This window comes from Sphaerodactylus townsendi, linkage group LG14 (genome assembly GCF_021028975.2).
Source record: "Sphaerodactylus townsendi isolate TG3544 linkage group LG14, MPM_Stown_v2.3, whole genome shotgun sequence".
Classification (NCBI taxonomy): Eukaryota; Metazoa; Chordata; class Lepidosauria; order Squamata; family Sphaerodactylidae; genus Sphaerodactylus; species Sphaerodactylus townsendi.
In genome coordinates, this window is record NC_059438.1 from 15,377,206 (window position 1) to 15,519,201 (window position 141,996).

The following is a 141,996-nucleotide window of genomic DNA, read 5'->3' on the forward strand; positions in this document are numbered from 1 at the left end:
TCCAGGTAGCACCTGGAGTCCTGCTATTACAATTGCTCTCCTGACAACCTCAAGATCAGCTCCCCTGGCTGTTTCTATGGGTGGACTGTATGAAATTATACCCTGGAAGTGTGATGCATAGCCGACAACTTTCTCCCCTGCTGTTGACTTGAGCAATTAATTTTGTCGCTAGAAAGCACAGTGGTATATATCGCCAGAGATTCATATTTATGAATATATAATTGTAACACACTTTACCTGGATGTTGTGACCAATGTTTTACAGGTGAGCCTGTGTTTAGAATGGATTTATACCCCACCTTTCTGTCATATAAGGAGACTCAAAGGGGCTTACAATCTCCCTTCCCCCCCCCCAACATCCTGTGAGGTAGGTGGGGCTTAGAGAGCTCTGAAGAGCTGTGACTCACCCAAGGTCACCCAGCTGCTGTGTGTTGGAGTGCACAAGCTAATCTAGTTCCCCAGATAAGCCTCCACAGCTCAAGTTGCAGAGTGGGGAATCAAACCCAGTTCCTCCAGATTAGAGTACACCTGTTCTTAACCACTATGCCACTGCTGCTTAGTGCAAAAAAATTTGTGCTGATCCTTTCAGAGCCATTTTTCTCCAGAGAAATGAATCTCTTGTCTGAAGACTAGCAGGTGTTCCAGGAAATCTCCAGCCTCTCCCTGGAGGTTGGCTACCCTTCAAAAAGGTGTTTCCAACTGAGAGCTGGCAGGCCCTTTCTGGCACTATGTTGGCGACCCCGGTGCTAGAGTCCTCAGAGGGGGTGCAGCCTGCACCTCTCAATGCGTAGAGTCAAAACAGGGTGGAGGGTGTAGTCTAGGCCGAGGGCCCTTATCTTTGTACTCGGTTTTTACCCAGCTCTGTTGCAGTTTTCCAGTGGAAAGGCCCTAATAGAGATAACGCTGGGTAGCAACAATGCGTTACACATAAAGCTGATTTAGAGCAGAAGGGTAAGAGCAAAGTATCCCTCATTTGGTAAGGAAGAGAGAAAACACACAGCGCCTTGTTTATATCCTTTTAATGAATGCGCAGGAAGCGGGAAATACAGAAAGGGGATTTTTTTGGGGGGGTTTGTTCTGTAAAAACCCTGTCTACATTGGGTTAGACCAGGGGTCTGCAACCTGTGGCTCTCCAGATGTTCATGGACTACAATTCCCATCAGCTCCTGCCAGCATGGCCATGAACATCTGGAGAGCCACAGGTTGCAGACCCTTGGGTTAGACCAGTGGTTCTCAACCTGTGGGTCGCGACCCCTTTGGAGGTTGAATGTACCTTTCACAGGGGTCGCCTAAGACACTCTGCATCAGTGGCCCTTTCCCCACTCACTGTTTGCTGCGCGCTACTCTCGCAGAGTAGCGCGGGGTCCAACTGCACTCCCCACTACAGGGGCGGCTACAACGCAGCCGCCCCGACTCTGCTGCTCTTGCATCCCCTCAGCGCGGGTCATTCTGGCGCTGCTCCATGGCAGCACAGTGGCCCAGCCTCCTACTTGGGGGGGGGGGGGGGGGGGGGGGGGGGGGGCAGTGGGGAGGCCAGAACAGGACCCTCAGCTAAAAAGGTCCCTGGACCAGGCAAAGCAGGATGATCATTTTAAAAGTGGGGAAATGGCCAGAGTTCTCCATCTGTAAAATGGATAAATGTTAGGGTTGGGGGTCACCACCACATGAGGAACTGTATTAAAGGGGTGCAGCATTAGGGAGGTTGAGAACCACTGGGTTAGACTGAGATATGAGATTGAGCAGCTACAGGAAACGGGACAGGAAATCACCTGCAGAGCTGCTGAAATAGTCAACAGGCTCATTTCAAAAGAGGTGGGGGCTATTTACTGCTAATAAAAGGCTGAACCCCCACTGCATGACAGAATCCTTGGAACCAGAGAAGCTATTTTATTTCTTCTTGCAGATACCTGCTTGCTCATTTCCTACAGAGGCCTTGGCAGCCAAGAAAATGCAGGTGAGACATTTTACCGGAAGGGCGAAACCTTTTTAACAATAAGCACTTTCAGATCTGATTATTTTCATGTTATTTGTAATCTATGTTCTTCATACCCGATGGTAGCCTTTGTCTATGCATTTTCCCCTCACAACGTGCTGCAGCACATCTAGGTTGATTTGTTGATACCAAACATTGCGGGGGGGGGGGGGGGGGGGGGGGGAGGAGAGAAACTCCCAGGAATAATAAAATTTAAGAGGAGGGGGCGAAGCAATGAGGGGAGGGACCAAAAAAAGGGGCAGAGCAAATGCCAAAATTGAGGTTTGGCAACCGCACAAGGGGTATGGAAAGTAACATGTTTCAGTACGACCTGTGGGGAAAATAACATGTTTCAGTATGACCAGCCTGCGAGGGGGAAATCCACGGAGGAAACATTTCCAGCCTGAAAACATTACAAAGGGCATATGTGGAATAGGCCAGCATTTACCTCTTGCTGGCATTGGAAAGATGGAATGTTGTAAAGCCTTAAACCCAGGTGGTAGTGCCTGTTCTGGGTAGGGCAAGTTGGATCCACAATTTCACCTACATAAACACCTGTAGACCCAGATGCCTTGCTTCCATTGCTCTGTTACCTGCTTCTCACCTTGGTGTAGTCAAGACCCTCACAAAGTCAAATTTCATTGTGTCCAAAGGTTGCAAGGACATATTGCATGCTCCTAAATTGGCTATCAGGGCATTAAGTTGGCTATTGGGAGAATTGTACATGTTTTTTTTCTCATTGTCATGATTATATGATGTCAGATGATCTGAAAATGGGAAGCAAAGAAAAGTGGAGGTGAAGAAATCGCATGTATTTTTAAAAAGAAAATAGATGTCAAGTGATAAAAACTCTTTGTCTTGAAACATTTATTTTTATATATATTTCACAAAATTTTCACAAAAGAGTATCGAAACTCAAAGAAGGAATTAGACTTAAGTCAAATACAGAGATGAAATGTACAAGATCAATTGAGCAGGCAAAACTTAAAAAGGTCTTGAAAGTTTTGCTCGTTTTACTTCAGATTGAAAAAAAAACGAACAGTTCAACTGTTCGGTTTAAATAAAGATTTGCAAGATATACAGTGTTTTTTTTAATTAATACAATGCTGGTCAGTTTGAGGCAGTGTAAATACCTCAATTTATTCCTTCATGCTTCTTCTCTCCAACCCCCCCTCCCCCCCACTTCTCATTAGAAAGATACTGTTTACCAAAATGAAACTTGAGCACAATCTCGGAAAAGCTATTTTTCCATTAAAATTTATGAAAACCATAAATTGAGGCAAACCTAAGATTCCCAATGGAATCAAGATTATCTTCCTGCTACCACCACATTAAAAGAATCAACATGCTTAGTGGAACGCCAGTCTCTGCATCCAGACAGAACATCTGTTTCCAACAAAGAGGGAGATTCTCCAAAAAAAAAAAAAAAACGGAAAAGGAAAAAGTCAGCGTGGTTAAAGCGTAATATGGATCCACACATTACTTATCTGTAGCAGCTTTTTGCAAAGAGCGGCCAATGTAATTTAGAGTTTGTTCCCAAAAGGCAATGAAGGTAGGACTAGGGATTTATATCACCCTCCAAAATGAACTCCCAATATTTCATGTAATCTAACATGACATGCTCGTATTAAAGGCTGGGAACCAAAATCTGGTCGTTTAAAATAAAATTTAAAAATGATCTCAATAAAATATGGATCGAAAACTTAACATGTCATCAATTCCACATCCCTGTTTTTTCCCCTTCGAGCTGAATGTTTTCTTCGAGCGTAACGTTACTTATGGTGAAAATATGTAATCCCCTCCCCCACCCTCCCCGTTTCCATTTTTTAAAATAACAAGGCTTTTTACCAGGTTGAGTAATTTTTTTTTTATATTACGTATAAGTTTTCAGTCATGACAGATTTGGTCGAGTCGCATTATTTTTATTTAAAAAGCTTGTGCACTGATCAGTGCTTATTAAAGGTCGGGTTGGTCTGCAGTAGATAAAAGAAACATCTAAAAGCTATTATCCCCCGATAAAAGGATCATCGTCGTCGTCATCATTCTCCAAACTCAGCCTTCCATACTCAACACGCACGCGTCAGCACACAAACTTTCCTCTTCAAAGAAAAAGTTTACAGTAAATGTCACTTTACATTCTAATAATTAAAGTGCTCCAAATCTTTTTTTTTCCTTTTCTTTTTCTGCAAAACAAACAAACAAACGACGCCAGTGGCTACAGCGCTACACATTCCCGTTTGCATTCATAGCAATGTATTTTTTTTTAGTGTCTTGTTAACGGCATGGCCCAACTAGGAAGCATCCACCCGTTTATGGATTCTCGGCGGGAGGGCGGTGTTTGCACGGAGGAGGGAGGGTGACGATTCAGCCAAAACAAATGGGATCTGAGAAAAATGTCAGCTCTTCAAGACAGCAAGACAAATTTATTTCCATTATTGAAGATGCGTTCTAATCCTTAAAGAGTAGATTTAAAATACTGCAAAGGGGAATGAGAGAATACTTGAGTTAACAAAAAAAAAACCCTATTTTTTTAGACATTTTTCCCCCTAAAGGACTTTTTTTCTTTTTTAAAAATGAAGAAAAACGGGGGGGGGGGGGGAGAAAGAAGAAAGGGCAAAAATTTGAGAAGGCACAAAAAATCAAAAGAAAGGCAAAAGATTCAGCAGAGTTCTTGAAATGCAGATATTAACTCTTTGTTTTTTTGAATGCAACAAAACAGGACAAAGCTGTGGGGTCTCCTCCATCTCTTCCCCCCACCCCCCAAAAAAGTAGCTTTGTTTCCTTTGAGAAAAGAGGGCATTTTCCTTTGCATGGTATCCAGAATATCTCATTGCCGATGAGGATGCCACTTCAGACACAAGGTGAAAGTTCGTTCTTCTTCCCAACGAGGGACCGAGATCAGGGCTGACATCAGGTGTGAGAAATACCCCTTTTACAAAAACAAATCCTCCCGCCCTGCCCCTCCCCTCCCACCCTCCGGAGAAGGGACTTGTGCGGACCCATGAATGTGCTGCTGCTTCAACGCTTGAGGAGGAGAAGAAGACGAAAACCCCGAGCTACTACGTTGGAGGCCAAGCTGACAAATTCAAATAATTTTCTTCTCTTCGAATGAAGCCTGGGAGGGAGGCCGAAAAAGGAACCGTTTCCTACCATTTAAACAGTAATGTTATGTAAAAAGTATTTCAACAAATGCCACTATTACAAATGTCAATTTTCCTTTCCTACACGGTCGTCTATAGATACACAATAAAATGGTAAATATATGCAAAAATAATTTAGAAATTATCATGCGTGAATTTTGCTCTCTCCTCGGAAGGCTGGGCTTCACTCAAAACGCAGGCTTTTCCTTTCTCGCTTTTTGATCGTTTCTCCCGTTCTGAGCGGATGACGAACCCTCCCTGAATGCATCGAGTCCTATGCCCTCTAGAAGGTCATTATAAAAGCTGTTGGGAGATATTTATTTTACATTCAAGCTTTTATATCCTAAACAACCCTGTTGTAGCATACGACTTATCGGCAGCGGCCTTTTTCTCCTCTTCCCCTCCCTCTTTTTTGTTGTTGCTGTTATCAGTCTTCATGATCTGTTCCGTGGCAAGCTGGAAAAACTTAATGCACACTGCTAATCAACGTTGTTGGGTCCCCCCTCCCCCAGCCCCCAACAGTCTTGGGAGAGTCCAGATGAGACCCGGGAGTCACTATCCAACTCATCCTTGTAGCTCGAGGCCATTGCACACAGAAGAACAGTCAACCGTCCAAATAGGAAAACTATCTACAAAGGTCCGACAGGACTGGGTCCCTCTTGTGTTTCCTTTTCTTCCCGTAATACTGGTGCGATTTGCTACCCGGGTGCTGCTTGTTAGTCACCGAGGTACCGTGGCTTGAATTGGCTGGACCTTGGAAGCCTTTGCTGGAAGAAGCGCGGAACAACCGTGTGGATCCGTGCTGCAAAGAAAGGACGGAAGCGGTATCAATGCACTGTTGACTATTTGGGCCGTGTTGCCGTGACCAAAAAGGCAAGCAATGCCGGGTGCAGGCAGCACAGGAAGTCCTGTGGAAACCCCAGCAACAGGAGGCTAAAAAGATTTTGGATACTTCCCCACTTCATTCCAGGGCAACCTGGCCTGGCTGAGGAGCAAGATTTGAGTCCAGCAGTGCCTTAAAGGCCAACAAGATTTCCAGGGTATGAGCTTTCAATAGTTAAAGCTCTCTTCATCAGATATTTGTCGGATATCTGACTCCCACAAGGTTATATCTTGGAAATCTGGCTGGTTTTTTAAGGAGCTGTTGGACTCAACTCTTGCTCTTCTAGGTCAGACCAGCCTGGCTGCCCACCAGAAACTCTCCTGTCTAGTTATTATCACCATCATCATCTTGGGGGCTTGTCTAATCTTAACGGAAAAATCCCCCAAAATATTTAGCAAATTAAACTCCAGAGTTTCTGTTTTCACCAGAATTATTGGCTCTTTTCATGCTTCCAATTCTTGCAACACACTTCACTATTTTAGAAGAAGAAGAAGAGTTTGGATTTATACCCCACCTTTCTCTCCTGTAAAGAGACTCAAGGTGGCTTGCAAGCTCCTTTCCTTTCCTCTTCCTCTCCCTCTCCTTTCCCTTCCTCTTACAGTAGCTTGGTAGTGGGCCCTGATATAATCTTTGGGGGACTTTTATTTTTCTTGAGTTTGAATAGTAGGAACTGAGTTAGAATGGTGTCATTGCTCAAGTAATGGACTAGAACAGGAGTCTGCAACCTGCGGCTGGAGAGCCGAAAGGTTGCAGACCCCTGGACTAGAACCTGAAAGTCCAAGGTTTGAATCCCCACTAGGATATGGAAACTTGCTCGATGGTCTTTGGCCTTTAACTCCCTCTTAGGTTAGGCTAAGAAGGTTGCCGTTGGTGAGAATAAAATGGTGGGGGAACAACCAGGTTTTACTCCCCCTGGCATTCCCCACTGGGGAGAAAAAAGGGGGGATAATAATCTAAAAAAACGAATAAGCTGACTCAAAATGTTAAATGGTTTACATGCCACAAGTCATTATGCCGTTTGGGCAGGAGCCCAGGAAATACAGTACCCAAAGCCCTCAGGAAAAACTTCATTTAAAGAAGGCGTGGAGCCCGTTTCAGCCTTGGAGAAGAGAGCAAGGGTGTTCCACTGACCTGTGACTTGTTCACAACGCCAGATACGTTTGCCGTTTGGCTGCTTGGCATTTTCCCACTTGACTGCGTGGGCCCCAGCGACACGCTCTGAGCCACCGTTCGGTTGGATGCCGTCTGACGGCAGCCCAGCTGTTTAGAGGTTTTGCACGGTGTCCCGTCAGACTCCTGACGAAGACAAGAGGCAACAGTTGGAACACGCTGGACGCTGGTTACGCAAAATCCAACTCGAGCATCAGCCGGAATGAACCCTCATTACGTGCGTAAGTGGCTATGTGACTTCAGTTTTACTCGGCCGCTCACCCTCTGAAATTATGTACAGGGGCTAAAGAAGAGAGGGAGGAGGCTGGCGTTTTGAGCCACATCCAAGCATTTGCTTAAAGAATTAAGGCACCCTTCTCCTGTGACCTATCACTGCAACTGCGGAAATGCTCACAAGCTAAAACTTCCATCCCAATTAGTTTTCTGCCATAACGGGAAGCTGATCTGTGTTTTGTTTAATGTTAAATCACTGAAACTTCCATCTGCTTTGGATCCTGAACTTCAACAGGAGCTCTCAGCATCTCCTAATCCAGTGGTGGCGAACCTTTGGCACTCCAGATGTTGTGGACTACAATTCCCATCAGCCCCTGCCAGCATGGCCAATTGGCCATGCTGGAAGGGGCTGATAATAGCAATCTAGATACTGGAGATATAAGGATTCGCCACCATCAATCTAATCTGTGGGTCCTGACTCAAAAGTTAATTGTGAGGCCTGTGAAAAGGAGTTCCCAATGCTTATTCATGCTGTGTTTTTTCCTAAGTGGGCCACCGTATCAAACAAATCTGGACTCGCGGGGTCACCATACCGAAAAGGCTGGGAACCGCTGCTCTGAAGCAAGCAGTCTGCGAAAACGCAGCAGTGCTAAGCGCCACCTGAACCCTCTAGGACCCCCCCAGAAGCTGAACGGGCTTTTGCCCCTTTTCCCTAGCAAACTTTTGCTAGACGGGCATCATCTTCTGGAAGCCCCGAGCAGGCTATTCCGCCATTGGCCTCTGCAGTGGTCTCTGTAATCACTGGCCTCAGGGTACGGGGGGAAGGCCCAAACTATTCTAAGGCAGAAGCCAGAGTGTTGCATGGGTCTTGACCATCATATTGACTACTGAGAAGTTTTTAATACGTACTACGTCGCTGGAGCTGGAAAGCGTAGAAGACGACGACGACAGAGGTCCAGAGGAAGAGTTTGACGAATGCTTGCTTGGCGTCTCGGAGGTTTTACTTCTGGGTTTTCCTAATGATTCGCACTCCTCAGAGTGGTTATTGTTGCACTCGTCTAGCTGCTGGTTATCGACGGTCGAAGACACCCCGTTCCCTGGAACAAAGGCAGTCGGAGAACAGAATGAACAGAATGCTCCCACTTGTAAGGGGCTTTCGGTGTCATAAGCCAAGCCTTGATTAATTTTCTTCAGCTGGAAGAGCCAGCCCAAAATTGTGGAGCCAGTCTCAACCCCCCCCGGGGGCATGTCCTTTACAAATGGCAAGCTTAGACTTGCACTGTATGGAGCTGCACTCTAAAACATGCATAAATACTGGGTCAGATCCAAAGGATTGGTTTCCAACAGTACACAGAAGATGCCAGCCACAGATGTGGGGAAAACACTGAGAGCAAAAACTAGCAGACCATGGCCAGAAAACCTACAAGAGCAAGTGGATTCTGACCGCAAGAGTCTTCAACAAAGCCTTCAAGAATGTGCACGAAAGAATTTCAGATTCAATCATCCACTGCCTGCAAGCCCCGGTTCACTGGGACAGCTTACCATTGCAAGACGTCTCTGTGCTGTTCTGCACCCCCCACTGCTTTGATATCCAGTCTCTGTACGTCGCCACTTCTTGCGTTACTCTGATTATTCTTCCCAATATACTGCATTTTAGAAAGAAAGAAAAGATTTTAAGGGATGGGTGGAGAGGGGAAGCAACAAACAATGCTAATGGACTTGACTCAAAGAATAAACTTGCACCTTTCGCTTTCGTTGTTGGGGTAATATTTAGCTATTGGCGAAACCGCGTGGCTCAGAACGACATATGCATAATCGAAGGCCTGTTTTACTTGCATGGCACCGTAGGAGCTCCTCCCGACATCACTGCCTTAAAGAAAAACAAACACATCACAGGGATAAGGTAAGGTAGCAACAGAAGGAGCTTGTAAGCCACCTTGAGTCTCCTTACAAACTCCAAACTCCTCCTCTTCTTCTTAAATGTTGGAGAATTACTACAGACTCCTAGCATGTTCCCTGATGAACGTGATCAGCAAATAAAAATCTATTGGTGGTCCCTGGCCCGAAAGATGCACTGCTGGTCTCGACCAGGGCATAGGGCATTTTCAGGCTGGTGAGACCGGAACCCTTTGGGACTTGATGAAATGCCACAGGGCTTGTAAGACAAGGCTGTTCCACCAAACTTATGGTTGAGGCTGCTACAGTTGTACCATTCATAGGACCTCCCTCTCCTCCTCCTCTCTATTGTTGATATTGGCAGAGTTATTTTAGCAGAAACTGATTTTATTTGCCTACTGCATTTTAATTGGGTTTTTTAAATGGTTTTTACGTTTGATTGTATTTTAAATGTTGGAAGCCGCCTTGAGCCCACAAGGGGAAGGGCAGCATTTAGCAATTATAAAAAATTAAAACCGTAAAAGGTTTCAAAAAACACTGGAAAACTAGATCAAGACCAGAATCATTTTGGGTTTTTTGGTCTGTCCCAAGTAGCTCAATCTACAGTCCAGAAGGCTTTTGTTCTCTGTTATACCCAGTGAAGTAAACGCCGGCCCCAATACCTGGTTGAAGCGGGTCTTCGATGTAGAGCATTGATGGTCTGTACCCATCCAGCATATTCTTCTGCACTTCATCCTTGGCCACGTACGAACCGCCATCCGTTATTCGGATGCCTGTCTTCAGGTAGTTGAAATGACGTCCATATAATTCAAAAAACTCTATTAAAAGGACACCGTAGTTGGCATTGGGTGTGCAGGCGTCTTCTCTGGGATGCAGCTAGGGGAAAGAAAACTTTCATTTAATGTTTCCTCACAGCCATCTCTTGATGTCTTTGCTGCCAGTTTAAAACAAGCTAATAGGGCAAAAAGCAATTCTATGGCTTAGATGAACAACAACAACAACAACGGTTCATCCCACTTCAGGCACACTGAGCAGAAATAGTACTTCTAAGACAAAACTGCAAAATTTCAAAATCCCCACAAAATTGCAACTAGGACATCAGTCTGAACTGAGACAGCAAGGCCCACTGCATTTAATTTGTATTTGAGAGAGCTCTGGGTTTGATTCTTGAAACGATTTCTTTTAAAAAGGTTAAAAGAAAGGGAAAAGAAAAAAAAAATTCGGACTCGTTCTCCAGTATAAAGGTAGGGTCAAAATTTTTTACATGGATTTTCAGGTTACGGGGAGCGATGTGGAAGGATAACTGTAGAAGTAAAGCAGGATCTATCCATTAGCAAACGAATAAAACATTTCTAACAGTGATTTTCCAAACGGCAGAGTCTGACACCCAGCAAATAATCTTAAAACTCCACAGTTATACAAAATTAGCCTTGCTGGATTAGACTAACATCCATTCCAGCGTGGCCATTCAGGACAGACATTTTCACAGCAGAACTTGAAAGAGGAACAGTATATCCAGGTACCATCAGGAAATAATTCTGCTTATCAGACTTACCTGGAGGAAGCTGACAGCCATTAAAAAAAGACTATAAGAACCAATGCCACCTGTGAATACTTCGTTGAGATCCCTCTGCAGCAAAAACTGTTTCAATACTAAAACTAGATATGGCAATACAGGGTATTTCTGTAGGAGAAGAGAAGGAGAAAAGGAGAATAAGATTAGTGGCTATTACTGCAACTTGGGGGAAAAACAAGAACATTTGTTATATGACAGATGCTGTTTAAGGCAGAAATTGACTCAGCCAGAACAAACTCGCTAGATTCAGAAAAAAACCCTGCCCTCTGGCACCCTCTGGCGGAAATAACGTAAACAAACACACAACACTACACACTCCCTAGAAAGAAGATTATCCTGGGTCTTCCGAGATGCGTCTTCTCTAGTATCAACTGCCAAGGCCTAATCTGGCAGGCAAAAGCTATTCCTCTGTGAACAGCCCTGGCGACTCCAGTCAGACACAGCTTGACAGATCTCCCAGGAAAAGGGTCCCTCCAGACTATGTATCCTCCACTATCTCAGGGGAGGGGTTTTATCAGGAAATAAGCCCCAATGAACCCCCACCCTTAAGAACATAAGAAAGAGCCTGCTGGATCAGACCAGAGTCCATCTAGTCCAGCACTCTGCTACTCGCAGTGGCCCACCAGACACCTTTGGGAGCTCACATGCAGGATGTGAAAGTAATGGCCTTCTGCGGCTGTTGCTCCCGATCACCTGGTCTGTTAAGGCATTTGCAATCTCAGATCAAGGAGGATCAAGATTGGTAGCCATAGATCGACTTCTCCTCCATAAATCTGTCCAAGCCCCTTTTAAAGCTATCCAGGTTAGTGGCCATCACCACCTCCTGTGGCAGCATATTCCAAACACCAATCACACGTTGCGTGAAGAAGTGTTTCCTTTTATTAGTCCTAATTCTTCCCCCCAGCATTTTCAATGTATGCCCCCTGGTTCTAGTACTGTAAGAGAGAAAAATTTCTCTCTGTCAACATTTTCTACCCCATGCATAATTTTATAGACTTCAATCATATCCCCTCCTCAGACGTCTCCTCTCCAAACTAAAGAGTCCCTTGCCATCCAGTGAGCATGCACAAGATTGAATCGTTAATATGACTGGTAAAGGACATGAGTTTAGGACAAGCATTCATTTCACCTCAGTTGACCTAATGACTAAGGGCTGCTTGCTGCTTATTGCTGATTTGCAAGGATTTCCACTGCAGGGATATTATTTGTACAGAGACTCATCATTTTTCATGTATACTCTGGGATCCCTTTTCTGTCTGTTATATGTCATCCGTGTACTGTATTATTCGGTATAGTATTATTTGGTATAGTATTTTTAGTCATTTCTACTGAAGGTTATATTTTTAATGCTCTTTTTTTTTTGAGCCGAGCAGAGTTATTTTCCTTGGAAAGCCAAGACTTCCTCAGAATCTCAGCACCCCTGCCCAATGGACCAGCACTAAAAACTGGCCACTGCTTGTGCTCAGGCAAGGAAAACAGTAAACGTTAGCCTTGACGCATGGAACCTAAGAGCTCACAGCTCAGCCTCGCACTACGCTGCTTAAAACCAATGAAAAATGTGGGCTCTGTCGTTCTTTTCCCAGTTTCCAGCCAGCATCCTTAAAGGAAGAAGAGATAACAGAGATATTCCAAAGTGGCAAGGTCTTTCCCATTTCCCTTCTGCACTGAAGCGGAAGCTAATATTGAATCAAACCATTAGCCCCACTGAGGTTGGTGTTGTTTACTCAGATAGCTTTCTAGGGCAGCGGTTCTCAACCTGCGGGTAAGGACCCCTTTGGGGGTCGAACGACCCTTTCACAGGGGTCGCCTAAGACTCTCTGCATCAGTGTTCTCCATCTGTAAAATGGATAAACGTTAGGGTTGGGGGTCACCACAACATGAGGAACTGTATTAAAGGGTCGCGGCATTCGGAAGGTTGAGAACCACTGTTCTAGGGTCTCTTGCAGAGGTTTTTTCCTATTACCTACTACCTTGTTCTTCTAACCGGAGATGCCGGAGTCTGAAGCGAGACTTTCTGAATGGCAAGCAGATGGTTCCCTCCTCTTTTCCTTCCAAGCCTGACAGCAGGGCCTGTACCTTGATTTATGCCCTTCTTATTGCAAGCGCCTTAGCAATATTATTAAAGTATGATTTATGATACCACTCGCAAGCAGCAGCATTTCCAAAGAGCCAATACTTAACACCTTTCAGTTCCTTTTCCTTTTAAAAGGGTACATTTGTACCGCTTAGGCTACAAAAAGAGAACAGGCTCAGGATCTACAAAACCCACACTACCTGTACAAATGATTTAGACCTCGTTTTGTTTCCAATTTTTCAAAATAAGCTTAGACATCAAGCTTCCTAAAATTTCTCTACAACCATCTGATTAATTTATTTCCAAAGTTGAGCGGGAGAGAAAAGATCTGCAGTGATCAGATGGATTACAACAAGAATGTGCCGGGCTACGCAATAGCTTATCCCTGACTAGAATTTGAGGCACTCTCTACCTTTGCATTGAAAGTTTCTATATATTATCGCCTGACCTTGATAAAATCTGCAATGAGATCAGCAGCTTTTACACCGTTCCGCATGTTAAAGCTGATGTCAACTTTGACTTCGGTAAAGGAATCAGTCAGTTTAATAATAGGTACCTGAGAAAAGATTTTAAAAATATATGCATCAGTGAGAGGTCTTGTTCAGCTATATATTTAGGCTACTGTGGATCTGCACACCCAGTACAATTAAAATGAGAACCTATGCAAAACCCAAACGAGGACAATAGGTGGTTTACACAGTAACCAAGGATTTTTAAAAAACCACACTCCCGAATACAAAGCCATTGCTTTCAGTTCTGAACAGACAGCAGGGGGAGATAGAACCCAGTAGAATCAAGCTATTCTTCACACAAAGCGTGCCTCTGGAGAGCGAACGATGGGGAAGCAAGCAGGGGAAGGCTTCCTGAGTTACTTCTCAAAGACAATGGGGCATGCTCAGCAGCAGCATTGGGTGCAAAAAAGAACGGACACTCTGTATGTTCCCAGTGGTGCTGTCAGCTCAAGAGCAGAGTCCCCAAAATATTTTGGTATGTGTTTTTCTTCCCTGGAAGAGCCAGGGGAGATGAAGAAGAGGAGTTTGGATTTATACCCCACCTTTCTCTCCTGTAAGGAGACTCAAGGGGGCTTACAAGCTCCTTTACCTTCCTCTCCCCACAACAGACACCTTGTGAAGTAGGTGGGGCTGAGAGAGTTCACAGAGGACTGTGACTAGCCCAAGGTCACCCAGCAGGAATGTAGGAGTGTGGAAACACATCTGGTTCATCAGATAAGCCTCTGCCACTGTCAGGCAGAGGAGTGGGGAATCAAACCCAGTCCTCCAGATTAGAATCCACCTGCTTTTAACTACTACACCACGCTGGCTCCCAGTGCTGTCTACTCAGACTGGCAGTGGCTCTCTGGGGTCTTCTATAGATCTTTATTTAGGGTCTCTCACATCCCCTACTGCCAGATTCCTAAATTGAAGGTGCCAGGGATTGAACCTGGGACCTCAGGCATGCCAATCAGAGGCTCTCCTGCTGAGCTATGGCCTTTCCCATCCTTGGTTGGACTGGAGTGGGCATGTTGCTGTCTGCTGGTGCTCAATTCCCAGCAGAAGGAGATTCATGTATATAACCTACAACAATTGTACGATGTGAGCAGAGAGAAGCGATCACACCACCGTGGGGTTTTCAAGGCAAGAGATGTTCAGAGGTGGTTTGCCATTGCCCGCCTCTGTGTCACAACCCCTGTAGTCCTTGGAGGTCTCCCATCCAAAATAGCCAGGGCCAACCCTGCTCAGCTTCTGAGATTCAGCGACATCAGGCTAGCCTGAAGCTACCCAGGTCAGGGCGGGGAAATTTCTATTTTGCCATATTTTCCCACAAGGGCAGGGGCTCTTCTTCAACTGAGCACCAAGCTCAACCACACATCAAGGGCCCTCTCACCAACATGAGTCATACACTGGAAGAAGGGGAATCTGCACAAAAGCCAGAGTAGAAGAAGCAACAGTGACTGACAAATCATTTGCTAATTTTAATGAGTAACGTCCATCAGACCAAGGTCAGCTGAACAAAGGCTACAAGGGAATGTATTTTCCCCCTAGAATACAGGGTTTTTAAGAAAAAATTTAAAAAATCATGACTCACAGTTGCTTTGTCTAAAACCTTTACTGAATTTTCATCAGCTACGTTGTGTTTTCTAAGAGCCTCTTCGAGGGTCCAGAGAGGCAAATTCTCCCATTTTCCAAACACCACTAAATCAATATCACTGGAAAGAAAAGAAGGCAGACATCAGGTTAAAGACTCTTCAGGGAGCGTGTACAACATTAATAAGACAACCAGATTTTCTTTTGCACAGAACCTAGAGCAGAGACCCGAGACCCGTTTGCTGTGCTAGGGAAACCTGCAAAGTTCATACTCCTGTGTGACCCAGAAGGGTCTCGCAAGCCTGAACCACTTCCTAACATGAAAATAAGCGTATCCTTTGCAGAACATAGCCTTAACGCTCCAGTCCACTATCCCTGAAGGAAACATCTCCCAACTCAATACAAGATGAAGAAACCAGAACAGGATATTAATGTCCTCACATGACACAGGTTTATTGCGTAAAAACGTGCAGGGCACTTCAACATCACTGCACAACTTTGCCAGTTCAGGTGCAAAGCAGGAGAAACATACAACCTTTTCAGTTAAGATAATCTTAGGCTTCAGGTACATGTCAGGATAGGGAGAAGAGGTCTATCTTTAATGAAAATGCAAATAAGTGTATTCCAGATCAAATCAAGCCTGAACTCCCCCTAGAAGCGAAAATGACTACACTAGGGCTACTGTACTTTGGTCACATGATGAGAAGGCAAATCACTGGAAAAGACAATAATGCTAGGAAAACTGGAAGAGAGCAGGAAAAGAGGAAGACCCAACATGAGATGGACTGACTCCACAATGGAAGCCACAGCTCTCAGTTTGCAAGACCTGTGCAGGGCTGATAACGATCGGATGTTTGGGAGGTCATTGATTCATAGGGTCATCATGAGTTGGAAGCAACTTGGTAGCACTTAATAGGCACACACACAGAGGGAAAAGAGAGAGGCTTCTCAGCTCAAACACAATGAAGGACAACAAACCTCTACTTACCTAGTAGGTAAATATAAGCCAGTCTTAAAACTCCCAAATATTTGCACCTGTAAAACAAGTGGGAAGTTAAAATCCTTCATCAAACACTTATGGCAGAATTAGTAACGTTGATGAGTGATGCCCTCAATGGGTCACGCTTTGGGGAAGTGTCAGAGAATCTAAAGCACGAGTGGATCAAAACTCTGGATGCATCCGAATTGCCCCACAGGGCTAACCCTGAACTTAACAGTTATTTTGGCACAGCATCAAAAAGTTACTTGTGAGTTGCTCAAAGGCAAAAACTTTGACCCCTTGTATTTTTAACTGATACTTACCGCTGAGAAAAGTAAAGTGCTAACAAAATAGCTTGTAGCGATGTAAGGAAAAATGAGATACTTGTCTCTTGTTTCGTTATATCGCAAGGCTGGCTTTTAATAAGTAAAACGCTTTTAATGGTGTACGCTCACAACTGTACTGGGAAAAGAGGGACCATTAAGCATCCTTCCCACATCGGATGAGTCATGCACCTTCAGTCATCTACTCCCAAGCAAAATGTGAATTTCAACTTCAGATATTATTGCTTCCCATGTTTTAGCAACTGTCTTCAAATAAACTGGGTGAGTGTGGATGCCAACGGCATGCTGGGATCTATGCAGAAGCAGCTCAAGACACATCCATTTGCCATGCATTGAAGTAGCTCTAGTACAATCATAGTAGCAAGCCAGCACGGCATAGTGGTTAGAGCATTAGACTCGGAGACCCAGGTTCAAATCTCCATTCTGCCACGGAAGCTTACTGGGTGATTGTGCCATGCCTTCATATTAAAGACCAAACACCAGATTATAGTTTTACATTTTCTCAAGGTGTTTGTTCCTTTTAACAAAAAGACTTTCCTTTCAAGAACAACAAATACCTTTCATTTTCAAACAACTGTGACCTGCCACCTCCAGGATTATTAAAGCTTTTCTCAGCCACTCTTACGGCGGAGCAGAGTTTAAGCCAAGAAGGCTCTCACCAAAAAGGAATGTTTCCGTCTAAGAACATTCCCTGGAGCGGCTCAACCAATGACACAATTGCTGGCTTCTATAAATAAAACCATACTTTCTGAAATACTAGTTTAATACCATCATATTTTTCTAAAATCCTGTTTTGAGCACTTGAAAAAATCTTGTTTTGAGGAGGAGCACAAATATTTACTTTTAGGGGGAGACACTGCCACACTTCACCCTCACCTTGAGGCTCAATGAATTTTTAATCAGTGCTACAATAGGGGCGCCGGGGGGACTATTTGGAAATGTCTTTCTGGAAGGGAAAAGACAAGGAGTGTTTTTATCGACAAATCTAAAAGTACGCAGTAGATTTAAGGAGCCTAACTTAATTGAGAAGAGGCTGACTTGGATAGCGACCGGGGCAGGAGGTGACGGTGGTGAACACACCGTGAATTTGTGCAGCTATTCCTTGGCTAGTAAGTGATTTACAGAGCTTTTCAAACAGCCTTCAGTATTTACAGTGATAGCAGTCACTCAGATAGAACAGCTACTCAGTTGCAGCCTTTGTGTCATTCTGAAACTCACTGCAGTTTACTGCATAGCAGAAAAACTCCACAGCTCACCACGGTCAAAATTCAGAGAAGCATTTGCTTCACCGCTGTATTCTCTGTGTGTGTTGGGGGTAAGGGGGTTACCAGCAATCAATCTATCCACCCCACATGCACTTATGTCTTTCTTTTAGGGCTCGGAGAGGAGAGTAAATATGGCCTACAAACAGTGAAGTGGAAGACGTTAAAAGGGAACAGAGCAAATGAGGGGTTGTGGCTTACAGTAGAATTGAATAGAGCTTTAAATGGAAGATTTGTAGCTCCTTTGCCTTGGGGGGGCGGGAAAGGGGGCTTTCATTCATCACTAGGACTTCACTACAGGAAAAGTCTTCACAACAAGCTGCTAATATCTTCACCTTGGTTGGCCCCCTCCGAATAGCGCTCCGATTCTTTCGGAGTTTGAGGACCAGCCCACCCCCAAAACGAGTCATGTCACCCACTTTTTTTTTTAAAAAAAAAAAGGTATGAAAACACGTCTTGTTTGCATCATTTGATTACAGACCTCAGGGTTCTTTCAAGGGTTTATACAGTATAAAGAGACCCCTTCAGTTACAAATTTGAGCCAAAGCTGAATGTCCACCTACAATTCTTATCAGGAAGCAACAGCATAAAAAGAAAACAAACGCACAAGCGGCACAGAAAAAGGTGCATTTTAAACGAAAGCGGCGGCCAAGGATAACCAAAGGGGTCGTCAGCCTTACCTCTGCATTGGGCCAGAGTTCCTTTATAACGTTTTGTATCCTATTGACTACTTCCATTCTCATCCTTCCTTCTTCGGATCTGGGAGACATGTACTTGTAGAAGTCAATAATCTCTTCATGAAGGCTGGAAGAGAGGGGATGAACGAATTATGCAACAGTAGTTCCAAAACCTAAGGCTCTACACATGCAGACGTTAACAGTCTGAGCTTACATTTGATTTCTATAGAAGATTACTCAGGATTACACTTGAACTGAACATGCACAGTGTGGCCAACCTGGCAGCGTCATCATTGTATGCCAAGTTACCCCAGACTAAACCCTTGACTTGACCTGTAGTAACTACACAGGATTGCACTGAGAAGGACGCATAAGGCTTTATAACACATCCCACGGAACATGAGCCACCACAGAAAAGGCCCTGATTTTGCTTTTGAAAGAACAATCAGGGCAGAAACATCTGCAAACAACTATGCATGGCGCTTATATTTTGAGTTTCTTCGACAGCGGGAATATCTCATTCCATGCTGTCGCTTTGAAGACTGGGGAATGGCAACTTGGGGAAGGAAATTAGTAAAACGGACACCTTCTTCACAGGTCTCCTGCATCATGTCTAGCTTGACTGGTTGTGATTTCAACCAACTGGGTCCAAAAATAGAGGGAAAAGCTGCTCCCAGAAAAGTTGTCAGCACCAGACACTTCACTAATCAGAAGGTACTCTGGCCAATAGTGAACATGCATTTCCTAGCAAACCCAACTGGTTTTCATTTATGGCGTCAAATTCTGGTGAGCATATAACCGGCGAGACAGTTCTGGGCAGGATTCTCCATGGAAGAAGGAAAGGAAGAGGAATGCATCTCTGATCGCAGCAATTCCTCGTTTCATGACAGAGTGCTGTGGCACCTGAATGCCACCAGACCCTGGAAAAATAAGAAATTAAAGCACACGCTGCCTCCAAGGCATGGCCCAGTTCAAAATGGGGACCGACCACTACGTGGCTCGGTCTCTTTTAAATTCCCAAGTGTCTGTGATGCTCTGAGTGCTGCCCGCTTTGAATAAACTTTGAGTAAGGCAGAGAACCCAAAACCAACATTGAAAATACTAAATCAAAGTGACACTCTATTTTAGAACCAACACTGGAGCATCTAAGGTCACCCCACTGTAGGTAACAAAACCCTCTTGTTTCAATACAGTCAGAAGTCTACCCCCAGCAGCTAAGAAACACAAACACTGTGCAAAGGCTTTTATATGAAAAAAATGCATAAACAATTTATTAAAAGCGGAGAATGCATACCATGTGTTCTGATACCACAATAAAAGGGCTCAGTGGCCTACAAGGCATCCTTTTCCACACAAACCGGCCCTATTCTGAGATCGTTACCCAGCCCTTGGAGGGTAGGTTGGCAGCTACTGAAGGGGCAATGCCTTTTCTGTAATGGTTCCCCAATTCACTTGGCATCTACTTCATCATTGCTGGGCACAGGTGGGCACCACTTCAATCCTCTCAGCTTTTAGCTATATGCAACTGCAGGTCTGCTGAGATTTTTTTAGTGGATCTATTATATGTCCGCTGGTGTTGATTTTAGCCTATTTGTCCTTCCGTTCTCGTATCATTTTTGCAAGTTAGTTATATAGGTAAGAGAGTGGGGGTAGAAAAGCAGGGCGGAATTACTTTTCCAAAGTAAGTTAAATAATTGATTTGGTGCCTAGAGGCTATTAAGTGTGGGGATGAGAGTTAACAAGATGAAGCTGAGACAGAACTGATGGCAACCAGAGGCCCTTGCAGATTGCAGGAGAGAACGCACAAGAGAATGCACGGATGGGGAGATCGGCTATGGGGGCTAGGGCCATCCTCTCTTTTTCCTATATGAATCCACCCTCCTATATGAATCACCCCACCTTCGGAACTCTCTCAGCTCCACCTACCTCACAAGGTGCCTGTTGTGGGGAGAGGAGGGGAAAGGAGCTTGTAAGCCACCTTGAGTCTCCTTACAGGAGAGAAAGGTGGGGTATAAATCCAAAAATCTTCTCTCTGCTTGCGTTCGGTATTTACACAGCGTTTTCCAAGCCCAGACGTGCTCCTAAGCTTCTATTAACATTCTCAAGGTAAACCTAGGAAGATAGCCAGGCTCATTTTAATCCAAACTGGCAATAGTAGCAGGTGGTGCTGAAACCAACTGAACTGTTGTCTGGTGGACAGGGAATGCAGCCCTGCAGCCCACTTCTGTTCCGGCTGCACGGTTCAAATGGCCACAACCCACGCCCAAGCAAAGCTGCAAGCCAGGCAATATGAGAGAGAGGGGGAGCACACGTGTGCCCTGCAATCTGCTGTACCCTGTGCTGCCTTTGCACATGTATCTCAGTCAAATTTTCCCAACGGGGAAGAATTCGCACCTCTACCGTACTGAAAGCCTGAAAACTTGCAAAGTGTTTTCATACTTCCTTCTGTAACAGAGTAGGCAGTGAACTATTTGTTATTCCATCACAAACACCTTGAGATTACCAACTGATACATGCAACTTAAAAAGATAAAGGTAGCCCTCTGTGCAAGCACTGGGCCACTACTGACCCACGGGGTGATGTCACATCACAATGTTTACAAAGCAGACTACATTTATGGGGTGGTTTGCCACTGCCTTCTTCAATCATCTACACCAGGGGTAGGGAACCTGCGGCTCTCCAGATGTTCAGGAACTACAATTCCCATCAGCCTCTGTCAGCATGGCCAATTGGCCATGCTGGTAGGGGCTGATGGGAATTGTAGTTCCTGAACATCTGGAGAGCCGCAGGTTCCCTACCCCTGATCTAGTCCAAGACCTCCACCTGCCAGCCAGATACCTTTGAGAGCTCCAAGAAAGGCATCAGAGGGTGGGGTGGGTGTTCAGTTTTAGCAAACCTACACACGCCGTGAAAGGGAACAATTCCTACTTTTTAATAAGTGGCTTCCAGGCCGGACTTTGTGTACAGATGTCAACAGCAGTACTGTTGGGGAAGGCCGTTTTTTCAAGTATCTGGAAAAAGAAGAGAGCTGTTAGGCTTTATCATGAAATCGACTATTCTCCGAGATGGGCACGTCCTAAAATTCTGCCTCACCAAAAACACAGAGAGGGCTGGATCCAGCCAACATTTTCATTCAGCCTCTTGCCATTTCACTTCTAACTACAGCCATTGCCCTATTATCACGTTTCATGTTCCCCAACATAGCCATCAGGGAGGGGAGTGTCAAAGGAGCCCCTCCTTTCCATGTTCGCCAGGGGAAAAACTGGTTAGATTCAACCCAGTTAGCAAGGACGGGATATTCTGGTGGATTCTACCTTCTTTGGAACCAGGTGGTTCATGAGAGCCGTGTGAACCTCAGCGGAAAGGCAAAGAGGGGACATTAGCTTCCCGCCTTCTTCGTAGGAATTTTCCAAGAAGGCATCACTTTCGTCACTACTGGATAGTTCTTCCCACTCATCGTCGGAGGGCTCTGAGAATACACAGAAAAAAAATACCAGATTTGGGAAATGGGAATCAGATCTGAAATACGAAAATCCAGAGGAAAATGGCAACACATTTTTACACACAGTTGATGCTTTCCTATTTCTCTCAAATTTAGGCAAAATGTAATGAAGTTGCTATATCAAATGCATTTGACACCTCACAGAGTTTCCACTCTGTTTCTTCATTATTGTTCTAGTCCTGAAGTAGAAGAAAACCTTCTCAACAGGTTAGTTTAGATGCTCTCAGGAAGTCTCCAGGTGGTGGCAGCCGGTTACCAGAGTGCTTTCCAAGGAACCCTTGATCAAAGGAAAGTTGTCCAGCAAGGAAATGGACAGTTCCACCCCTTCCAGCATGGTGTAGTGGTTAAGAGCAGGTGCACTCTAATCTGGAGAACCAGGTTTGATTCCCCACTCTGTGACTTGAGGCTTATCTGGTGAACCAGATTAGCTTGTGCACTCTCACATGCCAGTTGGTGACCTTGGGGTAGTCACAGTTCTTTCGGAGCTCTCTCAGCTGCACCTGCCTCACAGGGTGTTTGTTGTGTGGGATTGAGAAGGGAGAGAAAGGAGATTGTAAGCCCCTTTGAGTCTCCTTACAAGAGAGAAAGGGGGGTATAAATCCAAACTCCTCCACTTCTTCTTCTTTCATAATAGACTGCAATCCTGACACATCAACACATAGATCAACAAAAGACGTGCATTTATTGTCAAATGAAAAGTCACTTAAATAAGGCTGCTAAAGACGTACCCTCACTACAGCACATATTCACGATGATTTCCAGAGCCGTCTGTTGAGCCAGGAGTAAAGAAGTTGCCTGTTTCAGCTCCTGCTTACTGCGCTGCAAAGCAAAGAGGAAAATCTGGGTGTTAAAGAGAATCTGGGCTGTGCATTTGGAAATGGGACTCAGGGGCAAACCTGCCAGTTCCCCTACAGCCGGAGGGTCAACCTCACAGAAATAGGAAGCCAGGTGGCCTGAAATCAAGAAGATATCCTGTTCATGTTTGTTTCCACGGTGAAAGCCCACATCCTCTCCTCACTTTACCCCAGGATAATTTTGCAGCATCACCTAGAACCTAGTCAACTAGGCCGCACTCACTGGGAGTAGATCCGAAATATCATTGTTTCCTTTAGTGTTTTTTGGAGGCGTTTCTTCCATCGCTTCATCCTCATTTACTTCCGAGCTGCCCCTGTCATCCACGCTGCCCTCCACTCCCAGCTCCGGTGAAGTTTTCAATCGTTCGGTTTCCTCCTCCTTCAACCGAATCACTGCCTCGCCGGCGTCCGGTTCTAAGCATTCTGACAGGGTCTTCAGGATAGCGTTAACGGTGCCTGCTTGGCTCCCGGAGGGTACTGTGCTCTTTATGTTCCAAATTATGCCTTGAGAAGGGGAAGAAAATGAGACTAGGCTAAAGACCCACAGTTGCCATGATGCTCAAACTGTGCAACGAAACCGAAGCTACAACACTGCTTTGGATCCAAAGAAGAAGAGTTTTGGATTTATACCCCACCTTTCTCTCCTGTAAGGAGACTCAAGGTGGCTTATGAGTTCCTTTCCCTTCCCCTCCCCACAACAGACACCTTGTGAGGTGGGTGGGGCTGAGAGAGTCCTGAGAGTACTGTGACTAGCCCAAGGTCACCCAGCAGTTCATTCCACGAAATGAGCCGATATATGGGGGCTCATCTGTTTGCATTGATCAAAGAAGAAGAGGAGGAGTTTGGATTTATATCCCACCTTTCTCTCTCGTAAAGAGACTCCTTCCGGGATACTCCTTTCCCTTCCTCTCCTCACAACAGACACCTTGTGAGGTAGGTGGGGCTGAGAGAGTTCTGAGAGGACCAGCACTAGCCTTGGAATGTCACCCAACAGGAGCGTAGGAGTGTGGAAGCTTATCTGAGTTCACCAGATGCAGCCTCTACCATTGGGTGGTGGAGGGTGGGGAATCAAACCCGGTTCTCCAGATTAGAATCCACCTGCTCTTAACCACTACACCACACTGGCTCGGATGGATCAGACCAACTGTCCATTTGGTCCAGGATCCTGCCTCACACTGTGGTCAACCAGCTCATCAATAGACGGAGGGCTTCATACTGCCACATACTGCCAACCCCCCCCTCCCCCCCCCCCCAAGTTGCAGATCAAGTTATTATTTTTTTTCTTTTGGAACAGGAGAGGAAGGATTTGTTTTTAAAACTTCAAAAGTAAAAAACAAATCAACAAAGCATTCCATGACAGGTAGGAAATACAGCATTCAGAATGTTTGGCTCGCACTTCAAAGAGTCATGTTACACATAGAACAGCATTGCTAGGATGCCACAATAATCTGCAGGAACTCTGACCAATAGTAATTCGTCGACAGAGGTTATTGTCCAATTAAAAAAATTCAACCTGCCACGAGCGTCCGTAGGAGAATGTGCTCCACAGTTTTGCCTGATGATACCATAGCCATTTCCAGCAATTGGTGTGCGGAAGAGTCAAAGGCCGAAAGCAGATCTGGGTTATCTTCTGTCACGGCCTGCAAGCAAGATGCTGTGGAAACAAAGACACATGGGAAACTTTTCACTTTCTCTGGCTCACTGATCCGATTCAGCTTCAGCCAGATTGCGTGACTGTGACATTTTAAAACCTAAATTATCCCTCTGAGTCACCATTTTCCTGCCACTTACCCACTGCCACAGCCAGGTCCACATTTGTCTGAAATCTCTTCAAATACTGGAGCACGACAGGCAGGCATCCTTCTCTGTTGAAGATGGAGACGGCTGTGCTGTTGCTTTCGCTAACAAGGAAACAAAGAGCTTGAGCAAACTTGCCTGCCTTATACTGAATCAGAAGAATTTCTATACCTTGGCTAAACTCTATTGAAATATCAAACTGGAAGTGCAAAATGACAATATATTAAATGTCTACATAAGCATGGACACAATGACAATTAGCCACAGAAGTCTTGCAAGAAGTCAGTACATATCCAATATTGGTGCTCAAATACAAAAACAGTTATCAGTGCAAACACATGAGGCCTCTGGTATCTACTTGTTTCATGGACCCAGTGTCTTCTGGTGAGCATCATGACCGACAACACGAATTTGAATCTTGGTCTCCCCCATCCCATCCAATCCCCCAATCATTACCAGACTGGGCCGCTATCACTTATATCTATTCCGGAATAAGGCCAACATCAAGTATTCACTCATACAATAAAACAGACCCACAAACCGTGTTAACAATGCTTGCTCAAGCAAGACACAACTTAAGAGTACAATCCTATGCAGAGTTACTCCAGTCCAAACCCACTGGAATTAAAGTAAACAAATTGCATGCCCCATTGGTACCGTTGTTTTCTCTGCTCAAGAAACAGAGCTGTTTGTTTCTTTGCAAGGACTAAACCTCGTCCCTCCATTTGGTTCTCAAAAGGGGTGAACACAAACGCACACATACGCAGCAGCTATTTCCAACTGGCACTTACCACACATTCCACAACAAGTTCACGGCCTCATTGGCTATGTCTTCAGTATAATTCTTGTTTGTGTCTTTGGTGCCTTTCACAGAGCCGTTGCTCTCCTCCAGCCCTGACTGGCACTATTGTAATCAAGGCAGTCCAAATAAAATAAAATAAAAATAAGTTGAAACATACTTCACTGTCATTGGAGAAGTTATATTTGTTAAGTCCTAGAAAGAATGTTAAAACTAACTCTGCAGAGAGAAGAATGTCCTCTTTCCTAGCCACTGGCAGCAGGTAACAGCCAGCATAATGATTAGAGTGTGAAACTAGAATCTGTAAGACCCAGGTTTGAATCTCAGTTCCGCCTTGGCAGTCACACGCTCTCAACCTAATCTACTTCACAGGGGTATTGCAAGTATGAAACGAAGAACAATGTAAGCAGCTTTAGGTCATCACTGAGGAAAAAGGTGGGATACAAATGAATCGTTGTCAGATCTAGAGACTGGAGACAATAATCGGACTTATGATATTGAATCAGAAGTCTTTATTGATCCCAGCAAATACCTGGCTTTCAGAAAGCCAGTTCTGCTGGACTAAGACAAAACAGACGCCTTTTCCCCCTCAGGTTTCCCGCCAGAATTCCTCCCTCCCGGATTCTCATGGAATGTGAGAAAGATACAATGGAAAGAGGTCTCAAGGCCAACGCGGCGATAGCTCTCTGTCACTTGCTGTAGTTAAGTACAGTTACAAGCATCAAAGGACAGAGAAATAGCAGAAACTAATATCCATTCACGTGTCAGAAAGTAAAGGCAATTGCTTCCCCCTCCCCGCTCAGGTGTGATTCTTCGCCCTGCCTCAAACCCCTTGGATAGCAGGAAGACAGCATCCTGACAATCATACGACTCCTGAAATTCCCCAAACACCCACAAATCTGGAGACAGCTGGATTAAATGGATCAATGCCCACCCTCAGTGTAAGGTTAAGTCTATTGTTGGGCTGTAGAGGAGAGCAATGCTGTTATTGTAATTGTATTTTCTTGTCCTTTAGTCCCCTGAGGGAGACACTTTACTTCATTTATGCTCCTCCTTTTGCCCCAATGAAAAAGCAGCATTCTCCCCACCTCCATTTTATCCAGCTGACAACCTTGTGAAATAGTTTAGCGTGAAAGCATGTGACTGGCCCAATGCCGCAACCACCCCCAGCTTCCACGGCAGAGCAGGAATTTGAACCTGGGTCTCCCAGATTCCTAGTTTGGCACTCGATCCCGCTAGCCCATGTTGACACAGCCCATTTTAATCCAGAAACTGGTGGAAACAAAGACCACAGCAAGTCTGCATACCTGCTTCAGTAGAGCTACGAGGGGCGTCATGACATCTTTCGTAACCATGTCGTCACAAACGTCAAACCCTCCGCAGGCGCTGAGATTGCTGTAAACAAAAGCCAAAGCACAGAAATGTAGAGATGGAAGGGGTCTCAAGGGTCATCCAGTCCACCCCCCTGAACAGTGCAAGAAACTCACAACGGCCTCACCCAAGGGCCCCTGCTCTATCTCCAGACAAAGGCAAAAAACCTCCAGGATTCTTGGCCAATCTGGCCTGGAGGAAAATTACTGCTTGACCCTGAAGCAGCGATCAGCATTTCCTTCGGAATGTAAGAAAAGGCCACAAGAGGCTGAGAACTGACTCGTCCCTCACCTCAAACACATATTTTCCCCCCTTTGGAACAAATCAGGTTGATGGGTTTTTTAAGTTGAGTTGACCTATTCAAGATGAATGAGTCATTCAACCGTTACCAGCCAAGATGGCTGAATGGAACCTCTACGTTTACAGGCAAGCAATGCCACAAATATGGGATCCTGGTGACAAATATGGAAGGCTGCGATCTGGATTCCCCACAGTTGGGAACAGGACACATGAAAAGATGGCTCTTTGGTCTGAATCCAGGTGACGCTTTCCAGGTGAAAGGCAAAGCAGAAGAATCTACTGAAGCACCGTTACGTCTCCAAAAGCATCATCCCGCTCTCGTTTGCCTGTCCCACTCCACCAGACAAGATTCAGGACTCACCGAAGGGCTCCCGTAGCCGTCTCTCGGACCGCCAGGCTCTGATCGAGCAGCATGGGCCCCAAACATCGGACGACATCTCTTTGGACAAAGGCCGGGATTGTCTGCTTCTGTTGCAGGAGTTTGGAAATGCTGGCACAAGCAAATTCTCTCACATCGGCACTAGGGTCTTGCAGCTACAAAAAATATAGATATATGAACGAGCGAAGTTAGAAGCTTGCACAATCATGTGTACCCTGTTTTTCCCCTGCAGGGTCCAACTATACAACGACAGCCAGCTACGGTTGGGTCTTAACCCAGAATCTGGAGCCACAGTTCAGGTTTGTTTACACAGGAAGGTTTCCTTTCTCTCCATGGCATGAGTATATTCTGAACGTTTTGTTCTGTTTTCCTGAGAAGAACTGGAGGGAACTGTGCTAGTACCAGGAGTCGGAAAAGCGTTCTCCGTCTATGATCCAAGGGAAAGAGGGAATAAGAAATTGGGATTCCACCCCCCACGAGTTGTTGCGGGTCTTCCACTTATTTGTATGAAACTGTTTTGTTGAACGCTGAAGTTGGTTCGAGGGGATCACCCCAAAGATCCACCAGCCCAAAATCTGGCAGAGCATTTATCTGGGCCAAGAAACACCTGTTAGTAAGTCAAATATCAGTTAAGTATTTTAGCTAATATTAATTAAGCATTTTTAAAAAAGCATTAACTGTATCAGATTACAACTGGAGAAACCTGATTTCAGAGGGCCACTCTATCACCCAGTGGAGCGCTCACACTTCTTCAGCACCTACCTCGAAGGGCTGTGGTGATAACAGCGGAGGGAAGCCCCGTGCCTGAGGAGGATGCACAGGGCTTTGTAAAAATACGAGATAAAGCAAAAGAGGTGCAGTACAGTGTAAAAGCATAAACAGAAACAGATCACCGTACTGGCGGCTGCTAAAAAGACCAGTACTACATACATACATAGGCCTTTACTGGGATTAAAAGTATAACCCAGTATAATAATTAAAAGGAGCCACAGTTTGATTCACGTTAAAAGTAATATAAAACAGAGCAGGAAACAACATTATAAAAAATGCATACGTTATAATTTCTCAGTACCTACAACTGGCACTTATTCCGAACAATTCCTAACGGCGCCCTGTAGGAAACCGGCTACCCTCTCACTGCAGAAGGACTAGGTCCAATTGGTTATAAAGTGCAGCTACTGGACCTCCGCAGAGCAACCCTACAAACCGTCATGCACAGGAGCCGGGTTTATGCCAGGGCGTTGGCAACCCCAGTTTGCAAGAGGGCATGCAAGACTTGCGGCTTTTGGACCCAGAAGAAGGAAGCAGGGAAGGAAGGAAGGAAGGAAGAGGGCCGGGCTGCTTGCTCTTCCCCACCTTCTCCAGCAGCTCCGCCGCCGCGGCCGCCTCCCCTCCTTCGGCCTCGCCGCTTCGGAGCGGCTTCGGAGCCCCGGCCGGCGAGAAGGGCGGCCGCCCGAACCGCTTGGCTTTGCTCTTGCCCATCAGCCCGGCCTGGGCAGCCGCCAGGAGGGGACCCCGATCCGCTCGGAAAGGTAGCCCGGCCCGCCTCCCCCACGTGGCCGCTGGGGCGCAGGCGCGGAGAGCACAGCCGGAGTCCGCCCAGGAGGGGGCTGGCCTGGCCTGGCCGGGAGGAGGAGGAAAGCTGGGTGCGTGGGTGGCTGAGCTCCCGGGCCTTGCAAACTTATATGGGGTGGGCGGCAGGGTCGGATTGAGACTCTTAAAAGGACCCAAGCACTGGAAAGAGTATGGAACTCCCCTACACTGTATGTGCAATTCGAAATAAAAACAATACTAAAATGTTCTATACATATACACGTAGACACATTGATTGATTGATTGATTGATTGATTGATTGATTGATTGATTGATTGAATTTATAGGCCGCCTCACCGCCAAAGGGCTCCAGGCGGCTCACAGTACAACTGTTTCCAATAACAGCACATAAAATACATGAATAAAACTTAACCCCATTAAAACAAATTTCCAACCGCAGCAGTTACTTAAAATTTAAATAAAGTTAAGAGCAAGCAAATTAAAAATACTGTTTATATACATTTTAAAATGAAATAAAATGGGCTACGGAGAAGGAGGGAGGCAGGAGAGGACTATTTCCCTCCCCCCCCCCTTCGTTTTCCAAGCTCTGTGCCATGTGGGAAACAGGCACGAGGCCCCGATCCTCGCTGAGGACTGGGCTCTTTGGGTTGTATTTAAAATTGATGGGATTTTATTCAGGACATATTTTGGGTATCATATTTTTACAGCTATTAAAGCTGCCTTGAGCTGGGCTACAGGATGGGAAAGAACAGATCAAATAAGTAAATACACTTGGCAAATACTAGGACCCATTCTATATTCAACACAAGGAGCTAGTCAAGGATTCTTAAAACATTTTGGCACAGTTTTATACTTTGGAAGGTGGGGTCAAAAAGAAAGTAACTTTCATGAAGTACTATTATATTTACCACTTTAAAAATTAGCAAATTTAGTTTCTGTTAGAACCACGGGAACCTTCATAATCACACTGGCTGTGGCAAACCATGCGTTCCTTCTCCTCCATGCGATTCTGTTATTCAGTATCAACAACATGTTTGTTATTTGAAATCAATAACATCCTTTTTTCACACTGAGAAGCCAGAAACCTCTGCTATAACTTCCTGCCCCGTTTTGAATTCCCACTTTTGTAAGATACTACATCCACACTAACCCAAACCATTAGCCACCCTAAAGAATTTAAAGCTTCGTACCAGATTGTCCTCGTGAGCAGCCGCTGCTGGTCTTATAGAGATGGATAAAAGAGTCAGGAAATCTCTTCATTGTGTAGAGAGGCTGAAACGTCTTAAATATTCCAGTGTTGTTCCAGATAATTTCTGGATAGCATATCCCTCTTTCCACTGCAGCGCAGCGCAGCTCAGGGCATGTGTTTGCTGTTTCCAGTCCAAACCGTAAGGCTCCAGTGAAGACCAAGGAAGATGGGGCCTGTGATTTTGCCGGAGAGGGCGGCGTTTCTTTCCTGCTAAATAGACATGTCGAGACAAGTCCCTGGGCCAATGACAGACCTGATCCAATTTATTGCCTCTCAGTACGGGCACCAAACGCCAGGACCAAAGCAATTAACTGAATACAGGTACACGATTTTTGCGTTTTACCCAATACGGGTTTGAGAGCTGACACTTTATCGGTGATCCACAGGCCATATTACAGAGGCGAAAGAGATGGCACCTTTTAAGATTTATAGCCACCGCTTTGCAAGATTCGGCAAATGATGTGTGCTGAATGTTCGTAAATTCAGGAAAGAGATTCTACGGATGTTCAGAATTCATTTGTTTTATTTTGTACATTTTAAAATTTCGTTTTCTCATGCAAAGAGCTTAAAGGAGCATCCATGGCCTCCTCTCCTCCATGTTATGCTCACAACCATCCTGTAAGGTAGGCCAGGTTGAGGGGCAAAGAGTTCCATAGTTACAATGCCCAGAAAGTCAATTCTTTATGGTATTCTCGGACTGGACTCTGTGGGTAATCTGCATCCAAGCCTAGCCCTGCATACATATATCTGGATAGTTTGGGACCATCATGGGGTACGCCAACCCAATAATTTCAAATCCAACATTTATATACTCACAGTTGTAAAAAAATGCCAGCAAACATATTATTATAAAGTTATTTATTTTTATACATGTTTCCTACAAAAATGTACATTTAAAAGCAAAAAAAGGTGAGCATTTGTAGAACACTTCAAGAGCACAGTGTTTTATTGCTGCGGGTACATAATTTTGATACCAACATTGTTTCTGGTTTCACGTTCAGTGCCATGAAGTCTTGCTTGCAGACGATGTTCCTATGTGTCCAGCTTATATGCACTCTTTAAATGTTAGACTCTATTTAAAAAGAATTTGAAACAGGGTCTAAAAGGCATAGGGAGGGCTTAAAATTCAATCGCACATGGTCTCAAAATATACTGTGTGTAACAAGCCACGTCTCTTAACACTTTTTAATAAGGTCGGTTCAGATTGCGGAGTTGGCCGTACAAATTAATTTCTTTCATCAGCCTCTGATGATACCACTGTGGAAGTTACTGGTGGAAGGATCCTGCGCTTGATTCAAGGGCCGCTGTCACTTTTAAAGCTTGTCCAAAAAGTGACTGTGGAACGTTCAAATGACCAAGTTCCATGCCATGGTGGGAAACGAAAGACACAAGGAAACCACATCATAGGACCACAACCACATCTCCAGGGACATGGTGAGGCCAAAGGATTACCTGAACCATTCTGCCTTCAAAAGTTTGTGGCACTTTTTTATCAAGTAGTTTTGAATCTGAAGTTAAGCAATACTCATTTCATGGCCAAAGCTATCACAGTGTAAATTGCACATACAATACATTGCTGTTATGCTTACAGAGGGTTTAATCATCATAATGATTAAACTAGTCCTACTGGAATTTGCTGAAAATATCAATGCGGGAAAGCCGAAGTGCTGTATCTAATGCAACAAAAGTTAAATGGAAGCAGATGCGAAAGAAAGAGCAATTCACCATCAACAGAGAAGTTATTTTATGCAGACAGGAGGATGGATGCCTGCAAAAGACGGTCTTCATGAACGAAGGAGTGTGTTGGCAAAATGACGCACGACTGGAGAATTAAATGTTTCTTTCAAATACTGGTTCTTGAGAGCAAATCCACACTGTGTTAATTTCTTTCAGCCTTTTTTGCATGGTGGAACCACCTTGCCAGTAGCATCGCTGAAGATGGAACCCTCTCAAGCAGAACATTAATACTGTGAGGGGGGGAAATTGAAAGCGCAGGCCACACAAAACAAAGAGACTGTGAATAAATATACCAGCTGTTGCACGCTTCCCATCAGTGGTACAGACACAGACTAATGCTGTTCAGACCTGTTTGGCCTCACAGCCATGATGAAAAAGTCTCTTGCTTTTTTTTGTTTGTTTGTTTCTCTGGTGACAGAGTCTTTGGAAGATGGATGGTTACTGGACGTGAAGGCGGGGTTTCAATATTAGCTTTCCAGTCTGGGGAGGAAAGAAAAGAATCAAACTTCACACCAGCTTCAGCATTTTAGTTCCATTTCTGTATCGATTTACAAGTTTTAACTGCTCACATCAGCACGGCGTTAAACCACCAAATGCGGAATAACCGAGAAATCCCAAATACTGATAGTTTTAGATTAAACCTTGAATACCAAAGAGAGATTGGATTGTATCCTGCTTTCCTGCTCAATAAAATTCAAAGGCTTCCACCATCCTGAGTCAGTTTTCCAGAGAAATAATAATCACTTAAGCTAAAGAAGGCTTGTGTGTCTGGGGGGAGGGGGGGCATCTTCTTTGCACAGTGAAGCAACAGGGTAGAGACATCAAATGCATTTTGTACTGCTCAAAAAAATTGAATGTGTCCGATCCTCATCTTTCTCTGTTGCTAAAATCAACCTTTTGATTTTAGCACCTTTCTAACTGTAGGCTGCCTATGGGCCCAAGGTTTCAAATGAGGACCACCCAGTCTGTAGAAGACAAACAGAAAAAGGGATTTATGGATGCTCCTCTCTGATGGGAGGGAGAAACCAGGAGCAAGTAATGCAAAATGGCACAATGAAGGCCAAAGACAGGGGAAGTCACAGAGGACAGTTCAACACACAAGCCAAAAGATCTTGCTCTGTCCCACGTTATACTTCTGACTCCAGCTCCAAAACTCACAGATAAAGCCGGAACAACTTACATCATCGCAAGACATATTGTACTCTGCCAGGACCGTCCGACATCGAGCGGCTATTCTGCACACAGTGTGTCAAAGAAATATGTCAGGCTTTAGACTCTGAATAAGTAAAGCAAGACTTTACTGATGCATTACTTGTATTCTCATAATCCATCATTTTAACCACTTCATTGCACTGGTGTGGTAAAGGCATAGGGAAATAATGAGAGCTTAAAATCTATAGGGAAGGATAAGGCAGGTTCCTCTAAGTGTTTTAATTCCAGAATGTTTGGCCAATTGACCTCTGCTTCATCTGCTAACAAGCCTTGTAGCAAAGGAACCAAAATTGGAAGAGCTCCTAGATAGATAAAAAGGGATAGGAAGGCCAAATTACACTTTCAACAGTTTCTCCCAGAAAAGATTATATTCACTTAAGTTTTGTGGGCATCTCTTGGAGTTCCCTGACTTTTTTATTCCTATAATTCCTTGCAAGCCTTTACAGACTGCATCCCCTCTAGATACTGAAAACAGCTGCTTGCTGGAGAGAGAATTAGGTCATGTCTCTATGGTTAAGAGTGCCAGGCTGAGAAGAGACAGAGATGACCAGTGTAGTCGTGTCTCTATGGTAAAGAGTGCCAGGTGGGGAAGGGACAGAGGTGACCTGTTGTCACATCCAAATAGTTCCAGAAGTGAGAGTCCTTTGAAGCCAATGTGTTTGTGTTCTATGTTTTCACTTGCCATTCCAAGAAGACTTATTATTCCCAGAAGAAACAATACTTTAAAAAGAAAAAAAATCGAACACCAAGTAATTCTGCTTGAAAACTTGGTAAAATAAATGACCATTACTGTTTGGCATACATCTTGCTATTTCAACCAGGAAGTACTCTGAAAAGGATACATCGAGGGCGCCACAACTCTTTTATGTATTCCAGCAAAAAATAACCCTATCAGGGTAATACAGCTAATGGTGAAGAATGGGTGATTCCACAGTGATGTGAAAAAAGATACCTAGGAGAGAACCAAAAGATTATTCTATTGAAATTCCCACTGATTTAAATGAATAGACTTGCAGTTAAAATACTACTACTTTTTTTTTTAATTCCAGAACACTTGCAGCCCAATCCAAAGGAATGGAGAGGGAGAAAAGTCCACAGTAAAAATTAGTTATGCTATCTTTTTTAGTGGCATAAGTCTGCACCACTGATGTGGAGTCTGAAAGTCCTTTGGGAGCCAACTAAAGTAGGTTCCACCCTGGGAAACCCCCCGGAACATTGGTGTGGGCATTTGCAGCAACAGCTAGCCACTTCAGGGGCCAGCTTCTAGGTTGGCGACTGTGGTGGTTGGCGGCCAAGGGAGGTCCCTTGGCGCCGGCGTCCATGCCAATTTGCATGCCACTGGTGGCATGGAAGCCGGCGCAACCCTTCTGCTTTTTCCAACACGGCTTCACACCCCGCCCCCTTTGGATTGCTCAATGAATGTTGCAGTAGACAGAAATAACACACAATCATTAATAGTTTCTGATGCTCCTATTCACCATCAGCTTCATTCTACCAAAGTTATTTCACGCCACTGAAGTCATTCCCATGTGGAGTTACTCCTCTGATTTTGAAGGGCTCATGATGGAGTAACCTAGCATCATTATCCCTCTCCAAACACTGTATTTAAAGCTAATTCAAAAAATGCAATAGGAACCTCACACAGTTGAAACCTCATGGGAAGATAACACCTACTTTCTGGGTTTCTGGATCGATCAGCCAGTTCCAAGCACCAGTAGCTGTACATACAGACACCACTATAAGAATTACTAATGAAAAAAAGTGAAAAAATCAAAATAAGGTTATAAGAAAGCAATAGATAGTTCTTTGTTAGAGACATCCTGTCGAATACTTTCTGCATTATTTCAAACTTTTGCTCTCTTAGTCATATAGTATTGCTTATTAGATGTCCCCACTGACTACATTTCTACTAAAACAATAGGCCTGGTTTGTATAAAAAAGAGCACTACGAGTTAGATGGACAGTAGTACTAAAGACATGTTGCTGGTAATTTTCTTCATATAGATACTCTTTTTCTCTCCCTCAGTATAATAATACAGCATGCTTTAAAAAAAAGTTTGAAAGTATATTGGTATGATCTGATCCAAGTATTAATTGCCCATTTCCAACCCCATTGGAAAGCCACAGACTTACTTCTCCATCGCCCCGTAGCTGGTTGCAAACAAGCGATGTATTCCGTAAGTCTCCTTTCAAAAGCCTTGAGATCTGGAACAGAGGAAACAAAAAGCTAAGTATGCTTGCCCTATTTAAGTTTGTGCTTGGGATTCCTGAGCTTTGTTTGCAAAATAACAACAATAATGTGCCTCAAAATACTGGGTAAGAACCCAAGGATTCTTACACATTCCACCACCACCACCCCCAATACTGAAAACTAGTTTAAAAAATGGTAGTCGCCTGTTCTATTATTATTTTTTTCCTGTAGTAAGAAACAGGACGATATGGGGCTGCCTGAACAAAGCGATAACGTAGGATTACTCTAGATCAGGGGTGTCAAACTCATTTGTTACAAGGACTGAATATGACACAAATGTGACTTGGATGGGCTGGGCTGGGGAGGGGGGTGGCTGCCTCAGTTGGTGAGCCTGAAGGGGCTGGCCATTCCAGAAGAGCACTGGAGGAAGCAGTCGGCACAGGGTGGGAGGGGTGACTGCCCCCGTTCATGAGCCCACAGACTGCTTGCCAGCCCAACTGGCTCAGCAGGCCAAACCGGGGTGGGGGTGGGGTGGGCAGATTGAGAGTGGGGATCAGCTGGCTCACAGGCCCTCTCAAGGGGCCGGATCTGGACCCAGGCCACATGTTTGACACTCTTTCATCTAGGTCTGAGATGAAGACTGTTTATTATTCTCTGACATTTGATGTAAGACGCTCAGTTTTAAAAATACAAGTTTACACAATACACCACATATCCATTATTTGTTTGCAGCACGTTATAAAAGCAGGACTTTACTTGACCAGAACTTTGATTCTCTCCCACACATTTAACTTCAGCACTTTTGTGTTCGATTTCTAAGTTTCATTTACTCTGAACAAACATCTAATAAAGGAGGTTAATCTAAAATGAGCAGTGAATGGTGTCTGCCGCTTGACCAGAAACACAAATACACGATTCCAGAAGGGTAGAGTTAGCCTGTTATAGCAAATGAGCCACTCTCCAATTCCTTGGAGAAAGCATAAACTAAAAATATGCTAAATAAATCCACCCCCCCCCCCCCCCCCCACCCCCCCGGCTCGGGGGGTGACCTCAAAAAAGCAAGAATAAATACACTGCCTTGAGATTGCTGAACTGTGTGTGTTAAGTGCCATCATGTTGCTTCCAATTTATGACTACCCTATCAATTAATCTATTCCCAAACAACCTATGAACAAGGCTTACTCAGGAGACACCAAACTAAGTGCTATATATGCTTCATTCTTTAGTGTGAAGTTTTAATTCAACATCTTGTTTCGATGTCTTCCTCTTTTCCTGCTGCCCTCAACTTTCCCCAGCATTATTGTCTTTTCCAGTGAGTTTTATCTTCTCACAATGTGAACAAAGTATAGTAGTCCAGTAATTTAAGCTTTTAAACTAGAACCCACCAATTTGTCATTTTGGTGGTCCACAATATATGTGATTCTTAAGAGTGGGATCAAAATAATCTTAAAAAATAAACATATCTCTCTCTTACACACAAGCTAGCCCACCTCACAGGGCTATTGTGAGAATGAAAGGGAGGGGGCCAAACCATGCATGCTGACCAGAGTCTTTTGGGGGAAACAAAAACTATTTTTAAAAATACAATCATAATAAAATAAACACCAGCAAAATTCATAGTAACCAGTAATATTAAACAGCAGCATAGAATTAAGCCCCCCCTTTTCCCAGGAAAGCAAACCACTCAGGGGAAAATAAATGTAGTTTAAGCCAGTAGAAAGAAGAACTGCAGCTGTGGAGGAAGATTCCCATTTCAAGTAGTAAAAAAAGGTGCCAAGGACTTCTGAAAGGAATTTATTGGGCTACCTGCTTCAGGCATTGAAACGACGCGTTTGTACCATTGTGCTTTCTGTGTTTTAAATGATCCTGAATTGTTGGCTGCCTGCTTGGAGCGCTTTGGCTAAGGCGGGGGTGAGTAAAACTTCCTTTCGGATGGAGAAACAAACGAATAAAGTGAAGGCGTAAATATGCCAGGAGGAAGAAAGGTGGCAGATAAAAGTTGCTACAATAAGGATACATGTTTACTTAAGACAGAATGATTAGGGGAAAGCAGAAACTTTTAGGAGAAACTGGAGAGAGGAAGAGCCGGCCAAAGGCCCCTTTCCAGTACCTCCCGCACGGTCCTTCTCCTCCCAGGGAGACCCCCCTCTTACCTTCCGCCTGTTCCAGCGAGTTCATTTCGAGGGGGAGACAAGAGGGCGCCCCCAGGCACCCAACGTTCAGCCTCGCGGCCCCGAGCCCATAGCCAGTCCTGGGGTTTTCCACCTCCTCCCTTCCATCAGCTAGGCTCCCTCTCTGGCTTCACAACAAGGGAATCATCGCCTCTTGCCATTGGACCGACGATACAAGTGTGGGGCGGGTGCTAAGCAAGCTTCACCACTATTGGGCAATTCCTATTGAGGGCAAGTAGCCGAAGAACCGTGGCGAAGGGAAAGGGCAAAGGAGGAAGCGCATGCGTGATGAAGGACCAGATCTCCATCAAATGATGTGTTCCCAGAAGCTAGGAGGGCCCTGACTCTGCTGCATCTTTTTTTTACTACCCAAATCTGAGGGCTGACAATATAAATCATTCTCAGCTATTGGTCGTTATTATTATCTCTATTTCCAATAAAGCAGCAACATGATACACCTTAGTGACCACTGAGTAATAAGGATGTTTTTCTTGGAATTCAAAGAATCTTGGTCCTTCAAGAACGAATTAAATTCCAGATCCGGTAATTTAGGAGAGTGGTATGGTTATTTTGGGCCCCATCGAATCACTGAATATGCCAGGAACAGCTAAAGCTTCATTAGCAGCGGTTGTAATTTGGGTCCACACACACACTCTGGCAGTGTGACCTTTTTGTTGGGTTTCCTGCAGGAAGCCAAATCATGCAATAGCTGCCAGGGAGATTTAATGTTTAGAAAAGGAAAAGCAAGGATTTTTAGGAGGCTGGTGTTACTTCTCTATTTGAGTTCCTAAAAGGAGCAGAGTTTTGTTTATTTACAGTCCATCTTTCCGCCTGAAACTCAAGGCAGGTTTACAAAGGAAGAAAGCAATTCAATCAACGTTTTTAAAAATCCAGTAAACAACTCCAGTAGGATTATAGAATCAGAAAACAATGCAGATAAAACATCTACATCATCACATACCTTGATGCAGGAAGAGGATTACAAAGTTAGAGGATAATGAGGTAAAAGCGAAGTGATACATACAACCAATACTGCAGGAGATCACAAACCTATTCCTTTACAGATAAGTCCAGAGTTGTATCATTATACCATCATTTTAATCCCTTTACAAACATGCATTATTATTTTGCTCATTTGGCAAAATGATTGGGGAAGGTGCCCCAATGTAGTTTAAATGAGGATCGGAGAATTAAAGAGCCTCAACATAGCTTTTAGACCAGTCCAAATCCAGCAGTCCAACCCTTTGTTTCTGTATGTCTCTTCCAGTTCTGTCTACAAGCCAAACACAAAGGTGTGAATAGCTTTGTATTGGGGTTATCTGAAATCATATTTCTGAAATTAGGGTGGCAAGTCTTCAGGTGGGGCTGAAGTTCTCCCAGAATTACAGCGGATCTCCAAGCTGTGCAAATCAGTTTGCCTGAAAAAAATGACAGATTTGAGGGGAAGGCTCTATGGTATACCATAGTATCTAGAAGAAGTTCTGGATAACAAGACATCCCTGCTGAGTTCTGTCCCCTCCCCAAACTTTACCTGCTCTGGATACTGTTCCCAAATCTCCAGGTGTTTCCCGACCTGGAAGTAGCAACCCTAGTTGGATCTCTAATGCAATGTAATAGGTAAAGGTGCAATTTGTTTTTATTCTTTTTCTTATATATATATATATATATGTATACTCACACACACACACACCACTTATATATATAAGACGTTTTGGCAATTAGTGTGATTGGAGCTAAGACTAAGAGCGTGATCGCTAAAATTTCCAAACTGCCATGGTTTCCCAAATTTGAGATATTTTGCAGAATTACACCTCGCAGCTTCTGATATGGATATAAGGACTGATGGGTCTTATTATTAATGTGCCTAAAAAACCGGCAACTCTGTACTGTCGGAAATTTTCTTGGCACCTAAAGCGCCACTGAACTCAGATATTGATCAATTAATACCTGGGAGGCCTTTGGCGTTGCCATGGCAGCCAGGTATGCCAGGCTAAGCCGCGCTTCCCCTCCGCCCAGCCGGCAGCGCTGTACGAGGAGGCCTGCCTGATGGATGGATTAATGGATCTCCGTTCTTATTTGGATCCACAGCATGGACTGGATTGGGGGGGAAAAAAAACTATACCGTTTGAAATGTTCTCGGCACATAAAATGCTACTGAACTCAAGGTATTGTTCCATTAAATAATGCCCGGGCGGCCTGGGCGTTGCCATGGCAACCAGGTAGGCCAGGCTAGGCCGCGCTTCGCCTCAGGCCCAGCCGGCGGCGCTGTACGAGGAGGCCTTGCCGGACGGAGGATGAGCCCGTCCGCGCGGAAGAGGAGGAGCCGGGGAGGGGCGTCCGTGTTTGCCTTCCTCTCCCACAGCTCGGCCTCTCTACAATTGCGAACTGCCGCGGCCGTTCGGGAAGCGCGGAAAAGACCGCGGGGAAGGAAGCTCCGCGGAGCCGCGGCCTCGAGTGGCGAAGCTCGCTGGTGGACGACGGCGAACCGGGGAGGACGTCGCTTAGGTGATCCGTATATTTGCGGTGGGGGGTCGGGGGGATAACGTCGGTGTGTAAAGTAGGGTCAGCTGCCAGGCGCCGTCGAAGGGGGGAGCGGCCTTCCTTTCCTCGTGTCCCCCCCCCCTCCCAACCCTACAGCATTCCACGTTTATCTACTAGCAGTTTCCCTGTTTATACAAGTAATTTTCTTGGTTTGTTTTTGGTAATATATTCATCCAGAAACAAAAGTGCAGAAACGTAACAGAGAAGGAACCACTCTGCCCGGGACATCCTAATATAATCGTGCAAAATCTCTGGATCCCAATGGGGCGTTCCTGATATGATCACAGCAACATCAGCAGTTCCTGTAGTTGCTGGGATATTGTAGAAGGGCGCAGCCTTAAAAATAGAGTCCCTGCCCTTGTTTTCCCTTATTTATTTTTGCTGCATATATATATATGCCTGCTATATATATATATATACTCTATCTATACTATATATATATATATATATATATAACTCATATATATATATATATAATATTTATGCAAACTTATAGGCATACCTCTTCCCCGAGGGGCTAAAGTGACTTCCAACAAGCTTTGTTCTCAAACCTTAGCTCCAACAACATAACTTAACACATTTAAAATCCAGCGGCAATCGCCTTCAATTTAAACAGTAAGACGATAGACTAATGCAAAGCGGTAAAACGGGCAGGCTGATCCTAAGGCTAAAAGAGGGAGAAGTGAGTAATAGAAAAAAGAAAAAGGGAGGGAGCAGGCGGGCCCAGATGGAATCAACAGTGGGCCCGACCAAAATAACAAGGGATGGAGAATGGCAGCCTCAGTTTTGACTCCGATGTTTCAGTGGGGGGGCAATAAAACCGCGGCCAGCCTCTCCAAAGGCCCGGTGGAATATTCATTTTGCGAAGGCCCTGCGGAACTTCATGAAGGTCCCGCAGTTGAACTGCTGATGGGAGGTAGAGCATTCCACCAGGCAGGGGTAGAAACGTAAAGGCTGGCCAGCCCGGGTCGAGGCTCCAGCATCGATGATGGGGCCGGGGGTCACCAGCAGTTCTGCCACCGCTGATGCATAACGGTGGGGGGGGGGGGGACCAGAAGTATTACAACAATTGTTTAATGTATTCTCCTCTCCCCTCCCCTAACTTCTTAAGGGAAAACGTGCCCCACCTCTGAGACGTAATGGTGTGGGAATGGGTAGGCGAAGAGTTTTCATGGCATGGAGATAAATAAGATCAGAGCATCCCCGGTTGAATAACATGCCATTAAATTTTCTATCGTGGGAGCAGAAATTATTTCCCCTCTTGGTTGCCGGCAGCCCTGCCGCTTGTGTTTTCTAGCATCCTTTGCAAGTGGAAATGTTTTTCTAGCATTTCTAGAAGCAACGAAAAGGCATTTGTAGAAGCAACAAAAAAACCCTCCGCTGCTGCAACGTTTTCTCTCTCTGAAATGTACCCTGCGTGCCTTGTCATTTTTGTTCTTGAGTATCCTCCTCAGATGTGTAATTCTGAAATAGTGGCTGTTTTATTCTGTCTCGCCACCCGTCACCAAATTGAACAGGAGCCCACTGGTACACTAAAGCTTGCCAAAATGTATTCTTAGCATAAGTTTGCCTGGATTTGAGCTCACTTCATCGGGCGCATGGATTATATTTCTGTGTAGAAGATACAGTTGTGGCTTTGTATGAAAAATAAGGTCGTTTCAGACTTTGGCAAAGGGCGAGAGAGAGTTAGAGTTGCTGAAATAGAAAGTGCCACCCCACATGGTAGTTGTTGTCCAGAAACCCCACCCCACTTGGGACCCTATACCCCTGAAATACTGCAGTATGCAGAATGGCCACTAGATCAAGTCTTTTTGTTATGACTCAGTAAAGTTCTCCATAGCCATCCATCTTCCAAGAAGTCCTCCCTTAAACCCACCCAAAGTTCAGACCCCAGTATTCCATAGGCCCAACAATATAACCAAGGGAAAACTCTGGCTTTCCCAACAACTGGCTCTTCCCTGATCTCTGGGGAATCTCAAACCATGATAATTTCTTCCTCCTATCAGATAGGCCAAGTATATTTTATATCCTCCATTTAATCTCCCTTAGATAGCAACATCCCACTCTCTTTAGAGTAGCTTTCCATAGGACTGGATAGCACACCAGCCTCCTTTGGATATACACAGTACTCTGCTGTTTAGTTTTCATTATGGTCTACCTTTCCCCATTTATGCTGTTTCTTTAAATAAAAAAAATTGAATTGACTGCTTTTTTGCCTCTTTCCATTTCTGAGAGATACAGGCTTAAAGTTCCAAACAGATAGGAGTTTGTAAGCGCAAAAAAAGAAGGCTACACCCATGTGCGGGAAACAGTTTGTGTAAAATGCTGTAGAGGTGCAGGATTTCTCTGTGTCTGTTCTTTTCTGTATATTAGTAAATTAAGCAAATCGTTAAAAAAATGCTGTCCGTCTGCTGTGTTCTCAGCAGGAAACCAACCCATGTAAATTACAATCCCCAGAGGTTTTCACTGGTTTAAGAAGTGGAGCATGCATAACAGTATTTATTATTAGCAACCACACATTCTCAAACCGTTCTCTCTTTGCTTTGCCCATGCAGTTGAACGAAGTGATAAATCGTACTGCACTGCTTCAGCGTGGACGCTTGAAATGTTTCTTTGCGTAAAAAGAGCTCCATGCAACTAGGTTTAGAAAGTAGCCATATTGATCTGTGGTAAAACAGCTGTTTTTGAACCCAGTACCACCTTAGAGACCAACAAATTTTTTGAGGTATGAGATGTTGAGAATCAAAGCTGACAAAGAGAGCTTTGACTGTGGGAAGCTCATGTCCTAATCTTGTTGGTCTCTGAGGTTCCACCGGACTCAGATATAACTGTTCTCCATGCCACTGGAAAGCCAGTGCATGGGGAAGAGAGGTTCTTTTGCCTCTCTGAGGTAACAGTTTCTCTACCTTAGGGTAGTGTACTTCATTCTCTAGTTATGTGTATGCCAGCTTGGACTGTCCTTGTTGAACTGTCTTGCTCCCCCCCACCCCAGCTGTATGTCATCATGTTCAAAACAGCAGGTTGTGATTACATGTTGCGCTTTCTGGGATGTTCCCCTAAGAGACTGTGATATTTCTATCTTGTTGGAATGGAAACTGCAAGCTGTTAGTTCCGACTGGATGTCTCTTCTGGATTTTTAACTGTTTGTGTGGCCCAAATTAGGAGTCTTGTGATACGGAGTGGTAAGCTGCAGTATCGCAGCAAAGCTCTGCTCACAACCTGAGTTTGATCCTGACAGAAGTCGGTTTCAAGGTTAACTCAGCTTTCCATCTGTAGCCAACTGACATGGAGAAGGCAGTGGCTAACCAGAAGACTGGAGAAGGCAGTGGCTAACCAGCCTGTAAACATAGTCTGCCTAAATACATGTAGTGATGTGATGTCACCCCATAGGTCAGTAATGGCTTGCATAAGGAACTACATTTACATTTTTAAGGCCCAAATTAGGTGGAAAGGTGGGGTTTTAATAAATTACAGTGGGTCATGAGCAGAGAGGAAAGTAGTTCACTTCTAGGTGCATAAACTTAGCTTTGTACCACAGAGGCATGCAAAAATTAGCAAACAGCTCTAGAGGAAGAGTCCCTCATGACATGGAATATGATCAGTAGATTTACAGTAAAAATCAAGAGCATCTATTCTAGACTCTAGAGAATGTCTTCCAAGGAAGAACTCAGCTGGTTCCATTCATATGCTGACTTTGTTTTTGAAACATATACATAGGTACTGCAAGAAGAGACGGGGGTAAGAAGAAATTGTGAGTGAGGGGGAATTTCCTAGTTTAGGAAAACAGTGGGAGAAGATTTATGATATTACTAAGGGGTAGTTGAACAAAACTGCCTTCATTTTATTTCAGTAGTACAGTATGGACGGAACAATGCTTCTGTTCTACTGGTAGCAGATACAGAATTTGCCTAAATAGCCAGGTCCCAAATCGCTAGACCTCAAAAGAGAAATTCACCTTTTCAGTCATCTCCTGGTAAAAATCATGGGAGATTTATTGAGACATGCCAGTGAAGTCCCTCTGGAACCTTTAATCATCTCTCTGTCTCCTTTTTTTAAAAAAAAAAAAACCTCTTCTGCAAAAAAGCTGTTCCAGGATGTACATGGACCAGGTCAGGATTTTTTGTGTGGGTGCCCAGTGACCAACCACAACAGCATCGGCTTTGCAAAAAGGAAAATTAATTTGAAGTCATTGATTACAAAAAGGGAAAAGATATATTAGAGCAAGCTGATATAACTGCAGAGCAACAGAAAAAAGAAAATAAGTGATAGAGGCACCCTCCTCTCCCAGATGTTAAGAGTTGGCCCATTACGAATAGTTCATTAAGAAAAGAAGCATAATCTTCGTTATCAGATTTTGATGTCCATCTTTTTGCTGTGTTCCTGGGGATTTTTTCTCCCCCCCCCCCCCATTCTTTTTGTCAGCTAGGCTATTCTTTCTCTCCCACTGCCCATCTCTGAGGGCTGCTCCCCTAGAAATCTTGGTATTCCGAGCAAGACAAAACATTCAGAGTTGCCTTCCTTTGCCATAACTGTGCAGATAATGACGCAGCAGGGCTCTTAAAACGACTGCATTTCGACAATACTTTCTCACTTTTATTTCAGCGTATAACGGGCTTTCTCTTTATTCTTTTAGAAATTAAAATGGCTTCGTGGGTCAAGGTAACCACAGATCAAGCACCTGCGCCTGTTGCAGAAAAGAGGTAAACGCATGTATTATTCACATTTGTTTTCCTCAGGTAATTTTTTTTAAATCTGGTTTTCGTTAGCATTTTATTAACACCAGAAATGAGTTTCACATTGATTTCTACATAGTTCCACTTCTAATAGTTAGCGAAATGCATTTAATTCTTTATTCCCAATGTGGTGGGTCACTTCATTTAAAAAATAATGTAATGTGTTTATCTTGAATAGACTGAAATTTGTATTTAATGATATGGGGTATATGTCCGTTGGCATCATGGAGTCTGCACATAATCCTTTTAAAATATAAATCTTTTATAAGTGGTGGTTTCGATGTACTTTGGCCCATCACTTTCATTGAGTTCTCTTTGTTTCAGCAAAGAGTTTTCATTACTGTAAAAGCTTCGTTATGTTGAAACATTAGCACCACAACACATTACATTTGAGTGTTCACATAATATAATGATCCCTGTAAGTACACATACTGATTCTAGAACGGCCTTTTCTCATCTGATCAACAACGCTTATAGCGTAATCCTATTCAAAGTTTCTCTGGCTTAATCCCATTGGTTTCATTTGGCTTAGTTTTGGGTGGGTAGCCATGTTGGTCTACAGCTGAAGATCAGAATCTAAGTTTAGTAGCACCTTAAAGGCCAGCATGATTTCCAGGGTATAAGCTTTTCAGTTCAGTCTGGGGGAGGGGGGCAGATCCCCCTCAGGAGGTGGCATAGGCTTATGCTGGCGGAAATGCCCTGGCCGGGGCACTCCCATGGAAATGCCCTCCCCAGAGGAGGGGCTTATCTGCTGGTGCCTGGCCACTGCTGCGCCCTGCAGAGCCCAGCCTCGATTTAGCACTCCCATGCTGCCCCCAGCTGCATCAGTGTGCGGGCGTTCCAGGGGGTGGGGCTGACCTTAATACGTCTCCAGAGCCTGATTAAGGTCAGCCCCACCCCATGGTCTCCAGAGCCCAATCGGCTCCCATTAACCAGAGGAATCGCCAGCAGAGATATGCCACAATTTTCATGCATACATATCTCTATTCGCCCCGACGGGGGTTGGGGTGATTTATTTTTTTTACATTTCCTGGTTTTCTGCACTGCAGGAAAGCCCTTTGGATCAGGAGGAGTGGTGCCGAAGCGGCTAGATTAGGCTGTTTGGGAGTCAAAAGTTCCCTTCACCAGAAAGCGTATACCCTGGAAATCTTGCTAGTTTTTAAGGCACACAATCCTCCAGTCTTACTGTTCTTTTTTAAGAAACCTGAATGCCTGAAGCTTCTGGTCCAAGTGGACTTTCAAAGCCAGGAAGGGGCTCTGCCTGGCCATTGTGGTCTTCTTCACAGGCCCAGCTTCGGGTTCCCGTGATTTCTGAGACTGGGTGGGTGGCAACTTCGGAGAGGGCCTTGTTGGACATTGTGCCAGAGCTCTGGAACTCGGTCTCCAGGGAGATTTGCCTGGCCCATTCGGATGCCATCGTCTGCCTTTTTTGTTGTTGTTTGGTTTTCCCTTCAGTGATTCCTCTTTCCTAACAAAGGTTTTTAAGTTTTGTATTTTAATGCTGTGTTTAATTCGTCTTTTTAATGGTGCATATTGGGGGGGGGATTGATCTTAATGGTTTTAAAATGTGATTTTATCATGTATGTTTTCAATTATTAACTGCCTCGGTGACCTCGGCTGAAAGGCAGGATGACAACTTTTAAAAAAATTATTGATAATAATATGCTCTCTCCACTTCCAGCATGGTGTATATGTTAAGAGCAGGTGCACTCTAATCTGGAGAACTGGGGTTTTTCCCCCGCTCTGCCGCTTGAGCTGTGGAGGCTTATCTGGTGAACTAGATTAGCTTGTGCACTCCCACACATGCCAGCTGGGTGACCTTGGGCTAGTCACAGTTCTTTGGAGCTCTCTCAGCCCCACCCACCTCACAGGGTGTTTGTTGTGAAGGGGGAAGGGCAAGGAGATTGTAAGCCCCTTTGAGTCTCCTTACAGGAGAGAAAGGAGGGATATAAATCCAACTCTTCTTCTTCTCCCTTCTCCTTCTTCTCCTTGTTGAGAAACATCAGAGATAAATAGAAACTACTTCTCCATGAGCAAGGAAAGATCTCAATGTGCTGGGTTTCCCAAAGTAAAGAAGCTCAGAATAGCCTTCTCAGTTAGCTGCTAGCAACTGGTGTGTTGTGTGGTACCCTGACAGATTGCAAAGACAGATCTTTGTAAGTAGACTCCTTAAGCAGATTCCTTATCGACTCCCTGCTGCTGTCTAGCATTGGCATGTGGCAAATGACTGTCATTGTTGTGACATAATTGTTTGCAGCATTGTTTATTCCGATGGGAGTTTGTGTCTTGTTTCCTAGTTGACTTAAATCTCCAGCAAGATCACAGCCCAATTGAGCACTTTGGCACTGCAAAGACAACTTGAGGAGGACTGGCTGAATCCCAAGTGGTTCAAGTTGATTGCCACGCTTCCTTCCAGTTCTGTGCTGGACTCCCCATCCCCACGAACAGTGACCTTTTTTGGTCCCTGTGCCGCAATACAGAGCATGCCCGTTTGCGTTGTTGGAAGGGTCTGTTTTGGGATTTTTCAGATGTGTTCACGACGCTGGTTCGACAGTAGCCTCTCGATGAGTAGGACTGAATCTCGTTTGTTCTTGAGGATAGTTCCGGCAAATGAAGCAAGACCTGGCAGCTGTCTTCCTTTCGCTGGCTCTGGTTTTTGGCTGATCTTTTCTGGGCTGCACATCTGTCGGCCTCCTTCTCCTCCCACACTTGTACATACCTCAAACCCAGCAGTTCAAGCAAAATGTACCGTGTTTCCCCGAAAATAAGACAGTGTCTTATATTTTTTGCTCCCAAAGATGCGCTATGTCTTATTTTCAGGGGATGTCTTATTTTTCCGCTCCACAGCTGCATGCCCTGGTGTTCTGTTCGACGGGCATGCTTCCAAACAAAAACTTTGCTACGACTTACTTTCGGGGGATGTTTTATATTTAGCACTTCAGCAAAACCTCTACTACGTCTTATTTTCAGGGGATGTCTTATTTTCGGGGAAACAGGGTATGTCGAGTGACCTGACTGCCTAGTAGTGAACTTTGTGGGGAAGAAAGAAGTTAATAGGAACTGATCCCATTAATTTTTTCCCTACCCGTTTGCTTTGGCATGTAAAAAAAATTGCATATGAGTTAGTGGGAGTACATCTAATAATTTGTTTACATGGTTTTAGGATACCAGTCCTTCCTGTTGCCTCTCCTTGGTCCTTACTGCTTCTTCTCTTTCTTTATGTGGCATAACGTCTTAGAGTGTGGTTGGTTTGCGCTCTTGAAAGTCTAGTGTTTTGGGGTTGTTATGTTCAGTTCATTAAGAACATCTGTTTATCTTCCGGGAAGACTGGGATTGTTTGGTGTTATCATTTCCATGTGCTGTTGTGAGTTCTGAAATGGCTTCCTTTCTCGATGAGCTTTCAAAATTTCATGTATCAAAGGATTTAGGTCAGTGGTTCTCAACCTGGGGGTCGTGACCCCTTTGGGGGTCAAATGACCCTTTCACAGGGGTCGCCTAAAACTCTCTGCATCAGTGTTCTCCATCTGTAAAATGGATAAATGTTAGGGTTGGGGATCACCACAACATGAGGAACTATATTAAAGGGTCGTGGCATTTGGAAGGTTGAGAACCACTGATTTGGGTTTTCTCTGTTAAAAAAATAGTCCCATTTAAAAAAACAACAACAGTTGTTCAGGGAATTTCTCCTGTAAAGTGATCAGTGTTTAGCACATCATAGCCAGGTAAATTTAGAAGTTCGAGTACACTGAGGACTTTCATAGGCTAACTTTATCAGTGGTAGTTCTGAGGGGAAGAAAAATCTTTGATATGTTTAATATAGTGATATGTATAGAATTGTGCCATATATGTGCTGCTGAGTAATTACTTCTGAGCAATATGCCATAGCACAAACATTTACTATCACTATTATTAAATTTATATCCCACCTTTCTGCCTGCACAAGAATTCCCAAGACGTCTAAAGATTTAAAACACTTGTGATTAAAAAATGTATTTGTACACACTTCCCTGTCTGATAAGAATCTTCTTAGGCAATAAGTGGATCCTGTTCCGGTCACTTTTTCTGCATAACCAAAATATCTTCCTGGTTTATCCTTTCAGTCTATTATTCCCTCATAAAACATTGCTGACATCCGTAAGAAGCCAACCTGTAGCACTTTACCATCATATTGATATGGTGGCTGATGCTTGCAGGGCATCTTCTGCACAGAGTAACTGTTGCTTTTTCACTTTGGTTCCAGACAAAGACCCGGGTGGATTCCACGACTTCTGGAGTAAGTAAATCACAATAGATGCATTTCAGTGGTTAAATTCCTTTCGTTTGTTTGTTTGTTTGTTTATATATAACATTTAATATACTGCCCCACCCCCGAAGCGCTCTGGGCAGTGTAAAATCAACAATACAACATCATAAAAATGTTAAAACCACAACCCTAACAGTTAAAACATCTCAGATGGCAAGCTCTACCTAACTCCCCAGAGGTGGCCACATCCTACTTTCGTATGCACACACATCAGTGGCTGTCTCCCCCAAAGGCCCGGTGGAACAACTCTCTTTTGCAGGCCCTGCAGAACTGTCCAAGGTCCTGCAGGGCCCAGATCGTCGGAGGCAGACCTTGGACAGTTCCACCAGGCTGGGGCCAAGGCACTAAAGGCCCTGGCCTGGGTAGAGGCCAGCCGCATCATAGAGGGGCCAGGGACCACCAGCAAATTGGCCTTTGCAGAGAGCAGAGGCCGTGTGAGGACATAGGGGGAAAGACGTTGCTGGAGTCTTCTTCTCATCTTGTACGTAATTGTTCCCTTCTGTATTCCTTTAGCAAACACAAAAATTATTTCAACCTGTTTTTCTGGAAAAGTGTTGCCAAAAATAGCTTTTCACCAAAAAGGTTTATGTTCACAATAATTTTGAAAAATAACATAATCTTTACTTGCAAAAAAAGTGCCTTCTTCTGTGTTGAGTTATTTGTTGCTCAGAAATCGTTTTAAGTTCTTCAATGAATTCACACATGTGAAGAATTCGCAGTGGGCTGCTGACAAAAATGACGCCTGAAAAGGCTGACAGTGCAATCCTATGCAGTGTTACTCCAGCGTAACCCCATTGAAATGAACGGGCTTAGGAAGAGGGCAGTGTCTGGTGTCTTTTGTCTTAGGTTGATGACTGTCCTTCCCTCTGTGCCTCACACTTTCTCTTTCTCAGCGATCTCAAAAGAATTTTCTGCACCCAGTGTGAGGTGCGGAGAAAGGAGATCTCTTTCGGGTTGGCGAGCTTTGCTAATAGTGAGCAGAGCTGAGAAAACACGTCCCGAAGTCCTCTGTCACTGCTTTGCCAGTGGAAAGTGAAAGCCCCAGCCTGAACTACCTGAAACAGGATTTGAAATTCCCTGGGGAGAATGTTCTTTATATCATCAAATAAAGAGTTCTACTCTAGTCAAACATAAGTTCTCTTGGCAGTCATTCTGGTTTTTTTTCTTCTTTTAGTATAAATCCCTACAAAACTGTTCAGAAGAGCTCTTACCCTCCTCCAGACGGGTATTCAAAGGACTATGAAGATATTAACAGGTCAGAACAGTTTTCCTCAGTACCTATTTAAATTTCAACTTGTCCCCGCTTCCATGGCTCAGGGTAGGCAACTGTCGTTTGTTCCTTTGAAAGTTTCTGGTAACACCGGGCTTGCTTGGCATAGCCTCTGCTCCCCAAATCGAAACCCATTAAGTCTTGCATCTAAAGGTGGATTTAACACACAGCTTGGAAAATTAACCCATGTATGACAGCCAACTCCTAGCAACATATAGCCCTAAATGGTTTCTATTTCATTAATTGTATAGATTCACTGATGAATAGTTTTTCATTCCGTTGGTGAACTCTGCTTCCAACATTCATCAGTATTCTAGTGTCACTTCAGTTATCCCCCTCTCCTCTTCCTGTTTGTTGAGAGCCAGCTTGGTGTGGTGGTTAAGAGCAGGTCGATTCTAATTTGGAGAACTGGGTTTTTATTCCCTACTCTTCCACCTGAGTGGCAGAGGCTTATCTGGTGAACCAGATGTGTTTCCGCACTCCTACATTCCTGCTGGGTGACCTTGGGCTAGTCGCAGTTCTCTGTGAACCCTCTCAGCCCCACCTACCTCACCAGGTGTCTGTTGTGGGGAGAGGAAGGGCAAGGAGCTTGTAAGCCACCTTGAGTCTCCTTACAGGAGAGAAAGGTGGTGTATCAATCCAAACTCTTCTTCTTAAATTTACCATGTTCCTGAGGATAGTTGCGTCAGCCCTAGATAATCAGTAGGGTACCTTATTAAGACAACCAGAGTTAGTTACTATGGTTAATGTTGAAGTAAGATTCAGATGCCTCATTTGGCTGTGAGGTTCACTGGGTGATTTTTGGATCCGTCATTCTTCCTTAGTCTGATCTACCTCAGGTTTGTTGCTTGAGATTGGGACCATTTGTGCTGCCTTGGCCACTTTGGAAGAATGGCAGGATAAAGTCATAATAGATAGAGCAAGGCTAATGATTATGCAGGTGTTTCAGGTCCTCCCCCAGAGCATTCTTGTAAGAAAATGTATGGTAGAGATCTTGTTCAACTGCAGGAAATTGTTATCTACCTGACTTGGTTGTGTTGTATGTGCTTAGCTTTGAAGAACTCTTTGGACAGCAGTATCACCCATCAACAGGGAATGAAGACAAGTACGAGAGATATCAGTATTCCCAAAAAGGTAAGAGATTATTTTTTTCTGGTGATTAAGCTATTCCCAACTCTTTTATCAAGGGGGCAATCTCAAAACAATTTTCTTTTATGGCATCCAGTTTTTCGCTTTTCACCTTGTGTCCTAAAATTGGTGTTCAATGGCAAGTCAGTTAGATTGCACTTCTAGGTCCTGACCAGACATTTGGGAGTTATTAAATGTGTTATGTTGCTTGTAGCGAACATTCTACTAATATGCGCAGAGAGGAAGCTGTGTATGTAGCCATACCTTGATATATAAATAAACTGGAAGAGAATATTGTTAGTCTTAAAGGTATAGGCTTCCCATTTACCCTGCACCCATGGAGGATTATCATCTGCCAACACTGAATTTTGTCTTCCAAGGAACTGAGGAGCAAGAGAAAAATGACCTCTATGTAATGATACTCTAGGGATTTCTTATAGTGTTTGTGGTAAAGACCATAAAGACTATATGAGATGGCCTGGAACATCACCCGTAAGTGACATCACACCCTCTTCCAGACACCCACTCCCCCAAATTTCCTAGCATTTGCCAAAAAACAACAACTGTTGGCAACCCTTTAAAGGTGCTACCAGACTCCTGCTTGTGAATGCATTTAAGTGTCATCCCTGCTCTGCTAACGACACTTACTACTTCAGTGTGTTTGGGTTTCTTTGTAGATGATGACTTCGCCAAGGATATTCATCGGGAAAAGCTGTACCTGCAGTTCTACCAACAGATAGAAAAGGAGTTTGATAAAGACAGACCTTCAGACTGTGTCATTGTTTCCATCAGCAAGGATCAAGCGTAGGTTTACTTTTAAAGATGCACGTAAAAGATTCTGTCTGAGATAACATAGATGTTTAATTTTTTTGCCTTGAGTGAATGTCACAGGTGCTTGCAGGGTTCTTGCACTTTCTCACCTTAACATTTTCTAGAGCCGTATAGACCAGTGGGTGGTACCCAAGGCCCAGATTATAAGTGACAGCAACAGACCAGTTGTCATGTGTAAACCATGGTGGTGGGGATGATTTTCAAGGAGCGAGATCGAACCCTCTCCTGCCTATAGCTTCTTCTCCCCTTCTCACATGTTTCTAGTCCAAATCACTTCAGTGTCTGAGCCTGTTTGGGGAATACACCTGGAGTGATGGAGTGGAGGTAGGCAGGTAAGCTTGGTGAGCGGGTTCAGAACCAGTCTTAATGAGAATGGGGCAGAAACACACCTGAAGACTTAACGATTACTGCTGTCAAAATGCAGTTGGGACTTAATTCCCGTTGATCATGGTAAATCTTTACAACCAACCCTTGGTGTGATTTCTGCTTCTTGTGATCAGGTTTTTAATAGGAGGGTCTCTTTAAAGGAGCACTATACAATCTAGGCACAACTTCAGGCTCTTTCTTTGTTTAATTATGAAGCTGTGTATGAAATTGTCCCCAATCTATACACCTGCTCCCCGAGCACTTCCTTGAATCTACAAAGTGTCTCCTATTAACTGAAGACTCTGTCCACGTTACATAATAATTACAAATCTCTCCATTAAGTACGTTGCTACAGTGTTGAACTTCTTGGACAACTTTATAAGATGACTTTTCCTTGATTTCCCAAACTTTGTAACTTGGATGCATGGCGCTGTTAAGATTTTTTTAAAAAGTCTCTTTTAAAACATTGTAAGATGTCAAAATAATGGTCTACAGTTAAATATTCCAAAATCCTGGTCTGGGTTGTTACACATCCGGGAATAAGGTGTAAAGGCGACGTTCTGGGAGCGCACTTCCATCAGCTAGGCCTTGCCGTCATTGATTAGTCATTGGATTTGTATCCAGACAGAATTGGCAGTTTCTGTGAGTTTTTGCTTCTGGCTGCAGACCCTGTTCATGACATCCCTTAGACTCCCAGGAGCAATATTTTGTGGAAATCAGGTGACTTTGGGTGGTGGGGGGTATTCTTGGAAAATGTAGTCTGGCTGCAACCCCATGTTTATATAGTAGACACGCTAAGAACTTCTATCCTAGCTAGGTTTCAGCATTTAACTTGCGCTCCACAGTGCCTCATAAATAGTTTTTATTTCCTTACAGTATTCCTAAAACAAAATGCATACTTGTAGTACACATACACAAAGCTCCTTATTTAAAGTTTTCCTATTTTAACTTCTTCTTTTTTTAAAAACAGCAGGATAACTTTGTTTTCCTTGATGATCTTACAATACAAAAATGCCCCCAGTTCAAGATAGATTTGATACTACTACTTTGGTTAAACAGTGAAAGTTTTGGGGGGAAAGTGACTCGGGCCCTTTTCGTTTTGTTGTTCCTCTCTGAATCTTCAGTCTGTGGTGGTGTTGGCTTTAACCGCAGCTTCTTAATTTGCATTCTCAAGTTGTTTCCTCCCGAAAGCTCTTACTGATTCTCAGGCTCAGTACCTTCTGTAGCACACGTTCTGTTGCTTGCAGTCTCGGCAAAAAACACTGTAATTTTTGCCCTGGGCCTTTGCTAACGAGTCGGCAACATAACCTGGACACGTGACGGTACACACACTTGATATAAGCACAGTTGGTGTGTTCTTTTTACTGACTAGACCCCAGATTGCCACCACTAAAATAATGTTTTATTAGAATAAATATTTAGGTGGGCTTTTTTAAAGTAAAGGATTTCCACATTAATAACCTCTGGCAACTTTCTGTCTGATAAGAAGTGGTGGGCATGTTTCTGCCCCTTTTAGCCGTCTGCTCATCAGCATACCCTGATCTTGAGTGTACATTTAGAGCTAGATGCCCTGGAAATGCCACTCGGTTGGCCTGGTTTCTTCAGTCTTCTAAGATGTAGCCCCTGTTTGCCCCCTCTTTCTTTCTAGTTGTGCAACCACCTATGCTTTTTAATCTAAAACAGTCATTCCTGCCATAAATCCCATTAAATGCTTTAGTCCAAATGGTAATAAAACACCTTGCAGTCTCAACTATTCACCCTTCAGAACCAGGCGAGGTTAATGCATGTCTTTGAAGCCTTCTTGATCTTCAGAATGGGTATCTAGCGTGATACTTCACAGACACGGGTTTTAGCATCTCAGAAGCAAAGTGGGAGATCTCTGTTAAATTGCATTAATATACTGTGGGGGGTTTTTGGGGGGGGGGGAAGTCCTGAAAGAAGTCAACTCTGCCAGTTATTTAATTTTATTCATTTAATTTATTTAAAACTGTTTAAAATTTATTTAAAACTCAGGGGCCGGGGGTACTTGTGGCAGAGAACATCATCTTATAAGTTTAATGGCTGCTTTTGTGAGCCATCGAACACAACTAACTTGGGCATTTTTGCCCACCCAACTGTACCTTTTTATCTTTACAGGTTAAAAGGAAGCTTTTCAAATTGTATTTCTATTCATAGCTAGTGGTAGGATGACCCTGGAAGTGGAGTTTCTATGTTACAAGTCCATAACATGAAAAAAAATCCATGCTTCAGTGCCGGGACCATAACCTCTAGCCAACATTTCCTTCGCTACCTTGAAATTTAATTCTTCCTGTCCAAAACCCTTCATTCATTATCTTTTGAATTTTTTTTTAGTTTGGTTTTTAAAATGCATGTTAAAATTCTAGAACAGAGAGGAAACTTGTATTTGTATACATGCTTTCACATGCCTGCTTCCTAGAAAACAACAACACAAAAATGTGTTCTTATATGAGCATCCACACTTTAAAGTGTTTCCTGTCTGTAGATAAACCTAACTGCAAAACTGTTGTTCACCAATACATATATGAGGCTTTATGCTGGCAGGAAGTTCTCTTGAAGTTACCTTTGAGATTAAAATAAGAATCGGTGTGTGCCGCTTAGCAATGGTTCTGTATGCAAAACCTCCAGGAAAATAATACCTATCTAGCCGAATCCAGGATTCCATAAAATGCTGTTTCAAAGTAATCTCTAAAGCCAGCAAGGGCTTCACCATATGTTTTTGGTATGATGGTCACTTCTGGGGTTCCGCGTTTGGAAACACAAAAGGGGGTGGGTTCCTTTTTATTTTCAAAGTTCCTTCACCGTTTCCACGCCTGCGCTTCGGTTGGGGAAAACTCCGGCTTGCGTTGAAGCCATTCGTGTTCTGTGAAGCTCGTGTTCACATGCACAATTGCTGATTTAGTGCCAAGTCATGAAATCCTGCAAGCCTGACCCCATCACTCTTGCCGTTTTGAAGGGGACAGCTGAATTCCAAAGACACCCAGTTGTTAGACCTGTGCCACTTCATGTAACACAGCTACCCTGGTACTCTGAAATCTCCTCGTGTCACTCAGAATGCCAGCAACGTAGAAGGTTGCACATCTCTCTCTCTCTCTCTTTAATTTGTAAAGTAACCTGCTTCTTTTTTTTCTCCTTCAAGGGAATACTCAACAGCCATAGGCCATCGGTTGCAGGATCATGGCCTTGTGGTGGAAATGATATACCTTACATCTGAATCAGGTCTCACACGTGCCCTCCAAGAAGTTAAAAATGATGGTTCCCCATTTTGCGTTCTTGTTGAGCCATCCAATGTAGCACTTTGCTCTTGCACCGTAATCATGCTTCATCAGTCTATCAAAAGTAAGTTTAGCTTCAAGCCACCTCCCCATTCATTAAAAAAAATGCTACCTAGATCTTTTTTCTCACCATCACGAAGATTAAAACTTGTCACAATTTGGGATAATATTTCTGGCCGAAAATTAAAATTCCCCGAAAATACATGGCTGCGACAGCAGAACCAACAAATGGCGTTTCATTAAAAGATTCATGCAATCGTTATTTTTCTACATGTAGGGAATTGGATTATTCACTGAGCTTAAAAAAAAAATTCCCAGTCTAACTTCCACTTTGAATTCTTAGCGATATTCCTTTTCTCTTTGGGAACGATTTATAAAATTGTTCCAAGTATGAAATTAGCATTATAAACGAATGAGCACATGCAAGAGTGATCTCTTAAAGATTGTATATATTTTTTTCAAACTAAATCACATACTACACTTACCAGTATCAAATATATTTGTAGTGAACCACGAACATATAACATCCGCTTAAAACCGGAACGTCAACGTTAGAGGAGTTTGGTTTTTAACTTCACAGTAGAATGATGCAAAAACCACAGGGTTTATTTTTTTTCCTTTGCCTTGATATAACATTTTGAAAAGCAAAGTATCTCTCTTCTCCGTAGTACACCGTAATATGCCCATGGAGGATGCATTGGCTCTGATAGCTAAAGAGTTTGAGAAAATTTTTGTGGAGCGCGAACAACAGGAACGCACAGAGATCTCACACAAAGCAGCTGATCTGGCGGATGACTACCTAGAACGGGAGCTCTTTGAGCGTTACCATGTGCCGCTAGGCATTAGACACCTCCTCTTTCTGATAAGTGAGGGCAAACATTTATTTCTGGAAGAATTGAATGCAATAAGTGACTACCTGAAGACCAGGAGAAATAAGCTTGAAGGTATTCGTGATTTTTCCCTCCAGTCTCTTCCCCCAGAACATGCCTTTTAATCCCACCATTTCAAACCCATGCTTGATATTTAAAAGTGGCAACATCTGTCATGTGACAGTAAAAAACCTTGTTATCTGTCAAATGTCCTTTAAATATAAAACATTTCTTAAAATCAACTTAATTGAGGCTCGGACACGTAGTTCTCATGGGCAATATTTCCCATGGGTCTAACCTGGGTATGTGGCTTTTAGAGTGGAGCTGTGGACCACATACATATACATTCACTCACACACTTCTTTCAATGTGCTCAACGCCACTTTCATGTGAACTGCTCATCTTTACCTGGTCATCCTTACTAGAGCTCTCTCCTATCAAAGAGGATACTAACTGATGTGTAGAATCATTGGCCCTGTTCACACAACCATGGAGTGGGGGGGAGGGAATCCCGTCCCTTTTTGCGTGATACATTTCATTGCAATTTGTGGGAGTGCAAACAGTTTCAGTCGCTGCAAAAAGCAGCGGCAGGACATTCCCACACTTCAGTGGCTCAGGGGAGCCATGACCCCACAGTGGGTTAGCGGGAAGCCATGATCCGCACACAGATCAGTAGATGAAAACCCTTGGGGTGTCCCAACGTCCTGAAGAGAAACCACTTCCTCTTTCCCCTGCCTTTCCCCCTGATAACAATCATGCTACATACCAAAAGCCACCACGGTCATATCTTAAAAAGTTAGATTAAGCAAAATCTCGCACTCGGGAAGGCAGTGGCCAATTTCGGCAGCTGCTTGTCGTATTTCTGCCAACCGGATAAAGGAAGCCAAGAAATCTTGGCTGCTTAAAACGAATCATATCCCTTCTGCCCATCAAACTAGAGTCCTATAAAAGGTAAAGTTTCCCCTTCAGTCGTGTCCGACCCTGGGGTACCACTGCGAGCATTGATTTCATAGGCAAGCCATTTTTGTGGGGTAGTTTGCCATTGCTTTCCCCGGCTATTCTTTACCCCCTAGCTATGTGCTAGGTATTCATTTACCGACCAAGGAATGGATGGATGGCTGAGTTGACCATGAGCCAGCTGCCAGGATATCTGACCCACAGGGGGCTCGAACTCCTGACCATGTGAGTGGCAGTGCAAGCACTTAACCATTACACCACGTAGCTACTAAAACAAGATCTTAAAAATTGGCCTGGCCAAAGGAACCACGTGGCTTCAAAAAAGGACAGCACTCCGAAAAACTCCCGCAAAGCTACCGACCTTTGCCATTAGTTGGTTGTTCTCTGCTGAATTTATCCTGCTGGTTAATTCTAGCAGAGAATAAAAATGTTCAATGAAAAATTGCTGCAGGCTTTTGAATAATTTCCAAAAGGAAATCTTCCACTTTTACACAAAAGGAGAAATCTGGATTATCCAGCAAAGTAAAGTGATCTAAATAAGTCAGGGAGATCTGTAAAAAAATAAAAGGAGTAAGTCTCACATGCTTGGATCTGATGTCCTTGAATCTGGAGCAGTAACAATAATTGGTGGGCCAAAGATTCAACCGAGCCCTGCTGGCTAATTCTCGGTTCTTCTAAACCAGGCTTCGTTCCAGAAACCATTCCTTTAGTACCTGCCGTCGAAGATGCCGTCTTCCCACCAAGTGCCAGGCCCAGCACTAGCGCCCTCCCGCCTACTCTGAGTAAACCTCCACCTCTTCTTCCAACGCCTGGCCGGAATTCGGTGATGGGCCAGTCTGCCGTCGTACCTCCAGCTAAGTCTGCTTTGTTGGGTGAGAGGCCATTGGGGGGTCTTCTTCCAACACCAGGTTGGTAAACCTAGGTTTTGATTGATTGCTTTAAAAAAACCCCTATGAAACGGTGTGATGTTTGTTTTGTTGGAATGAGCCGTTCTCATTTTCAGTCCTTTAGGAGCAGCTTAGACTGCAAGGCTGTTGTTCACCTTTGCCGAACAATTCCAGCCTTGATTTAGCACCAACTAATTTCCCCTTTCTTTCTTTTTTCCTGGCCAGGTCCTAAAGGGAAGCCACCACCTCTTCTAACACAGTCTGCTAAGAGACCAGTTGTCTTGGGTCCTTCGTCACACCTGCCTGCAAAGCGGCCCCTGCTTGGGAGACCTGGTCTGCTGCCCACACCAGGTATGGTCTGATCAAGCAATCTGATCGGGGTGGTGGGCCCGTCTGGGTTTGCGCGTCACAAAGCAGTGCAACCACCCGTCCACCAGCATATTTGCTCTCTCTTCCGGCATCGGTGGGCACAAGGCCACGCCGTTCCCACAACCCATTTCAACCCTCTTCCCTCTGGATTGGGTTGTAAGGGTCAAAGTCCTGTTCAGAACACGCTGACTTCATTTCTCTTTCACTGCTTCAGTTCTTTCTCCTCAGCGGAGACCCAAAGCAACGTTCCTGTGAGGTAGATTAGGCTGAGAGTACGCATGGTCTAATTTTACCTCGTGAACTTCCTTGCAGGAGTGGGGATTTGAACCTCGACAGACCCAGATTCATTTGGCCCCTCTAACTGGGACATGACAGAGTAGGCAGCTTATCAGCGGAAAGGTGCGTTACTAGAGTAAGATAAGCGCAGCTGTAGACGGCTTGGCACAGCACAAGAACAACTCCACACCACACAGCAGTTTCACTTCAAAGAAGGTTTTAACTTGTTGGTGCAGGTTATATACAGTGAAACAAATGAACAATCCGGCAGCATGCCTCGCAGCAACTAAGAAACCCTAACGGACACTGTACAATGAATGTGCTCTGTCTATATACTATCACTGACCAATCCACTGTAGAAGAGTCACTGTACTGGGATCAAACTGGTTTTGGTTCACAGTTGCATCAAGGTTTTACCTAACTGACTTTGGATGACAGGTGCTTGTCATTTAAGGAATTACCATGATCTAGTGCACAAGATGCAACACCATATATTATTTTTTCTTTTCCCTAGACAGGACGGCATCCAACTTGACGCCAGAGAGTTGCGCACCCTTTCTGGAGTTTCTCAACGGGCTCAGATTTGGCCTTCTAACCCCATTAACTTTAGTGGACTTACAAGTGTGTAACTCTGCTTGGGGTGGCACCTATTTGAGATGAATCTGTTTGAGATGAATCTGTTTTGAGATGAATCCCAGGAGCCAGTTGATTTCCTAAAGAAACCTTTATGAAACGTGTACTAGTTTGAGATCAAAAATCTACTGTCCTTTGACGGACGCTTTCCCTTGAGGTGGTCAGAGTGTTGGGATAGAGTGGCTTGATGGTCCAGGAAAAAGACTCTTGGACTGAGCCCTGTTGCCTGCCTGTTTTGAGCATTGTATTTGCATCTGTCGGCCAGACTTTCGTACATCAGGGTCTCTCAGACATAACGGCACTAGAATCATCTAGGCCCGTAATTGCAACAGGGGGCAGGGCATGCGGTAAGCACTCCAGAGAAGGGAGCCTACGTGTCCCTGGGTAGCCAAACGGCTGGCCTTACCACCTGGCAATTGGCGCGCTGATGCGGGTGGGCATTAAGGTGGAGCAAGCTACCTATATAAGGCAGCACGCAGTGGCATCGGCCTCTTTTGAGGCTCCTTTCCGAGGCAAACTAAGCATTGACCTAGTGGGCTAGTGTGCAGATGACGTGGAAAATGCGGGGTGGGCGTTTGGCCCGGCAAGTCGCTAGGAGTGTGGAGCAGGAGGCACCTTCCCTCATGCGGGGTGAGGATGACTCTTTGGCCCCCTTTGGAAGCAGCGTAGGGTATGATAGGCCCTCCGTTCTGGCGCGAGGGATCTCGCCCTGTTTGCCACAGAGTGAGATTCTACGGCTTGGGGACGGGTGCAACTGGGCCCCTAGACTCCAGACAGAGTGGTTGCCCGTTGACGCTTCAGTTTCGAACCATCAGGGGCGAGAGGAGGTCTGGTTTGGGTGGTGGCCGGAGGCAGGATGCTCAATCGAGCCTTCCTCCTGAACCTTGGAGGCTCCCAGCCCAGATCAGGAGCACGGCTGTGCAGACCTGCTAGTCTCCGGATTACCCCTAACGGGGTACGAGGAACGTGGGCTTTTGTCGGCAGTCTCTCGCAGCAAGGTGCCCGCCATAATTGATGCGTTGGTGGGGACCTCCCTCTTCCCCTGCCACTTTGCCCAGAGCTATTGGAAACATCCCAGGACTCACGACATGGGTTAGTTGACTCGACAACCTTGGAGGGGATTGGGCCCAGTCCGGTTTTACCGCCTCGACCAGGGGAGCCACCTCCCGACCGGGAGTGTGGGACGGCACGCATCTTGGATTACTTTTTTCAACCAAGGGAGTTGCTTGTTCTGGCTCCGGTTTGCCCTTACATGGTGCCGGCCCCCTTGAGTCGGTCGAGTTCCACCCCCCTCGCGGAGGGAGTGTCGTCCAGGCCAACAAAGGGGCAGTGGACGTGGGAAACCTTCCTACACCCGGGGTTATGCCACAGCCTCGTTTTGATTGAGAGTCTGGGGAGCTGGTGGGCCGGGGCCAAATGGCTCCTGGACAGGGCGATGGGCCACCTGCCGATTGAACCGGTGGGACGAGTCCTTGGAGGTTAATCCGTGATCGGCAGCCCGCTGGGAAGTGTGTGCTGGCGAAACTAAGCTCAGCTTTGGCCGGGCATGGCTCCAGGCTGCCCAATCCCAGCACTTTCCCTGCTTTTGGTGAGGTACCTGCCTCACCAATCAGGGGTGTAGTTTGGGGCGTAAAGGCGAGCCCCGGGTGCACCGATGGAAAGTGGGGATTCGGCTCCAATGGTGACTGTCCCCTCCTTAACGCTGTTGTACAAGGCCCGAGGATAGTTGAGGGGTTGGCGATTAGGACGCTGCCGGTTGGTCTGCATTCAGGGTGCGTGGATCGGTAGAGGTTTCTTTCTTGGGGTTCCCCCCTCCCCCTGTTTTTTTCTGGGGCCTCTTGGGGCAGACCGGGCAACGGGCTCAGATTTGGCCACGCACCTTACCCAAGAGCTGTGGCAAAAACTTAGTGCTGATAGTGTGTCTGCTTTGCATGTGGTTGGTCCCAGGTTCAATCTCTGATGTCTCCAGTTAAGAAGACCAGGCAGTTTGGAGATTTGCTGCCTATCTGGGTTGACAGTACTAAGAAGTTTCATGCTGAATTTTCCCCCTTTTTAGCATGGGAGTTGAGCGTTGTTCGGGGGTAGTTAACGGGCACTGTGGCAGGGGCAGTGGGGAGTGGGTGCTCCCCCCCTCTACTTTCCCCTCCTACTTAGCGTCTCCGCCTTCTGGGCAGGTTGCGTACGCTCTCCACGGGGAAGCACAGAGGTTAGTACACGGGAGTTCATCAATTCGTCCCTTGGGGGTTTGGCATGGTTGTCGCCTACTGGCAGACCGGGGTCGGCAGGTCAGAGGCAGGCGGTGTGTGTTGAGGTTGGACCTGGCAAGGTGTGGCCGCTAGTTTTTCAGTGTGGGATAGGGCCCCCCCTTGGACGAAGGCTGCCCGGCTGAGATTATGCGCTCCTCTTGATCGGTCAACTTCGTTTTAAGTATTTATGTAAATAAAAAGGGCTGCGGCCCTCTTCCAAATCCAAGTCATGTCTGTGATTATTCTGGTGGCCTCTGCACATCTGGCCGCAATTGGATTTTTGAATGTAATGGTAGAAACTTTCATCAAGTTGCTGTCGAATTACTGCAGTCCGTAAGGCAGTGATGACGAACCTTTTCGAGACGGAGTGCCCAAATTGCAACCCCAAATCAACTTATTTATCGCAAAGTGCCCATACAGCAATTTAACCTGAATACTGAGGTTTTAGTTTAGAAGAAACGGTTGGCTCCGAGGTGTGTGTTACTTGGGAGTAAGCTTGGTGGAGCAACCGTGCCACGCTTCAAACAGGTGACTCACGACCCTAGGAGGGTTGACTCAGAAACAAGCCCCATTGCCAGCAACTGAGCTTATTCCCAGGTAAAGGATCTTGACTTCCCACAAAAATGCAACAGGGACAAAAAAATAAAAGCAGTTCTAGCAAAGACCTTGGTGTGCTTTTAAAAAAATCCTAAATGCATCTCGGTTCCTCCACTCTAGGCTTGAGCTGCCCAGGCGATTGGCAAAAAACTTGGGTCTGAGTGTTTCCCCAGTGTTTGAAAAGGAACACATTTTATTTATTCAACCCCTTGAGCAGCGGCAGTCAGCCTCCAGCAGGTCCTGCCCACAGAGAGGGCTCTGAATGCCACCTCTGGCACACGTGCCATAGGTTCGCCACCACTGCCGTAAGATTTTCAAGGCAAGCCATGAGCAAAGACAGTTTGCCATTGCCTGCCTTTATAAGCATAAGCATTTTATTGTCATTGTGCACGCACAACGAAATTTACAGCAGCATTCCTCGATGCACACAATTTCAGACTCATACATCATACTCATACAATTTCAGACTCATACATCATCTTCACTTTCCCCTTCCTCCACCCATCCCTACACAGCCCCAAACACATCAACACGAAGCCGCGGAGTTTAGCATAGCCACAGCTCTAGAGTAGAAGCTGTCTCTAAGCCTCTTTGTCCTAGTTTTGATAGACCTGTATCGTCTGCCGGATGGTAACAGTTCAAAAAGCGAGTGTGCTGGATGAGACGGGTCCCTCAGAATATTTTGGGCTTTCTTTAGGCTTCGGGAATTATAGAGTTCTTCCAAGGAGGGGAGAGGGCAGCCGATAATCCTCTGTGCAGTAGTGATCACCCTTTGGAGCGCCTTCCTATCTGCCACTGTGCAACTGGAGAACCATACACAGATGCAGTAGGTTAAGACACTCTCTATAGCACAGCGGTAAAAGGACACCAGGAGTTTTCCATCCAGTTGTTGCTTCCTTAAAAGTCTCAGATAGTACAGTCTTTGCGTAGTGACCTGGACTTCCTGGGTGGTCTCCCATCCCAGTACTAACCAGGGCCTCCCTCCTTAATTTTTGAGATCTGAATAGCCTGGGCCATCCAAGTGCCCTGGGAAAGAATGGAACTGCAGTGCTTTGTGCTTTTAAGGTAGTTTGCCACCCCAGCTCCTGTTTCAAGGCTCCTTTCTGTCCTTGGGACTTTCTGTTCTAAATCGGAAAGGCCAGCTGTGGCGGACTGTTTTATTTCATTGCTTCCTCTTGTCTTTGTTCTGCAGCTCAGGCAAGATCACCGCAGCACCACTGGGTACCCAAGCCGAAGTTCCTGGCTTGACCGGACATCCAGATTAATAATGCAATAAATGGCAAACTTCAATGGAGACTACCCTCTTCCAAGGCAGCAGAGCTTGACTAAATTTGTCGTATTAGTACACCTGGCAAGTTTAAAAACATTGTTTTCTGTTGTACACATTCCTCTGAACTCCGTGTCTCTCTTCCCCCCCCCCCTTTTCTGAAGTGGAAGAGTGAAAATAGATGTTTGTGAAAACGTCGACTATTGTAGATGCCCCGATACTAATGTTTCAAATTGATATCATCCCCAAATAAATGGTTTGTTTACAGGTTGTGTCGCTGGTTTCTTTGTCATGCGAGTGTCACTTTCGTGATTTGTTTGTTAGTTAGTTAGATTTAATATACCGCCCACCCCCGAAGAGCTCTGGGCGGTGTACAATATACATATAGAAACTTTACAAGATAAAACCAATAACAAATAACATAAAAACTGTTAAATAATAAAATCACACACAAAAATATCAGATGGCAAAGAATAACATTTCATTTCATGTCACGAAGGTTTGGTCAAAATGACAGTCAGTATCAAGATTAGGATGCAGATTAAAATACCCGTTGAAATACAGGGGACCGAATGTCCCCCTGCCCCCCAAAGCCCGGGGGAATAATTCTGTTTTGCAGGCCCTGCGGAATTGCTCAAGGTCCCGCAGAGCCTTAATGGACAATGGCAAAGAGTTCCACCAGGCAGGGGCCCAGGCACTGAAGGTCCTGGCCAGGGTGGAGGCTAGCCAGATCATATTGGGGCCAGGGACCAACAGCAGATTGGCTTCTGCAGAGCGCAGAGGTTCAGTGGGGGCATAAGGGGAGAGGCAGTTCCTGAGGTATTGATTTTGGGAATAACTGGCACAATCATTAAAGCGGTTGGAGGAGACCAAAGTTTGGAAGCAGCCTTTTCAGAAAGTGTTTGACAATCTCCTTTCTATTTAAACTCAGAGTCGTTTTAATGGATTGCTCCCTAACAGTGCCAATAAGAGAAAGGTCTGAATTATCTCTCTGTGTCACTGGAAATTTCAACAGCAAATTCCAGTGGAAAGTAAGGCTATTGTTTGGGTTTTTATCTTTGTGTACCTAGAATAGCTTTGCGCCAATATTAATTAGCTTCCTTTAAAAAGTACAAACCTTCAGAAGAGCAATACATTGTACCTTTAAGATCAGCCTAAAAGAACGTACTTTTCCACACTCCTTTTCCTTAGCAGGAAAATTGTCATTCACCAGGAGGGGGCAGTGTTTGACTGAAAAGATTTTATTTAAAATTGCACACGACAAAATAACAATGAAAGGAAATGGTAATATTTCTGTAACTCCACAACCACCTTACAAACAGTATGTGACCTTACACTTAAGGCAGTTGGGAAGAGGCAAAGCTTATTTACAAAGAGATGACAAATCATGATGTTCTGTTGCTGTGGGGTTGTTTTTATAAAATAGGGGAAGCTGCTAAATTATGCCCGTTTTAAACTTTATCTTAAAATCAGACTCTCCCCTTTCCCAACACAATAGCGATTATGACATCATAGCGCATGGTGGTTTATTTCAGCGGTCTTCAACATTTCCAGACCCGGGGGAGAGGGGTCGCTGAGCTTCTGTAGTCTTGGGACAGGAAGTGACATGTTGGGAAGAGGGAGCGGACAGAGTTATGACCTTGTTGGTGTCAAGTCCAGGACTGGGGGCATCTGTGGAAGACCCAGGAACCGGAAGCACAAGCTGAAAACCAAGAGGTGTACTGTAATGAAGAATAAGCCAAGAGTCACGGCCTCTCCGCTGCCACGCAGCTTTTTGATCTGCTACTCTCAGCGTGTCTGGCGTGGTACCCTTAATCCCTACATATGCACCAGAAATAATCCCCCCGCAAAAAATTTTTTAGAAACTGCAGTCTACTTCAAGAGCATGGCCTATTTTAAATACTGGTGCTTCGTTCAACTTTTGTGGTTTATATATTTACACATCCATTTTACTAGGAGTTGTATACTTGCTTGAAGCTATTTCTTTCATAGATACAAAGTGAAATAGCTCATCCTGTGATAAATTTTGTTTTAATGGCCGAAAAATATTCCAAAATGTTTTTTTGGAGAGGTGGGGATTATGTCAACTATACTGGTGCTTAAGAAGAGTTTGGATTTATATCCCCCCTTTCTCTCCTGCAGGAGACTCAAAGGGGCTTACAATCTCCTTTCCCTTCCCCGCCTCACAACAAACACCCTGTGAGGTAGGTGGGGCTGAGAGAGCTCCGAGAAGCTGTGACTAGCCCAAGGTCACCCAGCGGGCGTGTGTGGGAGTGCACAGGTTAATCTGAATTCCCCAGATAAGCCTCCACAGCTCAGGCGGCAGAGCTGGGAATCAAATCTCCAGATTAGATACATGAACTCTTAACCTCCTACGCCACTGCTGCTTAACACAGGTGCCTGTCCCAAACAGGTTAGTCACGACTGTGGAAGCAGATCAGAGAGGTGGAAGAAGAAGCCAAACAGATGTTTGGCGACCAGAAGTCATAGCTGAGTGGCAGAACTCGATCATCTCCACTTTAAACCATTCAGGCAGTCGTCTTGGAAAACAGCCCTTGCAGCCACCCCAGAGACTTTGCTTGGGCTATGTCAGCCGTAGTATTAACTCGGGATAAGATGACCCCATATAGAAGGAGTAGTAGTAGTTTGGATTTATATCCCACCTTTCTCTCCTGTAAGGAGACTCAAGGTGGCTTATAAGCTCCTTTCCCTTCCTCTCCCCACAACAGACACCTTGAGAGGTAGGTTGGGCTGAGAGAGTCCTCAGAGAACTGTGACTAGTCCAAGGTCATTGAGCAGGAATGTAGGAGTGCGGAAACACATCTGGTTCACCACTCAGATGGAGGAGCGGGGGATCAAACCCGGTCCTCCAGATTAGAATCCACCTACTCTTAACAACTATATCACGCGGGCCATATACTTAGCCATCTGTAGCGGATGAAGGATGAGAAAGTCACATGTTTACCTGTCTCAAAGAAAAAGAGATGGAGCAGAGGGGGTTCCATTTTAGAAATTCACCTCTGGTTCCTTTTGGGTCATAGCCTGCAAAAATCTTTACGATCGCAGGAGTTGCTTTACGGTTGCTTCTGGGCCAATGGGCGCGGATGCGGCAGGAGCTTTCCATTGCAGACTGCCTCTGGCATGGCGTTTCAGCAGTTTAGCAGGACTTCTGCTGGTGGAAACCTGTTTCATGCTCCCCCCTTCCCGCTCCTGCTGTTTTGTTTCCCTGCGGTCGAAGATTTGTTGTGCCAATCTGTCCCTATGTGAAGTAAAAGGACGCTTTGGGATGCCCAATGTGCGTCTTGGGGCCTTGTGAGAGAATTAGATTATCCATCACACTCGAGTTTCTTTTGGGGTGGGGGGATAACCGCTTTAAAACGCACCCGAAGATGCTGGAACAGTGAGAAAGGGGTGGTTTGTTTTTACAAAAAACATTTTTGAAGGGTAGTTTTTTTGTGTGCCAGGGAAGCTGCTTAAAAACGGTGTTCCGTAAAGAATCTGTTTCTTGAATAGTTGTGGCAGCGATCAAAAGGGAAAGGTTACTGTTATTGGATTTAATGGCGCTTTTCAAAAAGAAATATGGAATGTGCTTTATCAGTAAAATAAAAATTCTTCGAAATGGACTGTTTGAATCTGATACATAACATAACCCCCCCTCCCCCAATTAAAATAATAATTAAAATGAACACATCTATACAGGCCATCCTATAGAAACGTGTAGATTCACACTTCCACAGACATCAGACTTAACCTTAACATCATAGTTCTAAACATCAAAATGTGCTTATATATTTATTTGCTTCCTTTTATTACTTTCCTTCCTTGCTGAGACTCCAGGCAGATTCACAATCCGATCACCCTTGTGCATCGGGGCCTTCTCAGTGGTGACTCCTTGGTTATGGAATAACCTCCATGATAACCTTGTGTGTTCCTTCACTGCAGGGGGTTGGACTTGATGGCCCTTGGGGTCTCTTCCAACTCTTTGATTCTATGATTCCCCAGGCAGATTTGTGATGCACTTACCTTGATGCACCTATCTTATAGTGTTGCCTCTTGATATAAGGTATTTATTATGGAAATGTTTAATGTTTTTTAAATGTTTTAATTGTTTTGATATTGTTGTATGCCAGCCTGAGCCTGGAAGGGGAGAGGCAGGATATAAAAATTGATAAAATAAAATAAATATTTACTATGAGAAAATGGCTGAGATCCTATGTACATACTTGAAAGTAAGGCTCATTGAATTGAGTGGAACTTGGTTCTGAATAAGCCTGCACACTATTATGTTTTAAGACATGTCCATTCTCCAGCCTCAATAGTTGAGTTGTGCCTGCCAATCGATTGGCATGTTCTGTTTCAACCCGCTTTCTGAAAGAGTGCTCTTACAACTCCACTGCAGGGCCAAAGCAAGGGGAAACTGCGCCCGGGGCATGCATGCGCCCTGCCACGCTCATGCCTGCCTGTGCCCCGGAACGCCCCCTCTACGCCCCACACCGGCACACGCCCAGTACATTGTGCACCCCCTCGTCCCCTTGGCGCTACGCCATTGCTCCACTCTCTGTGTTTCATTTGCTATTTTAGGTTAGGCACAGATACTTGAATCGTGCAACTTGCTACCTTGAGATGTGAGAATGGCCACTGGCTTGCATATGTGCAAAGCGCTATCAAGTCACAGCTGGCTTTTAGCAACCCAGGTGGGGTTGTCAAGACATGTGATTGAGCAGAGGTGGTTTGCCATTGGTTTCCTCTCTGCAGAGTTTTCCTCTGCAATCTCCCTTCCAAGTACCCGTCCTGCTTCGTTTCCCAGATCTGATGAGATTGGGCTACACCATGCTGCATTTCCTCTCCACCATTGGCTTAGGTGGATTTAAAAGTGGGATGGACAATTTCATCCTGTTAGTGGGTGAGAAGAGGTCCATAAATTGAAACGGGGGGGGGAACCCCCCACAAAAAACCTTAGTGTGGGAAAATCCCCAATCCCTGCATGTGTATGGAAGACCGCATCATCTCGAGGACAGCGTGGTTAGCCTCCTTAGCTGTGGAATGAATAACTTTACCCAAACATCATCAGAAATCTGCAGTAAGCACTCTTCTCTTGGAAGTTCTCTCTGTCAGATTCTCTGATGCTAATTGGGAGCTACTGGTTGTTCAGATCTGCTTTATTCATTGAGGAAAGCTATAAAACAAGACAATTTTCAATTTCAATAAGCCTTTATTGGCATATAACACAATAGTATAAAATACAATTCCAGTTAAAAAGTGAAAAGTAAGACTTCACGTTTGACATACATTCAGTTTACAAACTTTTGACAAAAACTTTGCCACTATAAGGCAACAATGAAAATCCTGACAATTTAAAAGCATGACTACTTTATCTGATTCAGTATAATCAATCATGGAGTCTATAACGTGGGATAACAAACTGGATCAGAGTTCTTGGTATTTCTCTATAAAACAAGAGAATTGAACTCTCTGTTGTCTGCTCCCATCTTCTCTTAATGAAGCAAGTGGGGAGGAAGTCATCGACAAGAAGGGGAAAAGAAAAATATCACTTTTTGAGTTTTGAAAAGTGAACCTTTCTTTCGAGGGCATCTTGCAGCTGGCGTTAACGTGAGCAGGGTTGGCCATGGGCAACATCTTCCTTCAAGATGGCCCCGCGCTCACGGAAGAGGCCAACATCAGTTCTCTCCTCCGGCACTCTCAGCTGTCTGAAACTTCTTGGATATTCAGTAGGGATCGCTTCTCCCAGAATACGTCTTCCCTCAAGAGCAGTAGCTCCTTCATTAAAGCACATTCTCTCTCCTCTTAAGCTGCCCTCGGAAACCTCTCTCTCCTAGACCAAAGCCAGCTAAGATCTTACTGGAATCACCTTCGGTTCTGCTTCAAAGCATCTGCCTGGCAGAGACGCCATCACTCAGACAATCCGAGGCCTTGCTGAGAGGCAGGAGAGGATGGCGTCTCTGCACAAGAAAACACTCCGTCCCTGTCCCCGGCGTAACTTCCTTGCCCATTTGTATCTGCAAATTGAGCAAAATGAAAATGTTAGCGGACTCGGAAAGGCAAGCAGTAGATTGCGGTTCCCGGCATGCATAAAACATGACGAGAAGATGTTACTTGGAAGCCATGGTTGGTGGGAGCGAATCGCTTTGGATCGGTTTAATCTGACGGCTGATGGCGCACATAGTGTCACTAAATGCCGGCAAGGTTTCGGGTTAGAGGGGGCTCGGCTCTCCACAGGCCGCCAGCAGATTTGTTTGGAAAGCATTAGACCGAATGCTGAAATAAAGAAAAACATTTGCAGCCAGCCCCAGACTTTGGAGCAAGATCCTTTCCAGTGTGCTTCTACTCAGTACGATGTCACTTCCTCATCCTCCAGTGATGGTTGTCTGCCTGCCTGTGTGCGCAAACTGTTCACATTGGTGGGGTTTGTGCCGGTAGAGCTAAAGGGAACCAGAGAGAGAAAGAGAGGTGAGGCCCCTTCCGCACATGCAGAATAATGCACTTTCAATCCACTTTCAATGCACTTTGCAGCTGTCCGGAATAGCAACATCCACTTGCAAACCATTGTGAAAGTGGATTGAAAGTGCATTATTCTGCATGTGCGGAAGGGGCCTTTAGACATGCAACCGACAAGCAGGAGATTTGCTCAGAGTGCTCCATCATCTTGCAAGAGCCTGTGGACCAGTTTCTCGTTTTCCAGTGGGAAAGGTCCTTGGAGGCCCAGTAGAAGTGTTTCATCCAGAGAAGGGCCTGCTCCTGCTTCCTTCCCTATGGTGCATCTTCCACCAGGAAACAGAATACAGTCCCGGTGGCCATTTCCCAGTTCTTAGTGGAAGCAGATGTGCCGAGCATTTCTGATCTTCTTTGAGACTCAACCAGTGCCCATTAAGGCCGGCAGCTGATGCCAGTGCCCAGCAATCGTGACTGTGAGATTAATGAAATATCAGAGCGCAATCCAGATCCTGGAGGTGGCTCAGAATGCTGCTGCCGCCAGGCTACCCTGCTGCTTCCAGAGAGCTTTCAGATGGTACAGGAAAGCAGAAGAAACAAAAAGGGTCCGTAGCTGCCTGAAAGCCCCCCATAGGGGAAAACCGAGTTACACCACCCTCCCTGATGCTAGCGTTCCTGAGGCAAAAGCCCAATGGGAGGTGATTAACATTGGCTCCAGCTCTGGGAACGCTCCCAGGATGCTCCCATATGCCGACACAACTCTGGAAGCAGTGGCCAGAGATGGATCGGGCACCATGAAGCTCTATGGTGCCCACCCTGTTTGCCCTCTTGGCCAGCATAAGAAGAGCTGCTGGAGACCCCTGGCCCTGTGACAATGCGGCTGGCCTCGACCCAGGCCAGAGACGCTGGCCCTGGCCCCTGCCTGGTGGAATGCTCTCCCTCCAGCTGTCCGGGCCCTGCGGGACCTTGGTGAGTTCCGCAGGGCCTGTAAGAGCCTGTAAGACTAAGGCAGCTACGGACCCGGGCCTTTGGGGGGGCTGGCCGCGGTTCTACCGCCCCCCACTGAGACTGAGGCTGCCTGCTTTCCACCTTGGTAGGGCCCTGATTTCCATCTTGGGTCCTACCTACCCCCTCCCTCCACGGGCCTTCAGATCGGGCGCTCTGTTGTTTTAACCAGTATGTAACTCTGTAATCGCTGTTTAAGCTTTTAAGTTTTTAACAAATTAAGTTATACTCTTGTACTCTTGTATTCTTGTAATGATTTGTTGATTGCTTTTTTAAAAAGCACAGCCATTTTGTGAGCCGCCTCAAGCCCTTCGGGGGCAAGGGGGTTTATAAATCTAATAAATAAATAAAAATCAATAAATAAAGAAGAGGAGAAGAGTTTGGATTTCTATCCCACCTTTCTCTCCTGTAAGGAGACTCAAGGTGGCTTACAAGCTCCTTTCCCTTCCCACAACAGACACCTTGTGAGGTTGGTGGGGATGAGAGAGTTTCGCAGAGAACTGTGACTGGCCAAAGGTCACACAGCGGGAATGTAGGAGTGAGGAAACATATCCGGTTCACCCAATAAGCCTCTGCCTCAGGTGGAGGAGTGGGGAATCAAACCCGGTTCTCTACATTAGAATCCACCTCCTCTTAACCACTACACCACACTGGCTCTTAACCACTTCGCCAAGCTACACCAGTGGCACTTACATCAACTGTGAGGGCAAACCCGGCAGTACAAGTCCATAGTCCCACCCCTCATCTGAATTTGGCTGCCTATTATACCCCTGCTACAGTGGAAAGCTTCCTCTCTTTGTCTGTCCATCTCAGGGTCCCTAACCTTTTTGAACTTGTGGGGACCTTTGAAGTTCTGACATAGGGCGGTAAGTGCAAGCACAAAATGGCTGCCGCAGGAGGTGAAGCCAACCACAAAATGTCGGATAGCGGGGCCATTCTTAACTCTAGCTGTCCCTCTTCCGCATTTCAGGCAGAAGAAGCCCTGTTCAGAAGACTGTGTTTTAAAATGAACGTATTGTTCGAAGATGTTTTCTTTCATACGCATCGCTTTCCTGCAGCCATGCAGAGAAAATAGTTATGCTGCGGTAGCCCATGCGGGTGCCAAAGAAACTTTTTTAAAAATCTGCTCAGATCTCCAATGGCCAATCAGAATCCCTGCTAGGCAAAATCTGCTACCCCTTCCTTGGTCACTTTTTAAAAACACTTAAGAACATAAGAACAAGCCAGCTGGATCAGACCAGAGTTCATCTAGTCCAGCATTCTGCTACTCGCTATGATGGCCCACCAAGGAACAGCACTTTGGGGAGCTCCGCACGTGCAGGATGTGAAAGCAATGGCCTTTTGCGGCTGTTGCTCCTGAGCACCTGGACTGTTAAGGCATTTGCAATCTCAGATCAGAGAGGATCAAGATTGGTAGCCATAAATCGACTTCTCCTCCATAAATCTGTCCAAGCCACTTTCAAAGCTATCCAGGTTAGTGGCCATCACCACCTCCTGTGGCAGCATATTCCAAACACCAATCACATGTTGTGTGAAGAAGTGTTTCCTTTTATTAGTCCTAATTCTTCCCCCCAGCATTTTCAATGGATGCCCCCTGGTTCTAGTATTGTGAGAAAGAGAGAAAAATTTCTCTCTGTCAACATTTTCTACCCCATGCATAATTTTATAGACTTCAATCATATCCCCCCTCAGATGTCTCCTGGTGCCCTGGTGCCCATGTTGGGGACTCCTTGCCACCAAATTTCAGGTAAGTCTCTTGCCTCGAAAACCACTTGCTGGTGATGCCATACAAATACAAATAAGTAATAAATGCCATATTGGGGATGCCATACAAATAAGTAACAAATAAGTAATAAAAGAGTTGATTTTTATACCTCACTTTCCCCCTCCCCCCTACCTTTAAGGAGTCTCAAAGTGGCTTACAATTGCCTTCCCCTCCTCACAACAGACATCTTGTGAGGTAGGTGTGGCTGAGAGAGTTCTGAGAGAACTGTGACTGACCCAAGGTCACCCAGCAGACTTCATGCGGAGGAGCGGGGAACCGAATCTGGTTCTCCAGATTAGTCTGCCACTCTGAACCATCGTGCCACGCTGCGACTTAACGGCACTTTTCACACACGTCTCAGCCATTTCACGGGGCGTATGGTGACAAATGAAAGGATTTTCTCTCCGGGGTGTATTTATCCAAGAGTGGCAGTCCACTGCCTTTGCATATACCATGGAGAGCTTTGCTCACTGGTGTTCTAAAAAGACACAAGAATCCAGTTTGCAGGATAATTTGCAACTCTATTCCAGAGTGACCTGGATTTCTGGAAAACGATTTGTGGCCTCTTTAAGAACTGCATTTATGCAGTACCATTCTAGGCTCCTAGGAAATGATCTGAAAATACTTTTATGTTTTAATCCTCCTGGAAATCAAACACATTAAACTCCAAAATTATCCTGCTTTCCACTAGCCAACAGAGTGGGAATTTTAAGGTCATCCCCTAAACCCAGGTCTCTGAGCATAACTGTTCAATAAACTGTTATGGCTTAGCTGTGCCAGCTAATTTTGCCTAATTGATTTTCTTTTTCCACAGAGTTTTTGTGTAAAAGTTAAAAAAGAAAAGCAAAAAGAGAAGAAATGTTAGGTTTATTAGCAGCGGGCCTACCCGAAACAACTGAACACGTGCTCCTTCATTGCAAAGATTTGGCAGTCTATCGGTTGCTTTTTCTCGAGGCCATCTTGAAGAAATTTTCAGTGAGATCAGACAAGGAAATAGTTTCACACCTGCTTAGTGACCATCATCCCCACACTACTGAATCAGTTGCCAGGTTTTTAACAAAGGCACTTGGATCAAGAGTGAAACCTTTGTGTAAATTTTAGTCAATTGGTTTTAACATAATCTGTATTTTACCACTCTTTATATGCCATTAAAGGTTTTGTATTTGTATTTGTTAGGTTTATTAAACGTGGTGTTTTTTTTAAAAAAAAACCCTTCTAAAGCTGTTCTCTTAGAATGCCCTATATAGTTGCCACACATAACTTGTGTGCCTTGTGTTTGTATATAGGGATGGGAAACAGTCGCTCTCTTGCATATATGAAATCTAATTTTGTTTATTTTTAAAGGCTGGCCCAGATATTTCACTGGGCCCAGAAGACCTGTTGTGGGTATTTCAAAGATGCTTCTCCCAACTGGAGGCATGATAAGGCAGGTAAGTGAATGCCCATTGTTGGCCCCAGTAAGGATGCCAACCTCCAGTTGGGTCCTGGGGATCCCCCAAGAATTATAGCTCATTTTCAGACTACAGAAGAAGAGGAAGAGGAAGAGGAAGAAGAAGAGGAAGAAGAGGAAGAAGAGGAAGAGGAAGAGGAAGAGGAAGAGGAAGAGGAAGAGGAAGAGGAAGAGGAAGAAGAAGAGGAAGAAGAGGAAGAAGAGGAGGAGGAGTTTGGATTTATATCCCCCCCTTTCTCTCCTGCAGGAGACTCAAAGGGGCTGACAATCTCCTTGCCCTTCCCCCCTCACAACAAACACCCTGTGGCCAAAAGTGTCAGGTGGAGGCTGAGAGAGCTCAGAAGCTGCTTGACCCTAGCCCGAGGTCACCCAGCTGGCATGTGTGGGAGTGCACAGGCTAATCTGAATTCCCCAGATAAGCCTCCACAACTCAAGCGGCAGAGCTGGGAATCAAACCCAGTTCCTCCAGATTAGATACACAAGCTCTTAACCTCCTACGCCACTGCTGCTCCATAGGATGGGGGGGGGGGGGAGAGAAACTACGGGGAGGAACTCCAAACAGCTTTTGGCCTAAAATGTCTTTGGCTTGACCCACTTTGAGACTCCTTAAAGGTAGGGGGGAAAAGTGAGGTATAAAAATCAACTCTTTTATTACTTATTTGTATGGCATCCCCAGCAAATGGTTTTTGAGGGAAGAGACTAATATTCTCCAATCCATGGAGAAAATGGATATTTGGAGGGTAGACTCTGTGGCATGGTATCCACTGAGGTCCCTGTCCTCTCCAGGATGTATATCCAAATGTCCAGGAGTTTCTAAACCTGGACTTGGGAACTCTACCCTCCCTCCCACACTGGTGGCCCCAGAGGGACCTGGCAACCCTATACTCCACTAAGCAGAGAGGCCCTGCAGTGTGGGCTTGTAGCACAGTGGAGCCCCTCAGGTTGACTCGCTCCAGTACCTTTTCATTTCCCAAAATATTAGGAATCAAAGATGCAGATGAAAACAATTAATCTCCCCATAGATGCATACAAAGGGAAGTGTGAAGAAGAACAATAGGTGGAGGAAGGGTTAGGATTTATACCCCACTTTTCTCAACCCTAAGGCATCTCAAATGGCTTACAAACTCCTTCCCTCCCCCTCTGCATAACAAACACCTTGTGAGGTAGGTGGGGCTGAGAGAGTGCAGAGAGAACTGTGACTATAGAATCATTGAATCATAGAGTTGGAAGAGATCCCAAGAGCCATCAAGCCCAATTCCCCTGCCATGCAGGAACACACAATCAAAGCACTCCTGACAGATGGCCATCCAGCCTCTCTTTAAAAACCTCCAAAGAAGGAGACTCTACCACACTCTGAGGTAGCGCATTCCACTGTTGAACAGCCCTTTCTGTCAGGGCTATCCCAAGGTCATCCAGCAGGATTCATGTAGAGGAGTGGGGAAACAAACCCAGTCCACCATATGAGAGTCCACTGCTCTGGTGGAGGAGTGAGGAATCTTCAATACCAATAAAGGTTGTTATGATATGACGATGAGTGGGGAATCAAACCCAATTATCCAGATTGGAGCCTACTGCTCTTAACCACCGCACCACCCTTATTCTTTCTGTTCCAACCCCAACTCCACAATTCATAGCTAATCTCTATTTTTGGTTTCCATCCCTTTGGAAAGAATAACTTGACAGTCATTAGTTTGTATTGTATGCAGGCAGTCCCGGCGGTTTATATAACCCACTATGATGCAGTTCATTGGGTGAGAAACCACAACAGGATTTTTACGAAAAAAACGCAAAAAACAAAGAAGGTCTTCTTGACATGACGTATGACAAATAATGGTTTTGCTCTGTATTTCTGTCAAATAATGCTTAACTAATACTGAATTACTGTCAAAAGCTCCCAGGGCGTCCCCTTAAATTCTCACCTGCATATCCAAATGAGTAAATGACAGGGAGTTCTTAATAGGCGCGGGATGGCTGGGATGTTTAGAATGGCAGGAGAAAAAAATTTTTAAAGGTCTTTGTTGGGTTTGTTTAACTGCGCACTTGCCAATCTCAGCCGACGTACGTTTGGCTGCCTGCGTGAAATGGAACGACTAGCTGCCAGTCATTGTTATTATTGGGCAACCGGTGTCCAAATGGGGGTATTTGCTCAGAGGGTGACAGGCGGATGCAATTAACACCATTGACAGATATGATCAATGAACTGCAAGGGAGGGAAGACACTAAGAGAAGGCCAGGGCTCTCGGCGGTCTTGACCAGTCCAGTCCAAAATGACGGGAGGGAATCGAGGCATCTGAGAATCATTCCACATGGGTAGCTACTGTACAGAGCAAGCCCAGCCAAGTCTGTTCAGAATCCTGTGTATGCTATAAGCTATCAAGTCTCTTCCAGCTCATGCAAGCCAATGAATTAATGACCTCCAGACTGTCCTATAATTAACAGCTTTGTTCAGCCTTTCAAACTGAGGGCCATAACTCCCTTGGCTGGGTCAATCAGTCTCAAGTTGAACTTTCCTCTTTTCCTTCTGCTTTCTACTTTTCCTAGCTTTGTCTTTTTCCGGAAGTCTTGTCCTTTCAGAATCTTACCGAGGTCTACTCAATGGGGCTTACTCCCACGGAAGCGTTCTTAGGATTGGACAGTTAGCATCAAAAAGAATCAGGTATCTAGTGGCAACTTTAAAAACTGACATATTTTTCTGTGAATGAAAACCCACTCTAGTGATATTGTAGGATTCTAGTCCAGACAAACTTTATGGTGGAAAAAAAAATCTCCTTTCCCCCTTTCAAAATTATGAAGTCTATTGACACAAACAATATAAAATTAACAATAGAGTCCAGTATTCACATATACTATAACAACAGCACCAATAAAATGATTTATTTCTGAACAGAAAAAAACTAAACGTGCTTCTAATTTGTTATGTCATTTCATATTTGGCTATTAAATCAAATCTCTTCCTGACAGTTCAAAACCTATGGGTATGGAGCCACAACTGGAAGAACTTACTATTTATTTCTAATTGTTATTCTTCCAGCCCAAACCTATCCATGCTTCATTACGAGAACACCACTTTTGAGCTTAGGAGGTCATATTCCAAGGTAAACATGCACAGAACTACAGCCCTTCTGTTGTATCACAAATGCCTCTCCATATCCTCTTATTCTAACTGGGTGTGCATCTACAATGTAGACTTAATCTGGTTCAACAGTCATTGCTCTGCCCAAAGGAACTCTGGGAACTGTAGTTTTTGCTATAGATCTCAATGTTCTCAGCAAACTAGAAGTCTCAAAATCATATGGGGAATATTGTGACACAGCTAAACTGGTATAAAAATTGATGTAAGTTCATAACATCGATAGGCTGTGTGTGGTTTTTTACCTCAACTCCTGCCCCCAAATCGTCTTCAGGTGTTGAAAGCAATGTTCAAAAGCCGCCATCTTGCTTTGGTTATGGCTGCTTCATGAATAAAGAGGCCTTTACCACATGCTCATGAGTAACAAAACTCTTTCGGGATCAAACACCCATTTTCATGTTCCACACATCACTTCCTCCACTGTTCCTTCACTTTTCTTTCAGCGGCTAATGACCTGGGAGTTGGGAGGGCGGGTGGAAAAATGGGAATAATTCTGTAACTTTTTTTTTCCTGGTTAGTGTCCATACACTTTCCCTTACTCTCGTCTCTTTTATTTTCTTTGAATTGCTGGCCGCAGAGCAACTTTGTTCGGGCAGTTATTGGCAAAGACCTGAAAAGCCAACTTTCCCATCCCTTCCTCGAATCCACGGAAACACGTCCTTACAGAAAATCAAGAAGGACGTCACGCCAGAATAAGAAAGGGGCCAAGCTGACAACAAGAGAACAGAAAAGAAAGCAGCTGTGTAGGGAGAATGGTATAAGGAGATAAAGAGAGGCTTGGCGTTTGATGTATTCGTTTCCTCTTATTAATAGTATCCATGTAGTTAATGCTCGGGCTGAGGTGGCTGACCTGTCCACAAGTTAGTGATCCACACTCCCGATAGTGCAAGAAAAGTACAGACATCACAGAAGGGGGAAAAAATAGCAGAAGTCAAGATGAAGAAAGAATCCATGGGCTCTAAGATGTTAACAGGAAGCAACCTCCAGTTTGCCCAAGTGTCAAGAGGACTGTCTAAGGTTGTAGAGAATGGGGGAAGACACTTCTTAACAATCTCAGTTCCCGCCCCCATATGTAAGCACAACCTCTCTGCTGTTTTCTGTGCTGGGACTGATAAAGACCAGCCAAGCGTGAAAAGACCTGGCACCATTCAAGGTCAGCCCCAATACAAATTCCTTGAATTGCGTGGGTCTGCCATTTCTTTTCGTTTTAGAAGGTAGTGACGGACAAAGAGAAAAGGGTTGAAGAAACTAAGAACAACCCTTACCTAAACTTGGTAGAATTCTTCATTTACTCCTGGGCTGTGGCTTTCTTATTAGGGCTTTGCATCCACTGCCTTGAATTAGAACAAACAGATAGATGCACATCCCACCAGAGGCCGCGTATGAGAAGACCAACAGTTTCACTCTCCTAGATTTGGTAAAGCTCAGGAGAAAATGGAATGGAAGGTACTGGGCAGACTACACATACGATGGATAGATGGATAGGATGAATAGGATGATGGATAGATGGATAGATGGATAGATGGATAGATGGATAGATGGATAGATGGATGGATGGATGGATGGATGGATGGATGGATAGATGGATGGATGGATGGATAGATCGATCGATAGATCGATAGATCGATAGATCGATCTTTAAAAGAAGGTGAGTCTCCTCCGGAAGGAAAACTTTAGTCCTGTTCCTACTTGTCTTTTTTAAAGAGTGAAGAAAGAAATAAGGATGAGTGGCCTTTAAAGGGGTTTAGACAGATTCATGGAGAAGAGAGGTCCATCAATGGCTACCAGCCATGACAACTTAGTGGAACCTTCATAGTTAGAGACAGCAAACTTCTGACTACCAGCACCAGAAGACAACATCCAGGGAGGCCTTGGTCTCTGCTTCTTGTTTATTGGCCATCCAGGTCAACTGTTTGGCCATTGTATGAAACAGGATGCTGGACTAGCTCTAGCACAGCAGTTTTCCCTTCTTATGAAACCCCAATCATTTCCACTTAAGGTATCTGGCTGGCTGCCTGTTGACCATCTTCTTCTGCAGAGACTTATGTGCACAGTGAAAAATGAGACAGCCAACAGGGCTTAATAAGGGGGGGAAGTCAAAGCTCCAAGAAACAACACCTAAAGGAAAGCCAATGAAACCTGGGTAGAAGATGGTAAAGCTTCCAAGACCTAGTTGTTTTTTTTATTTTTCTTTGGCTTTCCTGGACTTTGGAGTCACCTTTCTTAAAACACAGGTTAGCCTACAATACTTACCAAGGTCCTCGCAGAGGCACACCAAGAGTTTGTTCCTGCAGGGCTTTCTCCTCATGTTGATCTTAGCTCTTTAATCAACAGGACAAAGGCATCTGCACCAAGACTGCTGAACAGAGGTGTTACAACCTTGACTGGATTTCATTATTAGCTGATTTCCTGAGAACCAGCATCGTGTAGTGGTTAAGAGCAGGTGGACTCTAATCTACAGTACGGAGTTTGATTCCCCACTCCACCACCTGAGTGGCAGACTCTTAACTGGTGAACCGGATTTGTTTCCCCACTCCTCCACATGAAGCTTGCTGGGTGACCTTGGGCAAGTCACAATTCTCTTAGGACTCTCTCAGCCACACCTACCTCACAAGGTTTTTGTGTAGAGGAGCGGGGAAACAAATGCAGTTCACCAGATAAGAGTTTGCCACTTAGGTGGAGGAGTGGGGAATCAAACCTGGTTCTCCAGATTAGAGTCCACCTGCTCTTAACCACTATACCACACTGAACAATATACAGATGAAAACTTAATCAAGGGTGGAACAACTTACCACCCACTCCCAATTGAATAAAATAGAAGGGAAAAGCGGGGAGCGAAAGAAAAGAAGCTATTAGCTATGTCCTGATGATGAAAAATGTGGGGACAAACTTAATGCATTGGGGTGGGAAGGAGAGGAGCTATGTTCCAGACTGTCTTCCTACCATAAACATATGTAACTGCCTTATACTGAGTTGGACCATTGGTCTATATAGGTCAGTCTTGTCTAACCAGCAGTGGCTGTTTAGAATCTCAGGGTGAGAGCCAGCATGGTTTAGAGGTTGAGAGCAGGTAGATTCGAATCTGGAGAACCGGGTTTGATTTTCCACTCCTGCACCTGAGTGGTGGAGGCTTATCGGGTGAACTAGATGTGTTTCCGCACTCCTACATTCCTGCTGGGTGACCTTGGGCTAGTCACAGTTCTTCATAACTCTCTCAGCCCCACCTATCTCACAAGGTGTCTGTTGTGGGGAGAGGAAGGGAAAGGAGCTTGTAAGCCACCTTGAGCCTCCTTACAGGAGAGAAAGGGGGGTATAAAATTCAAACTCTTCTTCTTCCTTTATTACCTTCTGCCAGATCCTTTTAGCCGGAGATGCCGGGAATGCAACCAGAGATGCTCTACCACCAAGCACGGGGCCTTCCCAAAGAATCTTTCTGAGATTCTTTAATTGGAGATGGTGGGGATTGAACCCAAGACTTTCTGCAGGCGAAGCAAACGTCTCTGAGCCACAGCCTCCTCCAAGGGTATAGCTTCAACTTGCTCTGAGATTCAGCCCTGAGGATTCTGTTTATTCCCCCCCCCTTAATAACATGTCAGCTCTGTGTTATGTGTAAAAGAAAAACCCTCTTCATTTTTCTAAAAACCTTTCACGTTTCGGGCAAAACTTACATCGTGGCTGCCGCCGAGTGCTCCCTTCTGATATTTTGGCGAAGCGGAATATGTTCGGGACAAGCGGGTCGGCCCTTCTAAATGCAAGAAGTCGTCTACGTACGAGGCCCTTTGATGCCCCAGATACATCAAACTGCATAATGTTCTCTCCTAATAGGTGCGCTGGGATTACACTGGAGGAAATTTGCAATATTTGGTCTGTCACACCCCTCCAGAAGGGATGAATACCGAGAAAGATCAGAAAATATGTCAGCGCGGGCTCCACCTCCTCATAGCCCCGTGCATACACTGGGGACTCCCACTGCTGAGTTCCTCAGATGAAGCTTCAGGGTGAAATATAGATTCAGAGGAAGTTTAAATTAGATGGCCTGAAAGCTCTTGCACGGGGGATCCCCAAAGCATTGAACTCCTTCCCTGAGGATCTCTGGTAGCTTTAATATATATAGTGCGATCTCTGCTATGCATCCGCTAGAGAGAACGGTTCGTAATGGAGACGGAGGGTGCTGCGATCCACAGGAAAGGACCGTCGGAACAGGGTTGTGCTCTGCTCTTAGATTTGGATGCCCATCCTAAAGTCGCTTGCAACGTACAAATCGCCTTTCCTCCACTGCGTGTCATTTGATTTATTTCCCACTCCTTGCTTTTGACACGCGATGAAAAAGCGGGTGGTGAAAACGGCACATCTTTAGCAAAGTTAGAGGTCACGCCTTAATTCCGAGCTTCTGACGACAGTTAATCAAAAGAGGATGGAAGCGGGGGGGGGGGGGGGGGAAAGGGACAGAAGTATAATGCGTTGTTTCTGACGGAATTTAATTAGAAAGGAGATATTAATAGCATTTATTCCTGCCATTTGGGGTGTGTGTGTGTGTTATTTGTATTGCTTTCTCTCCGTCCACATTTTTAGAAAACTCATTTGAATCTTTTTTTTATTATTTTTACCTTTTTTTAAAAAAAAAGCATGATTCTTACTGAGCAAAATAATGAGGAGGGGGGAAAAAAAGATCAGCAATAATGGAACTAAATAGCAATAAATCCCAGTAGGGACTGCCATCATATCCGATTTCCTTGGAGTTTCTCGTTCAGGTCAAGAGACAGTGTCAATCGATGAGACCGTATTGCAGAAGTTCATGCTTTAACTGCTCTGGTAATGAACCTACCTCTTGGAGTCGGTTCAGCTCCTAAAAGGGAAAGAGACAGCCCTGAAATAAAAAAAACCCTCCAAACATTATTTATGCTAACAACGTTGTGACTAGTTTTTTTGTCATGAAAACGCGGATCTTGAAATTCCCAAGCATCTCTTCCCGTACACGTCCCTCTTTCCTCTACGAGCTTCTTCCTGTACTTTCTTATACCCTGTCTCGGAAAAAGATGTTAATACAGTCAGCTGAGGTTCAGCGGTGAAGAAAAATGTCTGCATATAGTCCCGAGTGAATACGAGAAGCTAAGTCACAAGGGCAGGCAGATCCACTTCTCTGGTGCTTCTGGGCCACAGATGGTGGGTCTGTATTTTTACCAGGGGCGTACCACCCAGGGGGACATGTGGGGTCAAATGTTCCTGGGCTACGGCCATTTAGTCATGTGGGGGTGAAAAATCGCCCCCACACCTCTCCTTCTTCCCCCTGGATCCATACACTGACTTCAAGACCTGGCGCAAAAAAAGTTATTTGGTTGTGGTGGGGGAGGGTGGCCGCCCATGGGGGGGAGGGGCAGAAAACTCAGATTTTGCATCATGCCATAGATTACACCTTCCAAAGGACACTTTTGTCCAGGTGAACTGATTTCTAATGTAATCCCACCCAGAGACTGGCAACCCTATTCTCAAGGCAAGAGACGTTACCAGAGCGGTACATGCTTTCACCTGCCGTAATCCCGCGATCCACCAAGGCATTTCCTTTGGAGGTCTCCCATCCAAAAACTCACCAGGGTAAACCCTGCTTAGCTTCTGAGATCAGATGAAATAAGGCCTGGTCATCCAGGTATTCCGGGACTACCAGATGGGTTGAAGTATTATTGTCACCGCGGAAGCGAGCGGGAAAAGCTCACAGGTTTGTAGCTGCAGGTTTTTTCTGTTTAGCGCCACCCTATGGTCGCTCCCTACTACTCAACATTTATACAGCATCTTCAAGTTGCTTCACATTACGGTAACCCTTCCCAAACCTTGTAATGTGGCACATTTGTAGACAGAGGCATGAGTGGGGAAGAGAATGTCTTCTCAAAAGCCACCCAAGGAGTTAGTGGCTGAGATGAGATTTGAACCGGCAACCTTTCAGGTCATTGGTCATTCTCTGAGCCACTATGCTACACCAGCTCCAGGCACCACCCACACACCGGTGACAGTCTAGCGAGCCCAAGTGCTTGATTTCTTGTTACAGAGCCCCCAAGGTCTGTTTGCCCGGCTCCCCCAGCCTGCCTGCTTCTTATCACTGACCATTTGTGGAATCAAAGGTAACTTGCAGCCGGTCTGTCTAGCAAGCGAAAAGGCAGGATGTGTTTCAGCTCACTCTGCCCCTCTCCCCCCTTTCACTTCGCTGTTGTGATGTTGAAGAAAACCAGACCCGCCATCCACCCGAAATCGGACTCTTCAGGTCTGGCATCTACCCTCGCTGGAAGTGAAACAGAAGTGTCCCTCTGTTCCAAGGCCCTCCGTTCCAAAAGGTTGGGCATTTTCAGAAACAGAAGTACTGTGCTCATAATACTTCTGCATTTACTACGTCGCCTCCATTGCAAGCTGGGGTCAGTTACAGTCACAGCTCAGCCTTTCACCTTTTCCTTTTTAAACATATTCTGGGTGGGGCCGTGTGTATGTAACCTCTAACTGTGGGTTCTGTGGGGCAGAACTTGGAAGGGAGTTACCAAAATTACTTCAAGAATTTTTTAAAACAAAATGGTTTTACTTCCTCAACAAATAACACTTTTAACATTAACATTTAACATTCACAATTTACAGTCCTTCTAGGTTGCATTTCAAGTCCTTATCTGGACAATCTACTGATAAATGCCAAGTCCAATTCTTCCATAGCACAATTGGTGGTTGGCATAGCAAGAGAGTTCCGGAGGCTTGGTGAACGGGACCCAAGATGAGGAAGGTCCCCATACGAACTCCCATCAACTTCCATACGCCGCCAAGCCCTTAAACAAGGTGTTGGAAGCTTATAAAGAATTAAATCAAGGTCCCAGCCTGGTAGCCTTGCTTCCTCCAACTTCACCAGTTTTTGCAGCCTTCTCCTGCTTTGAGTCTCCACCCCTTTCTGGGTCAACCCATTCTGAACATAGGGGTTTCATGTACACCAGGGAATAAACGCAGCACCATTTGGGATTTTCATAGGGAACGCTGATGCTTATTTTACTTCTCCTGCACATGGTGGGTTGGAAGCAGTATTATCAGCGTTCCGACCAATGTACCCCAACATGGCGCCTGTCCTTTTTTCAGGAAAATGGATAAGACAATTGCTGATAGGCTTGTGGTTGACTGATGGTTCCCATCTGGAAACCATCACTGCAGCAGGTGAGGGTAAGTTACGAGTGTCCTTCACTTGAAGAAGAAGAAGAGTTTGGATTTCCCCCCCCCCCCCCGTGCCCAAGCTAGGCTTTGGAGCCCTGGAGCTAATACTGTGTTTGATACATTCCCCAACAACAACAACAACCTTTATTTGGCGTGGAAAAACAGAAATGAAAGGAAAAGAAAGTAAGCATTGGCAGGAAGGGGGGTGGATTTAAAGAGGAGAATCTGGGGATATTGCGGGTGTGCCTGCTGTCAGAGGTGTAACTATTAAGATGGGAAGCACTTAAAATTTCAGAGTGTCTTCGCAGGCCCCTACTGATGTTACCACCCAGGGTTTGGTGAAGTTTGGTTCAGGGGGTCCAAAGTTATGGACCCTCAAAGGTGTAGCCCACATCTCCTATTAGCTCCCATTGGAAACAATGGGGGATGGGGACACTCCCTATGGGAGTCCATAACTTTGGCCTTCCTAAACCAAACCTCACCAAACCCTAGGAGTGATATCATTAGGAATAAGTCTCCTGAAAAAAATCCCACAGGAGAATTTTGAACACCTCAAAGCTGCACCCCCTGCAGACCAAAAAAAGCCAAGGAAAAAGAAACACTGAAAGGGAATTCGAAAAGAATCCCACCAGAATTTTTTTTTGGAAACCCCGCAGAGGCTGGCGCCCTGGGCAACTGCCCACTTTGCCCAATGGGAGAAACGCCTCTGATACCCCCCTTTCTCTCCTGTAAGGAGACTCAAAGGGGTTTACAATCTCCTTTCCCTCCCCCCCCCCCCAACAAACACCCTGTGAGGTGGGTGGGGTTGAGAGAGCTCTGAAGAACTGCTTTAGAAAGAGGACTCTATGGCAAAATACTCCTCTGAGGTCCTGGCCTTCCCCAAACCCTACCCTCTTCAGGTTGCACCTGCAAATCTCCAGGAATTTGCCAACCTGGAGGTGACAAACCTACTGACAAGGATGCCCCGTTTGCTCCACTGCTATTGTCTGTCTCTAGCTTAAACTGGCAATTGAAAGTTTGGTTTTATGCCTCCTTCACTGTGGCAGAGAAGCAAGCAAGCTTCCTCTCAATTTTGTTGCAACAGAAATGTCTTGATCCTGGCGCTGAAAAAGAAAGACAGAAATTACACTGGAGCCCGCGGTCATTAGAGTGCATTGGCCCATTGATTTTTCTTCTCGTGGATCTGTTCATGGACATAAAGGACCCCCTGTAAGGCACTGCAGAGACCACGTCTTGCAAAGAACCGGAAGGCGGATGATTAATGATAATTGCACCATGAGTTCTGCCTGCTCTGATCCATTTCATGATTTTAACTCCTTTCCCCATTTTGGTCGAATAGCAATAATGTCGCAGGGAACTGGGTAGAAGCGAAGACTAGCTGGAAAACTCCACCTCCACCAGAATTATCAATTTATCACGGAACGAAAAGACAATGCAGGTACTGAATTCCTATAAAGCAATGGTTCTCTAAGCTCTGACTTGGATGGCCCAGGCTAGCAGATCTCCAAAGCTAAACAGACCTCAAAAGCTAAGCAACATTGGCCGTGGTTAGTATTTGGATGGGAGACCACCAAGGAGTTGGTGAATGAACCAAGGAAGTCCAAGGTCGCTACACAGAGGAAGCGAGCTGATGCAGCATCACACTCTCGTTCCTGTCTCTTGCCTTGAAAACCCTACATGGTTGCTTTAAATCAGCTGCCAACCACTTGGTGGCAGTCAGGTGCAAACGAGGATAGGGTTTAGATCTGTGGTGGCGAACCTTTGGCACTCCAGATGTTATGGACTACAATTCCCATCAGCCGCTTCCAGCATGGCCATGGCCAATTGGCCATAACATCTGGAGTGCCAAAGGTTCGCCACCACTGGTTTAGATAGTCTGTTGTTTGCATTCTACTCTGTAATCCTAGACATCCTGCATTGTGTGTTGACTGTTTTATGCTATTTGCTACCACTGTTTTGTATCCTACAAACTCTGACCAGGAAGGCCCAGGTTAACTTGATGTTTTCTGATCTTGGAAGCAAATAAGGATCAGCCTCGGTTAATACTTGGATGGGAGACTACTGGGGAAATCCAGGATCGCTACACAGAGGCAGACAATGGTTGGATGATGATGCCTTTCTGGAGCAGATGACCAGTCTTTCACAACGAAGAGCAATAGTTGTAATGGGAGATTTCAATTGTCCAGATATTTGCTGGGAGTCAAATTCTGCCAAGATTACCAGGTCCAACAATTTCCTCACTTGCCTTGCAAACAATTTCATGAACCAGAAGGTAGACAAGACCATTTTAGATCTGCTCCTAACCAACAATGACAACCTGATTAGTGGGGTGGAAGTGGTAGGGTCCCTAGGTGGGAGTGATCATGTTCTCCTGGATACCAAGTCTAGTCGGACACGTGCCCTAGATTTTAAGAAAGCTGATTTCAGTCAACTTAAGAAACTACTGGGTGTGGTCCCATTGTTAAGAATACTAAAAGAGAAGGGAGTACAAGATGGATGAGAATTTCTTAAAAGTGAGATCTTGAAGGCACAATTTCAAACAGTTCCAAGGAGGAGGAAAAAATGGGAGGTGTCTAAAGAAACCAGAATGGATTGTCTTGGCCACAAGTTGGGCTGGTTCCTCTTTATTGTGGACAAAGTTGTTTCATTGACAACATTCCTAATTAAAAACATCCCAGTGCCAACGGAATTGCAGTGGGGGTCAATCACCTACAATAATCACATAACTCTGCAGTCTGCAGTCAACAGCCAGACTTTTCAATTGCCAAGGAAACCCTTCCAAAGCAAACTTCCTTGAAGTCTTTCCAAAGAAACTCCAAAGCTGCTATTGCACTTTCCAAAAAAAAAAGAAAAAAAAGAAAAGAAAAGCATATTATATATTCCAGCTTTAATTTCACTCAAGGCTAAAACCTGCAGTTCCTCCGAGCCTTATCTGCAACCCATATTTCAAAGCTTAAATTTTCCTGCCCTCCAACAACAAATAAAGGAGTTTGCAGAACGCCTGGCCTGTTCTATGTTTTCCTTTGTTTAAAAAAAGACAGAGAAAGAGGTTCATTGTGCCTTTCCTATACGTACAATTCCTCGAGGGCATCCAAACTTCCTAGAGAAGTGGTATAGCTAGAAGATGTTACTTGACCTGGTGTAGTACTCTGCCCACCAAGGCTGGTAGAGAGATTATGAAATTTTAATTTGTCTGAGAGCAAGATACGGATATAATTGGAGCCCAAGTGTCTGTATGAGGCAGAGAACCAAGAAGTGGTTGGAATATCACATTGTTCCTGCATTTTGAGGGACACATGGCCTGCCTCCACTGTAATATTAAACACCAGAAGTCAAGCATTCCTCTTCAAGTTTTGACCCCTGACATTCTTTCCAGAATTCAGGCAAGGAACCAGGAGGACTACGCATTACTTATACTTGATTTTAGGCCTCTGTGTTTTATTTGTCCACCCTTATTGGAAGATAGGTGTTTAGACAAAGGGAGAAAGAAAACTTTGAAAAAGAAGAAAAGGCAAATAGAAAAAGGAATGCTCCGCAAGTGGAAACAGAAAGTGTATCCTGCTACCCAAAGATCAGATTTCCTTGGCAAAAACTATCACATGCAAAGTGGGGACAGGGGCCTCAGCATAGATATTATTTGATTCTTGGCACCCGGGTTGCCAGCTCTGGGTTGGGAATGTCCTGGAGATTTGGGTGGAAGTCCAAGGATGGGGGTTGGGGAGGGAAGTGAAAGTCCTCTACAGGGTGTAATGCCTCCAGAGCAGCCTTTGGTCGAATCCCCACTACCGTCTTAGCCAGGTTGCAGAACATAAACTAACCAGGTTTGAGGGATGACCTCCCCGGTCGAATCCCCACTACTGTCTTAGCCAGGTTGCAGAACACAAACTAACCAGGTTTGAGGTCGTTTGTGTTCTGAAACCTGGCTAAGACTGTAGTGAGGATTTTTTCTGCAGGGAAACTAGGCTATACCTCACAAGGTGTCTGTTGTGGGGAGAGGAAGGGAAAGGAGCTTGTAAGCTACCCTGAGTCTCCTTACAGGAGAGAAAGATGGGGTATAAATCCAAACTCCTCCTCCTCCTCTCTTTTGCTGTCAAGTGGCAGCTGACTTATAGCCAACCTCAGAATTTTCAAGGCAAGATATGTCCTGATCTGGTTTCCCATTGGCTGCCTGTCTCCACATCACAACCTTGGCCTTTCTTGGTGGTCTCCCATCCAAGTACTAATGTTACCGCTGCCCCAGTAACATAAAGTGATTTCTATGAGTGATTTCAAGTGATTTCAGCTCATGGCAGCAAGGCAAGGAGGAAAGGCGCAGGAGACCAGAGTTTCTTCAAAAGCAGGGAGGTTCTTTATTGGCAAGTGATTTCTTGGCACAGCTCAGCAAAAAGGACCCCCACATGGCTGTGCATCAGCCCCTTTTATACATTTCCCCAGTAACCCAGAAAGGGGGTGTAGGGCAGTCACACCCACATAGTGCAAAAACCAGGAAGGGGGCAGTCTCCTTCCATCTAATACAGAGAAAATATCCTAGAACGCCAAAGGGAGAAAACAATCCTTTTGCACATGCTGATGAGATCAAATCCCAGAAGAAAAGGTTGCACCTTCTTGCCTGAGGTGGTTCCTTGGGAGTCTTAGACAGAGACAAGTTTAAATGATCCAATGAGTTCTTGGATCCTGAAAGTAAAAACGTGAACGGTCCAATGAGCTTCTGGATACTGAGAGTAAAACTTCAAACAGTCCAATAGCAAAACAGGGTGACATCTTCCAACATTCTGTCCATACCCTGAGTCCATCCCTTGTTAGTCAAAAGGCCCTTTTGTTGGTGAAAATGGGATTACCTGGGTGTTGGTCCAAACTGAATTCCAGGACTAACTTCCTTGGGCCTTAAAATCAGCTGTTACAAGCTGCTGCTTTTTCCAACAGATACAGATATCTAAAATAACATTTCTAAACTTAAACATTAGAGGAAATCTTAAAGAACCTCCAATACAGTACAAGCCCATATACATATAAGCAAGAGTATCCTAAATTAACAGTAACAAAACCTTAAATCAACTGGAGAACCTAGCTAAAGTTATAATCCTAAACATTTGTAATCATACATCCAACTTACTGAGGAGGCTTGTACATCTTAAAAGGGACAAAGGCAAGAAGGGAAACCCCGCGTGAAGCATCTAAAGCACACGGCTCACAGTATTGTACACGTTCTTTCCAGGCCCTATGGAGACTTTTGGACAACACTGGTCTCTTTGCTCTGATCCTTAGCCAGTGTAGTTCAGCGATAGGCTCAGGAAAATATTTTCCTATTTTCCTGGCGGTAACACTAACCAGGGCCAACCTTGTCTATCCAGGCCAGGACTATCCTATTAATAACTGCATACGAATTTCCAAACTATGTGAAGGAAATGGTTCAAAGGCTGTTGCGTTTGCAAGTCAAGGTTGTCCTCTTAAATTGTGTTTATGTGCATATGCAAAGGCACCTTCCCTTGATTCGGATGAGGACGAAAAGGTTGAAGAATTTTACGAGGAGGGGAAACGGTTTATTTTTCTTGTCCTATTTTCCTACAGACTTTTCCAACAAATGATTATGCGGTTTAGAAAAAAAAAACCCTTTCCATGTGTTATTTTTCTGTTTGGCTGATACTGTCTGCTTGGTCTACGGAGGATTACTCTCTGCTCTTTTGCTTGGTGGCCTTAAGCAACGAACTAATGCTGATCAGAGATTCCTCAACATCTCCTGCATTCCTATATCACATTATCTGTCTCCCCGGTTCAGGGCTTTCGCTTAGCCTGCCTCTCATGTTTTATCCATTTGGCTTGGAGTTTTATATGGAGAAAGTTTCCTCTAAAACCAGGAGAATCTTTTTAAAAGCGTCAAGGTAGCGGAGGTTCGAGCTGGGACCTCTCCAAATGGAATGCTAACGGTTGCCCTGAAGCAGAAATGCAGACTTTTCTGAGAGCTGCAAAAATTCCTTAACTTTTTTTGGGGGGGGTGCTGAGGGTGGGGGTGAATCTCTAAACAGCTGCTGGGGGCTGGCCCAATGTAGAGGAGGATAGACGTGCCTTTAATGGTCTCTGAGCAGAACGAAAGCAAGCAGGTGCTTCGTTTCCTATCCCTTTGTGATGATCGGCACCTGTCGAAACTCTGTGCAACATTGTGAAAAGTACAGAAGACCCTGTGTCACATTAAACATATTATGTTGGAATCATAGAATCATAGAGTTGGAAGAGACCCCGAGGGCCATCAAGCCCAATTCTCCTGCCATGCAGGAACACACAATCAAAGCACTCCTGACAGATGGCCATCCAGCCTCTCTTTAAAGACCTCCAAAGGAGGAGACTCCACCACACTCCGAGGTAGTGCATTCCACTGTCGAACAGCCCTTTCTGTCAGGAACTCTGACAACTCTTTCCTTGAAAACCCTACATGGTCACCATAAGTTGACTGCAACTTGATGACAGCAAACACCCTGTGAGGTGGGAGGGGCTGAGAGAACACCAAAAGAACTGTGACTAGCCCAAGGTCACCCAGCTGGCGTGTGTTGGAGTGCACAGGCTAATCTAATTCCCCAGATAAGCCTTCACAGCTCAAGTGGCAAAGCGGGGAATCAAACCCAGTTCTCCAGATTAGAGTGTACCTGTTCTTAACCACTACACCACTGCTGCTCTCAAGCCATTGTTTTAGGGAGTGGGATGTTAGATGAACATGCATCTGCTGCAGCCAGCAGGGCTGCTAGGAAGAAGGAAACAGATATGACTCAAGTCCCGCTCTGCAGAATTAACAGTTTCCAGTCACTCCTTATTTCTGGGTCTCCTTACCCTATATAATTAAGCAATAAGGCAAATCGCACCATGAGCGGATGATGATTTATATACCCCTCAGGTTCACAGCAAGGCACCAGGCAATTGTGTAACAGGTATTTTAGAAGACGGCTTTTTTAAAAAAATGTTCAGATATTTACAATTCTGCTCAGCCACCTTCCCTTCTGAACAACCTGTAGTTTGGAGTGGGCGGCATCCATCTGAGCATGTCGAGCTTTTAATTCTCACAGTTTTATATGTTCCATAGAACAGTCCTATGTAGGTTAACCCGAGGAGTTATATCTTGGAATGATTCTGCAGAATTATTCTGGATGGCCCACACTTTCCCTTTTACAGTAATCCTCTGGGGTAGGCATGTGTTTTCTGCAGAGTTCTTCAGCTGGGCTGAGATGTCGGGATTGAGATGGGGTAGCCACGTTAGTCTTTAAAACAGACGTCCTGAATGGCTAACATTTATTTCAGTAGGAGTTTCTCATGGATTACTGCCCACTTCTGCACATGCAGAATAATGCACTTCCAATCCACTTTCACAGTTGTTTGCAAGCGGATCTTGCTATTCCGCACAGTAAAATCCAGCTGCAAAGTGGATTGAAAGTGTATTATCCTGCAGGTGCAAAGGAGCCTACGTGAAGGGAATTCTTTCTATCAAGGAAGATTACAGGGATGGGGAGGGAGTTAAGGAAGAGGGGGGTTGGCGTGAATTCCACCACAGATCTCTTAAGCATAAATGCTCTGTGTGAAGGGAAAAGGGAGGGTTGTGACAGAAACCCTAGACTAGCAGGGGTGGCCAACCTCTGGCACTTCAGATGTTCATGGACTACAATTCCCATCAGCCCCTGCCAGCATGACCAGTTGCCCATGCTGGCAGGGGCTGATGGGAATTGCAGTCCGTGAACATCTGGAGTGCCATAGGTTGGTCATCCCTGGAAGGGGAAGTGTGCTGTCAAACCAGAACCAACTCATCAAGTTCCGTCTCATGGGGATTTTGAGGTAATGGATGAGCAGAGGTGGTTTGCCATTGACGTCCTCTACATAACAAGCCCTGTCTTCCTAGGTGGTCTTCCATACGAGGCTGGACAATAGGGCCAGATTTACACATGGGCTCAGCAAGCTGAAGCCGAGGGTGTCTAAATCTACGGGGCCTCCAGCCAAGGTGTATAATGTTTTTGACAAATTCCTGCTCATTCCACAAAATGTTTACAAAGTTTGGTTTTTCACAGTGTTTACTTTAGCATCTGTGCATTTCCCCCCCCCCCCCCTACAGTATTTACAATATTACAGTACAGTACAGTACTACAGCATTTAACAATAACATCTTATGTTCTTTAGAGGAGGAGTTGTGAATGGCGGGTTTCTAAACACCCATCATCATCCACGACTTTACTCAGTTTCGATTAAAACACCCTTCCATCTTCCTCTAGTCGTGAGGGTGGGGGATTGGGAGGGCCCTCACAAGTAAAACAGGCGAGGGCCTCTCTTCATCTAAATCATCCAAATCTGGCCCTGCCTGATGGTGGTCCACCATGCTTCGCTTCCAATAGTCTATGCCAGTGGTGGTGAACCTTTGGCACTCCAGATGTTATAGACTGCAATTCCCATCAGTCCCCACCAGCATGGCCAATTGACCATGCTGGCAGGGGCTGATGGGAATTGTAGTCCATAACATCTGGAGTGCCAAAGGTTCGCCTCCGTGGGTCTATGCTTTCAGGGTTGCTCCTCTGAAATGCTACTTTTGTGTTCTATTGAAATGGGTAGCCACTTTCTTGATGGACCGAAGATCTCTACCATTCACAGCTGGAGGAACGTTCTCCATCGCAGCAACAAGCAGGCCACATAGCTGAAGCGTTCCCCATTACTATATCTCCATGCTGGGAGTCTCCTACAACCCAGTGGCTTTAATTCATAGTGACTAGTTGGCTGAGGAGATTCAACCTTTTCAATGTCACTGTAACCACACATCTTACCTCTAAATATTTTGAAGGGCTATCTGACACATTCTCTCCTTCAGATGTAGAACTGAACTTGCCGAAGTGCATTCAAAAATGTGCCTTTGGGGTCAGAATGTCAAATTAGGATGTGGGAGACCCAGGTTCGAATCTCTACTCACCCTGACCAGCCTACCTCACAGGATTGCTGTGAGAATACAATGAAGGACAGGAGAACAAAGCAAACCACTTTGGGTTCCTATTGGGGAGAAAGATGAGGTAAAAAAATAAAGAAAGTAAAAGTAAATAAATATATCTTCTTTCATCCCATAAAATGTTCCTGATAATGGTTATGCGTGAGCACGGCCTAGATCTTAAAAGATACTAAAACTGTTTCTAAAAGATGCGGCAGAGCGTCTATGCATAGTTTTCTCCTCTCCACGCACGGTTCATTTTTAATAGAATAATTTTTGAGACCACAAAAAAAACTGGCAAAAGGAGGCAGACAGATTCCTGAAGTCCCTTGCAGCTTGATTATTTTGGTGTGTGCGCGTGTGTGTATGTGTGTGTTACAAGGCGCTTTCAAAAAGTACCGGGACATGTATTATTTATCCTTGGGTCTCCGCAAGACTCCGCCAAAACACAATCTTCCTCTGAAGCCAAAAAAAAAAAAAATGCGGAAGGGATGGGTGGCCCGTTCCTCTCCCTCTCACTTTTGCTTGTTTGGGAGAGGGAGAGAACTCCTTTTAACCGAGCATGTATTTCTTATCACAAGTGTGGCACTCCGGACCAGCTGACCCAGCTAAGATGGAAGAGATGCAGAGGGCAGAAGGCATCCAACAGCCCTGGGAGCCAAAAGAGAGACAATCAGACAGTGGGGAGTCTTTGCCGGGCTGGAAGGTACCAGCAGGAACGGGGAGATGTGCTGGAGGGGATGGAGGAGGAGGAACATGGAGGGTGTCAGGAGGGAACAGAAAGCGGGGAGAAGTCCAAAGCAGTGGGAGGGGAGATCAGAAGAAGGAGGAAGCTTGGAGGAGACGGAGGACAGCGGGATGGGAGGTGGAAGTTCAGAGAGGCAGGGGGTAAGAGAAGGTCAAGGCAGAGCAACGGGAGAAAGAGGCAGAGATGGGGAGTGGAAGAGCAATTGAAAATGTGTGTGTGAGTGCATGCGGGGGGGGGGGGGAAGGAAATATGGAGATATACAAGTAAGGAAGCTGCACTGGAAAAAAAAGGCATGAAAGCAAAGCAGGTGGAAATCTTGACAGCCCCGCAAAGTGGTTGTTTGGAGAAGAGAAAAACATGCAACCAGGCTGTCTTTTCCTCCCTCTTCGGGAAGAAGAGAGTTTGGATTTATACGCCCCGCCTTTCTGTCCTGTAAGGAGACTCGAGGCGGCTTCACAAACACCTTTCTCTTCCTCACCCCAGAACAGGCACCTTGTGAGGCAGGGGGGGCTGAGAGAGTTCTGAGAGGACTGTGACTGGCCCAAGATCTCCCAGGATGCTTCATGCGGAGGAGCAGGGAAACATGCCACGTTCGCCAGACGACAGCCCGCCGCTCACGTGGAAGAGCGGGGAATCGAACCTGTGCAGAATCAGCCTGGCAGGACCAAAAAGGCGGCTTTTCCCCAGATCAAAAGTCAAGCCAGCAAACATTTGTAACTATTTAATCACTAACAGAGAAGGACTGGCAGCTATCTTGGAGGCACAAAGGTCCCATGATGGCACATAACATACAACGTCCTTGAATTCTCGCCCAACACACCCGAAGACTTTTGTAATGGGTAGCTGGACCCTCAGGGCTGCCACCACCTCGTTCTCAGTGTTGCTGAATCCGGCTCGTGGTTCTGTTTTCTAGAAAGCTGGAAAAAGGAAAGAGAGAATTCAGCTCTGATTCTTCTAAGAATTAGAGTCAGCCAGTCTCTAACATAGCAACTAGAACACTGCCCAAGGCACTGAAGATGAGGATTTCAAGAAGAAATAAAAAGCAAGGCTAAAAAATGCACATTTCTGCCTTCCTTATCAGCTCATAGCAAAATCCCCTTTGCTTTGGCATTCTGCAGAAATGCATTTACTAGGAAGTAGATCTCACTAAAGTAATTTTTTCCCCACAAAGGTCCTTTTGGAATGTTGAAAGGCAGTGAGGAGAACCACCTCAAAATGGCTGCCACAAGAGGTGGAGCCAAACCCAAAATGGCTGCCACAGGAGGTGGAGCCAAATAGAATTCCTCCCTCCTGATGGCCTCCAGGAAAAAAGGAAGGCCTGACAGGGGAAAGAACCACACACCGACTGAGGAAAGCCAGGTGCTTACCATTCCTTCTCATCCTCCAGCGGAAAACCCTTTCGTTTGAATGAGGGCAGCCAATAACAAGTCTGACCTTACAAGGGCTCCACCCACTTTCAGAAAAGCTCAGCAGATAGCAAAGGAAGGGTTGTGGGCGCCATATTGGAGAACCCTGGTTTAGGGGATGAGCTTGGAGGATGATACTCCACCATTCCTGCCTCGTTCTTAAAGTGACCATCCAAAGCTTCAATGGCTTCAGCCACATTTCCAGGCGTCAAAGCTAACCTGATCCATGCCAATGCAACCGTTATTCTGTCACCCTGGACAATCACGGAACGGAGTGTTTATAGCACAGCCCCTCAACCCTCGCCCTGTACAGATTCGCAGAAACACGGCATCTAATAATCACCGTGAATATCTCAATAGGAGCCGTGCGCTCCGTTCATAAATGTGGAAAGTGATTAATTGGCACAATTAGCTGATTAATGGCTGGATCACGTTTTAAAAATAGAGGCTCGATTAACGGGCGCTGGCCATCTGGGTTCCTCCGATATTAACTGCAGGGACGTGAGTGTTTCCATTCAGTGCCTGCATTTCCTCCAGTGCGTTTCCTTTCTCCTAGCGGAGGGTGAGAGCAGATTCTCGAGATCTAGGTTGGGATCAGAGCTCAAGAATGACTAGGCCAACGCTGATACCCCTTGTCAGCTCCAGAGGCAAAAGAAAGATCTACTGGGACAGCACCTTTGATGAAGAAGAAGAAGAAGAGTAGTAGTAGTTTGGATTTATACTCCTACCTTCCTGCTGGGTGACCTTGGGCCAGTCACAGTTCTCTCAGAACTCTCCCAGCCCCACCTACCTCACAAGGTGTCTGTTGTGAGGAGGGGAAGGGAAGGTGATTGTAAGCTGCTTTGGGATTCCTTACGGTTGGGAAAAGCGGGGTATAAATCCAAACTCTTCTTCTTCTGAGGGCTGTTCTTCAATGTGGCACCAGCCCCATGATGGGAAATAGGCAAGATCCTTACCCAGTGAAACTTGTACGGTAGTTGGCAATGGGTTCCCTTCATTGAAACAAGTTTTGCCAGAGTACAAGGTAAGCTGTGATCCTCCCTGAGGTATAGTAAATATGGCTCTTTTGGTTGAAGGTAACTACTATCAGCCTATGGCAGTGATGGTGAACCTTTTTGAGAATGAGTGCCCAAACTGCAACCCAAAACCCACTTATTTATATACATAAAAGTGCCAACACGGCAATTTAACCTTAATGCTGAGGTTTTAGTTTAGAAAAAACGGTTGGCTCCAAGGCGTGCATTACTCAGGAGTAAGCTTGGTGGTAGTCGGTGGCTTTGCTTTGAAGCAACCGTGCATCTCTTCCAATGGGTGAATCACAACCCTCGGAGGGTTTACTCAGAAGCAAGCCCCATTGCCAGCAACCGAGCTTACTCCCAGGTAAAGGATCACGCTTTTGTTCTTCGCATGAAAATCAGTGGGGTTTAACAGCGCTTAACAGGGTTACCTACACTGCTTCCCCAAAACGTGGTCTTAGGTTAAATGCTAATAATCAAGCCCAGCGGCCCAGGCCAGCCTAGATGGGGGGGGGGGCACTCTGTTTGCACGTGCCCTCAGAGAGGGCTCTGAGTGCCACCGTGCCATAGGTTCGCCAACACTGGCCTATGGTAACAAGACCCCTCCTCTTTCTACAGCTGCTTTTACGGAAAGATAGCTTTCTTTTGTTCTGTTTTGATTCCCTGCAACTGCCTGTTGTGGTTCTGTTGATCTTGATGCTGCATGTTGGGAAAATAATGTTTTGGCGGAGGATTGGAAGACCTTGATACTGTATCTAGACAAAAACAGAAAAATAATACATTGATGACAAGTGGTAGGAAGGTTAAGAACTGTTAAACTAGGATCCAGTAGCCAATTCATGGACAACTGGAACCTCTTGACAGAACATCTAGAGACCAAACAGCAAAAAATGAATTGACTACAAATTCATGGACAATCGATAGACTATTTAGACAAAGCAGCCAAAAAACCAAATTGACTAGTGATATGGAAAGTTAAGGACTGTTAAAATAAGATCCAGAATAGACAATTCGTGGACAATTGGAAGTCCTTGATAGAACAGGCAAAATAGAAAACAAATACATTGATGACTACTAGTTTTGAAGGACTGTTAACACAAGACCTGATAGAGAAAAGTGAGATTTATCTTAAAAAAGTAATACGGATGTTAAGGATTTAATTTTATTTCGATGTTTAATGGCCCCCTACATGAGATTATGCTAACTCTGGGCATGGAAGGAGTGCTAAATGACTTTGTTTTTTGTAGACTAGCAAAGGAGCTATTTCCGACTCATTTCCCCCCTGGGGTTAAACTGGCAACTGGATCTTCCTCATGAGCATCTTGGCATATTGTTTGCAGAACTGGGGAAAGGAGTGGGGGGGTTGGTTACTGGACATTCAGACAACCAAACAAAGAAAAAATAATAATAACAACAGCAACGGAGCAGCCAAGTATTTCAAGGGACAAGAAGGTTCCGGGAGCACTTAATCATTGTCGCGGTACTTTCTGCCAGGCTAGTGTTTTTATTAAAACTCTCATAAATGAAGATATAAGATACCTGAGAGGCCCCGGAATGGCTCTGAAACAAAGGCCTTTCATTAAACCAGTTCACGGATCTGCTCCTATAACCACAAGACTCTAACCCTTGGATATTATGGCAAAGCCGTGACTCGAGGCTCGGGGTCTACAACTAGCTCATTACACCTCCAGCGGTCCCTCCAGAGGGCAAAGAGGCCTTTCCCCTACCTGAAATATTTTTAGCATAGCTGTTCCTGGTCCGCCAGGCTATATTTGTAACTCTCTTCTCTCGCTCGCCGCTCCCCTGCTCATCGCATTAATCAGCTTTTATTGGGGTGCTTAATACAACATAACAGTTTAAAATGTTGCCTTGAAGTGGGGGGGGGGGGGCAAAATATTTAAGCATGCAGAATTTTAAGCTGATGCAGGTGCACCATTACCAATGAAGGAGGAGGAGGAAGAGTTCGGATTTCTATCCCTTTTTTTCATCACTGAAAGAGTCGCAAGCAACACAAGATTTCGCTGCTTTCCTCCTCACCTTAAACACCTTGTGAGGGTAAGGGTGGTGAAGGAAGCTCTGGGTGAACTGTGACTTTGCTCAGGTCACCCAGTAGAAGAGTGAAGAGAAGAGAGAAAGAAGAAGAAGAAGAAGAAGAAGAAGAAGAAGAAGAAGAAGAAGAAGAAGAAGAAGAGGAGGAGGAGGAGGAGGAGAAGTTTGGATTTATACCCCACCTTTCTCTCCTGTAAGGAGACTCAAGGTGACTTACAAGCTCCTTTCCCTTCCTCTCCCCACAACAGACACCTGGTGAGGCAGGCGGGGCTGAGAAAGTTCCAAAGAACTGTGACTAGCCCAAGGTCACCCAGCAGGAATGTAGGAGTGCGGACTCACATCTGGTTCACCAGATAAGCCTCCGCCACTCAGGTGGAGGAGTGGGGAATCAAACCCAATTCTCCAGATTAGAATCCACCTGCTCTTAACCACTACACCACGCTGGCTGGTTTTCATACCAAACTTTTTCTCTACCTCCAGGGAGTCTAAAAGCAACTTAAAACCACCTTCCCTTCCCCTCCCCACAAAAGACACCTTGTGAGGTATGTCAGGCTGAGGGAGTTCTGAGAGGACTGTGACTGGCCCAAGATCAACCAGCAGGCTTCGTGTGGAGGAGAGGGAAAGCGAACCTGGTTCGATCTGCTGCTCTTGTGGAGGAGTTGGGAATGGAACCCAGTTATCTAGATTAGAGTTTTCTGCTCTATAACGCTAACTATGTGTTTCTAATCCTAAGAACTGAAAGAGGCAGACCTATCCATACACAAATGCATGAAGCTGCTTTCTACTGAGTCAGACCCTTTGGTCTATCAAGGGCAGTATTTTCCACTCGGGTTGGCAGCAGCTCTCCAAGTAGAGATCTTTTACATCAACTGTCACCTGATGCTTCCAACTGGAGATGCCGTGGATTAAACCTGGGGCTTTCTGCATGCCAAACAGATGCCTATGGCTTCTCCTCTCTACACTTGTACTGTGTTGGACAGAAGCCTCCGGGCTCCGAAGGTTGACTCAAATGTTTGTATCGATTACCAAGGAATATACTTTACCTAGCAGACTTTACAATGCTCTTTTGCTCGTATGTTATTTGTATATTTGTTTATCTGTTTGTATTTCCTTCTGGAAGTAAAGGAAACTTGTAATATAAATACACACAAGGGCATTTTTAAAAGCTCTTAGAATTAACTTAACAGAACCTGAGAGCCCCTTCCACACATGCAGAATAATGCATTTTCAATCCACTTTCAATGCACTTTGAAGCTGGATTTTACTGTGCGGAATAGCAAAATCCACTTGCTAATAGTTGTGAAAGTGGATTGAAAATGCATTATTCTGCATGTGCGGAAAGGGCCTCAGTGAGACTTCTAATTTAGGTGTCCCCAGGCTTTTTTGAGCCTGGGAGCCCCTTTGGAATTTTGACCCAGGTGGCTGGCACAACTTAAAAATGGCTGCCAAAAGAGGAGGAGCCAACCACAAAATGCCAGGGAGCAAAGTTATTCTTAACTCTAACTCTTCAGAATTTCAGGCAGCAGTCCTGTTCAGAAGGATACCTTTTAAAACCAGCTTATTGTTTTGAAATATGTTCTTTCATACACTCTGCTTACCTTCTGTTAGGCAGTGAAGATCCTTGAGCTGTGGCAGCAACTGTTGCCAAAGCAACATTGGGGGGAGAAATCTTTACAGTCAATCACATCTCCAGTGGCCAATTAAAACGCCTGCTGGACAAAAGCTCCTCCTGGCCCCACCCACTAAAAACACCTCCTGGGGGGCACCAGGTCAGAGGCGTAGCTAGGGAAAATTGAGCCCAGGGCAAAATCTGAGTTTTGCGCCCCCCCCATATGGGCAGCGTCCCTCCCCCACCACAACCAAACAACATTTTTTGCACCAGGTCATCTCAAAGTCACCATCACATTATAGAACATGCCCCAACACACAAATCTGAACACACCCAGGACTCCCTAGGAACCTGCGGCTCTCCAGATGTTCAGGAACTACAATTCCCATCAGCCCCTACCAGCATGGCCAATTGGCCATGCTGACAGAGGCTGATGGAAATTGTAGTTCCTGAACATCTGGAGAGCCGCAGGTTCCCTACCCCTGCCCTAGTTTAAACAACATTGAAAGTGATGCTATTTGTTGAAGGGGGGGAATCTACCCTGAAACAGCATCACTTTTAATGTTGTTTAAACTAGAGAGCCCAGATTCTCCCTTTAAATCCACTCCAAAGGGAGTGGGAGCAATATTTAAGCTAACAGTATCAAAAGTTTAGGTTATTTTCAGGGGAGCAGGGGAGCAATATTTAAGCTGTCAGGGGAGCAATATTTAAGCTAACAGTATCAAAAGTTTAGGTTATTTTCAGGAGACTCTCCTGATGAAACCACCTAGGTTTAGTGAAATTTGGCTCAGGGGGTCCAAAGTTATGGACCCTCAAAAGGGTAGCCCCATCTACCATTAGCTCCCATTGGAAACAATGGGAAATGGGGCACCCATTTTGGGGGTCCATAACTTTGGACCCCCTAAACCAACCTTCACTAAATTTGGGTAGAACCAGCAAGAGACTCTCCTGATGATATCAGCCAAGTTTGGTTCAGGGGGTACAAAGTTATGGACCCCCAAAGGGGGTGACCCCATCCTCCATTGTTTCCAATGGGAGCTAATAGTAGATGGGGCTATCCTTTTGAGGGTCCATAACTTTGGACCCCCTGAACCAAATTTCACCAAACTTGGCTGGTATCATCAGGAGAGTCACCTGATGATCGCCTGAAATTTTGGTGTTGTTAGCCTAAAAACTGCGCAGGCCAAAAATGGAAACAACACTACAAATAGAAAAAGTTAGAAACGAACCTGCAATTTTTGCGCCCACCACAAGGGGGCGCCCGGGGCACTTGTCCACGGATGTCCCCATGGTGGCTACGCCTCTGCACGAGGTAACTGCAAAGTGTTAGGAAGCAACAGTGTCATCCACATCTGCCTAAATATCTTTTCCTAAAATTATGGAACTACTTACGGCTTTCCTTGCTTCCAGGATCATGCGGTTTCTCACAGCAGGATAGGGTTGCTTGTGTGTGTGTTTAAGAGTTTCAGGTTGCCTTGGGTAGAGTACCCAACTACAAGCTAGAACGTTCCTAGAGATGCTTTGATTGTGTGTTCCTGCATTGCAGGGGGTTGGACTTGATGGGCCTTGGGGGCTCTTCCAACTTTACGAGTCTATGATTCCAAAGCAAATAAGATAATATTTGGGCATGAAGGCTGGGGACTTCAACAGGGTATAATTCCATAGAATCCCACCTTCCAAAAGAGCCATTTTCTCCAGAACTGAACTCTGCAATCTGGAATTGTGTTTCTGGGAGACTTCTAGGCCTGACACAGAGCCAACCTGGGTAACTTTTAACCTACAGTGCAATCCTGTGCAAAGTTGCAGCCTAAACCTGTTGATTTCAGTGAGTTTAGATTGGAGTAATTTTGCATTGAATAGCACTGGCAGATAATTAATTCTTTCTTTTATTGTCTCAGGCTGGACTTATTGATCTGATTTCTGATGGATTTATTTACGGCCATAGACCAATCATAAACGTTGAGTAAAACAACCCCAGTTCCAGGATAATAAAATGGGAGGCATTGGAGGGAAACAATAAAAACAATAAAAAATGTTAACTTGCAATAAAATATATGTAGAAAAATAAAAGGAAAATATAGTTGATCAATAAAACTGGAAGGTAAAACCAAATCCAAAAACATTTCTTAAAAGATAACAATGTTTAGTTTTACAATGCAATGTGACCACGCTAGTTACAAGTTTTGGGTACACAGCACAGACATTTGCCACCTGGCTTTGAGATATTTGGATTTTCATTGGCTAACAGTTTTTCCTAAATGAACCTTGTTTGAAGAAGCTGGAAATCTGTAAAGAACAGGGAGAACAATCTTTGCCCGTAACTCCTTATAAAAAGGGCAACATGACCAATAGTCTCAAGTTCTCCTGTAGCACAAGGACATATTCTTTCTGAACAAGGGACGTTCTTATATCTGCCTTCCAGAACCGCAGCTGGCAAAGCCCCATACCTAGCTAGGGTAAAGGTTCTCCTAAAGAGATAGACATCTAGGACATCTTCCGCGAATGCAGAATAATGCGGTTTCAATCCACTTCCAATGCATTTTGATGCAGTGCGGAATAGCAAAATCCACTTGCAAACAGTTGTGAAAGTGGATTGAAAGTGCATTGTTCTGCATGTGCGGAAGGGGTCCTAGATATGTCAGATACAGAATCCGAGTCACAGAATATCTTCATGTCAGAGAAGACATAAAGTCAGGCGACTTCATCAAATCTTGCTGGCACTCTATTCCTTGTACATTCTGGTTGAACAACACACTTTGCCTGAGCATCTTTTTGGACCAGAAGGATGACTTATTGGTCGTGAAAAAGAAGGATGACATTTTCATTGTGCCATAAACTACTTTTGCTAGTATCCGAAGGAAGTCATTTTTCGGAAAGTGTGACCCTCTCTCTCTCTTAATCTCCGTCTGAGTCTCTGAGTTAATTCCCCCAACTCTCAAGGAAACTACCTACTTAGGAGAACAGAGTCCGAAAGTCCGACGTTTACAGGAACTCCCCTGCGAAAGAATAAAACCAGGCAGTCTCTTAATAAAACCAGGCAGTCGTTCAACTAGAAAGCAAAGGCATTTTCTGGGAAAGAAAGATGGACAGGGTGAGGAACACATATAAACATATATACGACCTAACTAAGGTAACAAGGAAAAGTGGGAATAACTTCCTCTCCCCACAACAGACACCTTGTGAGGTAGGTGAGGCTGAGAGGCTTCTGAGAGAACTGTGACTAGCCCAAGGTCACCCAACAGGAATGTAGGGGTGCGGAAACACATCTGGATCACCAGATAAGCCTCCGCCACTTGGGCGGAGGAGTGGGGAATCAAGGTTTTAATGAAATGGTTGTAAACATATGTGTAGGGCTGGCAACTCTGGGTGGGAAAATACTTGGAGATTGGGGGGGGTAGGGCCAATGAGGGGGCAAGGTTTGGGGAGGGGTCTCAGCTGGGCAAAATGCCAGGGATCCACCCTCCAAAGCTGCTATTTTCCTCTGCAGCCTAGAGATGTAATTTCATGGACTCTCCAGGCGAGGTTGGCAACCCTAACTTTTAGAGTGTCATTGGAACCGAGACATATGGCAGCTAAGGAAACAGGAATCAGGAGACTTGAACTGGAGTAGCCAACTGGGGATTATGGGATGGATCCTGGGGAGAGCGGGGCTTGGGGAGAGGAACTACCCCACTAGGGTATGATGCTCCAGAAGTCACCCCACACATAGCAGCTCTTTCCTCCTGAGGAATTGTAGTCAGCTGTCATTCTAGATCTCCAGGTCCCACCGGGAAGCTGGCAACCGGACTCAGCCCAAAGATCCTAACGCTGCCCGGGATATTGCGGCACTGCCTTTACTCGCGAGTAGGCTCCACTGATCTCAGCGGTACCCTCCCAATCCAAACTCCCCCCACCCCCACCCCATTGCGCCTTTCCTTCCTTGGGATTCGGTGCCAATTCCAGGCGAGCAAAGTTGGGGCTGCCCAACCCCGACCCGGACGGATCCCTGTTCCGACAAGTCACCTCGAGTCGCGCGTTGGGGCCAGCCCCGGAGCCCCCTCCCTTTATTTCCCCCCTCCCCCCCTCAGGAAAGTTTATGGCGGCGAGAAAGAAGGTCAGGAAAAGGCCAGAACTCCCGAAAGGACGAGGATCTCGCGCAAACGCCGACGGAACTCCCAACTCCGGGCTGCAGAGAGGACAGAGAGCGCAAGATTGCATGGGAGGGGTGGTGGGGGTCAGAGATTGGGGGGGGGCTTCAATTGGGGAGGGGGCAGGAGCCAAAAGGATGGAGAGGGGCGCCGGGGAGAGCAGAAGCCCGACGGGGCCTAGATGGGCCCCTTCCGCACGTGCAGAATAACGCACCTTCAATCCACTTTCCCAACTGCTTGCAAGTGGATTTGGCTCTCCCGCCCAGGAAAAGTGCGCCGAAAGTGGATTGAAAGTGCGTTATTCCGCACGTGCGGAAGGGGCCTTGGGGCGGCCCTGCCACGCTGTCTCCTCGGCCGCTCCGTCGGCCGGGCTCCGGCTCTTCCTCCTCCTCCTCCTCCTCTGGCTGCTGCTGCTGCTGCTGCTTGCTCGGCATCGCCGGCTCCGGCTCCGTGGTCCTGGGCGCGTCCGCGTTTTGCGTGCGGCCGGCGCTGTATTTCCCGGGCCGTCCATGGCTCGGTGCTGTTGGCCGCGAGTGCGTCTGATGAGCGCAGGCTGCGCGGGGCTCCCCACGGGATCAGAGCGCTCCCCCGCCGGGACTGCACTCCTCACATCCTCCTGCTGGGACTCCGCTACACTTCCAGCCAAGCCTGGCTTTATTATGTGTGCCTGCACTGCAGCCCCAGCAGCCAGAGCGGGCGGAGGACGAGCGCGGAAGCCAGCCAGGACAAAGGCGGCCACGGCGCACCGAGCCCGGCTGCAGCTGCAGCGCCCGCGCCGACGAGCCCCCAGCCCCAGCCCGGCCACCGCCGGCAGCCCCGCCGCCGCCGCCGCCGAGGATGGAGCCGCCGCGCCGCCCCTAGCCCATGGAGCCAGCTAGCCGGCCCGGCGCCCACGCCAAGGAGGCTCCGTGCCCGGGCCCAGGCGCCCCGCCACGACCCCCGCCCGGCCGGGCGCACCGCCGCCGCAGCCCGCAGCTCCGGCCAGCCGCCTCCAGCCCGTAAAGAGCCGAGAGAGAGAGAAGGGGGGGGGAAGGGGGGAGAGGCAGGCGAGGGGGGGCATCTGGGGCGGGGGGGCCAAGGACCAAGAGGCAGGAGGGAGCCACCCCCGGTCCCATCCCGAGAAAGCCAGACCAGGGAGGGAGGAGAAGCGCCCCTCCGACCGATCACCGCCTGGGGAGGGGGATCCGGGCAGATCGGGCAAAGATTTTCCTAGCGGTGGGGGGGGGGGGGGGCTGCATTGTGAGCCGGGTCTTTTTGTTGTCGGTCGGTGGCTTCTTGCGACCAGCGGCTTCCCCCCCGCAACATCCCCCCTCCCCATTTCCAAGATCTAGACCCCCCCACCCCCACCCCACCGCAGCCCCCGGTGTGATCTTCCAGCAGATCTTGGCTTTGCAAACGGGCTTCGATCGGTCGAGACAACCAAGTCCGCAGAGAAAGAGAGAGAGAGAGAATAAAAGAAAGGAAGGAAGGAAGGAAAACCCAACCAGGGAAAAGACCCCCGCGCAAAACTTTCCCCGAGCCGGCGGAGGAGCGGCAAGAAGAGCGCCCGCATGGGGGGGTCCCATCCTATTCATTGATTTGCACCCTTAATTCCCCCCTCCCGCGCGAGTAGATAGAATTGCAATCGCCCAGTGAGGAGGGGGGGTCTGCAAAGGCGACTTCCCCCCCCCCCGCCGGCTCCAGGTCTCCGTGTGCCCCCCCCCCCCACCCCAAGTGGCTCGGAAGTTGCCGCATTGCAACAGGCAACCGACTCGGGGATCGGGAGGGTCGATCAGCCGCTGCCCCCCCCACCCCGCCCCCCGCCAGCCAAAGTTTCAAGTGGGAGAAAGGGGAGGGGGAGGAGGAGGCGAGGGGGGGAGCCAGACAGGAGGCGGCGGGAGCAGGGAGGAAGAGGAGGAGGCGCGCGCCGCGAGGAAGGCCGGCGGCGGGCGGGCGCAGCGCTGGAAATGTCCAGGAGGAAGCAAGCCAAGCCGCGCTCGGTGAAAGGTAAGCCTCTTGACCCCGCCGGCGCGGCGGCTCGCTCGCAGCGTCGCCAGGCTCCGCCGGCAGCAGCGCCGCGTGACCAATCAGGGGTTGGGGCCAAGTTTGGCGGGGATTGCGAGTTGGCCGCGCCGGGCGCGACTGCCCCAAATCCGGGCCACGCGGCGGAGGGGGCTCTTCCTGCCCCCCACCCCCCACTTCACTCGGGCTGCAAAATCAAGGCCTGCGACTGCTGCAAAGATTGTACTATTATATATATCTATATATCTATCATCACTAGTTTTGCAACGCTCAGGCTGAAGAAGAGACCTGGGGCACCCGAAAGCTTGCGCACATGGTTGGATTGCCTGGATTTTTAGGGGGTGTTTTTTTCCTTACTCCGCTGGGAAAGGCAGGGGTCTTCTCACCCCCCTCCACTTTCTCCCTATTCCCTGCCGCAGTTGGGGGGTGACTAACAGTATAGTCCCAGGCAGAGTTACCCCAGGCTAAGTCCATGGAGATAAATTGGTGTACGGTGGAGTGACTCTCCTTGCACTGCCTCTGGATGAGGTGGTGGCGTGCCTTCCAAAAGTTCTTGCGTTGGAGAACAGTTTAGTGACGAGGGGGCCCTTTACTCATGAGTAGACTCAGATACCACCAGATGATTGGCAGTTTGTGAGCATCATCATCATCATCATCCTTATTGTTCCACCGAATGAGCCCATTTTGCAAGATGCCTTCTTGCCACCAGGCTGCTTACTTTTGAGTAGTCCCATTGCTGTAGAGATGATGGGCCAAAAGCCTGGCTTGATTAATTTAGTAATCTTTTGGGGGAGCCACATTGAAGGAAATGTAGCTGCATCAAGTTGGAAGACCCTGACTTTGGCTTCCTTGGGGGTTTATGCTTTGCGCTTGGGCAGCCAAGGTGCAAGAGGCATTTACACTGGAGCAATCCCATAGGTCTCAACCAGGCTTGGGAGAGATCAGCAGGCCAAGTCACTTGTCGGTCCCACAACAGGGTGGTGGGTGGATCCCTCAAGTGAACGTCTGACGTTACCTTTGTGATTCTTTGGTGGTAAATCCTGAAGGCACTTCAGCCAAGGTATTCTGAGAGATGTTTGTGGGCTTGTCTCCCGATCCGGCCTTTGTGTTGCTGCCCAAGGAGTGGCTTTGCAGATCTTGAAAGGGAAGTCCACCTCTGCTCAGGTTACATTCCTCCAGGTAATCAGGAATATAGTTCTCAAAGGACTTTCAGTAAGGGTTTTTTGCCCTACTTCCAAGGAATCCCAGTGGGGCTTCCTGAACCCTGCAGGGAATATCTGTAGTTTTCGGAGAATTCCTGACTCTAAAGTCAGGTCTGTGGAAAGATACCAGGAGTTAAGCCTCAACAGTAAACGTTGGGTGGTTGGATCCCAAGATCTGAAGGGGGCTTGTCTGAAATTGTCCCAAAGTGCCAGCTTTTATGGATCGCTGTTCTCGTGTATTTCTCCCCCCCCCCCCGCCTTTGAAGGGGGTGGGAATTCCCTGCTAATTTGGGCCTTCTCGGAAATGCTCCCTCATCCCAGGGCCAAGCAGAGAGGCCTTCTGAGGAATATCTCACCTTCTTCCTTTCCAGTTGTGAAAAGTTAGACCGTCCGCATCTCTACATTCTTCCCCGGGGTGGTTTAGAAATCCCACTTCTTGCTGCTGCCCCCCCCCCCCCCCAAGTCATATTCCCCTTTCAACAAAGCTGCCTTATAAAAAGGCCGAGGCCCGGGCGGGCGGACGAAGCAGGCCTGCTTCTGTTATCCCCCAGGGCAGCCTTGTGACATTCTGCTGGCCGCAAACACAGAAGGATTTTTATGCAACCCGCAACACAGAGAGTAAATAACTGCCCTTTCTTGCTGTGGTCTCGGCCAGGAGGTTTGATTCCTCGCCCTGGCTTGGGGCAGGGTTTTGTGTCGGCTGCACCCATGCTGACCTGGAGCCATCTTTTTTTTTTCAGATACTCTCTCCCGCCCCCTCCTTGTCTCTGTTTCCCGTCCTTCCCCTTGCATAACATTGGGAGGGATTGCTTGAAAACTTTGGGAATGAATGGTTTCCCGCCTGTCGAAAGGCCTTTCTGCCGTGAAAGAAGCCAGGGGTTTCCCCCATAAGCTGCCCCTGTGTGTCCGCCCGTGTGATGGTGATGGTTAGGTACACTGTTTTCCCATCATCCATTTTAAGAACTTGCTTTCCCTTGGCGAGGAAGGAACGGAATGTCTGGCTCCCTTTCTCTGATGACTTAGTCACAATAAGAACCTTACCAGAGAGGATTTCTTCTCCTCTGATACATGATGGGCCTTTGCTGTCTGCCGAGTTTCTCTAGTGTTTTATCCCCACTTCTCTCCCTTCCTCCCTGACAAGGAGACAAACCCATGCGCTCGGGAGTGTAGGATCTGCTGCTCCCAATTTTGTAATGGCTGCTGCACTGTGCCACTTCCATTTGCTGTCCTGGTTGCTGGAGGCAGCAGTGTGTGTGTGTGTGGGGGGGGGGGGGACCAGGAAAAAAGGAGAGGTTGACTGGGTCCCAGTTTGAGGATCAGAAGTGGGAGGGGGGAGAGGAAGCAGTCGGCACCCATCCCTACGTGCATAGTGAAGCGCATGTCTTATATGCAACGTGGGGATTTGGAAAGATGGCACTCTGGCTTTCCCCGGCCTTGTGCGTGCTCGGATCACCAAGCGTCATAAAGATATGTTGGCAAAAGGGGGGAAAGTGGAGAGTTCTGTCAACAAAGCGGAAATAACGGGTGCCTGAATTCTCCTTCTTAAATAATTTACGGGAGGCGCTAGGTGTCTCTGAGACCTCTGGCTTTGAGCTCTGTGTTCTTTGGCGTCCCTGTGACCAAACGATTGATCTGGCCTTTTCAAAAGAAAATACTTTTTCAATAATAGAGAAGTGTTCGGTGCAGGTGGAGTGGGTAACGGAACCATATCGCTTGTACCAGGCCATGTGCCTCCCGAGTAACGAAGGTACAAGGAACTTGAGGATAGATCCGTGTTATGCCAAAGAACCCTGACAAAGCAGGTTTGATTGACAGTGAATAAAATAAAAACTTCTTGGATGGATACATGTTATTCTTGATGATGAAGCTTTGAACATTGGGCCTCTTCCTTCTCAGAGGAAGCTCTGTGGTTGGAGCCAGATAAAAAGTTTTGCTCAGGGTGCATCTGATAACCCCCTCCCCAGTGTGGCTTATGCCAATTTCCATGCCCATTAAGGGGCCCACCAGTTGACCAGAAATGGCTCCATAAAAGGGAGAATCCCACCACAACCCCATGTTGGTTGGCGCTTCCTTTCTTTGTGGTTCGTCTCTCCCATTACCAGTTAAATTTTAGTGCTACGTTGCTAAACCAGCCATAACAGAACCTGCTGCGTACATAAAAGTCGAAAAACATGATGGTTTTCAAGTTGCAAATCTCATGGGTTCCGATCCGTCTTGATCTCTGCCGACGATCTAAATTCTGAGGTGTGAAAATGCCGAGGCTGAAAATATGGTCCCATTTCGCAGAGTGAAGTGGAGATAAACGTTTAAAAACCTCCAAAGTGGTGGATGGGGTGAGAAACTTGGAGCGTAGCAAACTGGTTGATGTGCGGTAGAAACAAGCCTCTGTACCAGTAGCCCTTTCCTCTGTTGCAAAGAAACAAGAACATCTAACATTGTACAGTCATGTCCATTGACGGTGCTTTCTTGGGCCAGAGAACAGCAGATCCAGTCCACTGTCAACAGTTGTCTTGTTGCAATGCAGTTTATTGTGCATCAAGTGGACAATAATAATTTCTGTCCATGAACCATCAAAACAGAGGCGCTGGGATATAAATCTTTGAAATAAATGTGTGCAACAAGTTGAAATCAGTGCAGCGCCAAAATTGTTTGCAAGAAACTCCTCCTCTTGACCGTCACCAGTTCCAAACTCTACCGTATTTCAGATTCCTACTCCGCCCTACGCTGGCAAAGCTGGGCTTAGGGTGGCAAACAACAGTCGTATCATACAATGTAATAAAATGATACAATGAAATCCAATCTAACAACCCAACCTACGCAAATTCAGCATAAAGTGTTAATTACATAGAACAATATTAGAACAACCAACGAATTTGTGTCCTAGAGCTTCCCAATGATTGAGGAAAAAAGGGGGAATATTGAACATGCGACTTCTTGTTTCTTTTCTTTAGGTGAAGAGTTTGCAAAATGAACTAACCAACCTGGTAATTTGGCACTGATCTAGGTTATATCCTTCAGAGACTGTTTGCAGATAGGGTTAACAGAAGTTGTTGGGAATCCATGCTATTGGTCTAGCAAATTTCAACAAATTTTAGTTTACAATTGGGCAGCCTTTTTAATTACAACTGTAACTTTTGGGGGGGGGGGGGTTGTTCATTTGCAGTGAAGTAGACTTCATTGCTACTAACACTTAAAGTAACCATGTGAGTTGTTAATAATTGTACACGTCATTCGTTTAGTGACAAGGAGAAAAGTAGCTGGGTTTTTAATAGATTTATGGCAGAGAAAATGTTCTTTATGCTTTGCCCCGCAGAGGTAAGGACTGTTGGTATAAAGCGTGTGTTTAAGCTAGCATAAAAGCAGGACCTTCAGATGAAACAGAAGTTTTTGAAGGTGTCTCTCAAGGGTTGGCAGTCTATTTTATCCTTCCAGCTGCGTGCCCTTTTAACAGTAGGGTGTTCTGGACCTCCACAATCCAGAACAAACTCTGGCCAAAGAGGCTGACTGGTAATTGCTGGAAGAAATCTAGCAACCCATGCTAAGAATCTGACATGGGGGAAGAAAGCAAAGGACTGAAATAACAGCATTTTCTGGTGGGATGTTTTTTGGGGGGACACACTTTTTGAAAAGCAAACAGTTTTACTTTGAGGGGCAAAAGGTAAGGTCTTCAAAGGCTGTGACTTTTCCTAGAAGGAGGGTGTCGCACTTGAAGGATGGGTCCTTGATGCTTCAAAAATGTACCATCTGTTGCAAGAAAGCAAATCCTTTTCCCAAGAAATCCTTATGAGATGCCCCAGAAGACGGTTAGTTGCCACAGAGTTTAGCAGCCATGCTTAGACCCATTTTTAAAATCGGATCGTGATAATTTGTTTCTGTTTTGACTACGATTCTTTTCGACACTTTTCATTCTGTAGCGTCCTCTCCCCCCTGGTCCCTTTGCCTTTTGGTATGTTTTGTAACTGACCTAAGTAGTTGAATTTCCAGACTGCACGTTAGTTACATTCCAGACTTGGTCTGTTTCAAATTTGGAACGGTTTCTTTCGGTTTCAAACCAATACAAGCGTTGCTGGATGAACGATCAAAAGGGATACTGGATCTCACGTGTTCTGATGCTAAGTGGCCAGCGTGTGACCTGACTGTGATATCCTTAGCAAAAACGTAGAATCATTTGCACACCCTCCTGCTTATAAAATTGTTAAGACGGTTTCTTTGTTCAAGGGTAGGCCACCAAATGGTTAGATTTTTTCTTTTCTTTCTTTTTTTAAAAAAGTCCATCCTACATTTTGAGATCTTGGGTGCTGGCAAATCTGTAGGTTGCTCCCGTCCATGTTTCCATGGAAATAATTGAGATGTAATAAATAAAGGAGTCCTGCGGTCACAGGTTCTCAGTCCCAAGTAACACAGAAAACAGGTTTAAATTACAAAGAGCTCTTCAGACGATTCCTGCACCTTTTCCTAATTCAGATGTTTTCACGGGTCCTTTTGTGGGGCCACATATTGACAGGCTCAGATTTGCTTTTACAGGCCTTCTTCTTTTTATGCTTTTTATACATTATCAAATCTCTCTTCGGGTACATTTCTATTCCAAGAGTTGAAGGACTAGAGGATGAGGTCAGGTGGCGCAAAGGGGCATCGCTTTACCTGAAAAATGGAGGTTTTATCTTAATGAACGTATTAGGACCTTTTACCTGGCATGGGATGATTTAATGTAAAATGTAATGTGGAAAAACAGAGTGAAATTCCACGAACCAGTTTTCTTCCAGTATATTCTGCCTGATAAAAAGAAAGTGTACTAATTACTGTATCCGTTTACATTCATTGGGGCTGGAATTATTTCCTTGAGCAAAGGTTTACACCTTGCCATTGCCCAGACTGCTGTACGTTGCCCATTCATTGTCATCAGAAATGTGAACTGAGTAAGCTTTCGAGTGGACTGGAAGCGAACTCTCTCCATCTATGTCAGTTTAGGGGTTTATAGAATACCGTGCATCTCCCTCTAGCTTTGTGTCAACTTTTTGGACATAATAATTAGGCAGGCTTCCTCCAAATGGGCTAATTTTTTTTGTTTTGCAATATGGTTGCAATCCCTAGCGGACACTTTCTTTTTCTACGTTAAACTGTATTCAGTTTTTCAAAAGGATCCAGTGATAGGCCGGTATGACAACTTGACTATGATATTAGCAATTTGCCTATTAAATCAACATTTAGAGTTTAATCACCTTGAAGGAGGGTGTAATTAACCTCAGTTGAAAGTGATTTTGTGTCCCCATAGCCACAGAATGGTTGGAGACCAATATTTCAAGGCAGAAGGCTATAAGTATTTAACTGCATTGTCTTCAGATTTGTAATTCTGCCTCCAGTTTTAGGCATAGGGCGAATCTATCTGGCTTTTCAGCTCACTGAAATTGGGGTGGATTTTTTTTAGGGAGGGGGATTTCAGTGTGACTTGCAGTTTTATCTGAATTATTCTTCACCTAATATGGGTGGGTGGGTGTGGTAGTGGTAGGGAGGCTTATATTTAGCAGCATCAGGAGCAAGCCAGTCTTAGACCGGAGAAACATGTAAATGGGTCTTATTGACAGATTTGCAAATCATGTCAATTGGGGATGGGGTCTTTTTTTTGTGTGTAAATGTGTGTGTTGGTAATCAAACCGTTTGTGCATGGTGAAACAAAAAAGAGATGCCCTCATTACACTTAAATTTGTGGTCAGGCTTGATGTTGCTGAATTGATGTCACATATGGATGCAATTTTAATTTGCCTCGACTTTCACTTGGCAAAGAAACAGGCTGATAGAAACTTTGGGTTCCCAGCCTCCCCCTCTGTCATTTTTGTCAGTCACAAACAAACGAGCACAGACCAAACCAGCCTCCGCAGCCGACCAACCTAGGTGGTTTCCGACTTCATTATATGCAAAGCCAAATTAGGAAAACACACACACGCACACACACGCATACATAAACACAAATACCCCAGTCCTTTTTCTGTGCTCCCAATTAGTTGATTTCAGTGGCTGATCTCCTTTGGAGGAATGCTGTTTCACCTTTCTGCTCAGACACAGGTTTGATTTTTAATGTCATGTGAAAAGGATTTCTTTTTGTCTTGATTGATGTCAAGAATAAAAGCGTGATGGTAATATCCCTTTGAAAGCTATTGTATTGTCAGCTCTGCCTGACAGCAGGAGGCCCTCCTAGTGGTATAGATTAACGCTGTGGAAACACTGACATTTTCTTTGTTATATTGCTGTTGTTCTGCTTGCAAAGTCAATTATACAGTGTCGAAGCTCAGTTACAGAGTTGACTGTGGAAGTAACAATGTCTTTCAGACTTGTTTTAAAGATATAATTTCTCCATCTTCCTCCCCTGCTCCCCCCCAAGTCCCCAGTAGATAGCGGAGAACCTTGAAGACGCCGGAATACTGAATTCCACAAATTAAATTTTGCCGAGTGTAATTATCGTGGAGACTTTTGCGATCCTCGGTTTTTTTTCCTTTTTCAATTTTGCAGCTCATTCATACAATTCTGCCTCCTTGTTACGAATGCATTAACTGAAACGGAGAGGGCTTCCCTTTCAAATCGGATAAATTAGATTCCTGATTGTTTCCTAGCAAGTGTAGCATTTTTGGGGGGGGGGGGTTGGGGGTTGGCTTGGCGTTGGTGGGGACGTTCACAGAGAAGGGCCCGCATATTCTGAAGGCATGCTAGTCAGCTGGGCAAGGAATCCCAGATTTTTTAGCTTCCATTGTCTTATTTTCCTGCCAGAGTCCGGTGAAGTTTCCCCCGAGGAGCTCCGGAAGGGGAGGCTGGGGGAGGGGGGCAGCACAGCTTAGTGTCTAACTGGTTGAAATTCTTCGCTTGTGTACTAAATGCTTTCAATTGTAATGTTGATCCTGGTGTCTGTACAACTGACCTATAAGTGTGCGTGTGGGGGTGGGGGTGGGGGGGTGCGTGAGTCTGTGCAAATTAATGTCCAGGGCGTGTGCAAATCAATAATAAAATGTTGCATAATTCAAGGTATCTGTTTTATGTGTGTCCTTTTTTTTGCTGCTGATAACACACAATTGTTGTATGGCAGCAACTTGGTAGGAGAGGATGCTGTGGCTTCCCCTCCCCCCCCTTGGAAACATGTGTGTACAGATAGAACATCATTCATTACCAAATTGCTTTAAATAACAAGAATCCGGCAGAACCGTCTCTCATTGGGAATGTTAATTGTGGGATTTCTAAATTACTATTCTGAACTAATAGACAAAAGATTCCACAGTTACCCGTAATTTGCCAGGATTTATTTTGTTTCTCTTCAATAATTGAAAATTAATGTCTTGAAGTGAAAACAGATGTTCATGCCATCCTTTCAATTGGGTGTTAAAAAGGGAAGGCTTTGTAGATTTAACGTTGGCTGAGCGTGGCTTATACTGGGCTAATGAAAGTTTTTGCCTTTGCTACGTTTATGGATAAAATAAGGCTATCGGAAATGAAAGATGGGGCAAAAAATGTAAAGTTTGGCAAATGGTTCAGGGTTTGGCAAGTGGTTCAGGGGTTTTTTGGGGGGAGGGGATTACGTTTTGTTGTGGAAGGGGCTGTCACTGGTGCAGCTGGCTTAGGGCAACCACATAGGGTGTTCTAGGCATGAGGTGGTTTGTCAGTGCCTGTGTAGAAAAGAAGATTTCGGATTAATACCCCAGCTTTCTCTCCTGTAAGGAGACTCAAGGTGGCTTACAAGCTCCTTTCCCTTCCTCTCCCCACAACAGACACCTTATGAGGCAGGTGGGGCTGAGAGAGGTCAGAGAGAACTGTGGCTAGCCCAAGGTCACCCAGCAGGAATGTAGAGTGCGGAAACACATCTGGTTCACCCGATAAGCCTCTGCCACTCAGCGGAGGAGTGGGGAATCAAACCCAGTTCTTCAGATTAGAATGCACCTGCTTTAACCACTACACCACGCTGGTTCTCTGGACTTCCTTGAAAGTCTCCCATTCAAGTACCAACCAGAACCCATCCTACTTAGCATCCAAAATCTGACAAAATCAGGATAGCTTGCACCATTCAGGTGCATTTCCTTTCATGGGAAAAAAAATAGAGACATCTGGATGAGTGATAAAGGAAGTATCCCGTCCAGCCTCCTTACTGTGTAAGATCAAACTGGGTCTCAACCTTCCAGTACATTTGTGCACTTGAGACTGAGGCAGGATGGTCTGTTGGTATGCTCTGTTTCACATAAAGATGTAGTTCGGTTCGTTAAGGTAAGCGGTGGAGAAAGTCGCGTGCTTCCGCCTTAGAATATAGTCCCAAACGAATATGAGAATTATCATTCATTTTTTTGCCCTGCCTTTGTCGAAACCATTGTTTTGTGCATTATTGGACATGGCTACAAGAGCGTTGATGCCAAAATATATTTTTACGCTCAAACAGATGCGGGGAGCAGGGCTCGGTAGGCACTGGGACATAGGCAGATCATTTTACAACAAAGAAGGTCTGGTATGCTTTGTTCCGTGGCGGAGGAATATACAATCTACTAACAGCTTTATGTGAAACAGTGTATAGGAGAGTAGAATGCTGTTTATTTATTTGAAGCATGTATTAGTTGCCTTTCTACCTTGCGTCTGCCTGTCTGAGTAGACAATTCTGACTTCAGTGGACCAGTGTTCTGAATCAGCGTAAGGCCGCATCATGTGATTTTCCTTTGCTGTTGGCTGACACGGATTTGGTAAGAAGGTTTGTGGGACTCATCTGTCTGAGTGTAGCACGGGGCAAAATTCCCAGACTCAGAAGAAGGAAAAGACCAGCCGATGCCCAGGACCACATGGTTTAATGTTTTTGATATAATTATATATCACCCGTCTGCATCTGAAACCTGAGGTGGTTTGCCATTTGACACAACTTTCCATAGCATAATTAAACACAAAAATTGGACTGGAAGAGAAGAGGAACGCAAGCAGATCGTATAAATCCTTAGATCATTTACAAGGCTGTTCCATCTCGATCCGCTAGGATGCAGGAAGAAGAAGAAGAGTTTGGATTTATATCCCCCCTTTCTCTCCTGCAGGAGACTCAAAGGGGCTGACAATCTCCTTGCCCTTCCCCCTCACAACAAACACCCTGTGAGGTAGGTGGGGCTGAGAGAGCTCCGAGAAGCTGTGACTAGCCCAAGGTCACCCAGCTGGCGTGTGTGGGAGTGTACAGGCTAATCTGAATTCCCCAGATAAGCCTCCACAGCTCAGGCGGCAGAGCTGGGAATCAAACCCGGTTCCTCCAGATTAGATACACGAGCTCTTAACCTCCTACGCCACTGCTGCTCCTTAGTCCGTTCTGGAAGGGGAGCAGCCAGGTAAAGTTTGGTCTTAAGAGGACCAGTGGCTTCCCTGCCTTAGCGGTTTTTCTGATGCAGCCTCATGGAATGACTGCTGACAGAAGTGGTTTGTGTAGAGAAAGTGTTACCGCCTAAGAAAATAGCCAAAATATTTTCTTGAGTCAAGTTACATGGCTACACTGGCTCCATGTCAGGACGCAGAGACCTGTGTGGTTCAGAAGCCTCCATAAGGCTTGCAAAGGACATAAACATGTAATTGTGCCAATGTTATATGTTTTCCCTCTTGCCTCTGCCCTTGTAAGATGTAATGAAAGCCCATTTAGAGCTGAATTTATTATTTGCCCGCTGTTTAGGATTTTAGGTGGACTAGGTTCCCCAGTTAGCTTAAGGTTTTGTTATTGTTAAGTTAGGGGGTTCTTATGTACTTGTATTGTATTGTTTTCCCTAATGTTTAAGTTTAAGAAAAGTTATTTTGATATGTGTGCTATTAGTAAAAGCAGTAGCCTGTAGAAGCTGATATTAAGGGACAAGGAAGTCAGCCCTGGAATGCAGCTTAGACCAACACCCAGCCAACTCCTTAGCGAGGACAAAGACCCCTTTGAATTTGCAAATTAAACTCTGCTGGCAGCACCCAGAGGTCCCAGCTGTTGGGAGACGTGCAGGGACCACCATAGGACAATTTGAACTCTCCTGTGTTACAGAGATGCGGCACGGGAGCCTCAGGACATAACTGAAGGAAACAGCCATCTGATAAAGGAGATAGCTGAATGTGGTAACGAGCCCACCTAGATTTTCTGAATGGACTTTATCTGCTCTCCGTTCAGCACCACCTCCCCTTTCTACCTGCCCCCTTGCCCCCTTTGATGTTTCAGAATAAAAGCTCTTGCGCCGGTTTGCAAGGCGCGATTCTCCTGCCCGAGCTGTGACCGTCACCTCCAAATAAAATCCTTTTCTTTGAAGAACGCCGGCTTCCTGCGCCTCATTACGTTGCTGAGCTGAAATCACTTATTGTTACCCGAGCAACCGCAGTAACAAAAGGGCACCAATGGGAAAGATGAGGGCAGAAGAGAAGAAGAGGAGTTTGGATTGATGCCCTGCCTTTCTTTCCTGTAAGGAGACTCAAGGTGGCTTACAAACTTCTTCCCTTTTTCTCCCCACAACAGACACCTTTGGGAGGTAGGTGTGGCTGAGAGAGTTCAGGGAGAACTTTGACTGCCCCAAAGTCACCTAGCAGGCTTCATGCGTAGGAGTGGGGAAAGAAATCTGGTTCACCAGATAAGAGTCTGCCCCTCAGGCGGAAGAGTGGGGAATCAAACTTGGTTCTCCAGATTTGAGTCCACCTCCTCTTAACCATTGCACCGCATTGGCAGAGAAGGCTCACTCCTGTCCTGTAACGTTGTGCTCATTAGATGGAAGGCCTGCAGATACCTCCCTGACCAGTAGACCTGTGTTTCCCAATAATATGTCTTGTGAACCTAGCTCGTAGAGTATCTGCTTGGCATGCAGAAGTTGCCAGGTTCAATTCCAGGCATCTTCATAAGAACATAAGAACAAACCAGCTGGATCAGACCAGAGTCCATCTAGTCCAGCTCTCTGCTACTCGCAGTGGCCCACCAGGTGCCTTTGGGAGCTCACAGGCAGGATGTGAAAGCAATGGCCTTCTGTGGCTGTTGCTCCCGAGCATCAGGTAGTAGGTGATATGAAAGGCAGAAGTCTTTCACATCACCTACTACCTGGTCCTTTACCTGAAGATGCTCTTAGGGAGCTGCTGCCTGAGACCTTTGGGAGCTGCTGCTGGTCTGAGTGGACAATACCAATCTTAATGGACCGATGGTCTGGTTCAGGATAAGGCATCTTCATGTGTTCATGTGACAGAGCTCCTAGACTCCTTTGGCAGTGGCCAGGAAGCCTCAAAACATCCCCATTGACCTTTCATGCCAGATCATACCTGAAGAATATTCCCATTGAGCTCTTCATTGATGGAATGGGCCCTTGACTCAGTGGCAGGGCTTTTGCTTTGGATGCAGGACGTTCCAAGTTCAATCCCTGGCAGCTCCAGCTCCAGGGATCAGGTAATAGGTGACATGAGCCACTGTCAGCTTGAGTGGAGACTCTTAACAGTGAGGTGGAGTGAAAGTTGGGAAGAGCAGATTGGATTCTAATCCCTGGAGAATTTGGGTTTGATTCCCCCACTCCCTCCCAAAACGAATTGAGTGGCGAGGAGAGCTTATCTGGTGAACCAGATGTGTTTCCACACTCCTAAATTCCTGCTGGGTGATCTTGGGCTAGTCACAGTCCTTTCAGAACTCTCTCAGCCTCATCTACCTCACAAGGTGTCTGTTGTGGGGAGAGGAAGGGAAAGGAGCTTGTAAGCCACCTTGAGCCTCCTTACAGGAGAGAAAGGTGGGGATATAAATCCAAACTCTTCTTCATCCTTTGTTACCTTCTGCCAGATCCGGGTTTGATTCCCCACCTGAGTGGCGGAGGCTTATCTGGTGAACCAGATGTGTTTCCGCATTCTTGCATTCCTGCTGGGTGACCTTGGGCTAATCGCTGTTCTCTCTGAACTCTGCTTCTAGACAATACTGAACTTAGTAGACCAATGGACTTACTTGGTCTGAGGCAGCTTCACTTGAACTGTATGCAAATTGAGCTGACCTTTTTCTGCACAGCCCCACTGTTTATCTATAAGAACCGCGCCTTGGGTGGCAGTTCCTGTGATGACAACGCTAGAGACTGATAAGATTGGTGGGAACTTGTTTACATTCTAGGTCGCCGTCTGAACATCGCTCGCTCAGCGATCGCAACTTGTTGTGTGCTAATGCACGATGCAAAATAATAGCTTGCGATGCTTCTTTATGTGCCACTGGATAATCATGGCCATCATTCATATTTATATGTCTCTCTGTTTTTCCCCTCTGGATGTGTAAAGCCAACTTTGAAAGCCCCCCCCCCCCCTTTAAAAAAAAAGAATGTAATTGAAATTTGCCCTTTTGTTACCTGGGCATGAATTATTTTTGAAATGTTGTCATTACTCACCCTGCTGTGAGGTTTATCTCCTCTGTTGATCCTAATTAAATAAAACATACTGTTGTTCCGCCAGTTTCATGTTGAACTGAATTACCTGCCTCTAGGCTTATGAATGGCAATGGTTTGGGCTTGCTTGTCTGTTTCTGCGGCAGGCGTAGAGTAAGCCCCTCACTCTGAGATTTTTCCATTTCAAAGGGATCGGTTGGTGCTGGCGACTGGCAACATAATGGTTGATTTACAGTCTCTTTCCAAGAGCTTGTGCAAACAGGGGGTGGGGGTGGGGGGGGAAGAGACCCGGATCTCACTAGAGGAGAATGGAAGGTGCAAATGGAAGAGGTAAAAGGGCAAAAGTGTAATAAGAATCGGAGAATGGCAGGAAGAGGCTAAGGAGTTAAGTAATTTGACCCTCTGAGGCAACTTTAGGACCACTTATTTTGCTCTAGGCCCAGAAGCCATGTGGGGCGCTTGATGACTTGTGGGTGCAGCTGTTTTACATTCAGCATGTAATTCTGCCTTATCAGTGTATTGTCGAAGGCTTTCATGGCCGGATTCAACTGGTTCTGGTGGGTTTCCCGGGCTGCATGGCCATGGTCTGGTGGATCTTGTTCCTAACGTTTCGCCTGCATCTGTGGCTGGCATCTTCAGAGGTGTATCACAGAGGGAAGTCTGTTTGTTTGTAACCTGTAGTGTTGGGGTATCACAGAGGGAAGTATCACAGAGGTGTATCACAGAGGGAAGTGTTGTTTGTAACCTGTAGTTGGGCTGGCTGTTTGCATGCAAGATCCCATTGAGCTTTAACCCCGCTTTGTTCTTGCTGTCATTGCTGGTACAGCATGGAAAATGGTGATTGAACTTGCTCCGTACTCCTCTGCTACATCAATTCTCTATGTGAGCTGATTCAAGGTGCTGATATTGGTCTTTGAAGCCCAACATGGCTTGGGATTGGCTACTTTAAGGACCACTTTCTCCCATATGAACCTCCCTGTTGACTCTGGTCATCTTGTTTTGATGGCCCCACCATCTGAGCAGGATGTTGGCAACCTGAGAAAGGGCCTTATTGGTTGTGGCACTAAAACTTTGGGACATCTTCCCCAAGGAGACTTTTGTCTGTCTCCTTCAGTCATTGTCTTCCACCAGTGGGTGAATACTTTTTTGTTTTGTTCAGTGTACTCTCAGTAAAACTCTTATTGGCCCCTTTGCCTGGTTGTGTGTGTGTATGTTTGTATGTTCCTTTTGTTTTTACTGTACTGTTGTTACCGCTGCTGCTCGGGTAACAATAAGTGATTTCAGCTCAGCAACGTAGTGAGGTGCAGGAAGCCGGTGTTCTTCAAAGCAAAGTATTTTATTTGGAGGTGATGGTCACAGCTCGGGCAGGAGAATCGCGCCCTTGCAACCAAGCACAAGAACTTTTATTCGCAGACATCAAAGGGAGCAAAGGGGCAGGTAAGGGGGCAGGTCCCTTACCAAACACCAATAAAGAAACATCAATAGAAAAGAAAGATACTGTTACAACTTTTGTGAATGGGATCACGAAATCCCGCTGTCAAGCGTCCTTCCGCGAGACTTCGCAATCGTGCTGAAAGGAGAGCAGAGAAAGTCCATTCAGAGAATCTGGGTGGGCTCGCTACCGCACCCAGTTATCTACGTTATCAGATGGCTGTTTCCCTCAGTTATGACCTGAGGCTCCCGCGCCTCAGTCCAGTAACAAAAGAGAGTTCAAACTGACCAATGACGACCCCGACACGTTCTCCAATGGTCGGGACCTCTGGGTGCTGCCATCAGATTTAATTTGCAAAACCAAAGGGGCCTTTGTCTTCGTTAAGAAGCCGGCTGGGTGTTGGTCTAAGTTGCATTCCAGGGCTAACTTCTTTGTCCCTTAATATCAGCTTCTACAGACTACTGCTATTACTAACAAACACAAATATCAAAAATAACATTTCTAAACTTAAACATTAGGGAAAACTTAAAACTTTAAGGAATAAACACATATACTTATAGGCAAGAATATCCTAAGCTAACAATGACAAAACCTTAAACCGGTTGGAAAACCTAGCTAAAATATAAACCTAGACAAAATTCAGCACAAAAGGGCTTCCATTAAATCCTAAAAAGGGGCAAAGGCAAGAGGGAAATCATATAACATTGGCACAATCACATATATACGTTCTTTGTGAGCCTCGTGGAGGCTTCTGAACCACACAAGTCTCTGCGTCTTGACAGGGAGCCAGTGTAGTCATGTAACTTGACTCAAGAAAATATTTTGGCCATTTTCTTGGGCGGTAACACTGTTAAATTTGTTTGTTTGCTTACATGTTTTTACTGTACTGTTAAACATGTTATTTTAATGTTTTAATGCCCGTTCCTCACTGCCTTTGGGACACTATTTGGATTGAAAGGAGATGTATGAATGTTTTAAATAAACAAACTTGGGAAATGCCAATACCATGAATATGGTTTCCTGCTAGGAACTGTCAAAGAAGCTAATGATCAGTAATAATCTCCCTGCTGTAAATCTTTATTTGAAGACCGATGGTCAACTCTTAAAGGAAAATCAGGACCGATGGTTGAATACAAAGTCAGGTTACAGTGACAAACTCCAATTGTCAGTCAACTTGAATTTATTCGCATCTAATTTCAATGGAAGGGCTTCGAATTATCTACTTGGGGTTCCCTAGACCAGTGGTGGCGAACCTTTTCAAGACCGAGTGCCCAAATTGCAACCCCAAACCCACTTATTTATCGCAAAGTGCCACCACGCCCATTTAACCTGAATGCTGAGGCTTTAGTTTAGAAAAAAAAACGGTTGGCTCCGAGGAGTAAGCTTGGTGGTAGTAGGTGGTTTTGCTTTGAAGCAACCGTTCAACTCTTCCAATGGGTGAATCACGACCCTAGGAGGGTTTACTCAGAAGCAAGCCCCGTTGCCAGCAACCGAGCTTACTCCCAGGTAAAGGATCGTGCTTTAGTTCTTCACATGAAAATCAGTGGGGTTTAACAGCACTACACTGCTTCCCCAAAACTAGGTCTTAGGTTTAATGCTAACAATCGAGCCCAGTGGCCCAGGCCAGCCCTAGAGGGCTCTGAGTGCCACCTCTGGCACCCGTGCCATAGGTTCGCCACCACTGCCCTAGACTATGTCGCGAGTGCCCAAGACTACCTCCTTTGTTGGGAAGAGGGGTGTGTGGTTAAAAGTTTGAGGGGCTTTGATCAAAAGGAAAACAAATCAGCTGGAGAATCTCTGACAGCAGCCCAGACAAAAGCATATTTGTATAATGTGTTGCCAATTAATGACATTTAAAAGAGGAGGGTGAATTGAAGCTGGAAAAGAAGTCAGTCCGGTGGGAATATTCGATAAATGAACATCTACTCTCCATAAGAGGGCTGCAAATAATCGCAAGACAGAGCTTTTAATACAGGGAGTGAGAGAAGCCTTAAGTGACAGTTTCTACTAGCATCTTTTGTGTGTGTGTGTGTGTGCTGTGAAAAAAAAGTTATTTTGTCTCTTGTCTCCCTAGATCAGTGGTGGCGAACCTTTGGCACTCCAGATGTTATGGACTACAATTCCCATCAGCCCCTGCCAGCATGGCCAATTGGCCATGCTGGCAGGGGCTGATGGGAATTGTAGTCCATAACATCTGGAGTGCCAAAGGTTCGCCACCACGGCCCTAGATTCTGGCATAGGCACCCTCGCCTGGGTTATTTCAATGCCTCTTTGTCCATCTGTGGACAATGACATCCAGTCCCATCCAACTGCTGGTGACACGTTGGGTTTTCAAGACGAGAGATGTTCAGAGGCAGTTGGCCACTTCCTGCCTTTGGGTATGACCCCTGGACTTACTTGGTGGCCTCCCATCCAAATACTCACCATGGGCCTTTCCCCACTTACCGCTGCGTGCTACTCGGGCCAAGTAGCGCAGGGTCCTGCAGCACTCCCCACTACAGGGGCGGTGACAACGCAGCTGCCTCGACACTGCCGCTGTCGCGCCCCCTCAGCGCGCGTCATTCCTGGCGCTGGAGAAAACGGCGCCTTTTGATGACCCCGTGCAGAGCCCGTGCAGAGCCCGTGCAGAGCGCGGGGTTGTGGGGAAGCCCGGGTGCGCGCCAGAAATGACGCGTGCAGTGAGTAGCGCGCAGCGATGGTGGTAGAGGGAAAAGTGGGGAAAGGCCCGATGACTGACCCTGCTTAGCTTCCCAGCTCTGACAGGATCAGGCTAGCCTGAGCCTTCCCACTCAGGGCAAATACCCCTATATGTGACCGGAAACTGCTTGCACTTTTGTGAGCCTCCTTGTTGAACATTGGAAGGTGCTCAGTGAGTATTTGCAGTTGTTCAGTGAGATGCACATAGAGTGCGCATGCACGCACGTGATTGGGCACCATCTCTCCACCGCAAATCTCCCTAAGGGGGTGAGCCAGCGTGGTGTAGTGGTTAAGAGCAGGTGCACTCTGATCTGGAGAACCGGGTTTGAATCCCCGCTCTGCCACTTGAGCTGTGGAGGCTTATCTGGTGAACTGGATTAGCTTGTGCACTCCAACACGTGCCAGCTGGGTGACCTTGGGCTGATCACAGTTCTTCAAAGCTCTCTTAGCCCCACCCACCTCACAGGGTGTTTGATGTGTGGGAGGGCAGGGAAAGGAGATGTAAGCCCCTTTGAGTTACCTTCCAAGAGAGAAATGGAGAATATCAATTCGAACTCTCTTCTTCTTATTCTGGAACTAGAGCTCCTGAAACATTGTAAATGAGGTAATTGGGAATGGGTTGCAGAAGTGATCAATTGCTCTCTTGAGCTCATTTCCCTTTTCTGGACTGAAGCATGATAAAGAGTTCCACTGGCATTACATTTAGCCAGAGGCGTATCAGAGAGAAATGGCTTCTGGGGACAACTCCTTCTCCAAGCGCCCCCCTGTGCTTGGGGTCAGGGTTGCTGAGCCGCGCCCCCTGCCTCCATGCAGGCTGGCTCAGTGCCCGCCCATGTAACCAAAACGCATACCCCAGGGGACATGGGTGACCTCGTGTCCCTATGGCCCCATACACCTCTGCATTCAGCATCAGTCGGTGATTTCCAGGATTTGCATTTATCCCGGGATCTGAAGATTGTGTCCGGATCTGGGTTGTTAGAGCCCCCATAACGGCTTAACTGTGGCTAGGAACTTGTGGACTTCTGCCGTTTCTTCTTTGATAAAGCCCAGATTTTATTTTTGTGCGTGCGCACGCATCGCAGTGCAGCTTAGAGGCTTTAATGGAGACCAATTTTCTTGTCTGTCTCATCCAATCCAAAGTGACAAGAGCAATATGTTTGATTGATATGTACCAGGCAAAACTATATTTAAGAAAAACTTTCACGGCAAGTTGTCTGTGTGTATTGACTCGGCGTGACAATTTGTAATCCTTTTCATCATTTCTGAGTGCACGATCTAGCTTTCCTTTTTTGGGAGGTGGGTGCGATAGAGAGGGTGAAGTGGGACTTTTGCGAACCAAATGTGTGCACCTTGACAGCTCTTTGCCAAAATGTGTACCTTGTTCAGTACACACTACACTACTTTGGTTGGTTCTCTGAGCGGTGTATTAAACTTGCGTGCTCATTTTTACTTCTTAGTTCTAACATAAGGCCTTTCAAACAGTTCTTTTAGGATTTTTTTAAAAATGCAGTTGCAACATTCTTTAGGATTTAAAAAAAATAAAAATAAAGCTACAACCTTCACATTGTCATCTCTACCAGAATTATATCTTTGCAAGTCTGCTGACATAGATACACTTAGAAGGGTGAGCTCTTTTAATTTTTATTTCATATACCCCATCTTTCTCCCCAGTGGGAACCCAAAATGGCATGCATTTATTTATTTATTTAATTTTTTGAAAAACTTATTACTCGCCCAGAGGGCTCAGGGCGACGTACAACATTAAAAAAATATAAATAGTAATTAAAAACTTGCTTTACAATAGTTTTAAAACAAATACAAATACAGATGGCAATAAAAACCCTCCCCCCATAAAAACTCCCCCCCCCCCCAAATGGCATACAACAGTGATGGTGAACCTATGGCACGGGTGCCAGAGGTGGCACTCGGATCCTTCTCTAAGGGCACGCGCACACAGAGTTCTTTATGTGGGGGCGGAAAATCACACACACCCCCACACACATATCTAGGCTGGCCTGGGCAACTGAGCACGACATGCACGCACTGCGGTGAGCAGGGAGGACTTGGCTGGTGGGCCTGGTGCCTGTGCTCCGGGTGGTTGCTGCCCGAGGGGGGTGGGTGGTGCAGAGGAGGCAGAGATGCTAGAGAGGCACAGAGCGGTGCACGCGGGACTTGCTGGAGGCTAGAGCAGGCTGGCTCTTTCTCGAGCGGGTAGGGCGGAGGAAGAGGGAGCCAACTGGTTTTTTTCTAAACTAAAACCTCAGTATTCAGGTTAAATTACCGTGCTGGCACTTTGCGATAAATAAGTGGGGTTTGTGTTGCAATTTGGGCACTCGGTCTCAAAAAGGTTCACCATCACTGGCATACAACATTCTCTTCTCCATTTTATGCTCACAACACCCTTTTGAGGTAGGGTGGACTGAGAGAACGAGACTGACCCAAAGCTACCAAGCAAGCTTCCATAGTGGAGTGAAATTTGGAACCCGGGTCTCCTGCATCAAGAGTCCAGCAGTTTAACCATTATACCACATTCTGCTAAGGACATTTCTGTAATTAATCTGTAAGGTTAATTGCTTGGTGGAGATCCACAAGTTATGGCCGTGCAGCTGTGAATTGGCTTCAGTATGGCCCCTTCCACACATTCAGAATAATGCCTTTTCAATCCACTTTCACAATTGTTTGCAAGTGAATTTTGCTATTCCGCACAGTAAAATCCAGCTGCAAAGCGCATTGGAAGTGGATTGAAAGTGCATTATTCTGTATGTGCAGACGGGGCCTATAAAAGGATGACTAAATCAGGGAAATGTTGTTTATGAAATTAGGATTGCCAGCGCTGGGTTAGAAAATATCTGGAGACTTGAAGGGTATAGGGTTTGGGGGGGGAGCACAGGGTTTGGGGAAGGACCGGACCTCAGAGGGGTGAAATGCCATAGAGTCCAGCCTCCCACCTGCAGTTTTCTCCAGGGAATCTGACCTCTGTTGTCTAAAGATCAGTTGTCATACGGGGAGATTTCCAGAAGATTGGCCACCCTATTTTATGGTACAATATTTAGCAACCCAGTCATATTACAGGTAGATTACCAAAGAAGTTACCGTAGATTTAAAGAAAGTGTCTCTTAAGTGATCAGAGAGCAGATTTGCAAAAGAATACGTATCTTGAAAAACAGCAAATGGTTGGCCTGTCTTAGAGGCAGCCCTTCTCTCACTCAAGAGGGAAATCCTCTTTTAAGGTCGCACCTGTTACAATCTCTTTTAGAGGACACGTGCCAAGAAAGAAAATGAGTTCTTCAGAATTTCTGCATTCGGTTAAACCTCTCGTGATTGCTTTAATGTTTCTTTAACCGGGCGGCGGCCTGATAGCTCATAACTTTTTTCCCAAACAGTTGTGGGGTGTCCAAGTGATCATTTTTGAGCTGTGATCAGCTTGGAAGAATGTCATGATGTCATCCATTTGTTTTCCCTCATCCTTTAACACCTCCCCGCAAATAATACATAATACGATGAACAAATGCCAAGGTGTAATATAAGTGACATATTAGATGTCAACAACTATCGCTGGATCTGGAAAATCTGACTCTGGCTGGAGGAAGACAATACTTGTACTGATAGTGTTTTAGGAGCGATTTTGCTTCCCATGATGCACATTTCTTCTGTTCCGTTGTTACATCTGGTCAGATAGGTTTTGTACTTAAAAAAAATACAAACGGAGAGCAAAATTGTTTCATTGGAGGGAACAGTGAGATAACAGTTGTAGACCTAAAATGGCTGACTCTGGGTTTAGAAAGTTCTGGAACTTGTTTGTGGAGTCTGTGGAGGGGGTGGAGTTTGTAGAGGGGAGGGAGCTCAGGTGGGAAGCGATGCCATAGAGTTTACCATCCTAAGTGGTCATTTTCTTCAGGGATTTGATCTCTGGATCAGTCTGGAAATCTGTTGATGTTCCAGAACTCCATGCCCCACCTAGAGGTTGGAAACCCAAAGTAGATCCCACAAACGGAGCAGTCTGCTAGACTGTCTTAAACTCAATGAATAATATCTAGCAACACCTTGAGTCTTGTTGGGCTGGATCTGATGGTTTCTTTTGTTGTTGAGGGATTCTCCATGTTTTTCTTCCACTGGAGAAAGATATCCCTTCAGTTACTCACTTAGCAGAAGGGAACTGTTGGATTCAGTGCAGCTGGCCAAACCAAAATACGGCTGTCAATATTTATTTACTCAGTTTATATCTTGCCTTCCTCCCCAGCAGAGGCTCAAAGTTGCCTACATTGTTCTCTGTTTTTTTCCTTCATACCAACCCTGTGAGGTAGGTTTAAACTGAATATATGTGACTGGCTCAAGTGCACACGACAAACTTCCATGGCAGAACCTGGCTTCTCCAGACCTCCAGTTGGACATTCTTATCACCACAGAATAGTATTGCTTTTTCCATTTCTCCAAGTAATCTTATTTCTGTTGATTCTTCCGTCCCTAAAATAAACGTGGACGCTGCATCTGCAAGAATATTCTTTCAGGAGTTTTGTGTGTGGTCTGTTCAGTAAAATTATGCATGGTGTGGAGAGTGGATAGGGATAATTCCCCCCCCCCCTCATAAAACTAGAGTCTGGAATCATCCACTGAAGATGAAGAAATTGAGGACAGCAAAAGGAAGTACTTTTAAGAACATAAGAACATAAGAACAAGCCAGCTGGATCAGACCAGAGTCCATAAGAACATAAGAACAAGCCAGCTGGATCAGACCAGAGTCCATCTAGTCCAGCTCTCTGCTACTCGCAGTGGCCCACCAGGTGCCTTTGGGAGCTCACATTTGGGAGCTCACTTTTTTACACATTGTGGAACTCATTGCTACAGGGTGTGGTGAAGGCCACCAACCTGGAAGGCTTTCAAAGGGGAGTTGACAACATTCAACATTCTTAGAGGACAGATGGATATCTACTTCCTCCAGCATCAGAGGCAGTATGCCTCTTTCTTTATTTCTGCAAATGTACATCCCATCCATCCCCAAAGTCCCTCAGTGGCGTCTTTGGTCTGATCCAGCGTGGCTTGACTTATGTTCATATGATCAGTTTCTTCAGCCATCTCTTCTTCAACCTGTGGTGTTTTTTGTAACTTCTGAAACCTGTTCTTTGCTGCTGTATTTCCTTCGGCTCTGGATGGGCTCGCAGATGTGCCACTGTGTCGTTTGGTAGTAAAAGGTCTGGGTTGGGGTGCTGACATCTAAACCCCAAGCCCCTTCCGCACATGCAGAATAATGCACTTTCAATCCACTTTCGCAGCTGTTTGCAAGTGGATGTTGCTATTCCACCCAGCTGCAAAGTACATTGGAAGTGAATCGAAAGTGCGTTATTCTGCCTGTGCGGAAGGGGTCACAGAGTGGCAGGTTGGGGCGCTGCCCAGTTTTGAGTAAGGTGAAACATATCTAGTAATGTGCTTCCTTATTTGTCTCTGTGATCTGCCCATTGACAAGAAGTAGAGCAGTGATGGCAAACCTTTTTGAGACCGAGTGCCCAAACTGCAACCCAAAACCCACTTATTTATCACAAAGTGCCAACACGGTAATTTAACCCGAATACTGAGGTTTTAGTTTAGAAAAAACGGTTGGCTCTGAGGTGTGCGTTACTTGGGAGTAAGCTTGGTGGTAGTTGTTGGCTTTGCTTTGAAGCAACCATGCAACTCTTCGAACGGGTGAATCACGACCCTAGGAGGGTTTACTTAGAAGCAAGCCACATTGCCAGCAACCGAGCTTACTCCCAGGTAAAGGATCGCGCTTTAGTTCTTCGCATGAAAATCGGTGGGGGTTTAACAGTGCTTAACAGGGTTACCTACACTGCTTCCCCAAAACTAGGTCTTAGGCTTAATTCTAATAATCGAGCCCAGCGGCCCAGGCCAGCCTAGATGTGTGTGTGTGTGTGTGGGGGGGCAATTTCTCCCCCACATGATGAACTCTGTTTGTGCGTGCCCACAGAGAGGACTCTTGAGTGCCACCTCTGGCACCCGTGCCATAGGTTCGCCATCACTGAAGTAGAGGAATTCCTCAGTCATGCTCTAACCTGCAGTACCTCTGTCTGCATATTTGACTAACATTCATGTACTCCTCTGGAAGTCTTTTCAGTTTGAACGAACAGTCTCTCCCCTTTTCCCCTGAATAAAGTGGTCTATTTTTCCTCTCCGAGGCATCTTTTATTTGCTTAATTTACCTATTTAAATGTTTTATTTGATTAACTATTTTCACAGGCTTCTATTCAAATGAATTCTCTTTCAAAGGAGTAGGGAAATATACGTTCCGCGATTGATTATTTTTTTAAAAACTGCCCACATATAACATTCCGAGGGCTAATATCTACATATTTTATTCTCCGAGAAACAAAACGATAGTTTGCCTTTTCGTGAAGCAATATTGAATTGCTTGTGTACAAAGAGGCTTTTTAAAAACTGTGCGGCGGCACAATGAAAAAAACGGGACTGTTGATTTTCTTCAGTTGGGTTTACATCGCGATGTGGAGTTGAGGGTGGGAGAATTCTAATTTTGGAGATTGTTATATTGACTGAGTAGAGGAAATGCAATTTGGTCCATGAATTAGTTTTAGCATTATGTATCCTTGTGTTTCCCATTAGTAGCAGTTTGTGCGGGGCTTTCGAAATGTAAAGTATATATAAGTGCTTATTATTTACTGTGTCGCTGTTTTTCTCTCACTGAAAAGAGCCCTCTGGGAAGGACTGTGATTTGCATTTTGGTTGTTTGGATCCCAAACATAGCGCAGGTTTGTTTCTTTACATGCGTTTTCCCCTTCCCCCATTTGCGACCGTTAACAACCATGAATTTAAACTTACCTACTTCTTTTCTAATTTAGTTTGTTCTACTGATTTATGCCCAGATTTACACACACTTATGTATCTTGGAGGCGTCACGTAAGGAATTCTTTTGCCATTTAGTTTTGCAGCACCGGAGAATGGGTTTGACAATGGGATATGGCTGTTGCATTTTACTTAGCAAAGCTCCTGGGTAGATCGTCTGACCTCGTAGTATGGTGGTTGGGCTAGGATTGGGAGAACCAGGTTGAAATCCCTACTCTTATCAGGGATGCTTACCGATAGGGCTTTGTGTGTAGAAGAAAGAGGGTGCAACACTTGGTCTTAAAATGTATGGAGAAAGTTTTGTTCTTGGTTATTTTCTGTACATTCCCAGTCTGGATCACCGTGTTGCTGGCTGAACTTTCTGGCATTTCTCCTGCAACCAGGGTTGGATGCTGGCTGGATCACCGCCTAACAAGCTATAGCTGCCCAGAACCCATTATAGGCCTGTTTTTTTCAGAACTGGTCTATGTAAATTAGGTGGACCACCATTTTTGTAGGCAATGGCTATATTCATCCTTTATCATGAATCGGACTCCAGAATTACAGGTAGATTGAAGAGCAAGATTTAAGCCTAGTAGAACTTAAAAGGCCAGCAAGTCTTTTAAGTTATGAGGTTTTGAGAATGAAAACTACAGAGTAAAACACATCTCACCATGATACGCCTCTGAAGATGCCAGCCCTAAACGTGGGCAAAACGTTAGGAGCAAAAACTACCAGACCACGGCCACGTAGCCCAGAAAGCCCTCAACAGCCAGTTGAAGCTTCCTTCATCAGATAATAGATATCAGAAGGAACTATTGAAAGCTTACACTTGTTGGTCTTAAGGTGCTTCTGGATTTGAATCTTAACACTTTTACTGCAGAACAACACAGGCCGCCCCCCTGAAACGCCAATTGAAATCTACAAGTGCAAAATTGAAACCTACAAGTGCAAAAGCCAAGCTAATAGGCTAGCAGGATTCCCATCAACTCTTCATGAGCTTGCCCTGAAAAATTAAAAACTTTTCAATGTGATTCAACTGACAGGACAGAAGCAAAGCGTGAAACCTGAATACAGATGCTCCGAAAAGCAAACAAACAATGAAAACAAAACCGTTGTTGGTTGGAGAGAAGATGTGCTGTAGGCAGGAGTTAGCTAGGGCCTGGTTAGGCGGTCCAGAGTCAAGGCAGGTGGCAAGCAAAGGCATAGTCAGGTAGGCAGACTGAGAGCTGAAATTCAGAGGAAGACCAGGTATGTGGAGCTTACCAGGAAGTACACTCGTTGCACCCAGGTGGAGCTATGCCCAAGACAGGGCTTAAGTAAGATGCCCCTGCTAATGGGGCCAGAATACTAGGATGACTTAGTCCAGTGGTGGGATTCAAATAATTTAACAACCGGTTCCAGTGGTGGGATTCAAATAATTTAACAACTGATTCCGGTGGTGGGATTCAAATAATTTAACAACTCGTTGTTTACAAGCACCATTTTAACAACCGGTTCTACCGAATAGGTGCGAATAGGCTGAATCCCACCACTGACTTAGTCCTCCTCTGAAGCAGTTCCCTTCAGCTCACAGAGCCTTCTGCCATAGTGAGCAGCAATGCAGGCACTTCTCCTTTTAGCATTTAGCTGCTGCCTTTGTCTTTGCCTTCTTCATGCAGCTGGCTTTTTACTCTGCTTGTCTAACTGATGTCTTCCCAGCTGCGCAGCATCAGGCTCTGTTGCTGGCTCTGCCTCAGCTGGCAGGGAAGGGCCTGGACCTAGCTGAGCCTTGGCTGGCAGGACAGGACTTAGAGCTGGCTCTGTTGCCTGCCGTTCCTGGTCCACAGTGCCTTCAGGCTCCATATCAGATGTATTCTGGGGACTGGCTCATGGCAGAGTTCATCAGCAAGGAGTGTTGGGCCAGAAATAAGAGGGTTCCCTTTCCTAGGCATTGACTTTGAGAGCCAGTGTGGTGTAGTGGGTAAGAGCAGGTGGATTCTAATCTGGAGAACCGGGTTTGACTCCCCACTCTTCCACCTGAGGGGCAGAGGCTTATCTGGTGAACCACCTACCCACCTACCTCACAAGGGGTCTGTTGTGGGGAGAGGAAGGGAAAGGAGCTTGTAAGCCACCTTGAGTCTCTTTAACAGGAGAGTAAGGTGGGGTATAAATCCAACCTCCTCTTCTTCTTTTGCAGTGTTGTTGTCTTAATATTCTGGTTTTTGGCTAACTCCCTCCCCTCCTAACCTTCCTTCCTGTTTCCAAAGGACTGACCCCTGCTATGCCTGCACTAACGAACAGCCAAGGGAATAGGGCAGATGGTCTTTCTCTAGACCGAGGGGATCTCTCTCATCGGGGGCTGCTCCCTGTGGAGACTGACAACAGCCGCCCACAGAGTCAGGCAGATGGTCTACTGGCCACTACTCACAATTGTTTTGGCTGGTTGATTCTGTAGCTAGCAGATTCCTGTTATTAGGCCTCCAACAAAGTCCTGTTAGATTCTGCTCCCCTCTCTTTGACCTGCTTTTCTAGTTGTGTATTCCTTCCTCCTCAGTTTTCTATCTAATACCCAACTATCTGCTTAGGTAATATCTTGGCACTCTCTCTAGTGCAGTGGTGGCGAACCTATGGCACGGATGCCAGAGGTGGCACTCAGAGCCCTCTCTGTGGGCACGCACAGAGTTCATCATGTGGGTAGGAAATCGCCCCCCCCCCCCCACACACACACATTTAGGCTGGCCTGGGCCGTTGGGCTGGATTATTAGCATTGAACCTAAGACCTAGTTTTGGGGAAGCAGTAAGAACATAAGAACAAGCCAGCTGGATCAGACCAGAGTCCATCTAGTCCAGCTCTGCTACTCGCAGTGGCCCACCAGGTGCCTTTGGGAGCTCACATGCAGGATGTGAAAGCAATGGCCTTCTGCGGCTGTTGCTCCCGATCACCTGGTCTGTTAAGGCATTTGCAATCTCAGATCAAAGAGTGTAGATAACCTTGTTAAGCTCTGTTAAACCCCACTGATTTTCATGCAAAGAACTAAAGAACTCCTTTACCTGGGAGTAAGCTCGGTTGCTGGCAATAGGGCGTGCTTCTGAGTAAACCCTCCTAGGGTCGTGATTCACCCATTGGAAGAGTTGCACGGTTGCTTCAAAGCAAAGCCATCAACTACCAGCAAGCCTATTCCTGAGTAACGCACGGAGCCAACCGTTTTTTCTAACTGAAACCTCAGAATTCAGGTTAAATTGCTGTGTTGGCACTTTGCGATAAATAAGTTGGTTTTGGGTTGCAGTTTGGGCACTCGGTCTCAAAAAGGCTCGCCATCACTGCTCTAGTGTATTAACCCAGATTTCTGGTGCTGGTCAGACAGACACTTGACCCTGGTGGGCCGGGTTTTCTGCAAACAACCCACAATGCCTGTATTTGGTCTCTTCCATTGATTCTAGTTGACTGCTGGAGACCACGTGAGATTAAAACTGTTTTTCTTCTGCAGGGTTTACACAGTCAGTCCAGTGGGAATTACGCAACCAAGTTTTTTTCCGCTTTGTCCTCACCGGGAGGTGATGAACACCATTCGGCATTCCCTTGCATGAAATAAGGATCTATGGCAGATCTTGCTTGGAAAGATGGTCTAGGAAAACAGCATCTTAGCACAAAACTGTGGGGGTTTTTTTGATAGCACCCAGAAGATGAAATGGAAGTTGCTCAGGCCTTTTGCTTTGCTCAGACGTTCCTTGGCCTTTCACTTTGCAGCCTTGAACTTCTTCCATGGGGGTGGGGTGGGCGGTGGGGTTCTGTGTGTTGATCTTCTCTCAGAGGCGTTTCTCCCATTGGGCAAAGTGGGCAGTTGCCCAGGGCGCCAGCTTGTGGGGGGCGCCAAAAATGCAAGTGGGATTTTTTTTTGAATTTTCAGTGTTTTTTCTGTTTTTGGCCTGCAGGGGGTGCAGTTTTTAGGATAGCAGCACCAAAATTTCAGGGATTTTTCAGGAGACTATCCTAATGATATCACCCAGGTTTGGTGAGGTTTGGTTCAGGGAGTCCAAAGTTATGGACTCCCATAGGGAGTGTCCCCATCCCCCATTGTTTCCAATGGGAGCTAATAGGAGATGGGGGCTACACCTTTGAGGGTCCATAACTTTGGACCCCCTGAACCAAACTTCACCAAACCTGGGTGGTATCATCAGTAGGGGCTCATGAAGATACTCTGAAATTTTGGTGCTGCTATCTTAATAATTGCACCCCTGACAGCAGGCACACCCTAAATTTCCCCAGATTCTCCTTTTAAATCCACCCCCTTCCTGCCAATGCTTGTTTTCTTTCTTTCCTTCATTCTTTCAATGCCTAATAAAGGTTGTTGCTGTTGTTGGGGGGGCATCAAACTCAGGTTTTGCCCAGGGCTCCAGTTTGCCTAGGTACGCCACTGTCTTCTCTCCCCAGATCTTTGGGGAATTCAGATGGGGGAGGAGAGAAGCTGTATTAAATGAATGCAGTTGGAGAGGATCTTTGCTTAGCATCACTTACGTCTTTGACTTCAGTTATTCCAAGACAAGTCAGTCACAAGCCTTTATTGGCATAAAATAAACATACAAAATCAGCATACAAAATTTGCCCATTATTCCAAGACAAGTCAGTCACAAGCCTTTATTGGCATAAAATAAACATACAAAATCAGCATACAAAATTTGCCCATTATTCCAAGACAATACCATCCCAATACAACCTTGGCTTTATTAACCTGCTGCCTATACAGAATATCACTTTGTTTCTCTCTCTCTCTCTCTCCCCCCCCCCCCATTTATTTTTCCCCCTCTTCCCACCTTGCGGTGGCAAAGTTGAAGACAAGAATTTGGTGAGACTCCGTTTTCTCTGCCGCTTGTTCAGGCTCCGCTTTCCTCTGGTCCAAAAGCTTATTGTGTGTTCTTGCTCAGTGGAGATGAAATTGAGAGCCCTGTTTCCGGTGATAGATATATAATTCCCCCACCCCCACCCCCACCCCCCCGAATTTCATAGTGGCTGCTGGAAAGTGTCTTCTCAGTGGGTTAGCGCAAACTTCTGGGCCTTCGCCAAAGGTCTCTCTCCTCCCTCCGCCTGTTTTCCCCAAGCACCTGATTCTCTTTCGTTTCCTGTCCCCCAAGAGTGCTTTCGGGCTCCAAAGCATCTGTGTTCCGGGCCCAGTAGGGGAGAGATGGAAAAATGTATTGTGGGACCCGCTGACTTTGTTCTGCCTTTAGTCTTCGGGGTGTTGCCAGCTACATCAGTGTGGCGACCGACTCATTGCTGACCATCAGGCGCCCTTAATCCTGAGCAGGAAGATTAACTTCTGTCCCACAGAGTCCAGTTTTACTGTCTCTCCCTCCCTCGGTTATATTTTGTGCCCCAGCTGACACGCCGCGTGCCCCCCTGCCTATTTTCGTGATTGGCTCCTCCAGTTTTCAAGAAAGCTTTTTCTCCTTGACCAGAGGGGGATTTGGCTCGATTGATTTTTTCTCCCCTTCCCCCCCATTCTTTGTTTATCCAGGAGGTTTAGGATTTGGGGCTGAAATGGCAGATTCTGCAACTCAAAAACGTACGCATCTGCAACTAGAATGTATTATGCAAATCGGATGGGTAGCTCAGGCTTGCTGTGTTTGGATTACACTTTTGGGAGGCGAAAATAAATGGTGCATTTGAGACAGAGAAAGGGAAAGGGGGTTTGAGCCTCATAGATCCTCAGGTGCGATAGTGTTGTGTGTCCCACACAGCCATTAAAACAAAAGTTTAAGAAGAATTGCATGCATGTCCATACTTTTTAAGGAGTTCTTTCTGTTATGTTTGGGCCAGCTATCTCATTGAATTGACTGTTTTGTCTGGGTACGCAGTATAGTTTCGTGGATGGTGCTAATCTGTGGAGCGAAGCCTCTTGTTACTCTCCCAGCTGGGTGGGGGTATTTTTCCTACACATGAGGAAAAAGTGGGCTCCTCTTTCCATTCCAGCTGTCATTTCCTTAGCTTGATTCTCCCACAGCTCTCACAATTTCCCTGCTCTGTTGAGCCACCTCTCTCTGTCCCTGTGGGATTCCCTCCTCCAGATTAGCTTCTTTTTTTTGCAAAGTCCTTCCCGAATAACCTTTTCTTCTCTTGGAGGCGAAAGGCATCTTGTTGTTGGGTGCTTTCCACCCCAGCTCAGGGAGGCAGGAAATAGAATTATGTCACTTCCTGTCGAGGCTTTGGTCCCGCCCTTGCCAGTATTCTTTCCTGCCTTCGCCAGGGAGTGCACGAAATTCTGGCTCTCTGCTGGACAGGGAATTTTTGTTTCTCTGTCTTTAGTCCAACCTCTTTTTTGTCTTCCTGTCTACTTCTCTGTTGTTCCTTTGTGTCTACCTTTTCAGGGGTAAGTGTTTGTGGGCCCCTGGGGTGGAAGCATTGCACGAGGAGAGAGTTGGGAGTTCTCCCCCCCCTCCACAACCCTTCCCCGCCAAAACCAGCGGGCCAATATGTAGCCCGATCGAAGCTTTCTCCCCTCCTAAGGGATATTTTACTGAAATCGGCAGCCGAGAGCTACCAGGATGCGTCAGCGCAAACAGCTCTAACCTCGGCCAGATCTCAGGAAGCCTCCTAAGCCTTCTTCCAAACACGCCGATTGGCGCGCTTCCAGCCGCCTCGACGGGCCTGCGTACGCTCTTAACGGCAAGCCGCCAAAAGAAGAGCTCTCGGCTCGGGCCTGCGCCTAAGCGCCAGAAAGCGCATCGGAGCAGCGCTCCGAAGCGCCTTTGAAGGCCTATAGCTCCGCCAGCCCGGCATCGCTCTCCCGCCAGCTTTCTCCCGCCAGCTCCCAGGATCGCGCGACTCGTAGCCAGCCTCCCTCCCGCACCGCCAGGTCAGCTCAGACCGAGGCGCCGCAGTGCAACGGAGGAAGCGGCTGGCAGGGACACATGACGACGCTACCAACATGGATCCGGCCCCGGCACCAACAGACATGCTCCCCACCTGCTGGGGTGACCCAGCCTGCAACGCGTGGAGGAGGGGAAGCTATGGTTGATGCTGAGTCCCCTTCAACTGGCAGTCTCTCACTCCAGCAGACTTTGCCAACTTCCTTAATAAGGCCATTGAAGACAAACTTCAGCAGTTCCATGGGGCTGGGGAGCCTGCCTCTTTCCACCAGCTATTCTTCAGGTAGCATCAACCTCATGTGCGTGTAAGGTCTAGGGGTTACCCTTGCTCCCCCATCGCGGAGTTCCAGAAGACACCATACTCCAGATCTGCTTACGGCTGAACCCAGATCATCCAGGCGGAACCCTCCCCCCACGACTATGCCAGATCTTCATTTCCAGATCTCCATCTCTCGGATTGGGACCCCCTCCACTTTCCAGGAGACGAAAGAAACAGTGCTGAAGACTATGAGATTTCCAGAGAACGTTTCTCCAGACTCCAGGAGGAAACTCCAGAGCTGTCTCCGGCAACTCTCACAAGTGTTTCAAAGACCAGGAACTAGCCTTTCTCATAGCTTCAAGACCGTCTCAGCACTGGATCTCCATGGCCAGCAGCAGGCAGCCCAGGTTCCAGGGGCGCGCAGCTTCGCTTCCACTCCATCAAGGGTGTTCCCCAAGCTGTAGCACACATTTTTTTCCTCAGGATGGAAGACCCTGCACCCACTGGTCTTCCCCATTCCAGAATATTTCTATCAAAGATCGATCATGGCGGAAGGAATGGGAAGCTCCGGCGACCAACAAACAATGCCTTGGCCTCTGTCAAAAAACGCCATTACCGGTCCCTAGAGTATGTGGACTTCTATCCTCCAGGTCCCGGCGTCGACCCAGCCTCTATCGTGGGCTACTCCAATCAGCTGGCCTCCTGGTCACAAGAAGGCGAGGGGAACATTAGAGACCCACTAGACAAAGCGATCCAGACTCCTCCATGCTGAAAAGATCTCATGAATCCATCTCCGCCTCCATCAAAAAGCCCTGGCCCCAGCATCAGCCGTCACGACGCGAGGCTCTCCTCGTGTGGTCCAACCGGGCTCCTAGAGACTCCACCTGCCACCCAAACTGGTTTGCAGTCAGAGAGGAGACTTAGGACTGAATTAAAACAGGTGCAGCTCTCTCATAGCAGACGCCACCCTAGATGCTGTAGTTCTTTTCAGTCCGGCGCCATGTCCTCCTCCTTAGTGGCACGTGCGCTTGCATCGCATGGGTCAGGATCTTGGCGAGAGCCGACACGCATCTCCAAGACCCTTCTCACTAGCCACGCCTTCCAGGAGTAAATCACCTGTTAGGTGAGGACTTACAACACATCCTCATTGGACACCAAGGACAAGAAGAAGAGTCACTCTCCCCAAATTTCTCGGGCTCTGACAGCAACAAGCCTTGGACCAGACCCTCCACCTTCCGGGCCTCCCACAGAGGCTCTTCCCAGAACCCTCCAGGGATGGCAGATCTACACCTCCTGGACCCCCCCAGGTTCTCCCAAAACAACTCTTGGTCCAACAGGGGCTCTAGTTCCTTTTCGTGGCAGAGGAAATTTCAGACCTAAGTTCGACAAAGAACAACAGATCTGGCACAGCAACTCCAGAGTCCTGGACTCCTCCTGCGCCAGTGGGAGGGCGTCTCCTTTCTTTTTTTCCAACAGGCATGGAACCAAGATCACTCAGACAGCCACTGGATCTAAGGAGACCATATCTCATAGGCTACGCGAATAGAATTTTCCTCTCTTCCTCCCACGCAAATTTCTTCCCTCTCCCCTCAGCAACCACAGAAAGACAAGGCTTCCACTTAGACGCTCACGTGCATTGGAACATCTTCTCTCCCATCAGGGCAATAGAAATGGTCCCCAAAGAAAGAAACATTTTACAGGACATTATTCTCCCCACTTCTTCACCGGCCCCTAAAAGAACGGGGACTGGAGGGCCATTCTCAACCTCAGGACTGTAAAGCAAATTCCTCCAAACTTCAAGCAAATTCAAGATGGAATCCCCTCCGGGACCACCTATCGGGAGGCACTCAGACCAGAGGGACTACACTGACTTCCCCTGGATCTAGCAGAAACCTACCTTCACATCCCCGATCAGACCTTCAAGCACTTTAGGAAGTTCTTGAAGATTCTCCATACAAGCCAAACATTATTATCAGTTCAGGGCCCCTCCCATTTTGGGCTAGGGGCCTCCAGCCCCAGCGTTTTCTCCAAAGTCCCTCCTGGCCCCAGTGGCGCTTACCGCCAGCCGGGGTATTCACATACACCCGTATTTGGACGATCTGTTAATCCGGGTCCAAAAGCAGGGGAGGAAGCAATCAGCGATCTCCAGATGAAGTGATAAAGACTCTTCAGCTCCACGCTTCCTCATCAACAAGAGAGAAAAAAAGTATTCTCACTCCGACTCAAAGATTGTACATCTGGGAGGCCATCCATAGACTCCAGACACAATGCCTTTTTTTCTCCCAGAGGAGAAATTGTCCAAGATCCAAAAGCGCTGATAGCACTTAATGAAATGCCTCGCAAGAACCAAAAGCATCTCTGCTCTGCACCTGAGTCAAGCTATCACCGACTGGCAACTTGATGCGTAGCAGCCATGGATCTGATCCAGTGGGCCCGTCTCCATCGCGGCTACTTACAAACCATCCTTCAATTCCTTTCCAACCAAGACATTATTCTAAAAAGCGGGACCGCTCTATCCACGGTCCCCCCGACCACCTCAAACAACAACTTCAATGGTGGCTACGCCAGAACAGGAACTCGGAACCAGGGCAAAGCCCTACCTGTGCTTCAACCAACTACAGATATTCACGGACGCCAGCCTCTCCAGGGCTGGGGGGGCGAGTCTCGATCATCATTAGCCTAAGGGAAGTGGGACCCTAAGTCTGTCCAAACTGCAAATCCAACATTCTGGAAGTCAAGGCCATCCTGATGGGCACTCCAATCCCTTCCAACACCTCCTGGTAGGTCATCACATCTCTGATCGGATCGGACAACGCACAGTAGCCAAATCCTACATCAACAATCAGGGGAGGGTCCCGCTCACTCTCCTCCGCCTGGAGCAGGAAGCTTCCCTCATTCCTGGCCTGGGGGCAGAACTAAACGTTCTAATCATCAGAGCGGAACATATAAAGGGATCCCTGAACCTCAATGCGGACTGGCTGAGCCGGCAGACCATTTCCCCAGCCCGAGTGGACTCTGCACAGGAGGGTCTTTCAGGAACATCATCCTTCGGGTTTGGCTCTTTCGCCAGAAGTAGACCTGTTTGCCACAGCTCAAAACACCCAGGTCCCACTATTCATGTCCCGATTCTATCACCACAAGGCTCCTAACGATAGATGCCCTGTCCAGCTCCTTGGCCGCAAGGACACTGCTCTCTATGCCTTCCCACCCATCCCTGTCATCCCAAACTCCTCCTCGGGAAGATCCCAGGTCAGAGAAGGCACGAGAGTGATTCACAATGGTGGTTCCCTGTGGCCACCGAGACCGTGGTTCTCTTCGCTTCAGGAGATGGCCCACTTAGGACCCAGGGTTCCAGATTCGGTCTCCCTTGACCTTTCTTCATCAAGGCTCCCATCTTACACCCCAACCCAGACTGGCTACAACTGACCGTCTGGCTGTTGGAGATGGAGGAAGTTAACCATCAAGGGTTATTCCAGGAGAGTGGCCTCCACTCTTATGGCATCTAGAGCGACCTTCCGATCGATCAGAATCTATAATTACACATGGAAGTAGATTCGTCATCTGGGCTAGGAA

At 45.9% G+C, this 141,996-nt stretch overlaps 5 protein-coding genes across 9 annotated transcripts in view; 2 read left to right on the forward strand and 3 right to left on the reverse strand.

Moving 5' to 3' along the window:
• Window positions 1–3,711: 3,711 nt before the first annotated feature.
• TENT4B (terminal nucleotidyltransferase 4B) lies at window positions 3,712–18,508 on the reverse strand. 2 transcript variants are annotated; one of them, XM_048515800.1, is made up of 11 exons: window positions 18,273–18,505; window positions 15,996–16,042; window positions 15,009–15,129; window positions 13,372–13,479; window positions 10,829–10,957; window positions 9,936–10,149; window positions 9,121–9,247; window positions 8,920–9,023; window positions 8,287–8,474; window positions 7,126–7,290; window positions 3,712–5,913 (listed from the first exon to the last, which is right to left on the reverse strand). In XM_048515800.1, exons 1-11 carry the CDS (start codon window positions 18,360–18,362, stop codon window positions 5,737–5,739), a joined length of 1,470 nt encoding a protein of 489 aa, XP_048371757.1. In that variant the 5' UTR covers window positions 18,363–18,505; the 3' UTR covers window positions 3,712–5,736. The 2 variants fall into 2 exon arrangements, with proteins under 2 accessions (XP_048371757.1, XP_048371758.1); XM_048515801.1 differs by lacking the exon at window positions 7,126–7,290 and having other exon boundaries at window positions 18,273–18,508.
• A 2,602-nt stretch (window positions 18,509–21,110) lies between these two features.
• Window positions 21,111–28,853, reverse strand: HEATR3 (HEAT repeat containing 3). The gene is made up of 10 exons (XM_048515822.1): window positions 28,628–28,853; window positions 27,254–27,426; window positions 26,529–26,616; window positions 25,214–25,326; window positions 24,417–24,526; window positions 24,139–24,279; window positions 22,849–23,129; window positions 22,500–22,590; window positions 21,584–21,738; window positions 21,111–21,280 (listed from the first exon to the last, which is right to left on the reverse strand). Exons 1-10 carry the CDS (start codon window positions 28,751–28,753, stop codon window positions 21,194–21,196), a joined length of 1,365 nt encoding a protein of 454 aa, XP_048371779.1. The 5' UTR covers window positions 28,754–28,853; the 3' UTR covers window positions 21,111–21,193.
• A 3,357-nt stretch (window positions 28,854–32,210) lies between these two features.
• On the reverse strand, window positions 32,211–37,506 carry CNEP1R1 (CTD nuclear envelope phosphatase 1 regulatory subunit 1). Its single transcript, XM_048516254.1, has 6 exons — window positions 37,368–37,506; window positions 35,157–35,228; window positions 34,698–34,771; window positions 33,866–33,975; window positions 32,992–33,046; window positions 32,211–32,291 (listed from the first exon to the last, which is right to left on the reverse strand). The coding sequence occupies exons 1-6, from the start codon at window positions 37,390–37,392 to the stop codon at window positions 32,250–32,252; spliced, it is 378 nt and encodes a 125-aa protein (XP_048372211.1). The 5' UTR covers window positions 37,393–37,506; the 3' UTR covers window positions 32,211–32,249.
• Window positions 37,507–39,664: 2,158 nt separating this feature from the next.
• Window positions 39,665–64,218, forward strand: LOC125443464 (nuclear receptor coactivator 5-like). 3 transcript variants are annotated; one of them, XM_048515595.1, is made up of 11 exons: window positions 39,665–39,890; window positions 44,560–44,626; window positions 48,900–48,932; window positions 50,137–50,217; window positions 51,284–51,366; window positions 52,038–52,164; window positions 55,715–55,914; window positions 56,519–56,794; window positions 58,360–58,584; window positions 58,789–58,914; window positions 63,877–64,218. In XM_048515595.1, the coding sequence occupies exons 1-11, from the start codon at window positions 39,680–39,682 to the stop codon at window positions 63,930–63,932; spliced, it is 1,485 nt and encodes a 494-aa protein (XP_048371552.1). In that variant the 5' UTR covers window positions 39,665–39,679; the 3' UTR covers window positions 63,933–64,218. The 3 variants fall into 3 exon arrangements, with proteins under 3 accessions (XP_048371552.1, XP_048371554.1, XP_048371555.1); XM_048515597.1 differs by having other exon boundaries at window positions 58,360–58,548; XM_048515598.1 differs by lacking the exon at window positions 56,519–56,794.
• A 41,279-nt stretch (window positions 64,219–105,497) lies between these two features.
• ZNF423 (zinc finger protein 423) overlaps window positions 105,498–141,996 on the forward strand; it is a 329,729-nt gene continuing 293,230 nt past the window's right edge. Inside the window, exon 1 of one of the 2 annotated variants that reach the window (XM_048515303.1) lies at window positions 105,498–106,803. In XM_048515303.1, the coding sequence (XP_048371260.1) occupies window positions 106,764–106,803 (40 nt within the window). In that variant the 5' untranslated portion in view covers window positions 105,498–106,763. The remainder of the gene's footprint in view (window positions 106,804–141,996) is intronic. The other variant, XM_048515304.1, reaches the window with a different exon arrangement.

What these genes read in the sequence shown, in the direction of transcription:
- LOC125443464 (XM_048515595.1), top strand. Translation starts at nt 39,680, where the DNA reads ATGAGCCCGTCCGCGCGGAAGAGGAGGAGCCGGGGAGGGGCGTCCGTG. An exon ending in CCGGGGAGGACGTCGCTTAG is followed by an intron (nt 39,891 to 44,559) that starts GTGATCCGTATA and finishes TTATTCTTTTAG; the next exon opens with AAATTAAAATGGCTTCGTGG. An exon ending in GCGCCTGTTGCAGAAAAGAG is followed by an intron (nt 44,627 to 48,899) that starts GTAAACGCATGT and finishes CTTTGGTTCCAG; the next exon opens with ACAAAGACCCGGGTGGATTC.
- HEATR3 (XM_048515822.1), bottom strand. Translation starts at nt 28,753, where the DNA reads ATGGGCAAGAGCAAAGCCAAGCGGTTCGGGCGGCCGCCCTTCTCGCCG. An exon ending in GGACCTGGCTGTGGCAGTGG is followed by an intron (nt 24,280 to 24,416) that starts GTAAGTGGCAGG and finishes TTGTTTCCACAG; the next exon opens with CATCTTGCTTGCAGGCCGTG. An exon ending in ATATTTCGGATCTACTCCCA is followed by an intron (nt 22,591 to 22,848) that starts GTGAGTGCGGCC and finishes TTTGCTTTGCAG; the next exon opens with CGCAGTAAGCAGGAGCTGAA.
- TENT4B (XM_048515800.1), bottom strand. Translation starts at nt 18,362, where the DNA reads ATGTCTCCCAGATCCGAAGAAGGAAGGATGAGAATGGAAGTAGTCAAT. An exon ending in AACTCTGGCCCAATGCAGAG is followed by an intron (nt 16,043 to 18,272) that starts GTAAGGCTGACG and finishes CTTGTTTTACAG; the next exon opens with GTGCAAATATTTGGGAGTTT. An exon ending in CCCAACAACGAAAGCGAAAG is followed by an intron (nt 9,024 to 9,120) that starts GTGCAAGTTTAT and finishes TCTAAAATGCAG; the next exon opens with TATATTGGGAAGAATAATCA.
- CNEP1R1 (XM_048516254.1), bottom strand. Translation starts at nt 37,392, where the DNA reads ATGAACTCGCTGGAACAGGCGGAAG. An exon ending in TCGATCCAGAAACCCAGAAA is followed by an intron (nt 33,976 to 34,697) that starts GTAGGTGTTATC and finishes GTTCTCTCCTAG; the next exon opens with GTATCTTTTTTCACATCACT. An exon ending in ACAATATGTCTTGCGATGAT is followed by an intron (nt 32,292 to 32,991) that starts GTAAGTTGTTCC and finishes TTTCCTCCCCAG; the next exon opens with ACTGGAAAGCTAATATTGAA.